Below are 125,539 nucleotides of genomic sequence, written 5' to 3'. Positions count from 1 at the left end.
AATAATTCATAAATATACACTTTGCGAAGATTAATTGCGGTTTATGACATTATTTTATATAGCCCAAAGTTAAAATCATAACAAAATAATTAGTAATTACTTGTTATGTTAAAAATTGTTAAAAGGGCTGTAGTCTACTGTGTTAATTGGTTTATAGGTTCTTTAAAAATAAATATAAAAAAATATATGTTTGCTTTTAAGGTGAAAAACATCATCCCCTTCAAAAAAAAATTGTTAAATCATTAACAAAAATTTACTGAGGAAGTGGTGCTGTTTTTTTTAGTTTCCCGAAAGTTTCCATTGTTGAACTTTCGCCTTTTTAACATTGTGAATATATATATATATATATATATATATATATATATATATATATATATATATATATATATATATATATATATATATAAACAATACATTGATTTAACTTTTTTTTATATATCCAACTTGTAATTTATTTAATATAGTTGCCTATTTCATATAATAAACTTGTTTAAAAATAAATGCAACTGCATTTAATCAATGGCATCAGTTAAAGTTAATTAAAAAAAAAGGAACGGCAGAAGAAATTTGGCGAGACAAAGAAGTTGATTTTTAGGTTCAACTACACGCTTTAAATGTGAAACCAACTTCAAAGTTTGGATTTATTCTTAATCAATTAGATAGTTTTAAAAGCTTTAATGACCTTCGTAACTATATTTCTTTTGATCTGTCAAATTTATTATAATATTGTTTGAAAAATAAAATTGATCTTGTAGACTAAAGTCACTTATAAAAACTTAATTTTCTTTGTTATTCTTCGACAAACTTTAAGTCCGCGTCATTTGATTACTTATTCACGAAAAAAAGAGTTAAATTAACTTTCGCTCCGAGTTTTTGAATGAGGAACATAATTTGACTATAAGACAAACTTAAAACTTAATTAAAGATAATATCTTAAATCCCCTAAATAATAAGTGAGGTTGCTCAATATTTATATGGTCATGATTTTTAAACACTAAGAGATTATTGCATGACATTAGAGACTTGTTAACGAACTTAAACTTAGTTTAAAATGCTAAATATATGTATAAATGTTATAAACTCGTTGCTGTCACGCTAATAGCATGTAAGGGAGGTAAATAATTTCGGGGTTTATTTTGTTAAAAGACTCCGATTATCGCAATACTTTTGAAAAACTTTACATGAACATGATTATATAAATGTTTGGAGTTTGCTTCATGTCGTTGCATAAAATTAAATTCTCAAACAAAAACAAAAAGCTTGCGACGGACCTGATTTTAAATATGTGATTGGAATCTGGTTGTTTAAATATTGTGATATTCTCTATGTTAACTTTTTTACTTTAAATTTTTGAAAATTTAAAGTAAAAAAAGTAACAAAAATTTACTGAAATAAAAAGAAATTGATGTTACTTCATCTGTATGATAAAATAACATGACACGTTTCTTCACAATCGACTATTTAATTTTAAATGTAAAAGTGTGCTTTTTTGAACTATCCAACTAAATTTGCTATATCAAATAAATTAAAATAATCGGTTGTTGTCGTTATGAAAACTTTTTTAAAGTTAATTACTTTTACTTTTTTAACATTAATTTTTTTTTTTTTCAATTAATCTTCATGCTGCTTACGTCAATTATTTATAAGTTTTTTTAAAAAGTCTATTGCTCTTGTTTTGGAAGTGGCTCTTTATTTTGAAATTTTATCTTAAGTTTTGTATTTTAACTAATTACAGATTCAGCGTTGCTGTTGTTAAAAACCAATCTAACCAAAATGAAAGTTCTTTCTGGAAATGACTAACTGAAATAATTGTTGTCAGGAATAGATTTTTTTCTTTCTGTGTTTTGTTAGCAAAAACACAAAAGACACCCCTCTCCCCCCCCCATCCCCCATGAGAGACCTCATCGGGACGACCCTGACAACAACTACGCTAAATAAGAGAAGCAAAAAGCAGCAGTATAGCTACAAATATGCCCGGCTCCTTTACTGTAAATTTTTATCACGACCACTAACCTATTTCCTCCCAACAAAAATATTAATACTAAAACAACTAAATCAAAAAAATGCCATTTCAAAGCTTTTTTGCAAAAAATCTTTTTTTCCAAAAAGTTATAAACCTCAACTTTAAAGAAAAACAAAATATTAGATAAAAAAAAGAGCACGGCCCCCTTTGCCTAGGAAACAGACATGGAAATAAACATTTAACATCCATGTTTATCGGGACCTCAAAAATGCTGTCAAGATGAAGTAAAATTAAAATAAAGTCTGTATGATAAAGTAAAATCAAAAAAAAAAAAAAGAGAGATTTAAAAAAATGGAGTTCTTCAGTTGGCTCTGAAAACAATTTTAACATGTACTTTTATTAAATTTACACAAATGCTAGAAGTTTCAGAGCTCTAGCAAGTCTGGAAGGTAGTGAAAAACCACTTGCAAGGTTCCAGGACAATTGATAGGCGACAAAAAAAATAGTGAAGTCAAACTGACGTTTGAAAAAAAAATTACAAGTTTATTCTGAAGCACTATTTTGATTGAATAAGATTTTATTTTCCTAATCATCCTTGTGTGGGTTGGACAACGCTTAGCTGCGTTATTAGGAGGTTATTAGGGTGCCCACACCCAATAGTAGAAGATTGACCAGCTTTCCTTACCATCCTTTTTCAAATAGATTGTGTATGATAAAACGCAGTAAAAGATTATATTTGATAAACACTCCGTTAATCATAGAAATTATATCAGATAGTTTAAATGATTTATAATTTTTTGAAAACGGTTTTAGCAGTCAATGTCCTTGCGGATACCAAAAATGTTATATCGCGTCATATTATCATAACAAAATACTTGATTGAAAAGGCAAATAAAAAGAAAAAAAACTGGAGAAAAAGTGCGCTCTTTCAAACTAAGTGACTTAGTCAAGGTTTACACATGCATGAATTACCAATAGCTTACATTATGGCCACTAATCTATTTCTGCTCAAAAAAAAAAAAAAATGGCATTAAAAACAAATTATTATTTAGCAGCCCTTATTAGCACTCATGCGGCTGGGAGCCTGTCTCTATACAACTGGTATACTCGCATGTTCACTATATTTGCCCCTAATTATTATAGAACTACCCTTTATAATATACAGTATCGAACAAAACATGGTGGACAAACTCAAATTTAGAACAAAAGTTGATCAAAAACTAAAAAAACTAGTAAAACAATTGAACATATTATTTTTTATGTAGTTTATTATGTTGTTAACAAAATTTAAAACTTTTGAATCATACTAAAAATCACTAAAAAAGTTTTATAACACATTTTCCTTAACAAACTACATTTTTCTTTGGACAAAACAAGGTGGACATTCAAAAAATCGACTGAAAATTCAAAAAATTTCAAAAATTAACTTATTATTTTTCGAAAAGCTTCAAAAATTAACTTAATATTTGGTAGGACCTCCTTTACTTTTAATTACTGCTTTCATTCTTTGAGGCATAGACTCAATTAATGAGTCAACAATTCTCATATCAATCTCTCGCCAGGCCTTCTCGATTTGTTCAAATAATTCCTCACTGGTCTTCACATTTGCACGCCCAATCTTATTGTCAATTATTTCTCAAAAATTTTCTATTGGATTCAAGTCAGGGCTTTGTGCAGGCCACTCCATTATGGTGATATTTTTGTCCTTGAACCATTGTTTTACAATTTTTGACGTATGTTTGGATCATTGTCCTGTTATCAGGGGCATCTCCTATTCAGCATGTGGTAACATTACATCTTCCATTATATCTTTGTAAACAAAACGGTCCATAATCCCATTAATTTTGTGAACCAGTTCCTAGTGCTGAGAAACATCCCCAAACCATAGCAGAAGTTCCATGCTTAACACTCTTATTGGTATATTTAGTATTGAATCTGGTGTTCTTTGGTCTCCAGACTCGCTTCTTGCCGTCGCTTCCAAAAAAGTTATATTTTGATTCATCACTAAAAAGTACGTTTTTCACTGGTCTACAGTCCAATTTTAGTGTGCGTTGGCAAACGCAAGTCTTAGCTTTCTATTTTTAAAAGAAGTTAGTGGTTTCTTGTCAGGCATTCGAGAAAATAACTTTGCTTTGTTAGCTCTTCGTCGCACAGTGCCATTAGAGATTTGTAGTTCAAGTTTTTTGGTTAATTTTGTGGATGACAAAAATGGATCTTTTTTAAGCCTTTTAACAATTATTCGATCTAGTCTTTGTGATGTTTTTCTTGGACATCCGCCCCAATGGTTTGTTTTATAGCAGTCACGAGATCCAAATGATTTGACAGTTTTGCTTACAGTCAATTTAGCTATATTATATTTTCTACAAATTTCAGTTTGACGTTTTCCGCTTTTAAAATCTTTTATAATATTTTTACGTAAAACACTTCCTAATTTGTCGTAAAGCCATTTTAAGTTGCAATATACGCCATATATCAAGAGTTAAATCTACTTTTAGTTAAATTGAAAAAATAATTGGTCAGAAGTTCCAAAATCTATTTTATTATTTTAGATTAACGTTATGATAAAGTGAAAACAAAAGAATACGGTAAATTGAATAAAGACAATAAAATCTTATAAAAAAAGCATAATTTTGATTTGTCCACCTTGTTTTGTCCAAGGAAAAATGAAGTTTGTTGAGAAAAATGTGTTATAAATTTTTTTTGTGATTCTTAGTATAATTCAAACGTTTTAAATTTTGTTTAGAACATAATAAACTATTTAAAAATTAATATGTACAAATGTTTTTCTAGTTTTTTTTAGTTTTTGATCAACTTTTGTTCTAAATTTGAGTTTGTCCACCATGTTTTGTCCGATACTGTAGATGAAAAAAAAATCTTTTTTCGATGCCTCATTACAAAACTGCCCACATACATCAGAGTATTAACTGAAGTATTACCCAGAAGTGTCCTCAAACAGGTAATGGATTTGAATACGCTACCTATCTCAAAATTTATGTTATATCAACATGAAATGACTGTTCTTTGAGAAAGTAAATAATATAACTTACATTTTACTTACTTACAAAGTAAAGTACAAAATTTAAAATAAAAAATTAGTTCTTTTTATAATTGTAAATAACAATTTTTTTCAAATTACTATTATGTAAGCTGTTTTTGCTAAATAGTTACATTTACAAGTAAAAGTAAAAATACAAATAACTTTTACTTGTAAAAGTAAATTACTTTTTTAAGTTACAATTACTCATTTGAAAAACTTAACTTAAGTAATTAAGCTTTACACGTGATACAATTTATGTAAGTAAATAACAACCCTGTGAATATATTAATAAAGAGGAAAGTTCAAAAATGAAGGAACCGTTTGAAATAAATATAAGAAGCATTATTGCCTCGCGAGAGAGTGGTGTGAGATTTAAAACCACGGAACGATTTTGTTCTTGCTCGAACGTGTTTAGTATCGCAAACAATTGTTATCATCGTCACAATCAAGATTCTATAAAGGAAGCATATCATACAGCAGCTGATGAAAGCATGTTAAAAGCTGCTGAAATCTATCATTCTCATTCTGATTGCCTATATTAAAAGTGTGTTACCGTTGATGGAACCTGGCCAACCCGAGGATATTCCTCCCTTAATGGAGTAGTAACAGCAATCATTGATAAAAAATGTATTGAAGTTGAAGTACTTTCAAAATTTTGCCATGGCTGTGTCTATTGGGAAAATAAAAAGTCAACTCCAGAATTTGCAGAATGGTTTGCAAATCATCAATGCACTAATAACCATGTTGGTTCTTCGGGTGCTATGAAATCTGCTGGAGCAGTCAAAATATTCCATCGCTCAATTGAAAAAAATAATTTTATTTACAATGAATACCTTGAAGATGGTGATTCTTCCTCCTTCAAAGATGTAATTGAAAGTGACCCTTACAAAGATTTAAACATTAAGATCACAAAATTGGAATGTATTGGTCATGTACAGAAGAGAATGGGTACTAGACTTCGTAAATTTGTTAAGACTTACAAGGGAACGAACACACCACTCCATGGGAGAAGAAAGTTAACTAAATCTGTGATTAATTCTATGCAGAACTTGTATGGCCTTGCCATAAGAAACAATCTTGAAAATTTATATGCTATAAAAAGAGCTGTTTGGGCCGTTTTGTTTCATTGTACAGATTTTGACGACAAGATATGTCGACACCGTATGTGCCCAAGAGACACTGAGACTTGGTGCAAATACCGTTTAGACAAAGTTCATAGTGTAGTTACTTATGTAGAGCAAGTAAATCTTTCTGTTGCATTTTAAAGCCAATTTTTACTGATTTATCTTCATATGATTTACTAAAAAAATGTCTTCATGGTAAGACCCAAAACGCCAACCTTTTAGGATTCCATTAGGACCTTTAATAAAGGTCCTAATGGAATCCTCTCTGTAATAAATAAATTTCAACTAACAGGAAAATGTTACCTCTATGAAACTTAATGAAAAGAAGAAAGTAACTGTAAAGCGGTCTCTTCAAAAGTCCACTGACCGTGTCAAAAAGAGAAGAAAACAACTAAGAACAATTAAAAAGGGTTACTTATACAAAGATGACGAAGAAAAAAACTTAAAATATATTCCTGGAGGGTTTTGATATGTTTTTTTTTTTTACTTTTTGTTATGGTTTTATTCTTTTGTTTTATTTATTTGTCGTTTCCTCAGAATAAAGTTTTGCCTAGAATACAAATCTTTAAAACATGATAGCTTTGAACTCGTTTAAGCTTTTGATCTATTTTTTTTTTGATTTTCCCCATAATTAAAAAAGATCCGGATGAGAGAAGGATGTTTAAAATAAAATAAGGAAAGTACTTTTCTATGAGACTAATGTTGGATAATTTGTCCACCAACTTTTCTATGTTTGTTTCAAATATTGTAACTTTTTATATACTGTGAATAATATAAAATGCTTCTCTCATCCAGATTAATACACCTCAATGAGTATATACACCAGTTTTCAGCTTGATATGATAAATATTTTGATTGCTAGTTTGTCACAAAAATTGCTATTTTTTCATTCACTTTTTAAATAACTGGGTAATCGATACATTTTTTTTTTTTATAAATTGATTTTTCATAAATGGTTTATTGAATCAAATTTTTGGTAAAAAAATTAAATCAAAAACTCTTTGCGATCAAAAGTTAGCCTTTTCTGTGGAGGACCACTTTAAATGTTCTACAATTATTATAGTTTAAACATTATAATAAAATATTTATAAGATTGAATAAGTTTGTAATAAGAAGAACGCGGAATCTCGTAGACCTTAAAGTTTCATCCTCAAGAACCGCTTTGTTTTTCAATTACATTGTTGCTTTTATTATGTTATGTTTTATTATGTTAAATATATATATATATATTTTCGTCAAAAGTAAAAATAGATAATGTAAAAGATCTATAACATTCATATATGTAAATAAGAAGTGAATTTAAAGGATTTTACTTTATAAAAATTAAAAATATAAGACTATGTTATCGGTAGACAAAATTATCTGTTTAAGTTTTCTTATAAATGTGTTGTAATTCCACTCTTGAGAAAAACCAAAATGTTTCAAAACAATTTTATTCCATAAGAAAGCTACTCGATAAGAGGTACAAGGTCTACCAAAATTTGTATGCAAAAAAGGTTGTTGGATAAAATTTTTATTTCGAAGATAGTATTTGTTTGCTTTTTTTTTGTGATTATATTATGTGAATTATAAAGGGAAGTGTAAGTTTTACATTTATACAAAAAGCAAAAAACATAATTAACATTAAGCTTATATATTTTAAGAATACCAATTTTAAGTAAAACAGGCCTGGCATGAGTAAAACGGTCTTTAAAGTTTATAAGACGTGCAATATGCTTCTGTTGACGATAAAGAGGTTCTAATATACTTTTATATACACTACCCCATGCAGTATTAGCATAGTCTGGCAATGAATAAATGAGTAATATAATTGAATTTAAGGTGGTAGAGCACAAAAAAGACACTTTTCATGAAAGATTTAAAAAATAGTTTTAAAAATATGCAGAAATGCTTCACTAAGAGAAATGAAATGTTTTTGCAAAAAAAAAAAAGTTTTGAAAAACTTTACCAAAAACCCATAATGGCGCAAAAACAGTGTAAATAAAGATCTAATTCTTATGTTTTCAAAACACGTTAACTTGAGTTAGACTTAAGAACCATTAATTAAACTTTGCAGATCTGTTAATGAACTTATTTTATTCCATTTAACAGATAGAATTTTAATTGGTCCTTTTATATGTAAAGATATGACCTATTTTTTAAGATAAGTTAAATTTAGTACGATTTACAAGCAGTTTAAAGAAGTTAAAACTAAAAATAATGAGTTTTAAAAATAATTAAATAAAATCTATCTGTCAAATGAATTCTAATATTGTTAGGAATATGTCCTGAAAATTTCAGAACAAAAGCTTTATTCAATCAGAAAAAATCATGTTTTGAAATCTTGATAAAATATGAAAAACTCAACTTGCAGAAAAAACAAAAATAAGTACAAAATAAAGAAAAAATCACATTTAAACAGTAAAATCATGCTAAAATCCTCCTGAAACATATGAGTCTTGAGGTTGGTTTGCTTTAAGATTCTTACTGAATCCTTTTTTTAAGGCTCTCAGTTTTTTTCTCTGTTTCTTTACCGTAATAGTAGTCTTACGTTTCATTTGTTTTACTCTTACATTGTCTGCTAAACTTGTTGTCAATTGTGTAACATTTCCTTGTATATCAAAATGCTGTAATACTTTAAATACACCATTTCTACCATCATTGAAATGTAAAATGGCAGAGTTTACACCCATTTCCACAACATCTTTACTAACAAATGTGATTTTAGGTACCTTGGACCATATGAGTGAGTTGAGCGCTTCATTTGAATTTTGTGTTTGACCATGCAAACATTTCAACAGTAAGTCATCTTTCTGTAAGTCCATAAAAATGGGTGTAATGAGATTTTTGATTGTTAGAGGAATAGATATATTTGGTTTGTAAGTTTTACTTAGAGTCCAATATTTGCACCAAGATGAATTATTTCGTGGACAAAACTGATGTCGTTCAGGATTTGGAATATCTGTAAAATGAAAAACTATTGCAAAAACAGCTTTCTTCATTGCATACAGATTATCAAGGTTATTTCTAATGGCACAACCAAAATAGTTCTGCATTGAGTTAATGCAATTTTCAGTAAGTTTCCCTTTTCCTGAGAGGGGTGTTTTAGTGTCTTTATGAGACTTAACAATGTTACGCAATCGAGTACCTAATCGTTTTTGGACATGAGCAATACACTCCAACTTTATTGGCGTTATATCATATTCACTATATGGGTTGGCTTTTACTACATCCATAAAAGAACTGGTATCACCATCTCCTAAGTATTCCTTATAAATAAGAGTGTTTTTTAAAACAGAACGCTTAAAAATATCAACTGCTCCAGCTGATTCCATTGCACCTGATGACCCATTATGGTTAATTTGGCAGTAATGGTTAATTTTCCAATGATTATAATCAGCTGTATTTTCTTTTCCTATCCACATTCTGCAACCATAGCAATATTTTGATTTTATTTCTATATCAACACATTTTTCTCCTGCTATAGCAGAAATTACCCCATGTAAAGATGAATGACCACGCTTTTGCCACGACCCATCAATTGATATCCGAACACATGGAATACCTTTGACAGTTTCAATATGAGGAGCTTCAATTGCTGCTGTTTGCATGCTATCTGCGGCAGCATTCTTATAAGCTTTTTATTGATACAACAAAATCCATTTTTTGACAAACATTTTAAGTTCATTAAAGATGCAAACGTGTTTATTGATGAAAAACCACAGCCAATTTCACGGAAAGCTATTACAGTACGTACATTAACCTCGTATGTATTTCGACCTTTAGTTTCCTCCTTTTTCTTTATCTCTGGGGAAGTATTAATTATTTTATTCCATGAACAATTATCACAGTTTATTGTTAGAACATGAGAGAATCCTTGTCTTTTTAAAATATCATCTTTTACAACAATGTTGCAAAAGCATTCTGGACATACAAGAGTTTGCAAAATGCTTTTGAGTAGGTAAAAATGCACAATAATAAAATAGTCTTCTGTTTGTGGAAAAGAATTAGTAGAAAATTCAGTTAATGTTTTTGAAGAAAGTTTTCTTTCACTTGAGCATATAGATTTGATACCAGAATCTTTAAAAAATTTAACATTCTTTGGAACTATGCCATTCCATGCTCTCTTTTTTCTTCTGCTAATATTTTGTTTATTTGTTTTTTTAGAGTTCATTATCTTTCTTATTTGTTATTTATGATAGATCTTATAACTTATTACTAATTAACAATAAATCTCTAATACAATACTAACAACAATAGGGTCTAATACAACAATAACAACATGAATCTTTAAATCGTGCTACAGCAAAAATCTCAAAATTCAAATTTCTTTAAAAGCAAAGTTGATAAATAAACAATAAAAAGCATGATAGACACAACAAAAAGACAAATTAGCTTGCAATTTTGCTCAACGTATATAATAAACGAGGGCATGTTTGTGGTTGCTATGGCGTTGCTAAGGTAAATAATTTTGCAAATGTAGATTTTTAACACATTTCCAAAAATAGTTTCAGTTTCATACTAACATCAAAAGAAAGAGGATAAAATTTTAAATAAGATGAATGAAAATTTTTTTTTTTCATATTTTGATCAAATATTTGTATTTTAATTGTGCTCTACCACCTTAAGCATTTTTACTTAAAAGATTTCTTGATTTGTATAGCATTTCTATACATCTAACAATATTATTATTTAGTCTGTTACAAGTTTATTTATTCTTATAAGCGCGTCTATTCATTTTTATATGCGTGGCTACTCATTTTTATATGTGTGACTATTCATTTTTATATTGTGACTATTCATTTTTATATGCGTACTTATAAATTCTTGTATGCGTATTTATTCATTCTTATATGCGCGTTTATAATCGAGTCAATTACCCATAAAATTTCTAATATAATATTATATAAACAATAAATAAGCTTTTATGTTTTTATATAGATATATTCAAAATATAAATTAGGTTGTTGCCACTGCTAATATATTTAAAAAATGGTTGCCGAGCCAGCGCTGGATTTATGTAACTACACTTATGGTTATAAAATGGAATTAAATTAAACTCTGTAGTACCCATAATATTTTTAAGTTTTCTGATTACCCCATCCGTATTTTGAGGCCTTTCTCCCGGTTTGTAAGTATGCTTTAAAAAAGAAAACTTTTTTTTATAAGATTAAGCTGTGGCGTGTATGCTGGCAGATACTTAAAAGCTATGCCATAAGAGGCTAGTGTTTGCCTAACAGAAAGATTTCAGTAGAATTTACAATTGTCAATAACAAGCACCGGCGTTTTCACATCTGCATTCCTAATCGCTGGTGCCAACATTGTTGTAATGAAAGTCCAAAATGAACCTGCATTCCAGCCTCCAGTTTGTATTTCATAAGCCAGCACTCCCATTGTTGAAACAGCACAAATTAAACTAATATTCTTGCCACGATTCGCAGATGACTGTAAAATTGCTGGCGCACATCTTAGCGAAAACCATATGAGCTCTTGGTCTGCACATTAAATCCAATTTCATCCGAATATATAAGTTTTTTATTTGAAATTCCATTAATTTCGCTTGCAAATGCATAGGGTGCATTGATAACTCATGTTGAGTTTCGTTCTTCTGGTCCATGCAGAACACGCTTTCTTGATAAATTCGAGCGTTTGAGTTTTCTTGAAATAGTAGGCTGAGACAGAAAGACTTTCTTTTATTGCTTCTTGCGTACAAAGATTGTTTTCTTGTACCCATAATTCAATAATATTTTTTATTTAAGCATTTATAGGTCTTTTACCTTGAATGCAGTCCTATCGTCGAATTCTCCTCTGTTTAACTTAACGACAAGATTTTGAACTGTGCGCTTAAATAAATTAAGAGAAATGGTTGTTGTAGATTTATTTCTTAATGTTTAAGCGATTCAATGTGCTCTTTTGTAACATTTTCCCTTATTTTTTGATCGGCACTGCTATTTTCTCTTCCATTCATAGAGTAAATATTTGTGTATTAATAATAATTATAAATATTTAAATTAAAATCTCGATAAATGAATAATTAGATAAATAATAATTTAATCAATCAATAAATTTAATAATAGAATTAAACAAAGACCTAATAAGTATGAAAAAGAGGGTAGTTTGTACCTTAAACCATCATCGAATGTAAAAAGTCTTCCGCTTAAGTACTTTTAACATCGTTTACAAGAAAACAAGAACAATTTGTTGTGAAAAACTGCACTTTTTTAAAACGCATATAAGAATGAATTTTTTTTTTTTTTTGTTATTCACCTCCTCAAGGCCGATAAAGCCACTACAGATGAGGAGGTTACTTAATAGTGGTTATAACCCTCTCTCAACTCTATAACTCCGAAACACAAACCTTGACAAACAAGGCCGCTGCGCGGAGAAACAAGTTGAACGCGGTACTACCAGGGACGTGGTGGGGATCGAACTCGGAACCTCCCGCTTATGAAGCGAGCGCTTTACCACTACACCACTACCGCAATTAATACGCAAATAAGAATGAATAAATACGTATATATGAATGAATAAATACGCATATAAAAATGAATAGACGCGCATATAAGGATGAATAACCCTGTAACATGATTTTTCCACGTGAGGTTTTCATCGATGTAAACACCCGAGAAATTGGTAACTTTAGCTCTCTTCATTTCAGTATTATCAATAAACAAAAAACTTATATTTGTAAGTTGACTTATTTTTGAAACTGGCTAAAAGAGAGTCCAGAGTTTTTCGATATTTTTTGATAGTTTGTTTGACTTAATCCAGTTCGAAATTTTAATGATATCTGATATCTGTCTCTGCAATAAGTAATTTTTCCTTATGCTGATAAGGAACATAAAAATGAGGTTAAGACAAACATATTACGCGAACTTTTTTCTTGTGATATCCCGGAGTTGAGAAACCGGGTTAAAAAGAAGCCTGAAACTCATATTGACATTACTTGAAATTATTATTATCTTTGGTCTTTTTCAATAAACAGTAACTAACTATTAACAAAACTTTCTCTATAAACAGTAGCGTGATTTTTACAGCGTTACGGATCTCCAACAGCAAAAAAAAAAAAAAAAAATAGATCATTTGCTCTTGCTGTGGGAGACCTCCAAGAAGGAATTATTGATAAGAAAAAGACATCAAAGTTTGATAAAAATGAGGAAGCTTCCAATACTTTAATTCCTTTTAATGTAAGTAGAAACACTTGTAGTTGTTAATGATCGGATAAAACCCCACATCAAATTAAATTAAGATTTCATTAAGAAAGTACACAATAAAGAAAGCTTTCAAGGTTCTCTTCAAATATATTATTATTATAATAATTATTTTTTAGTACTTTATAGTATAAACACTCAGGTCAATGATTTCCTGATTCCGTAAAGTTGTAATAATAACGCCGTAAAAACACTCATTAAATTTCTATTAATTGTTTTGTGAAACACTCAATAAGTAATTTTTAATTGAGTTAATAGTAATTATGCTTATATTAATTATTACTAGATTTCCAAGAACGCTACAAAGAAAGATCCTAAAATTACTTAGTTTATTGTTATTTGCAGAGCTGTCCCGAAGAGATCTTTTAAAAGGGGTGAAGAAGGGGTATCTATTTTTTTCCAATTAACTACTAAAAAAAAAAAAAGTTCCTTTGCTGACATTTGTCAATTATTTTTTTAGATGGTTATTCAACCCTACCGTTCCCTTCCTAAGGACGGCTATGATTATTTGCAATGATAATATTGATTTATATTTATATAACTATCGGAATAACTTATTATAATGTATTATTATTTGGTTTACTTTTTGTTGAAAATAAATGATAAACTTAATCTCAAAATTTATTTATTACAATAAAGTTAAATTATTGATTTGAAGTTAAAACTTAAACATTTTAAAATCATTTGCTAACATGATCATTTTGCAGCCTTTAAAGACAAATTTCTCTCAAAAAACAATAAGCTAATTTGTAACGAAATTAAAGATTTTACAGCACGCAAATTTAATTGTTTAATTTTATTTTAGTAACAAATGTTTTGTTTTAGTAACAAATGTTATCTGAATAATATGATATCAATTTCATCTTAAAATTTATTTATTACAAAAGTTTCACCTTCAGTTTGACTTATTTTTGTTTTGTACATATTTATAGATAAAATGATGCCAAATGCAGTATTCCGCATATTAAAATTCAATATATGAAATATTTTTAGGAAATTCTTTAATTCATATAATATCGGGATCCGGTGTTGGAACATTAACCACGAACATTAATAATAATCAGTATCAAATATGATCAGTTGTTATTTATGTTAAAACCTGAACTAGTCCAAATAAACTATTTTTTTTATGAAAACCGATTTTTAAACAAACATTAGATGTCTCGTAAAAAAATTAGTTTAAAATGGTAATCTTTTTAAATTTTATGTTCGTATAAAATTTAATTAGAAAACATACATTTTAATATTAATTGTTGCAAAAAAAGCAATATAAAACAACTATATTATTTGCAATAGTAGTGATAATAATAAATTAACAATAATTAAAACAATAATAACAATAATAAAACTAATAAAAACAATAATAATAAAAAGTAATGAAAGTAAATAATAGTAGGTTATCAATCGATGAAGTGAACTTTAAATTTAACTTTAAAATCTGGACTCCATGCATAATTTTAAAAATGGTTACCTTCCTACAGCCACAAGTAACTTGGCAGACAGAATATTTTAAATTTTAAGCAAGTTATAAAAATTCATTTTAAATAACCTTAGAAAATAAATCTTATATATAATGCTGTTGTGCTGTTAAAGGAAAAGTTAGCATAAAATTAAAATCGATAAAAGATTTTTAGTGAAAAATACTGAACTTTTCGTATTCAATAGTTCGTGTTTTATAAACACGCTTGCATTTACTGACAGTGATAGCTTTTACTGATTAAGTAATAGCATTTACTGATAGAGATAGATTTACTGATTAAGTGATAGCTTCAAATTATGCGGCATTTTAGAAGTCAAAATAAGTAAATTTTTAAATATATAAATAACTTTTACAAAATTTCATAGAGCTACAATTACATTGAGATTTTTCTACAAACTTCACTTGTAAAAAAAAAAAAAGAAGTGACAACTTCAGATATAATGCTTCAGAAGCATATAATATTGAAACAATGTATTATAAAAAAGATATATTCGAATCTATTCGTAACTAGTTAAATATGTATAGAAGTTTTTATATTTTTTATACTATAACTGCTTATTATGATAATTCATTTGAAGTCATTAGCTGCATCAAATCATTACCTCCAACAAGCTTATAATTAAAAAACCTGAACAAATGCCTGGGTGCTTCCGTCTCTCCATAAAGGATCTTCTGCAACTTTTGCGCGACACATAGGACACGTTCTTTCGCGATCAAACCACATTACAATGCAATCTTCACAAAATATATGCTAAAAAGGAATTCAAAGAAGTTTGAATTTTTTTCTTTTAAATATAAAGAAAAATTTAGACAAATAAAAATCTATAATTTATATAGGACGCTAAAACTCGATAATGTAAGGACTTACTTTACAGGAATTTAGCTCAATGGGATCATCCATTTCTTCTTGACATATAGGACAAGAATCACCGAATTCAATGAGTTGCTCTTTGGATGGAGTTTTGCCGTAACGCTGCAATTTAAAAAAAATATTTTTAACTAAAAAAATGCCTCGGTTTAAAAAAAATCATTTCTTGTACTACAGCTTTTTAAAAAATATTAAAAGCAATTACTGTGTCTTTCCAGAAACATCTGAGTGAATCAAGCACTTCTTTACCTTTAACAAACAACATACGTAGCTGCAAAAGCAAAAGAAAAAAAAAATAAATACAAAAAAATTATTTTTTAAAAACAAAAATATAAATGAAAAGTAGAGGAGAATGGGAAGAAGTGGGACATTAAAAAATATTTCTAGAATAATTTAATATCTTTTTTTATATAATGCATGCACTGAACAGAGTTTTAACAAATAAAAAATTATCTTGGGCACTGATTTCGTCCTCTAAGATTGGCTTCAGATTATAATAAAGTATACACTTCTTTGATTTTAGAGGAACTGTGCCATTGGAATAAAGTGGGACAAGTGAGTAATCAACAACATATTACCAAACATTATTATTAAAAGCCATTAAAACTGTGAACCACGTAATCTTTATCAAAATATTCTAGAGATTTCCACTATCACACAAAAGTAATATGAGAGAAGTGAGAAATTAATTAGTTTTATTTGTCTCACTTTACCCTTCAACAAAATTAATTTAGAAACTCAAAAATTTACTAATTTGTTATTTGTACTTAATGTGATTAGTAACAGTAATTTTAAAAAACTCATGCGTAAAACCATTTTACAGTTTATAAAACTTTACAAAACAAAAATTATTAAATAAAAAAATAAAATTATTAAATAAAAAACAATACCTTTAGTATTATATAAAGAATTGTTGATATAACAGCAAAGTATTCCCCTCCAGCATTGTAATCAGTAAAAAATGCATACCAATGAGGTGAAGGAAGAAGAGTTCTGTACAATTGAGATATATTCTCAATAATTAAAAAATATTTTCCCTAAAAAATTACAAAAAAAAAAGAAAAAAAAATTAAAAATAATGTAGGCGATATAATATATAGGAGATAAAAAATATATAGGAAAACAAAGTTTGTAAAAGAAAAAAAGATAAAATGAAAAAACACAGCACTTGTTGCTGCCATACACTTATCACATTTTTCTCGGGAAAGCAATAAGAGATTACCCATTATTACATTCAACAACTTTATGGTACACACATATTTCAGGGGGTGGAAAAAACTACTTTTTCCTTTCTTCCAAAATAAAAAAAAACCCCAAGTATATAAAGAAAATTGTTTGACTTTAAAAATTATATTAGACTTAACAAATGGCAATATACATTGTAAATGCTTATTAATACATTGACAAAATGAATTAATAAACAACATTCTAAAAATACAGTTTAATATTAAAATATTAATTATGATTTATTAAATACTAGCATATTTTAGTTATTTTTAACCTAAATACTTAAAAAATCAACTTTTCCCAACTCTGCTATTTTTAAAGGTTTTATTAAATTATTGTTACTGGGTTTTATTTTTAAAATCCAACAATTAAGATATCTGTTGAGAAATATCTTGAACATTTTTTTCAATAATTGAACAAATTTACAATAATTTTCTATTTTTTAAATAGAAAATTATTTTAAATAAATTTTATTTGTATAAAACAACATTTAAGATTATAAAATAAAATATTTTCAAATAAAATTGTGTTGGACAAATTTAACTTTTTTTTTCAAAAGATCAAAAATTTTGGGTAGCAACTCAAAAGGTCAAAGCGTGGTGCATCAGGAGGCCGTTGTGTGGTGTACCGCTTGCAGACCTGTTGTAGGGAGTGTCTTTAATACCCATGAATTTCAAAGGAATTTGATTATAAACACATCCAATAGTTTTTAACATGTACTGTACTTTAACATGTAATGTACGCCAACTTCAACGCACTTGCAGGAGTAACTTTAGAAAGAAAAAATACTAATAACCTAAAATATAAATGATTAGTAAAAAGTTTTTCTTATTGCTTGTTATTTATATTTTTTAAGTTTATCTTTTGATACCATCTTGAAGTCATTTTTGTAATTCAGGATTCTTTTAAAGTTTTAATAAAATCAAAGACATCAATGAACAAAGTTTTATTGCTGAATTTTTTAAATTCACCCCTAGATAAAGTGATATTCTAATATTTTTGTAAAGTTCAAAATTTCTTAATTTTGATTTGTTAGCAGAATCATATTAATATACAGAATAATATGATAGTTAATGCATGGAGAAGGTGAATTTTCATCTTTCGTTGTTTGTTTTTTAAAGTAAGGTCAGAAAAACATTTCAAAAAAACACAAAATAATTCCCAGAAGTTTAAATATTCTTAAAAGAAAAATTAATGAAAAATTTAGTTTTTATTATGTGATGAATTTAAATGAATAATTTTTTTATTTATGGTTTAAATAAAAAAAAAATTATAATATTATTTGAAAATGACTTTTACTATAAAAAATCATTTAGTTTAAGTTTTTATTGAGTAATATTTATCAGAAAAATAATTTATGAATGTTTTATTTCTTAAAGTTAATTTTTCATCATAATTTTATCTTTATAAATTTATTGTCATCATCTTCCTTTAAGTACACTCAGCGAAATTTTCATAGTTCCATATAGTTATTGCAGATTTTACGCAAAACATTTTTATAAAATTAACCACAAAAATTATATTTATTAGACCTATTGCAAACAAATGTGCTAATGACAATTTTATGTGTTTCTGAAACAATTAAGACTAAATTATCTAGAATAATTTTAAAATCCGGTATTTATACATGCAAAATTTCCATAGTTCCATCAGATTGTTTTGAACACTTAATAGGAGTTGATTGAAGTTTGAGTAAGATTTTGAATTGTTTACTTCTATATTAAATTTTTGTGTATTTTTGATTAAAATTTATTATTTAATTTTTACAATGCCATGCAAAAAGGTGTTAAATGAGAAAGAAAAAGCAAAAATTGTTGCTTATAAAGATAAAGGTTTGTCCAATCGACATATTGCAAAGAAAATCAAAAGGTCTCATCATGCAGTGAATAATTTTATAAACTAAGGTAAAAAATACAACAAAAATCACTGTAGGGGTGGAAATAAAAAAATAACAAAAAGGCAACTTTCTTCCATAATGCATTTGGCATTATCCGGAGTATGAACAGCAAGACAAATAATTACTGAACTGGAACTACCTATAACCACAAGACGTGCCCAACTAAATTTTTGTCAAAATCAGGACTGTTCCAGTGGAAAAAATGATCACAAAACTATTGATTAAAAACCATAAAAGTGCAAGATTTGAATTTGCCAAGGACTGCATGACATTGGATGCAAAATGGGAAAATGTTATTTTTTCCAAGGAAAAAAAGTTAAACTTAGATAGACCTGATGGTTTTAAGAATTATTGGCATCATTTGAAAAAAAAAAAGATAGCAATGCTTTGAATCGTAACTTGTGGGCTACATTTTGTTTCTGTGGCAAAGTTCCAATATGTTTTATTACAACAAAAATGAATGCAAGAAATTACGAAGATCTTTTAAAGGATGTTTTAATTGAGTTTAGAGAAGGTTTATCTACTGAGAATTGGATTTTCCAACAAGATAATGTGGCAATTCACATGGCACAAAGTGTAAAACAGTGGTCCCTGTTCATCCGACTTGAACCCTGTTGAAAATTTATGGAGAAAAATGGCACAAACTATATATGGAAATTCTCGACAGTATAATATGAAACAAGAACTTAAATCTTCTATTCAACAAGCATGAAGTGGTATTTCAAAGGTTTGTTTGGAAAATCTTATAAAAAGTATAAAAAACCAAATTTTCAAATTAATTAGTGTAAGAGGTGGTAGTACACATTATTAAAAACCAAAGTAATTAAAAAGTTATTATTAAAAACAAAAATTATGATGGATAACTTTTGATGGAACAGCTGAATTTCAAATTTCACATGTTTTTTTCGAAATATTTCTACCTTTTAGTTTTTTAAAAAATAAATTGATAAATATTTTCTATTAAAATATAATTTGCATATTTATTTATTCGTGTGGAAAAAAAATGCAAATACTTTAAGAAATCATTTATATGTACAAATTGTCAGTGGAACTATGGAAATTTTGATGAGTGTATTTTCCTCTTTCCTTTTTTTTCAATTTGTGGAAAAAAAAAAATTAGGTTTTTTTTAGAACCAGAGTGTTATATAGTATATAGTTACTATAGTTACAGAATATTATACAATACATAGTTAGGTGTTATAATATAGTTACAATATAATTTTAAACAGCGTCTCACTCTAGTACCTCGCATTTCTGAAAAAAAAAATACACATTTTTTTTGTGTGAAAACGTCATTAAATCTGTCAAACTGCATATAATTATTTAAATTTGTGTAATCATGAAAAAAATAACTAAAACAAATACAATAAAAACCAAAACAAAAAAAAACAAAACAACTATAGCATATACCAGGGATGCGGAGTCCTAAAAAGGACTCCGGATTTGAAAGTCACAAAAAGATTACTTTATCCTAGTTTTTGGTATCCAGGTGCTCTAAAAATTTAAATAAGTTTATGGACTACTAATAGGAAAAAAATTAAGACTTTTAGGTTAGAGGAACAATCATTTTTTGAGCCTGTAGTCCTTAGATATAATGGCGGCAAGGACTCCGAGACTCCAGGACTCCGGGCTTACAAACAATAAGTTTCAAGTCATTAAATCTCATGAATTTTTTTATTATAGCACATAATAAGTCAACAAACATGTTTAGAGCTTCTGGACACTACAGACTTGGAAAAGGTAGAAATATAAAGCCGAAGTCCTTTTGGGACTCCGCATCCCTGGCATATACAATAGAAAAGATGGCATTAAAGATGATGATGCTAAAAAACATTTTTATTTAAATAAAATTTTTTAAAATTACATACACGCATTCGAAAATGAACAATCCTTCGCGGAGTAACAATTAAAATACATTTTAAAGCCATGGTTGCAAATCTCACAACAAAATCTAATAAAAATTTAATAACAAAATTTATTCACATTGTTATTTAAAAATATTGTGTTGAATTTTTTTAATTGAATTTTACAAATATGGATTTGAAATATATTTGTGTATGTATGTATGTATGTATGTATGTATGTATGTATGTATGTATGTATGTATGTATGTATGTATGTATGTATGTATGTATGTATGTATGTATGTATGTATGTATGTATGTATGTATTTATGTATGTATGTATTTATATATTCCTTTAGTAAAGGCTTTACAATTACCATTTGTGGTAAAACGGCTCTAGACAACTCTTTGTGTTTAAAGATGACAAAATCAAGAAAATTTATGTATTAAATAATTAATACATAAGGTTTTTTTTATATATTAATTAAATAAATAACCATTTAATTTAACTGAAGAAACTAATTAAATTTTATCATTTTGTAAAAAACCAAAAAAATGCTAGTTTTTTGGTTTGACAGGAATGTTTTTTCTTTTTTTAATAAAAATGAAAACATTCAGAATGTTTTTTTTTTTATTACATCGACTGACAAATAGGTAGAACATAAAAGGAGTGTACATACATCAACTGACAAAGAGGTAGAATATGCAAGGAGTGTTGCTACATTGACTGACAAATTGGTAAAACATGATATATATATATATATATATATATATATATATATATATATATATATATATATACATATATATATATATATATATATATACATATATATATATATATATATATATATATATATATATATATACATATATATATATATATATATATATATATATATATATATATATATATATATATATATATATATATATATATATATATATATATATTGAACCATACCCTCAAATTCTATAACAAATTCCAATTTCAATTAACAATAGGCTAAACCAAAACTCTTCTAATGAAAATATTTTTAACTCCTCTAAATGTGTTTATGAAGATGATCTTAAAAAAAGGAGCTTTCAAAATTTCGAGCTAAAATTTGAAAAGAAAATTGCAAAAAAGCGTAATATAAATAGAAACATAATTTGGTTCAACCCCCTGTACAACAAAAATGTTTTAACAAATTAGGTAGTTTCAGCCCCTGTACAGCAAAAATACAATCCCCTGTACAGCAAAAATGTTTCAATAAATTAGTTAGTTTCAACAAATATGCGGTAGTGGTGTAGTGGTAGAGCGCTCATTTCATAAGCGAGAGGTTCCGAGTTCAATCCCCACCACGTCCCTGGTAGTACCGTGCTCAACTTGTTTCTCCGCGCAGCGGCCTTGTTCGTCAAATTTTGTGTTTCGGAGTTATAGAGTTGAGAGAGGGTTATAACCACAATCAAGTAGCCTCCTCGTCTGTAGTGGCCCTCTAGGCCTTGGGGAGGTGAATTAACAAAAAAAAAAAAAAAAAAAGAAAAAAGGTAAAATTTTTCTAAAACTAGTAGACAAACATTTTCCTCCCTCTAATAAATTACATAAGATTTTTTAACAGAAATACCATTAAAGTAAGTTATAGTTGTACACAAAATTTAGAAAGAATTATAAAAGACCACAACTACGCGTTAATTTATAAAAATGAACATATAAAAGAAAAAAACACTGATTATTATAATTGTAAACAAAAAATAGATTGCCCTCTTAATGGAAAATGCCTTTCGAAAAATGTAATTTACAAGTGCATTGTTTCCTCACAAAATAACCCTGATAAACAATATATTGGCTTAACCGAGGGGGAATGGAAAAAACGTTATGCCAACCACAAACAATCGTTTAAACACAAAAAATATTCAAAAGAGACTATGCTGTCAAAATATATTTGGGATTTAAAAGAAAAAATTTTAAAATTTTAATTTACAATGGTCTATTCTAAAATCTGCCGATAATAACATTTCTAAAAAATGTATGCTATGTTTGCAAGAAAAATTTGAAATAATTACTCATTTAAATCAGGAAAATTTATTAAATAAAAAATCTGAATTAATTTCTAAATGTAGGCACGAAAATAAATACCTCTTTAAAAAGTATAAAACCAAATGACCAAATTAAACTATCCCCATTCCGAAGAAATTTATTTAATAATTACTTTCTGTAACTTCCCGTTAATCTAAAAATTATAGTATAAAACAATTTTTTATAATAATTTATAACTTCCTGTAAAATACTTTTTTCTATAAATTGAATTTTTTTTGAGATTTAGTAACTCTTCCTGATGATCCAGCAATGGTGAAACTTCAAGTTGAAGAAAAAAGTTAGATAAGTGTTTTTTACTAATTCATATATATATATATATATATATATATATATATATATATATATATATATATATATATATATATATATATATATATATATATATATATATATATATATATATGGTGGTTATTTTGGGTCCAAGCTGGGTACCTGGACTATCTTTATATTCAGTGTACCTGGAATAACTGGAATAATCCCAGCCAGATACCTGGTCAAGGTTGGGAACTTGTCATTTCTCCTATTCTAGCAGTTTTTCTGAGTACCTGGAAAAAATGAGGCAGGTATCCTAAACTATTTTTGTGGTTTTCTCAGGTACTCAGGATACATACATATATTTTTTGTGTTATTTTTTTTTGATTTAGCTTAATATTTTGGTCATTTTTAAAAGTATAGAATGTTTTAGTTTAAGTTTTAAGTACATAATTATATTAGTATTATCAAAAAGTTCATATAATTCGTGTTTTAAATTTGCTAATAAAATTTTTTATAGATATTCTTAACATCACCTTATGTACATATATGCTTAATAAAATAAATATTTTTACATTTAGATCATTTGAATAATTAAAGCTATAATGCAAATTGACAAAGTTGGTATTAGATTGTTAATAGAGACTTGTCGTCGTATTCAGAAGTCTCCATCTGATGCTCACAAATTCATAACTACTGCCTGGAGTGAGGATGCAACTTCCATTCAAACAGTATACAAGTACTACCAAAAGTATTCTAAATCAAACATAAGTGATTATAGTCAGTTTTCAGATGAATCAAGGTCAGGTAGATCTATAAACAACATTGAGATCATTCAACAACTGCTTGATGAAGACAAATTTTTAACAATAGAGCAAATTTGTGATGTCGTAAACATTACTTTGGGTTCAGTTTATTCAATAATCACCATAAAAAAAAATGATGAAAAGATTAATTTGTTCCCAATGGATCCCATATAGACTCACCACAGCAAATCAACAAAATCGGGTTGAATTTGCGCATAAATTTCTGACCATCCTACGAGTTGAATTGAATGTTGAACAACGCCTAATTGATGTGGATGAGAAGTTGATTTACCACAGATTGATTGGGTGCAAACACAGTAATCGCGCTTGGATTTCAAAGGGTGAAGAAGCTCCGAAACGTATCAGGAGATCACAATTTGATGCAAAAAATGGCGATTTGCGCTATCTCATTTGATGGCAAGGCCTATGTTGAAGAACTTCCGAATGGACAATCGGTCAATTCAGAAGTGTACATGCTTTTCCTATCAAATATGCATTCTAATTTTGTCAACAAAGGCTTGAAAAGAGTAACATGGAACACAATGATCCTTCAGCACGTTAATGCCAGGTATCATGTGTCTGCTGCAGTCAGAGACTTTCTTGCTGAGAAAAAAGTCACCTGTGTCATTCAACCTCCATATAGCCCTGACTTTAACTTGTTGGACAGACATGCTTTCTCTTCATATGAATTTTATTGCAAGGATTTGGATTTCCAGACAAAGGAAGAGGTTCAAGGAACCATGGAGACAAACTTAAGGTCACATTCCCATGATCATATACAACGGCAACTGGAAAAACTAAAAACAGATTTAAATGAGATCATTTTGAAGCAAGGTGTCTACTTATGATCCACTCTTAATTTAATTTTTCTATGCTTATTCTTTGTTATAAAAAAAAAAATTGATAATATGAACTTTTTGATTGACCCTAGTACATAAATTATACATAAAGTATAAAATTGATGACGTGTCTACCATTTTCATTCGAAATAAATTAAATCTGTTTATCAGACTACTGGGACTTGTTTTTTCACTGATTTTGGCACAAGTATCAAAGATTAATAAGGATAACCATTTTAACAATGAAGTAATGCAAATTTGCAACCAACTGAAGCTAAACTTTGCCCAGTGTTTGCTAGACTTTGAAAAAATCATTGTGACAAATGCTGACATAGAAGATAAAGTAGCAGCAACTCTAAACAAGTCCTTCAAATTCTGTAATACCAAATAAAAAAGAACCATATTTGAAAACTTGATGGAAGAAGATATTCAAAAAAAAAAATCTAAATTAAACTTCACACTAATGGTATAAACTATTAGTTTTATACACTTTGTTATTTTAACCTGTAATTTGGGTGGTAAAATGAATAAATAAACAAAGTACATAAACGGGTCATAAAGTACGCCTTGCTAAATTTATCTTTTAAATAGAAGCATCATTTGCTCTCTTGCATGGAGATTTTCATTTAACAAAAAGCGCTTTTGAATTTAAATTTCTTAAAATCTCTGTGTGGAAGCTAATAATATCCTACTTCTATTTTAAAGTTAAATCTGTTTTGATTTATTTATTAGATAAAGTACATCACAGTAAATTTACCCATAAACTAAATCAAAACAACCAGTTAAGTTAATACAGTTAAGTTACTCAACTAATAAACTTAAAGACTTGCAAAAGTTAGCCATACAAATATTTCTTATGTTGTATATATATATAATATATATATATATACATATATATTATATAAAATGCAATACCATTTTTTTTATATTTTTCATTTATTCAAAGGGATATCAAGATTAAACATTTTCTATAAATACACAAGTTATTTTTTGGGAATACTTTAAAAAAATCTATTTGAACAAGAGAACTTTAGTTTTTTAAAATTCTTTTATTCAAATAACTTTGAAATTAAAAATGAAAAATGAAAAATTTAAAAGATCTTTAACGCTCGCAGACAGTAATTATAAATTTTAATTGCAGCAATATAGAAAACGGTTCAGAATAGCCGCTATATATATATATATATATATATATATATATATATATATATATATATATATATATATATATATATATATATATATATATATATATATATATATATATATATATATATATATATATAAATGGTCATTTCCATTTTAAACTTACGTTACATGCGCAACAACTTTATCTTTACTTTTATTTATTTAAACTGTAAATTAAACTTGTAGCTATTTTATATGAAAGCTGTTAGTCTGAAGAATAAAATAAGCTAATAAGTTTTGAATCAAGCCAAAAGAGGGCGAACTTATTACTAAAAATGCCACTTAACTTACATTACATGGAAAACATGGTAAAAAAATTGCTTCAACTTTTAGGTCAGATTTCTGCGAATTAGGAAAGCGGTTTGTATTAGAAATTTTTACAAGATGTTGAGAATTCTATGCTAATTTTAAAAGTATATACAAATTTATCAGAGGTTACCAGTTGAAGAAAATAAACTGGTTTTTTTGATACTATTTATTTAAATTATGTTACATCACTTACCTTACAGAGCAATTTTATCGTGGATTTTTTACATCTATTATTGAGAGTTAGACTTACGTAACAAAAGAATTGCAAAAGTACGAACTCATTCATTAAAAATAATTAACAAAGGAAATTTTAAAAGACTGGTGGCACTCTTCCTGAGTAATTTTTCATAACATTTATGGAAGTTATCAAGTCAAAAACATTTTTCCTGCAAGACCATGAGCAACTTTAAAAAACTATTTTAGTATTACAACTTTATTAATGTTTATTTGAGTCATTTACATAAGAAAATCTTTGGCTTGTCAAAGTTTTTACTTACACTTCTTACTTCTTATGCGTATTGCCTTATTTTTCTTACGTTGATTTGTTTTAATAAAACAAAAATAAAAAAGGTTTTAACTGATTTTTTTTTATATTAGGAGAATAACAAATTTTTTTTTTTTTTTTTTTTTTTTGATGTCTGAATAAAAATATTTATATAGATCTTATTTTTATTTATTTATGTTATATGTCAACCAAAATAAGAATACATAAATAAACAAAAAAACAATAATATAAATAATTTTAAATATAAAAAAAAAAAGTTTTTCCTAAACTCTCCTTATATAAAAATTTTCAGTTTAAAACCTTGTCAAACCAAAGCGATGAAATAAGAATTACTTAATGATGTAATTCATTTTGTTAATGAAAAAGCACTAGAACTTTGGTAAATGCATATTTAGTTTTAACTTACATTAAAAGCATATTTAGTTTAAAAGCATATTTAGTTTTAACTTGCGTTACACAAACTTAAATTAAAAATGTCCTTTAACTAAGCATCGTAATTCAAAACTTTAAATGTAAAAACATTTAATATTCTTTCGCATATATTATTAAAAAACTTAAGTTTTTAAACTAAATTTTGGAAAAAACAAAACTTTAACATGTTTTATTAACTTAAGTTAGATGAAAATTGCAAAAGTTCATTCGTTATTATCTTCAAATATATATATTTTATAAAGTATAAAATCTGACCAAAAAAATTTGAACATGTAAGCTCCATTTTCACACTATATTAATTCTGATTATGCAAATAAATTAATTGGTTAAAATAACATTTTACAATTATACTTTTTTTATCATATATATATGTACATATGGATGACAGGAATAGTGTCGAAAAATGAAATTTAGAATAGTATCGAATATACTAAAAAGTCCTAAAGTCTCAAATAAAAGAGAATAGTGTTGCAAATGAATTTAATGAACAGTGACGAAAAGAAAAAAAAGGAATAGTGTCGCAAATAGTAAAAACGAAAAAGTGTCCCAAACAGTTAATTTCAGCAATTGCTTACTCATTTTGCTTATCTTTATAGCATATAACTTTTACAAAAAAAAAACAGAAAAAAACAAAGAATAATAAAAAAAAAGATTGCTGCCCCATGCCAAAACCTCAATTGATGTAGCAGTACTTCCTTATGGGTCAAGCTATTTGATAGTCAATGTATGCACTGAAGCCCCTGGTAGCAGGCTATTTGAGTATGACATCAGACATGCTATCTAAATACACATTTATAGTTATCATTATTTTTTTATTTTTGTTACTATTTATTAAACTCCTTTAGGACATAGCTCCTTTTTTCTAATTTCGACACTATTCATTAAATTCATTTGCGACACTATTTCTTTTTTTTGTTTTGACACTATTCATTAAACTCCTTTGCGAAATTATTCCTTGTTCTGTTATTCGACAATCAATAATGCTGCAATTTGCAACACTATTCCTTTTTTACATTTTCGACAATAAAATTTGCAGCATTAAAAATTTGCAACAATCAAGATTTAGCAACACTATTCTGCCACACAGTATGTATATGTATATATAAATGTATGAATATACATACATATATATATATACATATATATATATATATACATATGTATATATATATATATATATATATATATATATATATACATATATATATATATATATATATATATATATATATATATATATATATATATATATATATATATATATATATATATATATATAATGTATATATATGCATCAAAGCCTTCTCAGGAGACACGTGCAGTCGCAGACCTTATATGACTACACATATAATATTTTATTTTGACAACTTGGCCAAAACTCCTTGCATGTTTTAAGCTAGCAAGTTAAGAAAATGCACTGAATAAACAAATGTAAACTCAAATTAAAATTAAAAATGAACAAACTATAAATTGGAAAGAGATATAAAAACATAAAAATGCAAAACTAAACTAAAAAAATAAAAAATCATAAGGAATAAAATAAATAGTGAAAAGATAAAATAAATAAACCACAAAAAATAAAAGCATAAAACTAATAGTTTTTATTTAATTTCAAAGTGTTTTACTACAAAGACTTTTCAAAAAATCAACGTTTCAAAGTTATTTAATCCAAGCTTAATCCAAACTATTTCGAAACTTAATTATTAAAAAATTTGAAACTTTGACCTTTTCTAATGTAATTTTTTTCTAAGAAAATATAACATAAAAAACTTTTATATTAAAAGGATTTGAACTCATAACCTATGCCGATATAACAGTCACGATTCTTAAGTGACACATTCTATCAACCTAAGCGCTACATCAATGTGGCAAAATAGGAAAAACTATTAGCTTTAAAGGGACCCCAAAGTGCAGATACAAGCTGTGTTCATTTTAAAGAGAATGATTAAAAAAAAAAAAAAAGTTTGGGCAGAATTTTTTAAGTAAAACAAAATAATAAATGTATACCAACAAAAACAAACTTTGTTGTTTTACTTGAAGCTTGTTATCTCCACGTTTACCAATTTCTCAAAATCTTTAAAATATATGCTGCAATCTACAGACTTCATAATTTATTCAAGCACATTTAATTCCAAAGAGTTTTAGTAAATGATGTCATCGTAGAATTTCTATAAGAAATCTGAAAATTCTTTTTTTTTATCAAATTATAAAATTTTTTAAAATTATTATAATAGATTACTAAAGAAATGTTTTAGTTACTTATTTCATATAAAAGTTTTTTTTTTCATTATAAATTACTGTTGAATTTTCTTATTTGTTTTATTTTCTAAATTTCGCAAAGTTGGCATTAAAAATATAATACTTTAGATATTTTAGGCTTGTCGATTGCCATAAATTATTTTTTGTGTTGTATTTATTATTATCAAATGATAATCTTTATCAAGATTCTGTTAAAAAAATTATTTGTATTATTTTTAAAATTATTTAACACTGCTACAAGACGCTGACAGGGGCTTTTGATTTTTTTAAATTTTAACTGCAAGCCGCTGGTGGCAGCTTTTGAATATGGTTCACAATTTATCTTGTTTTGTACATAAATTTACTCTAGACACATATAATTTGTTTGTTCTCAAGATTTAATTCTCTACATAATCAAGAACAAATAAGAGTCATATTGTGTTATTATAAAAAGTTATCACTTGACAAAGTTAAAAAATCTTGAGTAGCCCTTGATTAAAAAAAACTTCTTTAAATTTAAATGTAAAATAAAGCAGCATTAACACTGTAAAATTTAACTCGTAGAAGTGTGTTAGTATTTAGCTAAGTAATTAAAAACGTCTTTTTTTTGTCTTGAAAAACATTCTTTTAATACATTTAATAAGTTTTGCTTTGGACTTTTGGATGTTTTAATTACTATTTATAAAACAATGGTTTTAAGCACTTTACATTTCTTATTTTTCAATGATGTGTGTTAAAAACTCATTTAATTAAAAAGTTCATTTGTTTAGCTTTCTATTGATATATAGTTTGTTATGCTTTTAAAGAGATTTACTATTCGAATTTTAATTAGTTGCCATGTTATGCCTTTCCAAATTTTATTCAAAAAAATGTGCAGTCACTGCGTAAAGATTTTTGTCAAAATGGCTAGTAGCAAAAGAGTTAACCTTATGAAAGTTTAATTAACAGCATTTATTTGGTAAACCTTTCATTGGTTACAAGTATTCTTGAAATTGTTATTTAATCATGTGAGAATATATTTAATGAAAATTATTCTGTAAAACATGTATTGCTTATTTTATTTTATTTTTAAAATTAAACAATTATTGGTCAAGACTGCAAAAAAGTGTAGCATTGTCGAGTAAATTTTAAAACTGAAATCATTTAATGAAAAACTTTTTATTGTCAATTTCGGTAGTTTTTGATTTTTAATTTTAAGACAGATTAATATAAAATACTTGCCAAATATGACATAAATTGGGAAGTATTAAATACATTATGTTTTTTAATACGCATTGGGACACAATGCCAATTTTAATTGCCATCTGTCTTGAATTATTGCCATACAACATAAACTATTGCTTTTATTAATAAAAAGCTGTCTGCAAATTTGTTAAGTGTAAAATCTATAAATATTTTATAACTGAAGATTTAAGAATTCAGCAGAGATATTTGCTGAATTCTTAAATCTTGTCATAAATGATGTCATTTACCAAAATTCTTTATTAATTAAAAATTTAAGAATTTATAAAATGTCATTTCGATATAAGAACAAAAACATCTTAGTGATAAACGGCTTAGAAAAAAAGTTCACATTGTTTACATAAAAAAAAAAAAGATTCAGAATATATAAGGTGATCAACCACTTTTTTGAATATTTATTATATTTTAACATTAAAATCTTAAATTTACTTGGTTCTCGCGCACTCTATAAAAAAACATTCTTTTCTTTAGCTTCTTATTAAATTTATAGAAAAGTCAAAAGATTGATAATAAACGCTTATTTTAAAAAACAAATAAAACAAAAACAAATAATATTGATTCAAAAGAAAAAAAATTCTACAATGACGGTTTTTACTAAAACTCTTTGGAATTAAACGCACTTAAATTAATTATGAAGTCTGTAGATTGCGGCGTATATTTTGAAGACTTTGAGAGATTGGCTAATGCGGAGATGGCGAGTTTTGAGTAAAACAACAATGTTTGTTTTTGTTAGTATACATTTATTATTTTGTTTTACTTATAAAAATTCTGCCCAAACATTTATTTTTATCATTCTCTTTAAAATGAGCACAACTTGTCTCGGCACTTTGGGATCCTTTTAAACTATTAATTAAAATGCTTTTAAATTAAATTAATTAAGTTTGAACTATAGAGGTGCTTTTACATTAAAAAAAATACTAGTTTTATTCTTTTATTTTCTCAGGTTATTCCTTTATTTATTTTATCATTTGTTAAGTTTGTTTCTCTTTTCAGTTTATGGTTTGTTTATTTTTAATTTTCTCTCAAAATTAGTTTGGTTTTTTTAGCGCATTTAAACACGCAAGTTATCAATGTTTGCAAAAAAAAAACCATGGTCAAGTTATCAAAGAAAAATATTGTATGCGTGGTAATTTAAGGGGTGCAACCACACACATCTTCAGAGAAGGCTTGATTTATATATATATATATATATATATCTATATATATATATATATTTAAACATCTTCGCTTCCAACAAGGCTGCAAGCAGCTACTAATTAAAGTTGGAAGTTACTGAAAGAGAAAAGTTGAAGATTGTAGAGCATGATAACGATTGACGGACAACTTAAAGGATTGCAAATTATATGAATCAGGAAAACAAGATGAAGTAGAAAGGGAATTCCAAAGAGCCGATGTTCGAGGAAAAAAACTAGACGAATAAGCCTTTTTGGAACACTTAGGAACAGTCACAGAAAAAGGATGAGACTTTATTGAATAACGAGTAACACAAGAATGAATTTTAGTAGATGGCACAAGAGAGGCTAGCTCTTTAGAGCAGTGCCCATTATCGCATTTATAGAAAAGAGAAAGAGAAGCAACATTACGATGATGTGATAATGGTTGGAGGTTGGCTGCAAGAGCAGGTCTAACTATGTTTACAATGCGTTTTTGCACCTTGTCTAAAAGAGAAAGGACATCGTTAGAAGATCCGCCCCAGATATGGCATCAGTATTCCATACAAGGCTGGATTTGAGATTTATAGAGATAGAGAATAGAATCCAAAGTAAGAAAGTGACAAGCTCAATAAAGAGATGCAACCTTAGCAGATGCTAATTTTGCAACAGATTTGATATATGGTTTCCAAGAAAGATTGGAAGTAAGAGTTAATCCTAGAAGATGAAGAGTAGATGACTCATCGAGTACATCACCGTTCATAAATATAGGAAGATCTAAATTGTTGTGATAACGATTGGCTTAAAAAAATTGAGTTTTATCTGTATTAAAGTTCACCAGCCACTGTGAGCCCCATGCTGTAGCAGAAGTTAGATCCTTTTCAAGCTCAAATGCCCCCTCCAAGCAATCAGAGAGTGTTGGTTTTTTATCACGATAAGAATAAATGGTAGTATCATCAGCAAACAATGCCACCTTAGATGTAAGAATATCTGGAAGATCGTTGATGTAAATTAAAAAGAGTATAGGGCCAAGGATAGAACCTTGAGGAACCCCTGAAGTTATAGAATAAGAAGAAGAGTGCTGTCCATCGAGGACAACTTTTATGCTACGATTGAAAGGAAGGATTCAATAATCTTAAAGATGTTGCCAGATACACCATAACATGAAAGCTTAAGGAGAAGACCAACATGCCAAACATTATCAAAAACTTTTGAAATGTCAAGAGCAATGGCCTTAACCTCTCCCCCTTTATTTAATGCAAGATAAAACTTATCAGTTATTACTGTTAGCAAATCAGCTGTGAAACGAGAAGATCGAAATCCATATTGATGGTCAGAAAGTAACTTATTAGATTCAAGATGAGAGATTAAGTGCTTGTTAATTAAAGATTCAAAAACCTTGCTTATGACGGTAGTTAGACAAATCAGATTGCTCTCCAGAATTCTTGAAGATAGAGATAACGGATGCCGCTTTCCAGCAGGCTGGAAAACAAGACTCTGATAAGCACTTGTTAAATAGTTTTGAGAGTACAGACGACAGCTTCGGAGAACACTTCTGCAAGACAATAACAGGTATGTTGTCTGGGCCACAAGCTGTAGAAGAGTCTAGGCAGGAAATCACTTTAGATACAGAAGCTGGAGTGATACAAATGTCAAGCAATGGATCAACCTGTTTGTTGGCAATATCAGGTAGAACGCAACCAGTGAAATCAAGAGATAAAATTGATGAAAAGTTTTTAGCAAACAATTCAGCTTTGTCTTTAGGTGAGGTGACAAATTCTGAACCATACAAGAGAGGTCGAATTAAAGATTTGCCCTTATTATTGATACAATTACAGATTCTCCAGAAGTCACGAGAGCCTAATTTTTGAGATGAGATGCAAGATTTCATGACCTGAAAATAACGGGCTTTGGCGTTAGGCAAAACAATTTACAATGGTTTCTAGCAGTAATAAACAGACGCCTGTTTTCTGCAGAATTATTTTGCTGATAATTATGGAAGTAACGGTTTGGATTGGCAATTGCAGAAGCACAGTGCAAGGAAAACCATGGGGGGAGAGTGAGGCTTGACCTGGAATCGTCAAGAGGGAACTAAAGATTCCATGGTAGCCTGAATCCACGATGTTATGTAAGATGCTCATAGTTGTAAGAGGTACGATAATAGGGGGATTCAGGTGATGAAGAAGAATGAGATATTAGTTTTAGAGAGATCAAACTGTGATCAGAAGCATTTAAGGGTGAATGTGGAGAAACTGAGCATTGACTAGGATCAGAAACAAGACATAAGTCGTGTAGAGAAGGTAAATGATTCGGGTTGTTAGGAAAGCGAGTTGGAAAGTTGACTATTTGAGTTAGGGATTGTGAAAGGCAAAAGTTGTGGGCTTTAAAGCCTGCAGAGTCACTGACACTAGAGCCAAGCCATTCAGAGTGGTGAGCATTAAAGTCACCGACAACAACTATATTAGCTGATGGATAAAGAGAGAGGGCTTGGTCAATATGATCAGAAATAACATCAAAAAGAGTGCAGTTTTGAGATGAAGGAGAGCCATATAGAACAAATAGAAAGGCAATAGAGTGAAGTGGTGCTAAACAAAAGCACATGAAAGAATAGTCTGTGGATTCAAATCTAGTTTCATGACAAATGGGTGAATACTTACGAATGTAAATGCCCAGGCCAAGCATGTGACTATTGGAGTCTTTATGAATTAAAGGAAGATATCAACCATCAACACTAAGATTGCAAGATGAGACAGCTGAACTCAAATTAGTCTCACAAAGAGCAAGTAGGTCAGGTGAACTTTGCAAGAGATAAGACTCAACAGAAGAAAAATTACTTCGAAGACCACGAATATTAGTGAACGATAGGTTTAGAGAACTTGGTGATGATGATGGTTTTTTGGGTTTTATAGTTTTTGGTACTTTATTAATTTTAAAATTAGATTGAAGAACTTGACTCAAAGCATGGATAGTACTCAGAACACGGTTTAATAGCCGAAGCAATTGCCTCATTACTACTAATAAACCCTAAGCCGTAACAAAGGGCTCCAAATGTGGTCTCCGCAAAGCACACCAAAAGTACAAACAAGGACACCATCCATGCGCAACATGGCACTGTTAATACTTTGATATTTTTCAGCTGTTGATGGAATCAGCCTCTCTGAGAGCTACCACAGAGTTCGGGAAACCTGACTACCAGCCGGCCTCAGAACCATAAAACTGAGTTTTAGAGCTGTACCCTCATTAGGAGATAATAGAATGAGTTGCCTAGTCATAAAAACAGAGACACAAGCAAAACCCATGCATTGAGTCAAGAAGATCCAGCATTCAACATCCTAAACAGGAAACAATGTATTAAAAATACATCTGTGCCAGCCTAATAGATGAAGAAGGGGTGCAAAGCTGGTTAACAAATAGAACCTGTTTATCCCTTAAGTCTTTGCCTAGGAGGCCTTCTACAAGACAGTAGCCGGATGCAATTTAACATCTGCCCAAGATGAGTATTTTTATCGAGCCACCATCTCTAGCCTTTACTCGACCAAGAGCCCCAAGGCAGGGGGTGTTTTAAGTCGGAGCTGGCATCTCCTAGCTTTTGCCTAAAAAGGCGTATCCTACAAGGCAGCAGGATAAATCTCAATCATAAAGTAGATTGTGCTGGGTTACATGTTACCAGTAGCAAGATAAGCTGACCTGACAATATATATATATATATATATATATATATATATATATATATATATATATATATATATATATATATATATATATATGCATATATATATATATGCATATATATATATATGCATATATATATATATATATATATATATATATATATATATATATATATATATATATATATATATATATATATATATATATATATATATGCATATATATATATAGCATATATATATATATATATATATATATATATATATATATATATATATATATATATATATATATATATATATATATATATATGTATATATATATATATATGTATATATATATATATATATATATATATATATATATATATATATATATATATATATATATATATGTATATATATATATATATATATATATATATATATATATATATATATATATATATATATATATATATATATATATGTGACGCATCTGACCAAAACCAGTCGGATGTCGCGTTATGTTATATTGAGAAAACCATCAAAACATCTCAAAAATTCAATTTTTATCATTATTTATTTTTTTGCATAATTGTTTACATTGTAAACAATTATGCAAAAATAATTTAAAAACCAGGAAAAAATAATTTAAAAACCAGGAAAACTTTTTTTAATTATTTTATAGACTAGAGGTAAATTTTGCCTGGCCAAATTAAACCTTCAGTTGATGTAGCAGCACTTCCTGAAGTAGCTGGTTATAAGATAGTCAATTAAGCAGCACTCCCTTGTAGCAGCAGGCTATGAGATAGTTGATGTAGCAACACTCTGCGAATGTTTTGCAGTAAAAAAATAAAAATAAAAACTATCAGAATATTTTTATTTAAAAATAAAAATAAAAACATTTAGTATGTTTTTAAAAATATTCAGAATGTTTTTCAAAACATTCTAGTCTTTTAATTTGTCTTTTTTGTCTTTTTTTGAAAAACAATAAATTTAATTGAGATTCATAAATTTAATTAATGTGTTTTGACATAATCCTTACTTAATTTTGCCTTTTTAGATGTCATAGAGTAGTTAAGTGCTGTTTTTTTACCACAAAAGGTATATGTATATATGCATATTTATACAATGTAAAAGATTAGATAATAAGAACTTTATTACTGTTTATATTTATTTGAAATTTTTGCTGGATTATGGAGTTACCAGTACCATCAGCATATAATATAATATTAAAACTATGACTATTGAACTATGATCGCATGCATACTGCATAGACAGAGCCTATTTGATATTCAGCAGGTCTTATTTACAAGATAACTTCTCGATTCAAGATTTTACTGAGCACAGGTATGACAAAAAAAAAGCTAAAGGATTTTGCTTTCTAGGTTAAGAAAAATTATAATATATGCGGTAGTGGTGTAGTGGTAAGAGCGCTCGCTTTGTAAGTGAGAGGTTTGGAGTTCGACTCCCACCACGTCTCTGGAAGTATCGCGCTCAACTTAGTCTCTCAGCGCAGCGACCTTGCTCTGAAAGGTTCGTGTTTCGGAGTTAAAGAGTTGAGAGAGGGTTGCACCAGGAATAACAACTAAAAAATAAAAAACACAAAAAAAAATGAGTAGCCTCCTCGACTGTAGTGGCCCCCCTCGGGCCTTGGGGAGGTGAATAATTTATAAAAAAAAAAAAAAAAAAATTATAATAAACTAGGTTCAGATCAAAAAAAATAAAAAACTAATCAAATTATAATACCCTTCCTATAACCTTTTTATCAAGGATACCAATAAAATTACCTAGGGTATATTCAGGCCTTATAAAATTAATCAGGAAAACTAGATAGAATTGATTTAAAACCAAATGCTTACTAGGAAACTTAACATTCAGAAATGAATCAAAGTACAATAGCCTAGGAAATTTATTTATAAAATAAACTGCAAGTAAGAGAAAAAACAAGACCACCTAAAGTAAAGATTAAAAAAATTGAAAAAGAAGTCTATGAAGTCTTGGAAATAGAAAAATATAAAAGCTCTCTAATCAACAGTGGTAATACATCAAAACAAATACTTGGACTCCATTTTTTCATAAATACAAAAAAAAAGCCATTCTTATAGTAATAGCAAAGTTTAGATAAAAATTTTGTTGTTGTTGTTATGTTATTTAAATGTCATAATTTTAAACTAAATTATATTAGGATGATGCTGGTAAAAATTACCCAGCAAACATTTTACCTAAATTTTAATAGTGTTGAAGTGAATTTCATACAAGATATCAAATGTCAACTTTTAAATCATATTATTAAATTTAAAATATAATAAAAAACAAAGAATTACTTTTAATAATCGAGTCATAGTTAATACAAACAAATATAAATATAATAAAAAAAATTGTATAAAAAAATATATACATACAATATATACAAAAATAACAAGAATTAGTTTTACCTGTTATTCCAACTGCCCATAAAACTGTCCACAAGTCAAGCTTTGTAAAACTTGCTTTTTTAAGAAGCAAACTAAACAACAATATTTTTTTTAGTCTTAAAAAAAAACGATTTCAAATTTCAAATTGATTTTTCTATAGTAAAAACAAAACAAAAACTGACCAGTTCTCAAGATGCTGTGTGCTGAATACAAAATATATGAAGAAAATATTCATAACTAAGAAAAGGAATATACCAAGGCAAACATGATTCAAGCGCTTCTCCTAAAACAGTCATAAAATAAACTATTGGGCAATCATTTTAATATAAATAAACAATATAACAATACCATACTTTTAGTCCAACTTGATTTTTTATTGAGTTATTGACATGTAAGAAAGTTCCAAAAAGCCCAACTAAAACCAAAATACCTAAAATTGTAAAAATAAAAACTATGCAATTACATATTCTTTAAAAATAATTTTTAAACTATACTTTTTTTTCTGTTTGTAATGAAAATTGGAGACTAAATCTGCAGTGGTTTTTGAATCAAGTATAAACATGCACAGCAACTAAATTTAAAAATATTTTATGTTTAAATCATTATAAAAATGAAGATTGGATTATAGAGTATATATACATGTCAGGTCAGGTTATCCTGCTACTAGTAACATGTAGCCCAGTGCAACCTTCTTCATGTCCTGCTGCTTTGTAGGATACAATTTTTTAGGCAAAGGCTAGGAGAAGCCAACTCCGACTTAAAACACCCACTTTCTTGGGGCTCTTGGTTGAGTAAAGGCTAGAGATGGTATTTCAATAAAAATACTCATCTTGGGCAGATGTTAAATGCATTGCGTTCCTGTCTTGTAGAAGGCCTCTTAGACAAAGACTTGCTGGATCTTCTTGACTCAATGCATGGGTTTTACTTGTGTCTCTGTTTTTATGATTAGGCAACTCATTCTATTATCTCCTAATGAGGGTACAGCTCTAAAATTTAGTTTTGTGCCTCTGAGGCCGACTGGTAGTTAGGTTTCCCGAACTCTGTGGTCGCTCTCAAAGATGCTGATTCTATCAAAAGCTGTAAAATATTAAAGTACTAACAGTGCCATGTTATGCATAGATGGTGTCCCTGTTTGTACTTTTGATGTGCATTATCATGGCCACAATTGGAGCCCTTTGTAATAGCTTAGGGTTTATTAATAATAATGAAGCAATTAGTCCATGGGCTATTAAATAGTCTACTAAGTACTATCTATGCTTTGAGTCAAGTTCTTTAACAAATTTAAAAATGAAAAAAGTACCAAAAACCATAAAACACAAAAAACCATAGTCATCACCAAGGCCTCTAAACCCTAACACTAATATTCGAGGTCTTCGAAGCAACTTTTCTTCTATTGAGTCTTATCTCTTGCAAAGTTCACCAGACCTACTTGCTCTTTGTGAGACTAATTCGAGTTTGGCTGCCTCATCTTGTTTAGCACCACTTCACTCTATCGCTTTTCTTTTTGTTCTATATTGCTCTCCTTAATCTCAAGACTGCACTTTTTTTGATGATATTTCTGATCAAACTGACCAAGTCCTCTCTCTTAATCCATCAGCCAATACCATTGTTGTTTGTGACTAGAATGCTCATCACACTGAATGGCTTGGCTTTAGTGTCAGTGACTCTGCAGGCATTAAGGTCCACAACTTTTGCCTTTCTCAATCTCTAACTCAAATAGTCAACTTTCCAACTTGTTTTCTAGACAACCCAAATCATTTACCTTCTCTACTCGCCTTATGTCTCGTTTTTGATCTTAGTTAGTGCTCAGTTACTCCACATTCACCCTTAGGCACTTCTGATCACAGTTTGATCTCTCTAAAACTATTATCTCATTCTTCATCATCATCAGAATCCCCCTATTATCATGCCTCTTACAACTACCTTAAAGCTGACTGGGACTCTTTCCATGATTTTCTTGGTGATGGCCCTTGGGTAGAAATCCTTCATCTTCCTACTGATATATGTGCTTATTACATAACTTTACGGATTCAGGCTGGGATGTAATCTTTTATTCTTTTATTCTCTTTTCCTTGGTTTATCTTACATTGTGCCACTGCAATTTCTAATCAAAACCATTACATTCATATCTATCAGCTAAGGAATTCTCCAGAAAACAGATGTCTGTTTACTATTGCTAGAAACCATTGTAAAAAAGTTTTGTCTAATGCAAAAGCCTGCTATTCTCAGGTCATGAATTTTTATATTTTATCTCAAAAACTAGGCTCTTGTGACTTCTAGAGAACCTTTAACAGTATCATTAATAAGGGAAAATCTGTTATTCCAACTCTCTTGTATAGTTAAGATTTTGGATGGATTTCGATCTTCTCGTTCTACAGCAGGTTTGCTAACAGTAACAACAGATAGGTTTTATTGTACATTAGATAGAGGTGGAGAGGTTAAGGCTATTGCTCTTGACATTTCTAAAGCTTTTGATTTGGCATCTGAATTTGGCATCCTGGTCTTCTCCATACGCCTTCTTATTATGGTGTATAAGGTAACATCTTTAAGATTATTGAATCCATCCTTTCCGATTGTAGTATAAAAGTTGTCCTTAATGGACAGCACTTCTCTTCATATCCTGTAATTTCAGGGGTTCCTCAAGGTTCTATCCTTGACCCTATACTATTTTTAATTTATATTAATAATCTTTCCAATATTCTCACATCTGAGGTGGCATTGTTCGCTGATGATACTACCATTTATTATTGTCATGATTAGAAGCCAACACTCTCTGATTGCTTGGAGAGGGCATTTGAGCTTTAAAAGTATCTAACTTCTGCTACAGTATGGGGCTCACAGTGTCTAGTGAACTTTAATTCAGATAAAATCCAATTTTTTCAGCCAATCATTTTTGTAATAATTTTGATCTTCTTATATTTATGAAAGGTAATGTACTTAATGAGTCATCTACCCTTCATTTTCTAAGATTAACTCTTACTTTTGATCTTTCTTGAAAACTATATATCAAATCAATTGCAAAATCTGCTAAGACTGCATCTCTTTTTCGTGCTAACACTTTCTTACTTCAGTATCTATTCTTTATCTCTGTAAATCTCAAATCCACCCTTGTATGAAATACTGTTGCCATATCTGGGTGGATCTTCCAATAATGCCTTTTCTCTTTTAAACAAGGTGCAAAAACACAATGTAAACATAGTTGGACCTGCTCCTGCAGCCAACCTCCAACCATTATCACATCGTCGTAATGTTGCTTCTCTTTCTGCTCTAAAGAGCTAGCCTCTCTTGTGCCATCTACTAAAATTCATTCTTGTGTTACTCGTCATACAATTAAGTCTAATCCTTTCTCTGTGACTATTCCTAAGTGCTCCAAAAACTCTTATTCGTCTAGTTTTTTCCTCAAACATCAGTTCTTTGGAATTTGTTTCCTTCATCTTGCTTTCCTGATTCATATAATTTTCAATCTTTTAAGTCATCTGTCAATTGTTATCTTGCTCTATAAACTTTATCTTTTCTCTTCCAGTAACTTCCAACTCTAATAATGGTTCCTTGCAGCCTTGTTGGAAGTGAAGATGTTGACAAAAAAAAAAAAAAAAATCAAATTCAATTGCCTTTGTTGACATTGTGAGCCTGTCTTATCGAAACTTATAGAGTATGAACAAGTTCAATTGTTTTTGTTGACATTGAAAGTCTGTCTTAAGGAAACTTATAGATATAAATGATAAGCATTTTAATTAAAAAATAATAATAATAATGCACAAGCTAACATAATAGACTACTTATTAGAGCTCTTAAAAGATTTTCAATCAACATTAGCAGTGGATTCTTATGACTTAAACCATGTGTGATTGTAAACCTCAATGTAGTAATGACATTAAAAGGATATGGTGGATGGTTTATTTGGGCCAAATAACTCTGTCAAAATAAATAAAATAAATATGCAAACTGGTTTATGTATATAGTAATAAAAATGAGTAAACAAAATTTTCACATTGAAAAAAGTAATTTGTAACCACTGAAGTGAGCCAGATTAAACAATTGGTGGGCAATACTATTTTGATATATATATAATTTTTTTTTTTACTAAACCCATTTAAATGTCCAAATAATCAATTTACATTATGATAATTATTCACTTATGAACTCTAATTAAATTATTGCAAATATCAATAGTAGTTTAAAAATTTTTATAATTTTCAGAATGCAAATATAAGATTTTTGTATTAAAACTAATAGAAATAGCATAACAAACTTGAAGGGATCCCAAACAACCAAGACATTTTGTGTTTAAATTAAAGAGAATGATACAAAAAAATTTTTGGACTAAATTTTTTTTGATTAAAACAACAAAATAAATGCATGCCAAGAAAAAACAACTTTTATTTTTAGTCAAAGCTTGTCTTCTCCATTTTGTTATAGGTTAAATAGTCTTCATAATATACGCCGCAATTAACAGACTTGATAAATTATTCAAGTGCATTTTTTTCTTAAGAGTTTTAGTACATGACTACATCAATTATTTTTTGTTTGTTTACATAATCGATCTTTTAAACCACAAAAAAATCAATGACATTATGTACTTAAACTCTTAAGTTTAAGTACATAATGTCATTGAAGTTCCGAGTTCGATCCCCACCACGTCCCTGGTAGTACCGCGCTCAACTTGTTTCTCCGCGCAGCGGCCTTGTTTGTCAAGGTTCGTGTTTCGGAGTTATAGAGTTGAGAGAGGGTTATAACCACTATTAAGTAGCCTCCTCATCTGTAGTGGCCTTCTTGGCCTTGAGGAGGTGAATAACAAAAAAAAAAAAAAAAAAAAGTTTAAAATGCGCTTGAATAAATTGTCAAGTCTGTAGATTGCGGTGTATATTATGAAGACTATTTGGCCAACAAAAAAATAGAGAAGGCGAGCTTTAACTTAAAAAAAAAGCTTTTCTTGGCATGCATTTATTCTGTTGCTTCAATCAAAAAAATTTAGCCTAAACCTTTTTTTTATCATTCTCTTTAAAATGAACACAACATATCTTGGAGGTTTGGGATCCCTTTAAAGCATGAAACAAAATAACTAACTTTTTCATATTTGTACTGTTTTCATATTGAGGTATTTTTTTTTAAATCATGTTAAACATGGAAACAAAAATAACAATTGTTCAACGTCAATAATCCTTATTTGGTAAAGTTGACATTAAAAATAAAATATAAAATTAAAACAAAAAATATATTTCATATAATTACACAAGAAATACAAGCTAAAGCTTTTTTTATCAGCACACTGTCTTATTTCTAAAAGCATGTATGTCAATTTTGATATAACACTTTCAAAAATTAATGCTAGGCCTTTATCAGGTAAATACTTACTTCAAAAATGTTGATTTAATCCTCAGCTTTACATGAATAAAAATTTAAGCAAAATCGCTAAAGCTTTTATTCAAGTAAGGCCAAGCAACTACTCCAAAAACGCTGTGTAAAAGCTATTGCTTTTTTTATTCACCCAGCCTTTTGTACACAAGTGTTCTTTTGATTAGAAACTTTACCATCTTTTTTGGAAGACTCTACCGGAAAACTATACTAAACTCATTTTTTAGTTTCAATTTTGTTGCATGAAGTAATTTAAGAATAAATATGACTGCTTGTTAGGCTTTTTTGCTTTTTTTCTGTCAGAAGATTACAAACAGCTATAAGTAAAAATTTGATTTAATGTAATATATAACGTAACATTCTGAGATTTTATAGTGGGTTAGTAAAAAATCATGAGACAGCCAATTTTTAATACTTTTCTCAAAATAAGTACTGTCATTATTTTCTACTATACACTTTTTACTTTACATTTTCATAAATTTTTTGCACTCAGAACCTTTCAACTTTTTTACTAGTAGAGCTAATACAGATAAAAAGAATGATAAAGTATAAAAAATCAGTATGGTTTTTGCTTTTTATTTTGTCACTTTAACACAGAATTTAAAGGGCAAAATATAAAATTTGTGATAACTTATTATTTTAAAATGTCCAATGAAGTCAAAATAGAATTTGATATAGACAATTTAAATATTTTTAAAATATCTATAACAATAGGTTGTAGATATTATTTAACTAGTTTAAACGTATTTTTGCAAAATTTTAAAATGTTTTGATTTTGTATTATATTTACATTTTATTGATAAGATTATAGTAAATACTTGAAACTATTTAACACTATTAGTACAATATAAAAGTATTAGGTCTTTTAATCTTACCTCATTTTTTTAAGCCATCATTTTAAGCCATCAATTTGTAAATTTTAATCATTACTTTATTTTTTATTTATGTAAAGTTATACTATTGAATAAGTAAACTACACTAAAAATTTTTTTTTAAAAAAAAAACAACAATTTTTCAAAATTATTTTGTGTATTAAACTATTTTAACAAACAAAGAAATAAAATTACACTAACATTTAAGATTTTGATTCTTGCTTTTTTTACCCCACTTTGCCCATGTACAGTTTCTTATTTTTTACAACAATGAAAAAATTTTCATTAAAAATAAATGGAAGCAAAAAAAACCATTTTAATTAAATGCTATTAGAGCTGTTATATTATACAAAAAAGTCTATTATATATATATATATATATATATATATATATATATATATATATATATATATATATATATATATATATATATATATGTATATATACGTATATATATGTATATGTATATATATATATATATATATATATATATATATATATATATATATATATATATATATATATATATATATATATATAGATAAAAGTTAGATAAGTGTTTTTTACTAATTAATTATTGCTCTGTTCTTTAAGAACATTGAGCACTCTATTTGTAAAATACACTAACATAATTTACATATATATATATATATATATATATATATATATATATATATATATATATATATATATATATATATATATATATATATATATATATATATATATATATGTATGTATATATATATATATACAGTGCTGTGCAAAAGTCATTATAACAGTAATATTTTTAAGGTTTTGTTCTATTTTCTTGTAGCGTTACAAATAAAAACGACTGAAAACAATTGATTTGGATTATTTTTTTTATTGCAACTGTTCATACAATTTAAAATTACACAGTTTATTAATACTTTGTCTGCCCAACCCTTGATTTGATGACAGACTTGATCCTACGGGGCATAGAGCTAATCAAGTTCTGAACAGTAGCTGGTGAAATATCATTCCATATGTTCTGTAAATGGGCCCAAAGTGCATCCTTATTGCTAGGGTTTGCTCCTTGCAAGTGTTTAAACATTATTTCCCACAGGTGCTCTATGGGGTTGAGGTCTGGACTCTGGGCTGGCCAGTTCAGTACCCGTATATCATGATCCTCCAGATATGCAGTCACAAGCCTTGCTTCATGGCAAGGAGCATTGTCCTGTTGGAACAGGAACTCTTCTCCATTGCCAAAAAGCAAATTGGCTGATGGCAGCATAAAGTTCTCGAGGACCCTGACATACTGGTGTTGATTCATGGTATCCTCACACCTGCACAACTGGCTAACCCCTGCCTAGGACATGCAACCCTAAACCATTATGGAACCTTCCCCGTGCTTAACTGTTGGAACAATGCACTGTGGGATGAACTTTTCCCTGGCTTTCCTTCTTACATAAGCCCTTTTAGCCCCACAAAACATCTGGAATGAGCTTTCATCGCTCCACAACACCCTTTTCCACTCCTCAACACCCCAGTCCTTATGTCGTCGCGCAAAATCCAATCAAGCTTTCTTGTGGGCAACAGTCAAAAGAGGTGTCTTGGCCGCTACACAACCTTGTAGACCGGCCTTCAGGAGTCTCCTTCTGACTGTGCTTGTAGATATGTCCACTGCCGACTGTTTCCTGATGTCCAATGATGTCATTCGACGATTTTTCATACTCATACGAACTAACATCCGATCCTCTCTGACCGTGGTCTTCTTTGGCCGGCCGTCCCTGGGAAGATCGCGTACGGAGTTGGTTGCGGCATGCTTCCTCACAATTCCAAATACAGTCAGGTAGTGGATTTTCATTATTTGTGCCACCTTCCGATACGAATATCCCTCCTTAACCTTCGCCAACACCTCACATCTCTGTTCCATCGTCAACTTTCTATACAGAGTCATGTCTGAAAAATGTAAACAAAATTTTTAAATAAAATAAAATAATAAAAAGAAGTAATAAATATTAAAAGTGCAATAGTATAAATATAAAATACATAATAAATCATGTTATTACAATTGTTATTTCTACAGAATATGACAATTTTTAAATTTTATTGACCAAAAATTCCAATTTTGTTACATGATATTAAAAAACAATTTTATGGGCTAAAAAAACCAAAATCTCATGCTTTCCACATAAATCCATAAGTAAAATACTATAAAACTGCATAAAATGTCATTAAATTACAATTACTAAACTAAACAATAGTTTAGAAATAAACTTTAACATACCTGCTAAATCACCAAAAATTGAAAATTCACCGATCGCCACGAGAAAACCCGATAAAAATGGATAAATATTAATAAAATAACACAAAATGTGTTTAAAAACAAAGTCAGCTGCTGAAGCAACCATTTAAATAAATAGTTATGAAGCATTCGCCAGATGGCAGGACCCTATGGCGTTTTAAATGCACTGTAAGCTTGTTTTCGACGCTGTTATAATGACTTTTGCACAGCACAGTATATATATATATATATATATATATATATATATATATATATATATATATATATATATATATATATATATATCATTTTTTTGTTAATTCACCTCCCCAAGGCTAAGAAGGCCACTACAGACGAGGAGGCTACTTAATTGAGGTTATAACCCTCTCTCAACTTTATAACTCCAAAACACGAACCTTGACGAACAAGGCTGCTGGGCAGAGAAACAATTTGAGCGCGGTACTACCAGGGACGTGGTGAGGATCGAACTCGGAACCTCTCGCTTTTGAAGCAAGCACTCTACTACTACACCACTACCGCATCATAATAATGAAATACCACATATGAAAATGAGTTAAGTTAAAACATTTATAGAGTGTCAAATTAAGATTATGTAAGCTTATTTGAACTTGTGCTGAAAAAGATTTCTAACCGAAATTTTTTCCTTTTAACATTATTAAATACTACAGAAAGTAACAAATTTTTTGTGGGTATTACTTTTATACAAATTTTGTGTCTGATTGAATTTGTTACATCTTGAAATTTGTTACATCTTCAAATAAGATTTTATCAATGTTTTAGATTAATGAGGTGCCATATTTAGATTATTTAAAGTTATGTATTATTTACAACTTGTGATGAAACAATATTTTCCTCCTAAAATATCTGATAAATGTGCTACAACTCAAGGTTTTTTTAGTAAGTTTACTTTATGTCAGTTTAACCAGGTTGTTTCATAATATATTTCAAATATTTTTGTTTTCAAAAAATTTAGAACTCTGTTCTTCAGATTTAATTATAAGCTGTATCAAAGATATTGCACATAAAACATCAATACTATTTATATATTTTTAATTTTTATAAATAATTTTTTAGTATTTGAAAGCTATTCCACTGTCCTAATTTCATGTACGGTGATATGTGAAGTTAAAAAAACTTTGTTTTTTTAACTTTGCACATCACCATATATGTAATTAGGACAGTGGTGGATTCTTTTTGTGAATAGAAAATATCAATTGCTTACATTTAATTCATTTACAAATAGATAACATAATTGACAAATATAATAGATGCAGATAATTAGGCATTGATTATTTGTATAACTTGATCAACTGCTACAGCATAAAATTTACTAAAAAAAGCACACCAAACAGAACACGTTTTGATTACTACAACAAATGATGTATATTATCCTAAGGGCTGAAGGAGAAACTACAGCTGAGGATGATATATATATATTTTTTCTAATTGTTGGTACAACTCTTTCCCAAATCTTTGACTCCAAACTACTAGCCTTTACAAACAAGATTACTGCACTGAGAAATAAATTTAGTTTTTGAGCGTAATACTACTAGTACTAAACTACTATTATATAACTTTTATTAGATTAGGTAACAAAAAATTAAACTGCAGTATGCAAAATATAAAAATCCAAAAGTGTGGAAATGTTTTTAATAAATATTTTAAAACTTACCTAATCTATGATCCCACATAATTCGACTAAGAACCAATAAACAAAAAGGTAATGCTTTTTCCAACCAAGAAATAGTTCCTAAAAATTCCATATGATCCTGAGTTCTATTTGTTGCAGAGTCTGAGGGTTGATCAGGTAAATCACCACTAATATCAATTTCAACAGAACTTGAATTCCTGGTAAGCATCCCAGCTTCACTTCTTGTTCGTATATGATTTGAATTTACAGCTTGAGAAACCCCTCCTCTATTAGAGTTTGTAACTGTTGTACTGGCTTGAAACTGCTGAATAACTCGCATAGGGGAAAATATTGTTTCCATTGCTGATCTTGGAACAGTACTTATATTTTGATGTGACCAAGAAGCTGAACGAAAATGGGAACCCCTAAGAAGAGGAGTTGATCTAAAACTAATAATTGATGAGATATTATTTTCACGTGAATTCTCAGTATAAGTCAGATTATTTATAGCCATAATTTATTACAAAACTGCTCTCTGTTGAAATTGAAAAAAGCCATCAAAAGTGAAGTATATTTCGGTTTAATGTTCTTTATTAAGAAAACAAATGACTTTCTTCTATCATATTTTTAAACTAAATAAAAAAGGAGATATAATTAGCAGTTTTCTTTGCAAAAATAAAGTTTTTTTTTTTTTAATTTCGTTTATAACCAAATAAAGAGTTGATATAAATTAAGCATATTAAATTTTTTTATGTATGAGTTTAAAAAAGTGAAGTATATTTCGGTTTAATGTTCTTTATTAAGAAAACAAATGACTTTCTTCTATCATATTTTTAAACTAAATAAAAAAGGAGATATAATTAGCAGTTTTCTTTGCAAAAATAAAGTGTTTTTTTTTTTTAATTTCGTTTATAACCAAATAAAGAGTTGATATAAATTAAGCATATTAAATTTTTTTATGTATGAGTTTAAAAAACTAACGTAAAATGAACTAAAGTATGCTAGTACTGTATAATAAAGTCTTTATTTTAAAAATTTAAAAAACATAGAATAAGATTTAAAGATTAAAAAAATTACAAAATAAAGATTTAAAGATTACAAGATTTAAAAAATTTCATAACAAGTTTCTATAACATAAAAATCTCCTTAATTTAATAAAATGAAGTGTCAATACTCATCGCATTGATCAGTGATAAAAAACAATATTTTAAGCATTTAACACCAATTTCTTTATGAATTTAAAAAATTAAAACAAAAAAAGCATTACTCAGAAATTAAAATTTAGTAGCACTATTCGAAACGATATCTCGATATTACGAAACAGTAGTGTTTGGTATTAAACCGGAAGTAATTTTTGCTTGCAACTCGCTTATCCGTCCGTCTTCGAAAATGTAAACAATAGCCTCTCCAGAAGGCAGAAAACTTTCTTACGGAGATTAATGTTACTTAAGAGTAGGGAGGAGGAGGAGGAGGAGGAGGAGGAGGAGGAGGAGGGGGAGGATTGGTGAGGTAATCGCATTAGGAACAATTTTTTTAAAAGCTGCCGGAATTTGTAGGCGATAGCTAAGTTTTGTGCTGAAAAAAAAATTAAAAACATATGTTGAAGTACTTTTAAATAAGAATCAAAACTGAATAGAGATCAGGGCCGGATTAAGACATATTTAGGCCTGGGGCTGTTAATATAGTTGCGTCTAATGTGGTGGTCACCTTAAAAAATGTCAAACGGGAACAAGGCTATACCAGGGGATCAGGGTCACATTTATTTTGGATAGCACTTAACTTCAAATCTGTTGCTAGTTTTTACCTTCTTGAAAAGGTTAACTTTTTAAACAGTCAGCAGAGTCGATATCTTCTGTAAACTGTTTTTTTTTCACGGAAATTTCTTTTGCTTTTTATTCTGATTTTTAATTTAATTTATTTTAAAAACTTTATTTTTTGTTGATGGTTACAATAGTTTTAACAAGAATAAACTAATTAAAATCAACACATTTAACAATTATAGACAATACACACTCACATGAAAATCGTTAAAAACAATAAATAATAAATAAACCAAAAAAAATCAAATAAATAAATTGACTATATATATGTCCACATATATATAGTCAATTTCCGATTAATCTTTTAAAAAGTATTTAAAAACAAAAAACAAACTACAATTTACAAAATTATAATATAAATTACAAATAACATTAAAAATATTCGAATTCAAATTCAAATTCAAATTACAACCGTTTCGTTACAGAAAAATGAGTAAATATTGTATTATAATGTCAGGATAAATAAAAATAGTAATTAAAAACGACAGATTTTACAATAACAATTTTTTGCATACCAATTTTTAATATGTTTTTTGAACACCTCAGAACTTTTAGAGGACATGGTCTTGTTATCTAGGGTGTTCCATAACGAGATGGCTCTAAATCTAGTTCAACATGTATCCTTATATTTGGAGCAATTCGAAGGTAGAATCATTTTTTTGCTACAACGAAAATTAAAAGGAAGTTTTTTTGTATTGAATAAATCCTTCATAAATTGTGGATTTAGACAATTAATTGATTTAAAAACTTCTATAATAAGAAAGCGCAAATTTCTTAAGTGGATCCTTGGACTATTATCAAAACTTAACAATTCATCAAGAGATAAGTCAAACCTTTTATGGACAATACAAAGAGCTTTTTTATGAATTTTATTTATAAGGTTGTCATAGTATTTAGAACAAAACATCCATATTAGGGGACAATAAGAACAATTTGACATTATGAAGGCGTTAAACAACAATGTAGCTTTATTACGGGATAAAAAACTTCTTATGCGTGAAAGAGCAAAACATTTACCATTAGCTTTACTGCATAAGTATTTAATGTGTTCTCCAAAATTTAGATTCTTATCAATTGTAACACCAAGTAGTTTCACCCTATCATAGGCAAAAACAGTTATACTACCTATTTTTATCAGGGTTGGCAACCATCGAGTTAAACTTAAACCAGGCAATGGTATTAGTTGCTTCTTTTTGCAATCGAAAAATAACCTTTTCTAAGCTGTAATCACAGGCATACAGCGTATTATCATCTGCAAAGTTGCACAATTCAGTATCTTTAATAAAGAAGAATATATCATTTATAAAGATATTAAAGAGGATGGGACCAAGAATGGAACCTTGAGGCACTCCCGACAAAATATCAACCCAATTAGAAACAGACGCTCCATCCTTACCTTTTGTTTACGACCACCAATATACGATATAAGAAATTTAAGACTTTTTTTAGAGAAACCATACGCTTCTAATTTAGCAATAAGTAGGTCATGCGGAATAAAATCATACGCTTTAGATAGATCCATTAATAATGTTCCAACAATACCTCCATTGTTAATGCATTCATGCCACTTATTAAGTAAAAAAATAAGTGTATGCTGAGTACTATAACCTCTACGAAAACCACACAAAAGTTTGTCAAATTTTGGCTCTATAAATAACAAAATCTGTTCATAAACGATCATTTCAAAAACTTAGGAGAGAGCGGGTAGGATACTTATAGGGCGATAGTTAGCCTTATCTGTTGGTTTATTTTTTTTAAGACACGGTAAAACATCCGCCATTTTTAGAGATGACGGGAATGTTCCATCTAAGATGCTATTATTGATACAATCTGTAAGACTATCCCTAAAGTATATTAAGTAAGATTTTAACATAAAAGTTGGTATTTCACCACTTGTTTTTTTTTTTTATTCATAGACCCTATAATTTTTGTAATATCATCAGTTGTAATACAATGAAACTTGAAATTATGTGCATTCATTTTGAATTTATTTTTAATGTTTCTTATACTAGGATGGTCAACATACTTTTTTATAGCTGACTCAACTGGGTCTGAAGTGCAAGGAGAAAAAGACCATTTATTATGGTCAGCCATACTTGATGGCAATGCAACATTAATGAAATATTTATTTAAAATATTAGTCAACAAAGAACTGTCTGAGATAATGTTGCCATTTTCAGTCAAAGTGATACGCTCGTTAGAATTTGTAGATTTGTCCGAAATGAAATAATTAGTTAATTTCCAGAGAGATGTATTTAAAGTCGAATGTGTATTGATTTGCTCAAAGTACTTCTTATTTTTTCGGTTAAGCTTAACCACCAAATTCCTTTGTTTTTTGTACATTAGAGCTGAAAAATCTGATTTATCAACTAAAAATTTTTTATATAATGAAGAGCGGAGCATAATTGCTTTTCGTAAGTCTTTAGTTATAAAAGGTTTATTGTTACCTCTTAGGGTTTTTGATTTAAGAGGGGCATGAATATTAAGCAAATTGCTGAATATCTCATTAAAAGTACTAATATCATAACAAGATTTTAAGTTGAAACGGAGTATTTTTGCAAAAATCTCACTTTAGAAATTTTTGAACGATCTATAAATAAGTTTTTTAGGTGGTAACTTACAAAAAGTGGATCTTAGCATGGTGTATATTAAATGGTGATGATCACTTACACCCGTACCAAAGGTATTTGAATGTTGGAAGCTCAGCTTTCTGTTAGTAAGGATAAGGTCTATACAGGAAGGGTTATTGACCGATTTAAAACAAGTCGGTTGTTTAATTAAATTAATACATTGATAAAGTTGAAGGAATTCCATCATTTTTTTTCTGAAGGTTGTATATTAAAGTCTCCTATTAGAATAAAATCAAGATATGATTGCAAATAAAAGTCAAGCACTCCTTTAAGGTGATTGAAGAAATAGTCACAATTCTGATTTGGGTGTTTATAAGTGGCTATTATGAGCCATTTCCGCATTCTTAATTTAATTTCAAAAGTGATAATTTGAATGTCTCTGGGGAAATCCTTTTTAGCTAATCTTTTAGAAATGATATTTTCATTTATGTATACAAAAAGACCTTCACTATGTTGAGAGATATCAAGCCGATAAGGCGTGATATCTCTGATAGTGATGTTTCCACGTTGCAACCAATTTCAACGCACTTTTGAGGTTCATTTCTCTGTCTTGAGAAGTTTTTTGGTTTTATTTTTATGGAGTGACATTGCTTATAGAAATCGATCCTTTACTGCCTCAGCGACATCTGGAAAAATACTATATTCAGCTTGTTTTTGTAATTGAATAACAAAACTTACAGTACTTTCTTTTTCATTTTGTTTTGTGCTCGTAAAAATGTAACGTACTTACGTGATGCACAACCTTGAATTGAAAAACTTAGGGTTCGGAACTTATGCGCATAGAGGCGAATATATGCGCATAGCATTCAAAAGTTATGCGCATAATTACGCGCATAATACGCATACAATGCGCATGCAAGTTTAACAGATGAATGATATGTGAAATTAATTAAATATTGTCAAATATAGAAGAAATTGTTTTTTAAATTAAACGTATGTGACTTTAAATTAAAATTTGTAATTTTTCATTTGATTTTCTGAAATGAATTTTATTTGTAAATGGAAAAAAATATATCAAAATATTTCATAATTTTCAAACGAATTTCTATAACACAAAGCTTAACAATTTAATTTATTTTTGTATTAAATTTGCTCATTTATAATTTCTTCACACTCAAACTCTTGAGAACTGCTCCTTCCTCTTGTATCCATCAAAACGCCATTGGTATATATGAAAACTAATTTTTTACGCGTTCGTTTGTCAAGCGATTCCTCATTCGTGAATGAATAAATCGAAAAATCGACCAAGCCCTCTCTGCTGTTGCTGACGAACAAATCATTTCAACAATAGATTTGCGACTTCAAAGACTTCAGGATATTCCTGACGACCAACAATATTCCAATAATTCGTTGCGCTATTATTTAAAATTGTCTGTTTTCTTTATTCCTTCTGTGTTGTCATTTCTCCAACAAATTCAATCATTCCACTTTCACCTGTCTTAGCAGTTGTTGGATTTATTTTAGAGATTAATTCTAAAATTGAACTTATTACATTAGTCTTATCCTCACCTAAATAGAATCCTTTTACGACACACTTCGGTGTCAGCATAAAGACAATTTCCATATTTGAGGTTATAAGGAATTTAAAGTGCTTCATAATTATTTCCTGAATAATTTCCTCATTTGCAAATTTTTTGTACATTTCATCAAAATAATAGTACACCAAAGATAATGGGGCTTCATCATTTTCAAGGCTTCCAATGATGTTATATGATGGATATTCGATATTTTTCACGAGATTTGCCAAACCATTCCAGATAGCATTTGATTTAATTAGCGTCAAAATAGCGGCCGAGTTTGTATTTGGAGAAATTTCTTCCAAAGATGCATTTTCCTCATCCGCAAGTTAAATAAAACCATACTTTGCCATACAAAAGTCGTTTATTGAATTAAATTGACAGAGCTATTGAGTTGAAACAGGCATTGTGAGTGAGCGAGGAATACGAACTGCGATTCTCTTTTCGTCAAACTTTTCTTTAACAATGTGATGATTTTTCACAAACTTGATGATTATCTTAACTTCTTTGAACTTCAGCAGTACTCAAAATATCCTTAACCAGCTAAAAAATGAGGCGTTGATTTGATGTTGATTCAATGTTTCTCGTCAACATTGATTCCATATTGATTTTTTGTCCAAAATGTTAGCCACTTATCAACGTTGATTTGGTGTTTACAAAAAACGTTGATCGAATGTTGCTTATCAACGTTTAATCAACAATCATTTTTTCCTGGTGATTCAACACTGATTTTTATAATAGCCGACGGTATTTTGATATCGCTTTTTGATGCGTATATCAAAAAAATATATATCAACAGTTTACGAAATATATATATATATATATATATATATATATATATATATATATATATATATATATATATATATATATTAAACAACTTTAAAATGTATTCTACAAAATAGAGTGCTCAATGTTCTTAAAAGAACTGAGCAATTGTAAATTAGTAGAAAATCACTTAAGAAATTTTTTTTTCATTTAACACTGTATTTCATCGATAAAAAGACTCATCAGAAATGCTCTCATCAATAAAAAACTCAGTATTTCTAATGAGTCTTTTTATTTATAAAACACAGTGTTAAATGAAAAAAAACTTTGTTAAGTGATTTTCTAATGATTTATAATTTATATATATATATATATATATATATATATATATATATATATATATATATATATATATATATATATATATATATATATATATATATGTTATGTATGTATATATAATGTATATATATATATGTTATGTATGTATATATGTTATGTATGTATATATATAAAATATTTGTATATAAAATTTATACATATTGCTCAAATCTTAATTTGTTTTGTAAAAAACAGGCTGTAAATAAAGGATTTAGCAAAAAAGTTATTGATAGAGCAATTCAAAGCTAACTCAAAAGAATAATGAAAGAAAGTAGGCACTACATTAAGTAAGAAAGTTTTTTTATTGAATTTAACACAAAATTTACATTTTCAAACAATTTATTTAGCGTTTGCAGCATTGTTCATTTTCAAAACTTTTCGATTGAGTCGTGTTCCTGATTGACTTAAAAATTTCGAAATGCCTGAATAACATTCGCAAATTTTTGCATCATGATGCTGTCGTGTAATCGCATCTAAATCAAAAATTCAAATCAAATTTGAAAAAAATCAAACTGCAGAAATTATAGCAAATAGTTACATAAATGACTGACTAGGATAAACAAAATATATTTCCTGTGAAATAAAAAATCTAAAAAAATGCATAAAACCATTCTTACCCACTATCATATGATACAGGGTGTATGTTTTAAAATTTATCTTCAATGAACCACCCGAGACATTAAAACAGGCCCCAGCGTCCTCGCTCATCAACAACTTTCAAAAAGCAAAAGCCAATTTATATTACCTTCACAACGACTAAGAGAACTTATCTATTATTAAAAAAATAAAAATTACTTAAGGGTCAGAACACATATTATGTTTATTCTATATGAATGAAATTATCTTAATTTCAATAAAATTATCTTAATTTCAATAAAATTGACTCTTGAATCACTTTTCTCTTTTATCTATTTTTGCCACCTAACTCAACGCAAATCTTTTTTGAAAATCTTTTTAAAAAAATGTAGTAAAATAAACAATATTATTATTATTTATGTAAAATATTTTGTAAAAAATTAACCATGAAAAAATACCTAAATGGGAAAAATAAATAAAACTTTTATTTAATTTACCCTGGCAAGACAAATGTCTTTCTTTGCTATCCTCTTTATCCAAAACACAATTTTTAGAGCAATTTCTACCTAGGTATAGATAAATTATACATACAAAAATTAAATAAAATTTTTAAACATTATATAGTGATTTTTATTTAAACTTGTCAACAAACATGTATTTATAAAATATTTGTCAACAAAATTATATTCTATAACATATAGTTCTGATTTCTATTAATTTTTTTACTGCACACGCACACAGATTTTAACAAAAGCAACATTAGGACTTTTTTTTACCAATATATTTGAAGACAACATCATTTTCCCTTGAGATAGATTAGTTTCTTTCGAGAAGTCATTGTTATTTTCAGCAACTGAAAAGCTTGCTATTTCACTGTGTAAATGGGGAGTTAATATTGATTTAAAAACATCTATAATTCAGTAAAAAAATAAGCATTTTATTTTAACAAACCATTATTTTACTTTTACAAAAATAGTTAACCTGCTATATTTGGAATCACGTTAGATGTTCTTTAGCTATTTGAACTATCAAAATAGTATCTTCCGTATAGTTCTTCATCACCAATCACAATATCTTAATCACTTTCACAAAATGTCATTGCTGTCTTTCTCCTTTAATATAAACTTTACTTTATAAACAAAAAAAGTGCATGATTTGTGTAATTCTTTATTGCAAAATTTTTTATTTGTTAAAAACTAATTTTAGTAAAATTTACTTTTGCTTTGTCCCTTTTTTCTCTTCGATGTCAGTTTCAATATTTGAAGTATCTGCTGCTTTCTCTAAGTGTGACTGAGCTTCTTCATAAACACAAATCTATGTACATAAAATCATTTATCAATATCTAATGAAGATGTAATTGAAATTTTTGCGGCAAAAGCAGGCCCTATGAGAATGGAGTGCATAAAAATTAATGAATTTTAATGAAAAACCCATGAAAATTAATGAATTTTTTAGTTTTTAAAAAACACTAAAAGTTTAAAAAAAAAACTAAAAACATAGTTAAAAAAACTTTTTTTAATCGTTGGAAATCTTCTTTAAACATTCTAAAGACATTCAGAACATATAATTTAAACAAATGCCCATTGGAATATTGGATTTAAAATAAGTGATATTAAATGAGACTATAGTCATATTGTAAAGCAGGCCTAAAATAAATTTGCACCAGCACATGATTATCCTCTTCAGTGCCCTAGTCAAAACATACAGTTCAATATCTAATTCAATTATTTTACATTTTTTTATAGTAATATGCAAACCTGTAGTGTATAAAATCCTAGCAGGGTATATCTTCCAATCAGAGGTTGATGCCTGCAAGGTTGTGACAGCTTTACGAATCGGAGCGGAACTTTTAAATGGCAGCCAGAAGCATTTCCCATCATTTTTCATCCAACTTTTAGCAATCACTTCCACTTCTTTAATTTTTCCATTTAAAGTTCAACAATGGCAAATGAAATTTCAATATTCTGGTGCAATTTAATTCTAAACAATCTTATATAAGTTACAAAATAAAATTAAAAATACATTAGAGATTAAAAACAATGAACTTTGTAAAACGCTTTTTAGATTTATTAATGTAAAACACCAGTGTAAATATTTTATTATTTCTATAAACATACCAGGTATTTGTTTCACACAAAAAATTTATAAATTAAAATGCATTAAACTCGCTTTAAATTTGTTCAATGAACTACATATTTGACAAATTTACAACAAATTTTACAAAATGACACATGCACAGACATTCTTTAAAAATTGATGGTCTGCAAGTATAATCAAAGTTTGTGTTTTTAATTCAAGAAATCAGTGATCATAAGCAATATCACAATGTCTAAGCACAAAAAAAGCATAACCACCTTTTTAAACAGGTATCATCAAGCCTTTCTTCAAAAGTTCTTTTTTTTTCGGAAAAATTGTTTTTAGGTTGGCTAATGAATTTACATAACAAACGTCTAAATAAGATGTTTCAAAACAATCAGGAAAAAACTTTCGAACTGAATGAGGATTTAGAGCCTTGCATTTTACAAGATCTACCAAAACCTCTTCTACTAAAATAAACCCTTTGTCTTGAATAAAATAAACTCTGTCTCATAGATTTGATGTGATCTTTTTATTTACCACTTGGGCAGAAATTTCTTTACCATTCCTTTCTCTAAGAAAAATATCCAACTTTTTTCTCTCATCTAATTGATTCACTATTTGGGCAACAGTCTGATGTGATTTTTTGCACCATTTTTTTAATTCAACCCAAAAAGTTTTCAAAAGGAAAAGCTGATAGATGATCAAGACTCTCCCCAAAGTTAACACAATCATCAGCTAAATGAATCATGCTATGAACATCGTATGTTACCAAGATCTCCCCATACAAAATTTGTACTTCTTTGACAAACCATATAGGCAGCTGTTTAGCAAATGCCACTAACAATTCATTTTTGGCCATTTTATTAGAAAGCAGTATGTGCATAGCAATTGAAAGAGAAATAAATAAGTCATAGTTTTATTTATTTTTCCTTTTTAAAACAACAGGTCAAGCATAAAGCAGAATAATCGAAACTCTGTTGCTTTCCACTTCTCAAGTTCATTTAAAGAGCGTGGTCTATGTTGAAAATTGGATGGTGTATAACTTCGTAAATTTATGACTTCATTTGAAATACTGTCTTTAACAGATTGACTTATTCTAATACATCGGGGACCTTTACACCAGTTTATTAGAAGTTTTTTAACTACCCCAAGACATATAAGGTGCATATAGTCTAATGAGAATTCAGTTACCATTGGGAAATTTAACTGAACAAGTGGAGAAAGACTCTCAAGCTGGTGACCTTCTTTATAAAAATTATTTTTAAAAGCCATGTCAGTACAAAGTAAAGTAGTTGTTTCCAATAATCTTACACCATGTTTTTGTGTGCCAACTGCCATACATCTTTCACAGCTATGATAGCCACTATGCCCTATAATGCATTTAACAAATGCTCTTGCAGACGCATCACAAACAAAAGCTTTAATAGTCACCAGCAGCTGCTTATACCCATTAGTTTGCAATTTTTTCATTTCAAGAATAAAATCTTCAAAGCACTCATCCAAATTGTTTGGTTTTCCCTGACCATGCCAAATTGCAACAGCATAGGATCCTTTTCTGTTAATATTAACTAGTATAGGCCAAATGGAAGTTTTTTTACTATTGCACATAGGTGCACCATCAATACTTACAATTAGATCAAGCTTTTCCTTATTTTCAACTGTTGATATGTAATAATCAATTGCACTTTTAACTCCAAGATATATATAATCGCCTCCACTGATATATAAAACATTAACTTTTTGAAGAGATTTTTGTAATGTCTGCCAGCATTTTGGTATAGATGGAGTAAATTTATTTAAGTGAAATAAAAGTGCATTTAAAGCATCATCTTTTATACAGTATTTTAATAACCACTCATATAAAAAATCTTTTGTTGAAGTTAGAGTATCAATACTACTGTATAAACTATTTTTAAATGCAATGTCGTCAACATCACAATAATTAGATTCAACTTTACTTAAACAAAATTTATTTTCTGGCGAAGTGATTGAAAACATCAATATATCACTGTGCACATCTTCAGAAACTTCAAAAATCTTTTGAATGTCTAAATCTAGATGAACGCAATTTCCTCTACCAACAATGTTGCACTCTTCAAGAAGATATTTTATTCTTTTTTCAGTATTTCGTTTTTCTTTCATAAATTCTCTCATATATAGGCTTCTGTCATATTTAGGCATTATTATCTTTATTTTATTACATCACAAAAGAAAAAAAAATAAAGGCATTATTATTCTTATACAGAAAAAATCAATTTAAATTGCATTTTGTACTATATGATTTAAGTTTGCAGTCAGAATTTATCAGGCAAATACTTGCAGCCATTAATAATTTGCTATGATAATAGTAATGTTATTATAATAAGCATTAATAAGCCAAATTGCTGCCAAGTTGTGACTTTTTCATGTTAAATTGTTAAAATATTTATATTAAGATGTTCTATTATCCTCAAATAGTTAAAAAACTACCCTAATTTCATTAGGATAATCTTTATTCAAGAACTGAAAATATAATTACTTAATAAAATATATCATATATTTTAAAAACATATATTATATGTTTTTCAATAAGTTTATACTCATTTTATACCGTATAATACAATTAAAATTTGAACAAACGTTTTATAACCACCAAAAATAACAAAAAAATCCCAGCAGAAAATGCTCAGCATATTACTGTTAGTAAACGGCTCAATAAATTTGTTTTTTGTCAACAGTAAATCAACGAACGCTCAGTGTTTGTAAATAAACGTTGATTTGCTGTTGATAACATTGCTGTTGCTACAACATCCATTTATGGTTGATCGCCGTTGATCGCTAATATCAACGCAAAATCAACGTTGATCAACATCAAATCAACGCTTCATTTTTTAGAGGGAACGTGAAGATTCATACCGTGTGCTGCACAGCCATACGTCGAGATGAGTGGAAATTTTTCTTCAATTAATTTACAAGCAGCTTTCATTTCTGGAGCATTGTCAGTGATAATGATTCTGAACTTTTGTGGGAAGAGAGTTTCTATTACTTCAATGATGGCATCAGCAATAGCTGCAACTTTTTGAATTATGCCCGATGTGTTGATTGAAGTATAGAAAAACGGTTTTGTATTTGGTGCCTTGATACAAAAACTTACTATATGATCGCCACAAATATTTAATTAAAGAGATTTAATAGTGGAGTTATAAGTTTTTAACTTTTAATTCCACAATTAAAACTGATGATTTTTTTGTTTCAAAAGCACATTAATTAAAAATTTCATGAAAAACTAGAATGAAAATTTGTTTTTTTGTCTGTCTGTCCAGTCTAAAAATTTAAAGGTTTTTAATGATATAAACTTGAAAAAAAGGTCTTTTCTTTTTTAAGGGCTTGGGGTTTCAGTCCCATACGCCTCCGCTTTAATACAGCCTTGATAGGGACAAACATGAATAATAGTAATCCAATAGAGATAATAATGTTATTATTATTTAACATTTAACAAGTTTGAAAAATTGAGTTCAAATAACAACTCAGAAATTCTTGATAGACTTCCTGCATTGTTTGGCAGAGAAAGTTTAGTAAAGAGATCAACGATTGGCATCTAATTTTTCTATATTTTAATGCTTTTTATCTTGATGCTTTTGAGTATTATTAAACCATTTCAGAAGATAAAACTGATACAAACAACTGAGATTTTTTTTATTTAAAATTTGAGACAGCTCATTATTTGTTTTGATATAAAATAAGGGACTTATTGTTCAATATGGTATTCTCAAAAGTAGTTTACAATATAAAATTACTATTAGTAATTGAAAATTGAAAACTCGTGCAGCGTTACTGTTACATATTTAGTAGATTATTTTTTTTATTACTAGATTGGGAAGAGATCAAGTTGCGGCATCGGTTCGTTACCTCTACCCACTTAAAATCCTTGATCTTAAATGAATTTCTTGAATATATTTGTAAGACAAAACCTAGCCGAAAAAATTCCAAACCATAAAACATTAATAAAGGCAACATATGACCCTCTAAACTCGTATCTAAATTATTTTGATTTGTCTTTTGAAGAGTTTGAAAGTGCTTTTAAATTGTTAAAGTCAAATAAAGCAGTTGGTCCTGATGATCTCAATAGAATATTATTATAAGGTGTTTTGATGTTTTAAAGGATATACTTTTCAAAATTTTTAAATGCTCTATTAATCAGGGAGTTTTTCCTGATGATTTAAAAATGGCAAAAATTATTCCTATATTTAAAGAAAGAGAAAAAACATAAAACACAATTGTCCAATTTTCATCCTTACTGTTTTATCTAAAATTTTTAAAAGAATTTTGTATAACAGAATATGCAATCACCTTTTAGCAAATAAATTATTTTATAACATGCAATATGGATACAAAAAAAATAATTCAACAGAGCGTGCTATTATTCAGCTTTCAAGAAGTATATCAGTCTCATTTAACAATTTTAGGTTCACATTGGGAATATTAATTGATTTAGCGAAAACATTTAATACAATTGATTATAAAATTCTTGCCAAAAAGTTAAAATATGGTATAACAGGCAATGTTTTAAATAGTGTTGTGACCAAAACTAAAAGTTGTAACTAACTTAACTAAAGAAACCGTAACTAAAATTACCCAACTAACTTTTTAGTCTAACTAAAATTAGTCGACTAACTTTTTAGTCTAACTAAAATTAGTCGACTAACTTTTTAGTCTAATTAAATTTAGTCGACTAACTTTTTAGTCTAACTAAAATTAGTCGACTAACTTTTTAGTCTAACTAAATTTAGTCGACTAACTTTTTAGCGTAACTAAATTTAGTCGACTAACTTTTTAGCGTAACTAAAATTAGTTGATTAAAACAAGCTTCAGTACTAAAAACTGAATAACCTATGAAGCCATGAAATTTTCACACAAGATGGCACATTATTGTGGCGGTTGAATGTCCCAAATATGGTTCATAGGGGCACGTCAAATCAAATTCGTAACGTATCAAATCAACTTTGATTATTAGAATTTTGTCTTTTGAACGTTTATTTAGCATTCTGCACTTTAATTTAACGTCTAATTTAATTTAACGCTCCAATCACCGCAATTTATTTGAGAAACGTTTTCATTTGACTTAACAACATTCTTGAGTTATGAGTTCGCACGATGCCTAAAAGTGTCATATCTGAAACATCAAAAAATCCTGCCCACGCCGCTGGTAAAGCAATATATGAAAAATAAAATTTTCGCAAGAATCACAAGCGAAAAAAAACTTGCTAATCGATTCATTTCGAAAGAAGATTTTTGAAATCTACCGAAAGGACTCAGTTAAAAAATAATATCAGTTTTTTACTTCATAAAAATTTGCATGCGCGATAATTGACACTTATGAGTAATGAGCATTTAATTACTTAGTTCATTGAACGGATTTTTTTAAATGGAACATTTCAATCTTGTTTTTATGACAAATTTCAAGTTTTCTTCCGTAAGTGACCGTTCTTCAAGTGGATTTATCGAAAATTTTCCTTTCGAAATAAATTTTTTATTCATTATTTGAAAAAACAAACTAGTAAAAGTTTAATATGTTGCTATACTGAAGATAAAGTTTCATTACAAACAGTTTGATATATACAGATATTTTATTTTCACATTTCTTGCAGTTAGGCGAATAAACTTCCTTTATAGATTTCGAAACGTAGTTATTAAAAGCGCTCATTTCTCAAGTGCTACTTCCGAAAGTGAAACTTTTGGAAGTTTTGCAAGAGCATTATTTGAAATAGCAACTTGCGAAAGTCTAATTTTCAGAAGTATTATTTGCGAAAGTTACTTTGACAAATTTTAATGCTTCTATATATTCGCTTCGAATAAAAATAAATACTAATTGTATATACCCTTTTGAAAGATTTTTTTACAGAAATCTTTGAAACCTTTCGGTTAACAACCCTATTTCAAAGGCTTAAAATAGCAACATAGGAAAAATTGCCTATAAATTTTCATATTCATATTAGTGATATATAGTATTGGAGCCAGCGAGAAGGGAAGGTGGTGTTGGGGGTATGACACTCATTATCTATTACCATGGAACTATAAGAGATGGACGTGCAACCTATTGTTTTACATCAAAGAGGCCGCAGAAATCAGCGAGCCATGCGAGTTTCCGACAAACTCTAAATTTTCACCCGTCAATAAAAAAATCTATTAAAATGGCTGCCCTTAGTTTTTAAACAGAAACTCTGATCACGTGGTATTAGTTTAAATTTTATAGCATTTGTTTAATAAGATTGTTCAGGATAAGTAACTACTTCACGTGTTGACAAATTACTTAACAAATCACACCAAGGAAAAGGAAATCAGTTGTCGGCACGAACAGATTTTCATCATTTTTCCAAGATAAACATTTGTAAATTTGGGAACTTTTTTCGTGTAAACAAAGTTCCATCAATAATAAAATAGATCTGTAAAGATAATTTTAAAATGACTAAAAAAAGTAAAGCGAAAAGTTAAAATGCTTAAATAAAATTTTTAGTCAAGGTCTGGTTTCATGCAACTCCTTGGTCCTTCATTCACCAGCCTTAGTTTTGTGTATTTTTTGAGTATTATTTCCGATATGTCGCCATTTTTTGCCTCGACTACTCTATAAGCTCCATAATATATATTCCACTGAGCATTGTTTTTTAGTGGGTGTATTTTCTAATGGGCTTTTTTATAACTTGTTTGATAATGCAAAACCTTTTAAAAAGTTATTCAAGTTTATAATCATCTTGCAAAATGTAGCCAGATATTTCATGTTTTCGTATTTCATTTTTCATATACTATTTCATTTGTCATAAAAGGCGCATAATAACCCATTTGTTTTTGTCAAATAAAAATTAGTTTATATATAGCTGGTAAACCATGCTATGTTAATATTAAATACTTAGTTATTCTTGCGGTTTGCCATAAATTGGCTTTGCTAAATTCTTTAAAACTGTGACAAATTATTTTTTTCTTTATTGTATTTATATTCATTTTATGTATGAGTTATTTATCCTTAACTGTATATATTTCTGTTGTTAAACATAAAAACAAAAAATTCTATAATATTCATAAACAATAAGTCTACAGCAATATAATAGATGGTGTAGTTCCCTGGACATAAAACCAATATTCTCTAAGTAGCTGCAAAACTAGTTGATATTTTGTATTATTTGTTATATCTCTAGTTATACATGTACTAAAGTAGTTAAGTAAATGATTTCAATTTCTATATTATTATCAGTGTTATTTCTTAAAATATAAGGAATATCTAGCTATATAAAATTAAATTTAAAATCTGATTCTATTGTAGCCATTTTTGACGATTTTTTTATTATTCAAATAAACATATGTAACTTAAATCATTGTATAGAGCTTGACTTGACTTAAAAAATGAGGGGTCATTCGGCCTTTGAAGTTAAGCGGATCTAAAGTTATTAAATTTTTTGTAGTGCAATAATTGATGATTTTTTGACGAAAGGTATTGGGCTTGAGTATGGAAAATCTGCATTGTTATGGCACCGAAAATTTGCATTATGTCACGCAAAATCAAAACAAAAAACGTCATAAAATATGCAAAGGAAGATAGTTATATATATATACATAATTTCTATATACAAATCCTTAGAACCTATTCTTCAAGAAAACATAAATAAATACTTGTTATAAAAAGAGGAAAGAGTAAACTTGCAATTTCCACCTGGACACTTTTAAAAAACACTTTCTTTTTTCTATAAAAATAAACCTTGAAGTTTTGAAACGCTAAGAACTAAAAATTTATGTATAAAAGTTAAAAAGTGTGCACATTCCATTTGATTCGTCATCCCTTTTTTAATGTATACGTAAGTTTTATAAAAATTGGATTTGTTTTGGTACTAAGGAATCCTAACCTCTAAAAGCTTTGTTTTAAAAAACGTTCCTGCTTCGAGCCTTTTTCTTAAAAGTGGTCTTAAGATATGGATAAAATTTAAATGAAGCCATATAAATCATAGTACTTTCTATATATGACTGAAAAGAGGTTGAGTAACACTAATTGATGCAAAAAACCTTAAGGTGTTAGCTTAAGCATACAAAAAGATATAAGAGAGTAAAGTTCATGAAAGTTACGTGTTTTTTTTTCAAACGCCAAAAGTTTTTCGTTGAGCCGTGGAATCGCTATTTATTGCTGTTATCTTGAATAACTAAAAAGAAGTTGATGTAATTGGTTATACGAGACCAAAAGTTTTTGACGAATCCGACAGACTTTATAATTTAATTTCTATTGTTTAAAACAAAAAATTTGTAACAATGCGCAATGAGCATGGTTAGCAAAAAAAAAAAAAAAAAAGGTTGCACGTCCATCTCTTATAGGCCATGCTATTACCGATATTTAGTTTGATCATTCGGCAAATTAAGATGTTATTATAATTATTAGCAAATCTCAGCAATCGATATATATATTCTTATACTCAGCAAGCATAATTTTTAATCGGCAATTATTCATACGGCAGTTTTCAACTTACCACCTTCCCCTCCCCCCCCCTGTATACTAGCGAATATACTTAGTCTCTAAATATTTAATTTCATATAAGCGATAAGAAGTACCAATTTATTAACGCTAACTTCCATCATTTTTCTCAATAAGTTTGACATTTAATGCAAAAGCTTATATATGCAACGTTATCATTACATTCATAATTAAAACTTTATCATTTTCTCTTTTTTTCAACGTACGGACAAATAAGCACGGAATTGCGCTTAAATTGGTTGGCGTATTTAGGTTATGTTTGTTACAATTTAAGTACATTTAAGCTTCGGCAATTTATTTATTCTAAAATGCATACCAAATGTTAAACGTATTAATAGAGTTTTTAAAATGCAAAACATTTAATAGCATTTACCGAGAGGCTCATCGTCCGCATTTAAAAATGCAACCTCCGCAATTAAATCGTGTAAAACTGTAAAATAAGATAAACATTCTGTTAAATGGCAGCGGTCGCTTTATCAAACCAGAAAATTTCTTATCACTTTTTAATTACTTAAAAAATGCAGAATATCTATCATTTGAAAGTACATTTTCACTTTTCGTTAAAAAAAAAATTAAGTTACGATATATTTTTCCCAAAATAATGTTTTTTTTTTGGTATCAAAAATTTAATTTTTAGTCGTATATAAACTCATTTAATTATATTAAATATGGCTGTATACTAGGCAGCTGCAATTTTTGGCTTTAAATTGCTTCAAGCTGGAGTAGATAGTTTGTTAGAAAATAAGAGTTTTAGCGTGAAAAGTAAGATCTAAAGTTAACTAGAAGCAATCTTATTTAAAAAGTAAGTTTAAATTATCAACTTAAATGAACCGCATTGAAGACGCCATTTTTTGTAGAATTATAAAGAAAAGGTAAGGTTAATGAAATCATTCATTATCAAATATAAACTTGGGTGGGTCATAATTAATACATAAAAATGTAAAATACATTTACAAATGTAAAAAAACTTAAATTTAATTAACATAGAATCGGGAAGACTTGCTACGTTCATATTTTGCACTTAGTTTTATAGTCTAATTAAGCAATTGGTTTTTCTAAAAAAAAAAATTGAAAATCGGATAATGATACTTTGCAAAAAATTGCGATAATTGTAGCCTGGAAACATAAAAGCCCTCAAGTTTCTGGGGTCCCCCCCTGTCCCAAACATGAGAGCAACAACTTTATAAAATCATTTTTTAAACATGTTGCAACCTTGTTTGATTGTTTTTAAAACAAAACAGTTCAAGTTCTAAATTTAAGTTTATTTTATTTAAGAACAATAAAATGAATTCAAAAATAATTATTACAACAAGATATTTCCGTATTACATTGATTAAATTGCACCAATTTTAAACCAAATTAAAAAATTCCAAAATTTCGTACAAAAACATCAACATTTGAAAACATTCAGCCGTCATCCTGTTTCGCTTAGCATACAAATTGTTTAATGCATCAGAAAAAAGGCGCTCACTTGGTGCACTGGTAGCAGGTGTACATAAAATCATCGTTGAAATGCAATACAATGTTGGAAAAACATATTGATTTTGATGCCAAAACTCTAAAACATTTTGTTCGTGCACTGACAATCTTATATATTCACTGATTTCTTTTTTTAAATCTAAGGTTACATTTTTGTCACTATCACTTCTGGAATCATCTTCTTCATCCTCAAATGACAACTTAAATTTTTTTTGATTCCTGTGTCACCTTTTTAATTGGAATTATTTCACCAACTCTTTTTGAGAGATAAAAATCTGACAAAAATTCTTTCACAATTTTTAAATATTTCTTTTTTTCGTACTTTTCAAAGAATTGAAAACTTTTATAATTTGGATCCAAAAAAGTGGCACACAATAAAAAGGAATTATTCTCTAATTCATATGAATCTTTGTAAGTTTGTAAAGATTCTAACAAATGTGATTTCAATATTACAATTAAAGGAGGAGTTTCACTTTTATTCTTACTCAGCTGCTTCTCAAGGTACTTTATACTTGGAATAATTAAAGAACACGTTGCATACCTATCGCCAGATAGTAAAACACTTACTTGATTAAAGCTTAATAAAGCATTTACCGTTTTTTTTATGTTAACCATTTCATCTTCATCGAGTAAATGTTTTCTCATATCTTTGTATTGTTGTTTCGAATTAAAGATATCTTTTACGTCGGAGTGAAGCTTAAGAATTCGCTCTGCCATGAGAAACGTAGAGTGCCAACGAGTTTTCACATCTTGAATCAAATGAAGTATGTGATTTTTTTCGACACCTTGTCGTGTTTGACTTTCCTCTAATAAATCATTAAGTTGAGAAGAATGATTGAAAGATGTAACAATTTTCCTGCACTTAGTTAATGTTCTTGCAATGAAAAAGAATTTAGACGAACTATCTTTTTCACCTTCTTCAACTAAATCTATGACATTTTTAACAACTAATTGCAAAACATGTCCCATGCATCTTATTGGTTGAATGTTTAAACAAACTTTTAAAGAATTTAGACAGTTGCGTACGTTACTGGCGTTGTCTGATACTAACTCATTATTTTATCATCTACTTTAAACTTTTCTACGATTTTTAGCAAAGCCTCTTTTAAATTATCTGCATCATGGCGGCCATTAAGGTATGCAAAGCCCAAACAAAAACTGATGAAATTTGTTTTGTCAGAAATGAAATGTGCAGTTGCAGATATATAACTATAGTTTTGACAGGACGTCCATCCGTCAGTAGTAATAGATAAAACTTTAATTGATAATAATTTTGATTTCAAAAGTTCAACTTTTTCTCGATATAAATCAGTTAAAAGAGATCTTAACTTTTTTCGGCAAGGCACTTTATACTTTGGATTTAAACACAAAACAAATTCTTTAAATGCACTACTTTCTACCAACATAAATGGAAGACAACAGGCAATAATGAAAATTAAAAGAGCTCTATAAATCTTACCGCTAACTTCTTTTGACAAGCCACTCATAGTTCGTTTTTTTTTCGGCGTTATTATTTTGTGATCATGTTCAAGATGGTAATCTAATATACTCTCTGATGTTTTACAAGAGTACTTTTTAGGTCTGCTACTATTACATTGATTGCATATCCATTTTGATGTTTCCTCCTCGATTGAGTAATATTTGTATGTAGTTTTAGCTGCTTCTTCAATGGACTGAGCATCAACTTCAATTTCTGTTTGACCGGATGAAAAACTTGAACTTGTTTCGCTATCGTTATGATCTGCAGGGTTTTGTTCATCTATAGTCTTTCTTTTATCCAATCTTTTCTTCGTCAGATTCATCAAATCAGATATTGGAGCAGCATATTCAATTGGAGAAAACGTATTATTTTTCGACATAGTTTAAAAATGCAATTTCTTAAAGTAAATTTAAATATATATTTGAAAATAACGGTTTATCTAATATATAGCCGGAAACCATTACTTTGAGGTGTCAGTTAAGACATTCCTTAAATTTTGTTGTGTTAAGAAATTATATGAACATAATATGAATTAAGACAAATAAACCAGCTTAAAGACATTTATTAAAATTTATTGTTTTTAAGAAATTTAAAATACGTAATATAACTTGTGACAATTAGGTAATAAAAATGTTTTGTTTGTACCTAGTATTGCCCCACATTTTATTTCATTGAATTAAATAAAAATTGGTTTGTTAGTAGAACAACTCCGCCAAAAACAGCTGATATTTTATACCGAATACATAATTAGTTATTAGCATTTAAATAATAATTAAAAAAAAATAAAAATTGAGAGTTGAACAAGATATATATTCAATTACACAATATAGAAATAATAAAAAGCATTAATTGCGCAACAAATTGTTACGCAATTAATGTTTTTTATTATTTCTATATTGTGTAATTGTTACTAACAACTACAATCATATTTTCGTCACTGTAAAAACTGCGTTTTATGAGTGTAGAACAAATTAAATTAGGTATTATTACCTCAAAAAATGATTGCTGGTATTACATAAAAGAAATCCGAAAAAGCTTCTGCATACAACACATTTCAAAAATATGGCACAATTTTTTTTTCTAATAGTTCATTTTAATTAGAAATTGAAAAAATCCAGATTTAAACCGCTTTTCATTGAAAGTTAAAACAAGTACTTAGTAATAAGGGGGGAGTAATTGGATACATTTTTGTTACTATTACAAAACTCCAAGTGTATATCTCGCAAACTTAAGAAAAAAAAATTTTCTCCAAAAACTTGAAAAACTCTGAAAATCAACTTTGAAAAAGATGCCATGGAGATCTAAATTGTAACTTACAGCAATTTGTTATTGAAAAAATGGCGCTCAAACCACTTCACAACTAACACATAACAAGATTTAAAAAAATTTGGGTAAAAGTAACAATATATTTTTCGCAAATTAAAAACTTAGTCGACTAAATTTAGTCAAACTAAAAAGTTAGTCGACTAATTTTAGTTACGCTAAAAAGTTAGTCGACTAATTTTAGTTACGCTAAAAAGTTAGTCGACTGAATTTAGTTAGACTAAAAAGTTAGTCGACTAAATTTAGTTAGACTAAAAAGTTAGTCGACTAAATTTAGTTACGCTAAAAAGTTAGTCGACTAAATTTAGTTAGACTAATAAGTTAGTCGACTAAATTCAGTTAGACTAAAAAGTTAGTCGACTAATTTTAGTTAGACTAAAAAGTTAGTCGACTAAATTTAGTTAGACTAAAACTAAACTTAACTCCCACCCCTAGTTTTAGAATGATTAAAAAATTATTTAACTATTCGTAAACAATTTGTTTACGCCGATGAAACATTTTCATCAAATTTGTTAAAATTTACATGTGGAGTTCCTCAAGGATCCATATTAAAACCTCTTCTTTTCCTCATTTATATCAATGATCTATACAAAGCCTAGGATTTAATAACAATTAAGTTAGCTAATGACACTAATTTATTTATATCACTGAAAAGCATTCCTACTCTATTTCATTACATAAACATCAAGCTATTAAAAATATCTGACTGGTTTAAGACTAACAAATTACCTCTTAACATAAATAAAATTAAATGGATTTTTTTCAATCCTCGAGGATAAGATCTTATCAAAAAACATAAACTACCAATTATTATGCCTCAACTTGTTATTGATAATGTAAAAATTAAACAAGTAACAGTAACCAACTTTCTAAGTGTTTGTATAGATGAAAATCTTACATGGAAAAATCACATTAATAAATAATCAAGTAAAATTTTAAAAAGTATAGTAATATTATACAAAGCAAGAAATGTATTAAATAAACGTACTTTGGTACAATTATATCACCCATTTATTTATTGTCACATATACTATGCAAACATTGATTGAGGTAGTAAAATAAAAATTAACTTAAACTTCTTTATTGTCAGCAGAAGCATGTAGCACGTCATATATATTTTAAAGACCGTAATGCTCATGCCAAGCCTGTATTATTTAAAATTATAGCTTCTAATATATATGAGCCTAATATTTTTAATACTCTTTGTTTTATGTTTAAATGTTATACCAATTCATCCCCGATTTCTTTCCATAATTTGTTTCCATCAAAAGATAAAAATAAATACATTTTAAGCAATGATAATTTTATTAAGCTGCCCATTTTTCAAACAAATTGTTTTAAATTTTGTATTGATTATACATTTTATGGGATTTTGATTATATTTGAAATTTTGTATTGATTAAACATTTTATGGGATTTTGATTTTATGGGATATTGATTATACATTTTATAGAACGATTCTTATGTGATAAAATAGCTTAAAATTTTACTGAGGATTTTATTCATCAAAGTAACTACTTTTCTTTTAAGCGAAAGCTTAAATAACTTATTTTTACAATTGAAGATTTATATATGTTTATATAGATGTATATATATATATATATATATATATATATATATATATATATATATATATATATATATATATATATATATATATATATATATATATATATATATATATATATATATATATAGATATATATATATATATATATATATATATATATATATATATATATATACATGTATTTATATAATATATAAGATATATATATGTAATATACATGTATATATATATATATATATATATGTATATATATATATATGTATATATATATATATGTATATATATATATATATGTATATATATATATATACATATATATATATATATATATATATATATATATATATATATATATATATATATATATATATATATATATATATATATATATATATATATATATATATATATATATATATATATATATATATATATATATATATATATATATATATATATATATATATGTAATACATATGTAATACAGCCGCACACATAAATAAAAGTTGCCCTTTTTAGTCGAGACTTTTAAACCAGCTTGCTTTTTACTACGCTGAGATTTGGTACCTGCACAATGTTAATAAAAATTGTTTTAATTATTTTGGTCTAGTGAACTTGCGGTCTAGTGAACATTTGACTAGCAAAGTACTCTCTCTCTGTAGCTTTAAAGTTCTTTTACACTTTGACAACTGAAATTCGTTGCTCCTAATAAGTTCGGATTTTTGTGTCTCAACATAAACCTTTTCTTTGTCTCAAAATGAACCTTTTCGTTGTTTCAAAATAAACCTTTTTTGATTGTGGTCAATTTCGCAATATAAATTTACCTCAATCGTTTTTCGTTTGACAACACTGTGTCAATTTTACCGAGCTTTTCCAATCATGTTCCAATCCTTAACCATGTTTGTTACAAAAAATTTTTTTACCGTAGTGCAAGCGTAGTTTTTGTAAAAATATACCAACTTTAACTTACTACTTAACGTCAGTTTTCTTATTATTTTGAAGCATTGACTATAACATAGAATTACGGCTGCTAAGTGAATATAGATATATATCTATATTCACTTAGCAGCCGTAATTCTATTAAGCAAATAAAAGAAAAGATTATAATAAAAATGTACGTAGTAGTGGGTGATATAAGAGGTAAAGCGTTTATCAACTGTACTAAAAGTAAAGTTGTCAAATGCCTTAGCTAAACTAAACTTTAATACAGTTGACAAATGCTTTAGCTAGTGAATCAACCATTACTTCATGTATTTTTATTATAATCATTCCCTTTTATCGAATACAATTACAACTATAAAGGTATAATTACAAAAGTTTGTAGAAATTCTATAGAACTTTTTTTCCTGGGTAAACAATGTAACTTCATCTATTGATGGTGATTGCAGCATTTAGTTGTTTGCTGATAACTGCAAGTTATATCAAGCAAGCAATGATGGAAACAATATGGACCTTATCAATACTTAAAAATATTTTCAGAGTGGTCAAAAGTTTGGAAATTTAATAAAGGAACCAAAAATGTTTTTATCTTCGCTATGGAAATAGTTCTTTAGCATTAAGTTCATATTCAATGAATATTGATACACATATTGAATCTATAAATTTGATTCAAAATATTAGTACAATTGCTTCTTTGGATATGAAATTTTCTAATCACTGTTCTTTCATTGCAAGCAAGGCGCGTTCTCGTTTCTACATACTTTTAAAATCCTTTGTTAGTAACAATTCCTAGCTTCTGATCAAAGCTAATAAAGTTATGTTCAATCTATTTATAGAATCTTGTATCTCTGTGTGGAAACCCAATTTTTAAAAAGATATAGACTGGTTAGAAAAGGTTCAGAAACCTTTTAATAGAAGTGACTGTAAAAGAAATTGTATTCCTTATAAAGATTACTCTTGAAGACTCAATATCTTCAATCTTGAATCTCTTGAGTCCCGTAAAATAAAATTAGATCTTGAAATGATCTATAAAATTATTGATAACCTTGTCGATCTACCGTTTTCTGAGTTTTTTTACATTTGCTCCTTCTTACTATCCAACAAGGTGTCATGCCCAAAAATTTAATTCACCTATCAAATGTAAACATTATACACGAATACTTTTCTACTGTGAAAAAATTATCAAGATTTAGAATTCTCTAACTGATTATATTGTTTACTCGTTCACTTTGTCCTTGTTCAAATAAAATATAACAAAGTACAATGTTTATCACCATTGAACACCATTCTAACTAGTTTTTTTTTTTCGGTGTTACTTAAGAGTAATTTTGATATTACTTTATCACTTTTTTGTATTTCTTATTTTTCAATGTAATAAAATTAAATAATAATAAAAATAATAATAATACTATTAGTATATAGACATTATCTATAACTAATATACATTTTCCAGGTCACTGATTCCCTGATAGTGTAACGCTGATGTAACGTCTACATATTAATCGAAAGTTATTTTGCTTTAAAGCGCGTTAATGGTAAAAGGTTACTACATCTGTCCAACAACATCTGTAGAGTAGTACAAGATGATCTGTACACTTTTATCCAAGTTCATCTGTATTTTTTTTTTACTCCAACAACGTATTCAATATCATCTGGAAATTCAATGACCCCTAACAACATCTTTAGGAAGTATAACTACATCTGATAATATTTCTCCAATTCTAATAACATCTGGAAGAATTTCCTCCAGATGTAATTACATCTGAAAAAATCTTATGTGTAACTTATCTTATGTGTAACTACATCTGGATAAAGTTTATATTTATTATTTTTTCCTGACGTAACTAAATCTGAAAAAAACCATACGTGTAACTACATCTGGTTAAAAAAATGCATTATAATCTAATAATTTCATAAAATCCTGTATTTATATTTAATGTAATTGAAATGATGTAATTACATCTGTAGAACTCACAGATGTAGTAGTACAGATGTAGTTATTCTTAACATAATTGAAAAGATGTAACTACATCTGTAAAATTTCCATATGTAGTTGCACAGATGTTGTTATAGTTAGATAATTAAAAAGATGTAACTATATCTGTAGCAATCATATACTTTTTACACAGATGTTATTAGACATCTATGAAATTTTAGATGTTGTTGACAGATATTGTTACACCTCAGTGTATTTACAGATGTTGTTGGACAAACGTAGTTGAAAATTATAATATTTACAGATGTTTTTGGAGAGATGTTATAGACTGCAAAAACTGATGTTGTTACCCTGACCCGCGTTAGCTGCTTAAAAAATATCACCCATCAAAACAAATTCATTTTATTTAAACTTTATTAACTCATTGAGTTACAATATTGTGTGTTGCAGTAGTTAATCAAATCCTTTGAAGTTCTTTTTCGTTTTTTTTTAATATTTTTTATTAATAAACTAATTTTTGCTATTACATTGATAATAATAAATATTAATATAATAAATGATACTGCGTTAATAAATAGTTAAGTAGTTCAGTTAATAAATAACTTTATTGCGCTACATTTTTTAAGTGCATTTAAGTGTACATTTATTAACTAAATTATTTAGGAATAAGCTCAGTAAGTATATATATATCGATTTATTCGATAAGCCATAGGCGTGACATATTGAACCTATACCGACTAAGGTGTTTAACTATAAAAGCAGCACACACATCAACTAATTTAATAACACAGGTCAACAAAAAAATTTTTTTTTTCTGGTTCCGAGCAAGTTGTTTTTTGTATAGAATTTCTCATTTTGATTTCAAATATGGAACTTTTTTTTTACCATCACGTCAAGTTGTAAAGATATTTAGGTTCAAATCTTGAGTATTTAGGGTAAAGTCCCTAATATTGTCAAAAAAAAAAGTTATTCAAAATTATGTCAACCTGGGTCTCAAAAGAAGCGTATTTTCATAGAGACTTTTAAAATGTTATTCATTTGTAATAAAATTAAGTATTTTTTTATTATTGCTAAATAACATTCTGTTGAAATTTTTTTAAGAGTATTTAGCATTTTTTTGCATAATTTTTTTGTCAATAATTTTAAGAAAAAATATTTATGTTTTCTAAAATCTCTATGAAAATACGCTTCTTTTGAGACCCAAGTTGACATACTTTTGAATAACTTTTTTTTCGACAATATTAGGGACTTTACCCCAAATACTAAAGATTTGAACCTATATATCTTTACAACTTGACGTGATGGTAAAAAATGAGTTCCATATTTGAAATCAAAATGAGAAATGCTATACAAAAAACAAATTGTGTGCTCGGAACCAGAAAATTTTTTTTTTGTTGACCTGTGTAATTATAATGTATATTCATCACCTTATGGTTTGGTTAGGGGAGTAAGGGCTTGGTTATGGTTAGGGTAGTAGGGATATTCTTTTAATGAGTTTTGAGCTACTTTAACAAGTTCAGTTTTAACTTAAACAGGTTAGTCGACTTTTTTTATCGACAAAATATGTCGACTTTTTTGTAGTAAAAGTCGACATATTTTTGTAGTAATATTTAATTACTTTATGTTTCTAACAGCGTTGGCTATGGCTTAAATTATATAAAATTGTTTAACTAACATAATAAAAAAATTAATTTTTCGCGCTTTAGTTATTATAGACGGCATCATCCGGTAAAACATTTCAACAATAATTTAGACATAATTAAACAAAGAACCCAAAGTTTAATTTGACAAAGGAAGTAAATAATTATTTTCTTCGTTTAAAATCAATTTTTAACATTTGTTATCAGCGACTTATATTTTTAATTTCAACTCTTTTTCACTTATAAACACTCATAAGGATTGCATAACACATATCAAATTTATTTGCCGTCACCGACTTCTCTTCACTTCTCAAAATAAGTATCATTAACAAGTGTAAAAGGTTGCTAAGAACGGGCGACATGGGCGCCTTTGCAAACTAATACAGCAATCAGTAGATCCGAATCCAGAAGGGTTACAGTTGCAAACAAGAACATTAAATAACCTATTAAACAACTAAGAGTTATCAACGCATTCGTCATTTAGCAACAACAAAAAAAGAAGCGAGAAAAAAATGTTATTATTTATGGCATTAAATCTACTTAGTTATCAAATACAGATAAGCAATTCGACAATAAGGAAACGCTTTAGAACATCTTTGCTACTAATGCATTTGAAACAAAATAAAGTTTGTCAAACGTATTAAATTTATATCCTCTAAACCAGGACTACTTTCTGTCAAACTCTTATGTTTCCGAAAAATAACCATTCCTTATTGCAGCAAAAGAATTGAAAAAATCAGATAAATGTAAAAATGCTTTTATAAGTCCATATTTGACTGTAAGATATTTAAACTATCAGTTAAGAATGAAGCGTAATTAATTAAATATTAATATCCGTTTGAAAACAACGCCCTTTAAATATGGTATACGAAGTAGCTTAGTTGTCTAATTCAAAAATATACAAAGCAATAAATAAGCATTGCTACCTTCACTTTACTCATTTACTAAAGAAACCAAAATACAAAAATATAAATCTTCAAACATATCAAAAAAAAAGCTACAGCGTTAATTATTATATGCTACTGCAACATCCCTTGATAATAAAATGGTTGATTTAGTTTTAATATCTGAAATGTTTGATTATCATGCTATTCCAGTCTCCGAAACATGGTTTCGAAATGATTCAGTTCTAAATAATGATGGGTTTAACCTATATCATCGACCACTTCAACGATCGCCAAGTCGAACATTGAAGTGGCGATGTAGCTACCTACAATAACGACGTATTTAATAAAAATTGTTCGTTAAGATTTCTTTGGTCAGTTAAGAATTCATTTAATTTAGTAAACATATGCATATTTTATTATCTAGTAATGTTTACATATTATGCGCAACTATTTTCGAATTAAAAAATTACCAAAACATTTTTATCATATTTGGAACACCCCAATATTTAAATTACTTCTTGTTCACACTAAATAATAAACGCAATTAGAAATATGATGATCAGGGATATCAAAAACATGTTTCTGTGAGTATAAATCATCCACAAATAATAGTTTTTATTTTATATTAAAAATACTTTAAAAATGCTGCTTTTGCCATAGTTAGTAAATAATTTGTGTTCATATAGTATAGTCTAGTAATAATCTAGTAAATTTTAATATAGTGAACTTTAATATAATAAAGTATTTTATTCTAAAAACAAAATAAAATTTTAATTTTATGTTCAACTAAACGGCATTTTTTTTAAACTTTTTTTTTAAACGAAACAACTAAGATTTATAAATATATTTCTATTCTGTAAAACCGATGTTTTAACCCTATCATTATATTTGTATGCTACCAAGTTAGTTATATACTAGTCTCAGTAATTGGTTCTGGAATACTTTTTATTAACGTTTTTTATCGCCTTGTTTCTACTTTGAGGGAATTTCGGTTTTCAGTAGCAAAACAAATATAGGGGATAGAGTAAATAGATAGTGACCAATATAAGAAGAATTGTGTTTACCTACAAAAAAAAATGAAATTAAAATGTTAAGTAACTCCATTTTTACTTTAAATATCTATTGTCTCATGAGAATTATAACGTTTTATCTAACTTTTTGTTATTGTAAAACCATAACTTGCGGTATTTCGTGGTTATAATGTTTTACTGCTTTTGTTCTTTATATTTATAAGCTATACGTCGATAATGTTAATTATGTTTCTTGGTTAAACTTATAATATTTTAATATTATTTATATTTAATTTGTTTGTTTTTGTTATTAATTAATAATTAAAACGTTAATTACAAAATTCTTATAAAAGTAAAAAAAGGCAGATAAAACCTTTTAACTCTCATGCGACGCTATGTGAAAACTATTATCTAATAAAGAACGCACCCAAAAAAGGATTTCCATTAAACTTACTTTTTGTAAGCTTAAATAATGCACACTGGAAAAATCCAAAAACGGAAGAAACAAAAACATTTAAATCAAACAAAGTGTTGGAATCTTATGATAATTTCCGATAAAAAAATATTTAAAAACACCATACTAATTAATATTAATTATCCGGGGTATATGGTGTTTGAGATACACAACCTCTCGGTGCACTTTAAAAAAGGGTCTGACAAGCACTGTATGGAATGGTTTAGGTAAGAACAAGCATTAAAGGAAACTACCGGAAAAATTAAGGTATTTTAGCAAACAACCTGAACCTTAATAACTACACATAATACCTCTTCTCCCCCTCCCCCTCCTTGCCCCCTCCCTCCTCTCACACACACAAAAACACACAAAAACAAACAAACAAACAAAAAAAATATATATATTTTGAAAAACGCTGGAAATTTTCTTGCAAAAGAAAAAGTTCTGAACGTTTTTTCCAAAACATTCAGGCGTTTTACTGGGAACATCAGGCATATCAGAAAAAAATTTTCGGAGGCAAAAACCATTAAACCTTTTACCAAGGTCGCATGTAATTACATACTTTTATTTTATGTTAAAATTTGTGAATTATGTTAAAAATGTGGGTTCAAAATTTGTTAGAATCGCAGCAGGCAGATTATTCAAATGCAAAAGAATTATCTATTGATGCTGTATTAAAGCTTAAAAATTTGCTGCCATTTTATATATGCATATTTTTTTCAAGTATTCGTGAAAATGATGTGTAAAAAATTTTTGATTTATTTGAAGTTGTCAATCCTCATAAAGTCAAATTAGTTTTGTGCCGCTAAAATGTTTGCTAAAAGAATAACAATACATTTTTATTCCTTTAGCAAACAGCTTTGAAAAGTAAATATAAACTTATTTTTTTGTTAAAAAATGATGATGCATTAGCGGATATAGCATGCCTAAAGGACATAACAGCTTTGACTTTCAGTTTAAGTGAAACTTTAAACAACCCCTTTGACAAGCCAGCAGTGTTACTAATATTATCATACGAACTCACCCTTGGAAAAATATTTTATATTAGTTGAAGTAAAAGTTAAAGAAAATGTTTCTACAGACATTATACAATTTGATTTAAAGTTAGATAACATTACAATTAAAACATTATGGTTGTTCTTCAAATATGTTAGGTTGTCAGGGGCAAACATATGTTTATGCCGAACAAAAGTACAAAAGTAATGACATCACTTGTCACCAACTTGTAATGCAAGTTACACTTTGGTAGGTACCTTTCTAATTACAACAGCTTTTCTAATTTTTAACAAATGTGATTTTTATACTATATTATAACTATAATTTATGTATTTGGGCAGGTAAAGTCTATTAGCTGTGATGAAAGCTCATCCTTAGAATGAAAAACTATAATATAAAACTTCCACGTATATGTTGGTAAGTGCTGCCTTACAGGTAAAAAGGAAAAAAAGGACTTAAATTGAATTATTGGTAATAATTCTTATACCTGTGATAGCAATCTTCAAACGTCATGTTAAAAATTTTTGTTTCTGTTCTGCAAAAGATCAATGTCTGGAAGACTATCCAGTTGTAAAAATTGCTTTAAGTTTTCCATTATATCATTTTAGTTAAAAAAATGATACATTGGAACCCCTTTTAAGCCACACAACTTCAGAACTATTGGCGTAACGTTTAAAAAAAAGTTTGCAAATGTTTTATTCATAAAAACTTCGTTATGCAAATAGTTTTAGTGATATGTTTTGTTTTAGGTATTGTTCCATAAAAACCAAACCCATCCTTGCAAAAACTATATCACTGTTTTTCCGAAACTGCATTTTATTGGACAACTTGGATATGCAAGACTAATATTTTGATGCATTAAATTATCCTCGAATATAATTATACTTTTCACTCTAAAAACATCCAGTTTAAGTAAAATTGTCTACTTGAATGATAAAATCTAGTTTAAAAAAAATACTTGCTCTAAGGAAAACTTTACTCCTTAAAAAATTACTCCTTATGACACAGTAATGAGAGACTAAAACCTATGCGGAAAAATGTTGGTGTTATGCAAGCTCTCGAAAAGTTGTTGTTCGTGTGCTCATCGAAATCATAATGCTCGTTTGCAAGCTCATCAAAATGTTCGTTATCGTGTGCAAGCGCAAGTTATTGCAATAGCCGATTTTTTGGAGCGATTTTTAGGTGATGTTCAGTGTTTTGACCATTAAAAATTTCTTAGATTTGGTTATAAAATTTACCTAAACACAATATTGTAATTATTTTCTTAATAAGCCTTGTAAACAATTTGCTAAAAATTTTAAAATTTAGATTAAAATATTGGTTACAGCATTGAATTAATTTATATAAAAATTTTTTTATAAATCTTTTTATAGCCACTTTTTAAAAAAAGAAGAACTTAGTATTATTGGTTAGTTGAAATTGATGATTTTGAAGAATTTGATGAGCATGAAAAAAAGTTGTATCTTATGAAAATAATGTTGCCCAACAATTCAATGATTTTAAATTATTGGGCAACATTTTAAGATTTTATCAAAACATTTCTACCCAGGGTCGTTCCATAGAAGGATGAGAGGAGGAGGGGGGGGGGGAGACAATCACCCACTTATTTTGAAAAGCAATTGTAATTTATATATAAACAGCAAAATAATAAAATAGTTTAAAAAAAAGTCATAAAGGTGCTCCATGAAAACTTAACTGTCTTGTCTCAGGACTTAGCGGAGGAGCAGTTAACAAGGTAGTTCTTGCTTCCTTTCTTACCAACCTCAATTATTAGGCTAAAGCCAGCATCGAATCTTGAATCTTTTTGTTTTAAGCGAAGCAGGCTATGGACATTTATGCAATATTCGTAAAGAAAAAGAACTTTTTGGTTAAACGCCATTCGGCGGTGCTCTGTGAAAAGACTGTAGGAATTTCTTGAAAGACCTTAATAACTAAAAAAAAAAATGTTAATCTATGTTAAAATATCAAACTATACAACATTTTCAATGAAATTTTTAAACCTTGAATAAATCTACTCTCAAGTATTAAATAAATAAAATAAAAAAGTTCACCCATCAACCCCAACACAAATTTTAAAGAATACTTGTTCCTAGGCTCCTAAAAGTCGTTTGTAATTATTGCATAAATATTTTAAAGTAATGTATAAACATTTAAAAATATATTTATGTGTAAAATATTATACATACAAAAATATTTTATCAAATACTAAAAAATTTGAAAAACCTAATGTTTGATTATTCAACTGTAAGTTGAATAATAAAACATTAGGACACGCTGAAAGTCTAATCCATGAGCGAAGGCGGTCGATGATGCGTGTTTTCCTGATCGAACAGCAATGTAGGTAGGTCCAGAATAAGTAACAACATCTGTTTTTCCGAGAACATCTTTTTTGATCGTAATTCCAGCGTATTCAGATGGTATATGCTTGTGTTTAGCAGCCACGACCCAGTCGTTGTCCGGGAGAGTCACCTGGTACTCCAAATGCATTAACACCGGCGCCTGTTTTTTTGCTGCTGTGATTCTAATTGGCACTCTAGCCTTGTCGTCTTGGCTAATGAAACACACTTCATCTGGCCCTAAAATAGAACAAACTTCTTCCACATATTTTATAGTTGAACTGCAAAAGAGTCCGTCAACATGTTTTAAATGAGATTCATTCTGAGGACTGATCAATCTAACAGGGACTGTTTTGACGTGCCTTTTGCCTTCTAATGTTCTGTTCTAATTTTGTTCATCTCGGATGTCAATTCGTCGAGAGTTTTAATGCTCTAAATAATAAAGAAATATATTTGGATATAATTAACTTTTTTACGGAAAACGGGATTTATTTCGTAAGTTTTATTCAAATCAAATCTTGAAATTAGTTGTTAACATTTCAAGGATATTTACAATAGTGCAAGTACTAATTAAGAGTAAAATTCTAACAAATACAATATTAACAAACATAACTAAGCTATCATTACCCGAAGAACCTCTGACCGATGTCTTTCATCAGCGGACGAACCATGGAGAGCAATCCCCATAATCGCCTTTAAAAGAAGAGGTTGATCTACTTCTAATGACGGTCGACCAGGTTTCTTTCTGATTTTTAGTTTTTCTTTGAATTCTGGATGCTCCAAGCAGATTTCCTCCATTCTAGCTTTTTTCAGTTCTCTAGTTTTCTTCAGCTAAGCTTGATCAGACTATTTTTTGGCCAGTTCTTTACATAGATGAGCTAGTTTCTTCCTTTTCTTTTTCAAACCATCTTCTTCAGCTTCAGCAATGAACCCATTTCTTTTTCTAGTCTTCAGTCCAGCAACTTTACAATTTAAAGCTGCAATTTCAGAATTGAGTCGATTTTGAGCCACTGTTCTTGCATTTTTTTGATTTTTCGTGGTCAACAAACTCAAAGTTAATGCACTTTGTTGATCATCAATAACAGATCGCTTATTGGTGGGCTCAAAAAAATGTACAGAATTTTTGTCAAATTCAAGCGGAGTAACGTGGGGGCAGGCTGTTTTGGAGTATTGGTCCAAAATAATGATTGCTTGCTCTTGAACCTTATTGCCTTTTCATTAAATAAATTGGTTAAATACATTACTCTTGATTCAAGATCCTTATGCACCAGTTTCTCTTCTTTTTATGAATTCCATATGCTATGGATTTCTTTCTGGATATTAGCCTTTTTTTTATCGGGATGAGCATTTCCATACGCAATCATCAATAAGTTAAGTAATGCGGTTTTATCCGTTTTATTTTAATATTGATTTATTAGTATTGTTCACATCACAATCAGAATAATGATTTTGCTCATCGTTAGCGCAAGCTTTTTAAAAGAGTTTCTTCAACCCGCTAGTGAGAAATTAGCGTTTCAAATTTTCAATAGACTTTATGTGTTTAGAGCAATTAGAGTTTCGTATTTGAAATAACGACAATTTAATTTCAAAAAATGACAAATTTATGAGTTTACTTTTATGAGTATTCCTTGAACCACATTTTATAATCCGCTAGGGAGCGAATAATGATTGTGAATTTTATATACAAAGAGTTAATATTTCTAACATATTTTTATTCGCAGTCAAATGGTTATATATTAATAAAACGATAGTAATTATTATTTTACGTTAGTAATTGTTATTTATTAAATATCTCTGGAAAACTTATCATATTAATTTATAATATTATATTATACATAATTTAATAAAATATATTATCAAACTCCCCGCATTTAATATTAATTTCCCCACAAACAAAACATCATTTCTATACCATTTAGTAGATGTAAATACTGTTAACATCTGCTTATTAAAACTAAAAAAATGATTTAAATTAACATCATTTTGGCCTCAACACCCCACTCCCCATTGTCAATTATTGTCAAACTTTCCAGCACTCTCTTCCCCCCTTTATTTACTGACATCATTTATGGATGACCCCTATTCTCATCAAGACTTTTATTCATTGACAAATTATAAGTTTCATTATATAAGATCTCAGCGTTCTATTTCATCAGCTTGTTGCTTTTTATCAACTTGTTGCTAAAAAGCAATATATTTTTGTATCAACTTGTTGCTCTTACATTTTGGGCAGGAGCGGACCAAAGAAAAATGCTGGATCCGCTCCTTTATTCAGAGACCAGTAAATTTTGATCAGTAGTTTAATTATTTTTGCTCAGTAAAGCGGATACAACAATCAGTAAATTAAACAAAAACCGATCTCTAGATTTATTAAAATAACCAGTATATTTAATAAAATGAACAGTAAATAATTTCTATCTGATAGCCAAAAAAATATAGCACCGTTGATAATAACCTTAAATAGGTAAAACATGCAGGGAGTGTATAAATCTATTTATTTAATCATAAAATTGAAATAATTACAGATTTGTTTATAATTTTACAAAATTAGGTTCGGTGTCACTCATATAGTAAAAGACTTGTTATTGGAGGGAAACCTTAATAAAATAAACAAATAAAGCAAAAAACAAACAAACAACAAAAGTAATAATATAGATAGTGACCAAAAAATAATTATAATAAAAAGAAGAACAACAACCATTAAAAAACTCAGAGTAATAACGCAAAAAAAGGAAAAAGTGAATAAGATCACATGAAATAATGAATGAATGAGATTTCACAACGGTTAGCGATCAGAAGAATAATAGAAAATGATCAGAAGAATGATAGAAAATGGAACAAATGTAAAACGCAACAATAGTAAAAACAATTAGCAACAACATCACAAAAAAAAAAACAAACGACAATATAAACAATACACATATGAAAAGATAAATATATACGATGTACAAAATCATACAATAGGGTTAATAAAACTTAGAAATACACGACAATGTAAAAAATACACAAAAATACACGACATTATAAACAATACACAAAAATACACGACACCATAAACACCATAAATTCAAACAAGATAAATTAATAGAACTTAAAAGTTGTCCTTTTTGTTTTCTTTTAATAAGTTTTTGTGTTTTCGAATATATCACGAACATCTTTTCTTTTAAGAGTTACTCGGAGATAGCGATTACGGAACAGAATTTTGTGCTGAAATTCAGTGACTCGTTTTTTTGACTTTTTTTTTAGGTAGCCTTAGACAAACGTACTTATGAGGAGTTTCTTTTTAATAACATATATAATTCACAATCTTTACTAGTGTATTTTTTTTTTAACTTTTTAAAATAAAACTTAGAGTAAACCTATTCAACTTGATTAGGTTAGGGTTATATTAAAAAAAGTCTTGCATAGTATTCAAGACTTTTTTTTAAGTAAGACCATCTTTTTCGAATTTACTCAACTACTTTTCTTTTTCAATTAAAAAATTGTTTTATTTGTTGGGTTTTATTGCCAAAAAGTGTATTTTTTTTTTTTTCAATTATACTTTTTTTTTAACTTTAGCTTCATTGTCATCTGATAGAGTTGATAAGTTTAAAAAATATTTCTTTTTTAGCTCTGTATAGAATTAATGCTAAAATCCAAGTTATTTTGGTTACTTTTTTTTACCTTTAGCTTTATCTACATTAAGTAAAGTTGGTACGTTAATCTTTTATCATTTATCTATTGTATAATACTTAGTCTTTAGATTATGGTTTAAATCATTACACAAACATTTCTAATGTTTCCTTGTTGTTTAGATGCGGGCTTACTTTTTCATCAAATTTTGAGATTCCGGAAGTATATGAATAACATAATTTTTGGTGTTATTAATTTGAAAATAGACAAGTTGATGCTTTAAAGGTATTTTAATACAAAAGATATCATTTTTATTGTTTTTTAACATTTACTCGATGTATACTACTTTATCTTTTGTTATTGTTTAAATCATTATAATGATTTAAACAATAACAAAAGATAATCTTTTCTAATGTTTACTTGTTTAACTATGTTTTTATTGTATACTTAGTCAATAAACTTGTTGCACATTTTGCAGAACTTATTTGATGGTTGTTACTTATTCACTAACTGTAGTCAAATTCAAGGTGTTTTGTTTTAATATACAATTTTGTTGTTAATTTTAGTCCAATCAACGCAGCCTTCTTCTGGTATGTTTGTATATTTCAATTATCAGTTATGTTTATATAAGTAGAAATTTAAAGATGTATGCTTTGGTTTAATTCGTATATTTTTTATCTCAAATCATTTCTTCAACGACTGTGGTAAGTAAATTAAAAAGCTATCGGTTTTTAAACTTGTAAAAGATTTATTGCCCATATCAATTTCTTTTGGTAACATCCTTTTTAGTTTTAGTTCCATTTACATCTGATACAATTGGTAAGTTTAAAAATTGCTACTTTTTAATCTATATATATAGCAAAATCTAAGTCTTTTTAATTAGATAATTAATTCTTGTTTTTTTTGTGTTAGTTACACCTTTTTTTCCATAAGCTTCATCCGCACCTGCTGCGGATGTCGACGTTATTTCTTTTATGACTATACTATAGATTTAATATAAATTTAAATTTTTTGTTGTTGTTGATTACAGTTTTTTTTTACTTTTAGTTTCATCAATATCTGCCACAGTTGGTAGGTTTAAAAATATTACTTTTTTAGCTCTGCATAGATCAAATGCCAATTTCTAATACTTTTTTTTGTTGGTTGCTATATATACCACGGTAATTTTTAAAGCTATTACTTTTTATTCTACGAATTAATTAAATGTCTAAATAAAGCATTTTTTTGGTTGATTGACATCCTTTTTTACATTTAGTTACATCTACAACTGTCACAACTAGTAAATTTAAAAACTAATTCTTTTTCAGCAGCGTTTTAACTTGCCAAAAATGTTCATTTATTTTGTTAATTACATTTTTTCTACTTTTAGTTTCATCTACATCTGTTACGGTTGATTTGCTAAAAAACTATTTCTTTATTAGCTGTGCACAGTCTATCTTATAAAAATTATACTATTGATTTAATCCCGATTTCATTTTATTTTTGTTGATTACATCATTTTGTAACTTTAGTTCCTGCAGCACAATCTTCTCCTGGTAAATGTATAAATTGAAATCTTTCTTTGTTTTTGATTTAATGCTTGTTTATATCTTAATGCTTTTTAACTTTAATGCTTGTTTATATTTTATACAAATATTATATTTAAAGTAAACAAATTCTCAACAGCTTTTAATTTTTTAATCATTTTAAATTGTTACTTAACATATTGATGTAATGGTTTATATAAAATGCTTCATAATGCTTTCAATTGATTTTTTTCCAATTAGAACTAACAAATGAGGCCTATCTAAAACACCGTTGCCAGCATCCTGGGCCCAAAAGCGATAAATCCTATTTGCGTTGGGTCCAGTTTGGAGGTGAAGACGGCCATTCATTTAGATGGTTTGATCGTCCTCCAAACAGTGGTGCTGGCAAATGAGGCAGTTAATGGAGAAGAGGAATGAGGCAAAGGAGGAATGGTGGCGGGTTTAAAAATCGTTTCATTAATATTTATTAAAGACATAGTATTCCGAGCGAGCCACATTTTTTTAGCAATATTTTCCTAATTTAAATATTAAATAATGACAAATGCTTGAAACATAAGTTCTGCAAGTTTTGTGGCTTGCAAATAAATACCGCAGGTTTTGCGGCTTCCTAATGGGTACCGCAAATTTTGTAGCTTGCAAATAGGTACAGTATTTTTGTGGCTTGCAAATAGGTACAGCAAGTTTTGTGGCGTGCAATAAGGTATCGCAAGGTTTGTGGCTTGTAACGGGTACCGCAAGATTTTTGGCTTGAAAACAAATACCGCAAGTTTTAAGACATGGAAATAGGTACAGTAAGTTTTTTGGCTTGCAAATTTTTTTAATAGACGGCTCTGGCTTACCTTCACGTGATGTCTATTGTTAAAAATGATTTATTTTATTTCATAAATAGAATTCAAAACATAAATCGTTTACAAAAAGCCAAGACAAAAGCTAACTACTTTTTTTATTTCAAAAGACTTGTTGTTTGTGTGGGTGTTTTTTAGGTTGGAGTAGGTAATCCTTTCCTTTATATGACAAAATAGTTACTCTGATACATCTTGTAATGTAGTAAAATAGTTTTTTAAACTATTTCTCTGTGTTTAAAAGAGCAGTTTTAAGCATTTTTTGTTAAATTCTCATACAAATTTTTTTTAAGTTCGGGGCGAACTTAGAAAAAAATTGAAAAAGATTGAAAAATTTAAATTTTTCATTCTTTTAAAGATTGATAGGGTGCGTTAAACCTTACTCACAACCCAACACCTAACTTTGAAATAGACCTGTAATTTTTGCTAGTAAAGTAGAGTAAAATAATATCAACTTGTTGTATATAAATAATTAAAAAAAAAACAACTCTCTTTTATGAAAAAAAAAAACTTTTGTGAGGTGTAGGTGGTAGATTTGCACCCCCTCCTGATCCCTTAATACGCCCTTTAGCTAGAAACTAGTTAGAAATTAAAGTCCATTAATCATAACTTTTTATAGAATTGATTTTTATAGTTTTTTTACCTTTAAAATACATTCTAGTATTTGATCAATTAAAAAAATTAGTCCATGTACCTACTTTTAACATTGCTCTTAGTTGTTTTGTTTATTAAAAGATTTTCTTCAATTTATATTCTTTAATATTTTTACTGTTTTCACTGCATTAGTTTTTTTTTAATCTTTTATTCTGAACAATTTTTACTTGTTTTCCTTTTGTTCCGTTTATCTATTTTTTATCTTTTTGCCGTTGCGAATTATTTTTCAGAGCTCTAAAACTGTTTATATCTTTGATACTTGACCAGATTATATCATATTTTTACTATAGGTAACATAATTACTCTTTAATAAAGTCTTTATTGATTTACTTTTTAATACTTTAAGAAATGTAGATCATTCAGGTTTGCCTCAAAAGATAAAAGTTACCAATACTAAAAAGAGCAGTTATTGATTCTTAAAGCGTTTCGTTGTGATCAACTTGTATTGAATTTTTATTACTTTTTCTGAAGTAATTAGTTTTATTTGATGCTTTTTCATTTTTATAATAAATCAAAAAAACTTTATTTAGGTTACTTCTTGAATCAAATTAACAAATTTCATCATAATTAAGAAAATCAGAACTATTGTTAGAGTTCGTATTAACAGAATATGTTTGTGATCTTTTAATTAACTTTTTAATGATCCATTTAACTTTGGAAGACATTTCGTATTGCCACTGTTTATTCTATACAGCTTTCCTATATTTGGTAATAAAAAGGTCTTGAATCATATAAGAAATTTACTGTTCCACACAGTTTTTCTTATTTGCCTCGTGAACTTTAAGCGAAAATGTTTTCATTAAAACCTGCGGTGACCGAATTTCTATCTTTACTTAACGCAATACTGCCCAAGGTTAAAAAGATACTCTCCACAAACAATGATACTCCCAATGGTGTACGGAAAAATAAATAGCCGCGACGCTATCGTTGGAGTTTTACGTTTATGCCTCCCGTAAAAATGTTCAGCAATTTACGATTCTTTGCGCCATTTGACAATCATCGTGGAGGATTATTTCTCCTCAATATATATTATTTACTTAAAACAGGATCATTTTCATTTTGATGGAGTAGATTTACATCTCCATTTGTTTGCTACATCATGTAAAAATGAATTGTAAAATAGAATCATACATTAAAAAGCAATGAGCCAATATAAAATTGAAACATATTTATAAAAGATGTTCATCGTATCTGTCCATAAATGTAGTATTACTCAATGCTGCATCATAAAAAGAATTGTAAAAAAAGAGCTGTGAATTGTAAAAAAATAACTTTTTAATACGCTATCAAATTTAGAAACTAAGTAAAAAATTTTTTTATGCATGAAGTAGTAGAAGAATGGATTTAAAAAATATTATAATTCCTGTACCAAGATTGCTCAGAGATTGCTTTCAATTAATAAAAAAAGATTTTTTACTAAAGGTTATTTCAGACTTTTTTTTAAAGTATTTTTGTCTATTTTTTTACTTGGCTATGCAACAAAGTTGCGCTTTTTACATTGCCCGTCTAAAATATGTTAATCAAAAGATTTAACAATTAATAAATTTTTGGATTTATTAATGTGAGCCATATTCCATTATTAGATATAGTGCCTGCTGTTATAATTAATTTAAGAATTTTATGATAATCATTGTCTAAAAGCCAAAACGAAGTATCGCTAACTTTTATAATATTTACTAAATCTATTTAAGATTTGTTACAAATTTAGAGTTCAAATTCTTTGAGCGCTTTTATTAGTAGGGTAGACCGGGGCTAGTCGGCCGCAACTGCGTTTATCTTCAGAGCCTTTCATCAGAAAGTGACAAAAATTACACAAAACCTTACTAATTGATCATTTCATCATTCACTATAGTATTGTCAGGGTTCGCGCATGCGCATGGGAGATATAAAATTTATGTGTTTTTTGGACAAAAATGTAACTTTTGGAACATCGCTTCTATTTTATTCTACAAAGAAAATAGTGAGTCGTATGAAAAAAAAATTATTGCAAAAGTTCCAGTCACAATTGGTTTACTATATACAGTTGGACTTTTTTTCAAAGTTGCCGTTTTTCAGGATCTATAGACTGTTTATTGAAAAAAAGCTTTCGGGTAAGTTGACAAAATTTTCATGGGGTAGATTGGCTCATAGCATTTACTATGGAAAAAAAAAAAAATTTTATAAAAGTAATTTTTTTTTTTTAGATTTTAACAATATTGAAAAATTTACTCTTACAAAAAATTAAAACAAAAATTTTTTTTTGGTTTTTTTCACAAATAAAAAGTGGGATACTGTTTATACGTACTAATATTTGGTACCATCTAAAAGTAATATTAAATTTTGGCTTAAATTTGTTGCCAAAATTATTTGTAAAAAAATTTCTATTAATTTCGTACTTAATAGTACATTATTAATCATTTTTATTGTTTGCACCAACTTATCCCGGGTTGGGGTAAGTTGGCGCAGTTTTTTTTTTTTTTGAGGTCCCGGGAAGGCCCCAAGAATTTTGTTTTTGTAAATGAATGCAAATTTTATAAGTTACCTAAATTCATACTCTTTGAGACTACACTTTAATATTTTCAAAAAAATGCCCTGTTAGGGCTACAGAGCTCATAGAGTAAAAACCGAGCCAACTAGCCCCCGTCTCCCCTACTTTAAATAGCTTTTTAATTTCATAAAATATAGCATTTATAGTTATTATAATTTATTTTATTTTATACACATTGAATTGTTTAAAAAATAATAGGGATACTCACAAATGCCGAATATCAACACACTCACATATAGAACTTTACATATATGAAACTTTTTTTTTTCAAGAGTTTATTTTAGCTTACTTTACTTACTCTACGGACATGTTGCTTACCCTAAAAAATTAAACTGAAATCCGTGTTATCTGATAACTTGATCACAAAAAATGGTTTGGTTAACATTTGCTCAGAATTTTCAAATAAGGACCAGTATTTAATTGTCAAGCAGAGTTATAGAATAATTAAACCATATGATATAGTTAAATACACATTTTAATTGCTATGAACAAACTCTATTTGAAATGGCAATTGATTACTTAAAAGAGTTACTGAGAGTGTATCTAGGGAATGTAAGCTGTTAAAGATATCAAAAAAAATTCTGTAATCCAGAACAAAAATGGTTAAAGCGGCAAAAAAAAAGAATACATATAAAAATCTGCACTGCAACAAAGATATGTTGCAAAAAAAATGGCAAAAAATGTTAAAAAACAAATATTGATGTTTTATAAGCACGAGACGTTTAGCAGAACATTTTCTTTAGTTCTTTTTCCTCGGACATTTAGTCTGAAGATGAAGACTTAGTATCTTTGTGCATGGGAATATAAAGTTAATATTCCTATGCACAAAGTAAATGCTTTCAAGTAGCCCAGTTACGGTGCAGTGTAAATGTATGATTGAAAAAAATGGTTTTCTTATTTAATCAAAAGAATGAATGTTTTATCATTGTGATAAATATCCAGAAACTAATTGATTTAAATTAAACACAATTATAAAATTCTAAAAGAAGTCCTCTATATCTAAAACTTCCTTAACAAAAAAAAAAGGTCAATTAGAAAAAAAGTGGGGGAGGGGCCGGCCCGCCTATTGTTTCGTCGGCCCTGAAAATTAAAATAAAAATAATTAAAAACACTTCCTCCGAACTTAAATCAGAAAACAATGGAAGCATACAGAGAATAAGTGTCAACACTATTGTAACAACAATGATTTATTACACAATCGAATTTCAGATATGTGTTTATTTGAATGGTGAAGACATGGAAGCTTTTCATCAACTATATATATATATATATATATATATATGGAAGCTTTTCATCAACTATATATATATATATATATATATATATATATATATATATATATATATATATATTATATATATATATATATATATATATATATATATATATATATATATATATATATATATATATTAAGGTGATCCAAAAATGACCAAAAAATTTTTTTTTTCACTTTTTGTTATTCCTAAGGTCTAAATGTGTTCATTTATGGAAGAAAACATTGTACCAAAAAAATCAGCCAAATCGGTTAATATTTAGAGGTCGCGCTGGGGCGATCTTTATACCCCTCTAAAATTGGAATTTTCAAAAGTTCAGTAAAATATTGACCTTCGTTTTCTGTGCACGTTTCGTTTATTTACCGTTCGATTTTAATAAAACAAAAACGAAAATAAAGCTCTTATTACGCATAATAATTTTTGTTAAACAACATTTCCATTTTAAATGCATATTAAAGCGGCAAAATAAATTGCAAACTAAGCCAAATTTCATTATATTTTATTATATTGGTTTATTATATGGTTTAGTTCAGTTTGAGACTTTATCGAGAGTGTTGTGGTTCCTGAAATAAAATTACAATAGTTTATCTATTTTGCTTGACTAATAATATTAATTACAGTATTTTAAGAAAGTGATATAATTGCGAGTTTCAACGAAACTAATTTTGTTTGGAAATATAGGTGACAACAAAATATATTTTCATTCATACACTGTATTAAAGAAAATTTAAAATGGCTGCAGTCGCAAAGTCAACACGCAGTTCTGCAGCAAAATGGTTAATTGGTCAACCTCTATCAATGCTTTCCCATCTTAAGCTTCCAACGATTTTATAAGTATTAAAATGTTTTTTCTTCCACCATGAGGTGAAAGGATTGAGTATACATGAAAGTTTGGTAACAGTTATCAAATCAACTTGTGAAATTTGGGAAAAAGCTAAAATTCCTACAATTCGAAAGGATAATGTAGTTACAAGGCTTGAAAAATTTCATAAAAAATATACGGATCTATTAAAAGACAGAAATAAGAAATCAGCTGTTGCTAGAAGCAAAGTAACAGACTTTGAAAAGAGAATTATGAAACTTTTTGATATTGCGCCAACTAATGTTTTTGATTTAATAAAAATTGCTGAAGATCGCGATTTCCTCATAGATCAACGAGATGATAGAAACATGGTCTTGGGTTCCATTGATAAAGATGATGCAGAGAAAGAAGAAAATAAAGTTTGCAGAGAGATAAGTTTGGATAAACGATTACCCCTGAAGTTGTCACTTAGATAGAGGAAAAGTAAGCAATTGTGTGGCAATGAGAACTATAGCAGCTACAATGCAAAGTTTAGGAGCTCCCATTGAAGAGTTCTCTATATCTGTTACTACTTTTCATAGGGCAAGAACTGATTATCGTGAAACTCATTACAATGAAACGAAAGAAAATTTCAAACTGGATGTACCTCTTGTAGTTCATTGGGATAGAAAAATGATGGCAGACATCGATGGAAGTGGAAATGTTGAGCGTTTGTCAGTTTTAGTAACAGGGCGTGGTGTTGAAAAACTTCTGGGAGTGCCAAAACTTCCTGATTCAAAAGGAGAAGCCATTGCTACTGCAGTTGCAGCCTCCCTCCATGAATGGGACGCTTCGAATCTTAACTATAATCTCTGTGGCATGTCGTTTGATACCACAGCCAGCAATACAGGATCTGAGAAAGGTGCTTGTAATTTACTTGAAGAAAAATTTGGAAAAGAATTGTTGAATTTAGCTTGTCGTCATCACATTACTGAAATTGTTGCAGGATCTGTGTTTAAAATTTATTTTCCAACAACGTCCGGACCAGAAGTTGCTATTTTCAAACGATTTAAACAAGCCTGGAAGAATATCAAGAAAGATGATTTTAGCCCAACAGTGCAAGATGAAGAAGCTGAAAGATATCTTTCAAACGTCTCGATTGAAAAAAAAATCGTCTATAATTAATTTCTTAAAAAAATGTTTGCAAGACTCACAACCACGAGATGATTATAAAGAACTTCTTGAATTATGTCTAATACATTTAGGAGAGCAACCTCCTAGTGGAATAAGATTTAAAGCACCTGGAGCCTTCCATCATGCTCGGTGGATGGCAAAACTTATTTATTCAATTAATATATGGTTATTTAGAGATCAGTTTAAAATGGTGCAACATGAATTAAACGCAGTAAGAGATATTAGCATGTTTGCTGCGTTAATATATGTTCGACAGTGGTTTACTGCAACATTCAGTGCCTCGGCCCCATTTAATGATTTAGATATTCTAAAAAATATTGAGGAATATCGTGAAATGAATGAAAATATAGCGACCGCTGCAACCAAGGCAATGAAGCGGTATCTATGGTATTTAAGTGAAGAACTTATATCTTTGGCCTTTTTTTAGTGATGATGTAGAGATTGAAGTTAAAAGAAAAATGATAACTGCCCTTCAGCGTCAATTCGTAGACAATAACAGGCCATCAAAGAAATTAGCAGATATTACAAATGTAATGAGTAAATCCCTTGAGGACTTTGTAACGTGTAAATCACTTTCATTTTTTAATTCTTAAATATTGACATTTCCTTTCCTGAAGAAGATCCTGTAAACTGGAAAAAAAATGAGTCGTATGCCGACTCTAAAGAAGTAGTGAAGTCTCTTAAAGTTGTTGATGATTGCGCCGAAAGAGGGGTGAAGTTAGTACAAGACTTTAATGCTGTCTTAACAAAAGATGAAGAGCAGCAAAAGTATGTGCTAAATTTAGTTGCAGAAAACAAGGCTGTCTTACTAGATGCAATAAAATCAACATTGAGTGCTAAACAAACCAGGCGACAATGAGCAGCTGTTGTTGTTTAATGTTGTTTAATGTTGTTTACTAAAAATTATTATGTGTTATAAGAGCTTTATTTTTCTTTTTATTTTATTAAAATCGAACGGTAAATAACCGAAATGTGTACAGAAAACGGAGGTCAATATTTTACTGAACTTTTGAAAATTCCAATTTTAGAGGGTTATAAAGATCGACTCAGCGCGACCTCTAAAGTGTTTTTGGATCACCCTAATATATATATATATATATATATATATATATATATATATATATATATATATATATATATATATATATATATATATATATATATATATATATATATGTATATATATATATATACATTATATATATATAAATATATATATACATATATGTATATATATATAATCATATACCTATATATATATATATATATATATATATATATATATATATATATATAAATATATATATATATATAAATATGTATATATATATATATATATATATGTATATATATATATATATATATATATATATATATATATATATATATATATATATATATATATATATATATATAGATATATATATATATATATTTATATACATATATACACATATATATATATATACGAAAATATATAAATAAATATTGTATACTGCTGGAAATACTTTCTCGTCTATTTAAGAATGATCAATATCTTTTTTTTTTTTAAATTGATGAAAATTATATAAGTATAATTAAAATGAAAAAATACAACTTTATTATGGAACTTAAAGTTTCATGGCATCAAACTTTAAGTTCCATTATAAAGTTGTATTTTTTCATTTTAATTATTTTGATATACATACATATATATATATATAAATATATATATATATATATATAAATATATATATATATATATATATATATATATATATATATATATATATATATATATATATATATATATATTCTTATATGTTCAGTGCAGTCTGAATCCAAATAGCAAAAACAGATAAAAACCTAACTTTTCCACTTATTTTAGTTTAAAGAATTGATTAAAAACCTTGTGTCTGATCTTGGAAAGTCAATTTTGTTATATTGTAATGCCTTGTACCAACAAAATACCAGAGTTTTAATTGCATAAATATCGAAACCATTAGTTGCAAAAAATACATGAAAGAACATATGGACTTGACGATGATATCTGTAAATGATAATAAATGTACTAAACTTAATTCTATAATAGCTCATACATTAAAAAATTTTTTATAATTTTTTGTTATATCAACAAAATATTAAATATAATATTAAAACAAGGTTATAAAACATTTGCAAATGCATATTATGCTAAAAAACGTTTTTTAAAAAGGGTATTTTTTAATTAATTTTTATTTACTTTCACATTTATTTTATACTTCTATTTATAATTAGTATTACCAAGTTAATTAGCACACTCTAAAATAAATACTAATAGTATAATACTGGCAATTTTTATTCATAAAAACTTATATATCATAAAATAATAAGCTCAAAGATTAAGAGGTTGAAGTTATCACAAACCATTTACCTTGGTTTCCACTATCATTTTCAATTGAACTTAATCTAATTTTTTATAAAATAATACAATCGAGTCAAAAAGTAATATTTGAAACAAAACAAAGCAAAAACAAAAATTGGCATATCTACCTAGACAACTTATGGTATGATTCAAATATTGTACTAATTATTTATTTTTACGATAGGTTGCATAAAAACTATTTTTTGTCGAACCATTAGATTAAGTTTAATCAAACTTGAAGGAAAAAATAGACTGTAAAAGGTAACTTTTCTGAGAAAATACCTTCAGGTGGATTATATTTTGTATTATATTCTTAATTACCTTGCTAAACATTTAAGAATAATCGTAAGATACTATATATTAACGTCTCAACGCTTAAAATAAAGAATACTTTCGTTCCAGTCAGTTTTTAAGCTTCATTCTATGTTTTGTCTGTCATTAGAGGTAAAAATTGAAAAAACATACTGAGTTATTAATTATATAATTAATTCATAAAACAATAACTTGTTTTGTAATTTTATTAAATGAATTTAAAAAATGAAAATTGCAACAAATATATTTATATATATATATATATATATATATATATATATATATATATATTATATATATATATATGTATATATATATATATATATACATATATATATATATATATATATATATATATATATATATATATATATATATATATATATATATATATATATATGTATATATATATATATATATATATATATATTTATATATGTATATATATATATATATATATATATATATATATATATATATATATATATATATATATATATATATATATTCACTACAATTGCAATATATTATACAATAAGGTATATAATATATATATATATATATATATATATATATATATATATATATATATATATATATATATATATATATATATATGTATATATATATATATATATACATATATATATATATATATATATATATATATATATATATATATATATATATATATATATATATATATATATATATATATATATATATATATATGTATATATATATATATATATATATATATATTTATATATGTATATATATATATATATATATATATATATATATATATATATTCACTACAATTGCAATATATTATACAATAAGGTTTTCTGAAAACCAATACAATCCGGAAAATGCTTTTTTACGATCATTTCAGCTAAAAATTTTGTTATTGTCAGTTGACTCTTTGCTGTACACTTTTTTATTGTTTTTATAAAAATAGAAAATTGGTTGGTAGTTGCTTCAGAATTTTCCTCAAAATATTTATTGACTATTTCAGAAAAATTATGCGGTTTCACATTTTCAAATGGTCGATAATAAATCTTCAAGGTAGCCATTTCGTATATTTCTTCGTATTTTTAGTTTCACTCATTTACATTACATAAATAAAAAGTATTATTTTTTAAACTTTAAAAAACTTTGTATGGGTCTCTCTTTGGCTCCAGCTTTTAATTTGACTGTAGCTTTAAATATTTTCTAGAAAGATTTTTACTATTTCTTGTTACCACAAGCACGCCATGTTTGTACAAGCATTTTTTGGATCAACGTTTAGCACCATTAGCAATTTTTTGGGGTTCCTGAGCGATTGTTTAGCGTATTTTTTTTGCATTTTTATTACATCTCCTAACATACATTCACTACTTTTCAAACTGCCTTCAATAGTATGTTTGCAATATTCCTTTTTATAAAATTTATTTGCAAATCAACAGGAAGCCTTGGTTATCGTCCGTAAATTAGATAAAATGGGTTTTATTTTTTAAAATCTTGAACAGAGACACAATATGAAAAGAAAGTACTGTCAATGTATAGCTCTCATGCCCTTTTGCTTTCATCAGCATATTTTAAAAGTTGAAGCTCAAAAGTTTGACTAAAGATTTTATCTTAACAATTGCTCAGTGGGTGGTAAGCAATCGTAACATTCCATTTTGTCCTCATCATTTTATTTAGTTCGTGCTTTACCTGAACAAAACAAAAAGTATAATAAAAGGCTTTTTTCGAAGAAGAAAAGCAAAATTGTTAAAAGGTTTGAACTAACATAATAAACAAATATAACTACAATAAACAAAAAAAATGGTTTAAAGTAGCAATCAAAAAGAAATGATAAATATGTTCAATGAAATATGTATATAACATTAACTTTTTTATTTTAAAAAAGTGATACTAAAAAAAAAATTTATAAAAGAAACATATTTTTTTGAACAAGCGTTGGATTGAAATCTTCCTAATAATGGTATCAAAATAAAAATAATCAGTTATATTTTGTAAAGTATGTTAACGTATGGAATAGCATAAAGTTGAAGGAGTTAGCATGCTGGAATTAATTTCGTTTTAACAGTATTTTCTCGCTGGTTTATGTTTTTAAGGTGTTGAGTTTTTCATATTTTGTTTTGCAATATAAAATCTTGTTATACAAAAGTATAATAACATGATATAACCTTTTTCTGTTAAGAAAAATCTCAAATAAAAGTAATAAATTTTTATTCATTTGTATTTACATCAACCTTTATTGTCAAATACTGGTAACAAAAAAATGTCTGACTTCGTCTTAATTCACTCTGGTGCCTCTACTATCCCAAATTACAATATTGTAACTTTCATGGAATAATGAAAATTATTAAAGAATAGTGTTTTATACAAAAAATAGAATACTATGACAGTTTAAAATGAACTTAAAAGAAGTAAATAAAATCAATCCAAAAAAGTAAAACGAAAAACATTATCTTATTTAAGAAATCTCGCCACTGGTCACTTATTTGATTTTCACAACAAATATGTCTTGCAGGTCTTGTAAAATAGGTTTACAAGAATTCTGCTACATTTGAAGCTATTTCGAAGCAGCGTCAGGCCATTTGGAAAAAAAACATGTTGCTGTTGTTATATATTTATTTCCAGCTTCTGTTAGAGACACAGGTCTACCTTAATTAATTTCAATTATACTTAATGCTTCATTTTTAATACTTATAGTTCAGCTGAATTATTTTTGAGTACACTCTAAAGTATTTTTAAAGATTACATTAAGCGTATCGAACTAACTTAACTTTAAGTGATCATTTTAATTAATTTAGTATTTAATAACTTTATATTATTTGCATATAAAATTGTTTACATTTATTGTCATGTTTATTTATTACTTTCAGCGATAAAAAGTTTTTTTATATTATTAAAATATATAATATAATACAGTATTAAATATAAAGTTTTATAAGCAACAATATATCTTACAATAATTTCATAAAAATTAAGTTATTTACCCAACGTATCTGTTTGGTCTTTGAAACACCCTATTATTTACTAAACTTTTTAATATTATTTACCATCCGCTTTCAGGAATACCTATCTGAGAGTTTTGCCAACATTTTATCTCAAACAAAGTGACTACATCTAAGAATTGCAAAATGATAACCTTTGAGAAGCATAATGTTTTGATTTGTTAAAACTATTGGTAGATCATTACTTAATTTAAATCAATACTTATAACTTAAAATTATTTTTTTCTTTTAATTGCCAGATTTATTTTAACTGCGTAGTCACTTTATGAAAAAGATTGTATGTGATTGGCTTTCCATTTGCTTTAATAAGCCGATATATTGCTAATCAGAGTTATTTTGTGAGAAAACAATGCATTTGTAAATAATATTTTTTGATAAGCATTAGCTACTCATAAAAAAATCATTAAAATTACAATTTTCAATATTTTTTTTCTTTAAGAATTTCATTTTTATTAATCAATCCAACAATGTGGCTTTTAATAGCTCTTTCTATGTTTTTTGCTACAGCTTACTTTAATAGTGTTTCTGTTAAAAGCTTTGTGCTATTTATAAAAGAGAGGGAAATGCTTATCTATTAATTTTACAAATTCTTTTCCAATATTTGTTGAAACATTTTTGCTGTACAGAGTGTCAAACCAAATCTATTTCTATTTTAATTTTGGTTTTTTGCAATTTTTGTTTTAAATTTTAGCTTGCAATTTTTAAATCCGCTTTTTTGTAAGAGCGTTTTTATATCTACCTTTAAAAGAGTTAAAAATATTTTCATTAGAAGAGTTTTAATTTAGTTTATTGTTAATTAAAATAGGGATTTGTTTTAAGATTTGATGGGGTCGATTTAAATTTATAATAATATATAATATTTTATCATTAGGTTTTTTATAACCCTTTCTATAATAATCCTAATAAACAACTCTTTAGATTATCCAAAGATAAATGGGAAAAACATTATAACAACAACAAAGAATCTTTAGGCATAAAAAAAATTTAAAAAAGACTATACCATCAAAACATATTTAGCAATTAAAAGAAAAAAAAATTATTTTTAAATTAAATTGGCCTATTCTAAAAACTGCATCTGCCTATAATAATATTTCCAAAAAATGTATTTTTTGTTTGCAAGAAAAATGTGAAACTATTACCCAGCGCGCTTTAGAATATTGCCAACAGCATTTTAAAGTTCTTTTTTGCTGTAGGAATCAGGTAAACAGCCTTAAACCTAAAAAAAAATTGTAAAGATAAGTTTGTAAAAGTAAAGGGAAGAGGAATAAAGAGAACATTTATAATACAATTTATGACGTAATATAAATATATATATATATATATATATATATATATATATATATATATATATATATATATATATATATATATATATATATATATATGTATATAAACATATATATTTAATAACACACAAACGAATATCACTCGCACACACACACACGTATATAAAATAATGGTGTTAAAAAAGCTCTTTTTATAGAAAAATTATACTTAATTTGAAAGCATGCCCTTCTCAACTGCTCTGCATGATGAGCCACTAACATTTAATAACTTTAATTTCTAAATTCAAAAGATAACATTACTATATATGATATGGGGCAATTTAGTGTAAATTATATTGGTCATAGGATCATTCATTAGTGTTTCGATCAATTCGATAATATTGCGTATGTGTAAATTGTGCAACATGTATATAACTACAGATCAAAATTTGTTACGTAATTTATGATATAATTAATTTACCTTATAAAGAAAACTCAACATTCGAAAATAAAAAAATATACCACTTTTTTCGCAACATTTGTATCGAAAAGTGAATGATCACATTCAAGAAACTCAGTGATAGAATCACACTAGCAAAGATCAAAACTATTTTCAACTTTAAGCGTTTTTTATATTTCATCATTTTTTAATTAAGTAAGTAATTAAATGAGACTATATATTAGATAATATATATATATATATATATATATATATATATATATATATATATATATATATATTATATATATATATATATATATATATATATATATATATATATATAACTAACTTTTATTAACTTCATCCTTCGAAAGGGAAATATTAAATGCTCTTTTTTTCTTACTGAACTGACTAGGTTGATATTTTGAGTATTGTGGAGTATTAAAAAAAATAAATTTATAAAGAAAAAGAAACCTATACAGTTAAAATTACTTTCAAGATAATTATTACAAGGTCAAATATAACTTACATTAATCTTCGTAAAACTTAAAGATTTATCATTGGCTTCATATATTTTTTTTAACTTTTTTTTTGAAAAGCAAAGTTTTGAATCAAAAACTTTGAAATTTTGATGGAGCTGAATAAATTAAAGAAGTTGATACTTATAAAAATTCATTAAGCATATTACATAAAATAAACTATTTATACTATACTATATTTATATATACTATAAATACTATACTTGACAACTACCTTGAAATATTGTATAACCATTAACATATATATATATATATATATATATATATATATATATATATATATATAGAAAGTCCGATTGGTCCTGAGTTTTCCATTACGTGAATCTCATTGTTCCAATGAAAATAACATTGATATAAGCAAAGTTCTATGAGTTGCTTTATTTCAGGTATACTTAGTTTTGTTAAGTTTTTATATGATAAATAAACGCTTAACTTTCTTGATATAACCATTACAAATAACACACTCGGAAAATATGAGTACAAAGTATATCGAAAAGAGGCAATCACTAACATTCAAAATAAACCGCATTCAAATCACGATCCAAATATTTTAACAGCTATATTTAAAGGTTTGCTCCACAGAGCTTACTCCATCTGTAGTAAACATCATTTGCAAAACGAAATAAATTTTTTAATTGACAGGTTTATTGAAAATGGGTACGATGAAAAGCTATTGAGGAATATTACACATCAATTCCATCAAAAAAGACAAAATAAAAACAAAATTCCATCAGAATGCAACAATCTTCCTGTAGTGTCTTTACCTTGGGTACCAGGCCTTTCACCAAAACTTCGAAAAATATTCCGGAAAGCAGGGTACAGAGCAGTATTTAAATCAAACCCAAATTTAAGATCTTTATTAACATCAAAAGACAAAACAAAACTACCAAGTAACAGCCAACCTGGAACGTATATAATAAAATGCAACTGCTCCAAAGTTTACATAGGTGAAGCAAAAATGCAGGTAAGTACGCGGATGCATCAACATCAGAAGAGCATTAATGAAAACAAGCCTAATCAATCTGCATTAGCATTTCATAAAACCTTTTGCAAAGAAAATATTATTTGGGAAAAAACAAGAACATTAAAGGTAGAAAATAAAAAGTTTGAAAGAAAAATTAGAGAGGCGTTAGAAATACAAAACAACATGTGCTCTGCGCGAAACGGCGGAATTAACCTTGACAAAGGCCAATATGTCAAAACTATGTTTTGGACGCCCATTTTAAAATTTAAAAACCAAAAGAAGCCATTCAACCGCTGACTTCAATGGTAAAAATTTTATATAAACTATAACGATTAAAAATTATTGTAATATTTTCAAGCTGATGATGCTGGTATCTATAACCCAGCGAAAATTTCTTATATAATAATATTATTGGTATTGAGAGAAACTGTATTTCTTGATGTTTTAAAATAATATATAATATACTCTCATACAAGATGTCATCTTTCAAAAAAAAAAAAAAAAAAAAAAATATATATATATATATATATATATATCTATAAATGGATATATAGATATCTATATATAGATATATATCTATATATATATATACATCTTATCTATAGATATATAGATATCTATATATAGATATATATCTCTATATATATACAACTTATCTATATATATACATATATTTATCAATATATCTATATATTTAATATATAAAACTTTTTATATATATATAGGTAAACAAAACCAAACAAAATTTAGAACTATATTTAAAAAAATTTAAATAAATTTTTTCTGAAATAATACAACTTTCAACTTGAACCAGCATTTTTAACAAAATAGATTGAGAATTTATTTATTAAAGTTTGTTGTTCTTTATAATCCTACCATTTTGTTTCCCCTATGAACTGCGCAACATGAATTTGGCTTATAGATATTGCCTGGCGAGGAAATGGGCATGCCTGCCTGGAAAATACTTTTGTCGGAGGGCTTACCAGTCCTACGTGTCGGGTGGTCTTCATATGTAGTCTATCTTTTTCCCATGGTCTTATAGATTATCTGTGCCATATTTGGTCAGGATCGAATGAACGATATAGGAATTTATAATGGACATACTAACAAACATACAATACAATATAAACAAACTTATATATATATATATATATATATATATATATATATATATATATATATATATATATATATATACATATATAAACATATATATATATTTGTATATATATATAAATATACATATATATACATATGTATACATATCTCTATATATATATATAAATATATATATATATATATATATATATATATATATATATATATATATATATGTATATATACATGTACATATGTATATATATATATATATATATATAGTATATATATATATATATATATATATATATATATATATATATATATATATATATAAATATATATATAAGTATATATGCATAAATATATATATATGTTTTTATATAAATATGTGTTTATATATAAATATATATATATATATATATGTGTTTATATATATATTTATATATTTTAAGAGCAATTTTTCGGTTGGTAGTTGCCTTTGGATTTGCAGAGTCTCCATAGATTTACTATTCATACTCTAATATAAAAATAAAGTAAGATATTTTGTTGCATTGCAAAGTTTAATTTAACATCACGTGAAGTTTTGGCGTTGTCAGCTCTTAGTGAATCTTGCACTTAATTTATCAATTTACCTTTCAGACTAGTTACAGCTCCGAAACTTTCAGCGCTCGTAAAGACCTAGTGAGCTTCTATGTTCAAATTGTTTCCAGGGACGTTTTTGTTTTTAATTCAAAATCTTGCGATTAATTTTTCACTAACCTCCTAAAAAGCTAGAGCCTTAAAACTTTCAGCAGTTATGTATTTCCAATAACGTTGGGGTGTTGCATATTAAAACATTTCCAGGGCTATCCCTACAAGGGGGAACAAGTGCACTTCCCAGTTTTCCATCTTTACTTTTTTTATAAAGAATAATATTGCTTAGAAAAATTTTTGGAAAAAATGCCTTTAAACATCTTTTTAATTTACTTGTTTTTATTAAGGTAAGAGATGCGAAAGCATCTATTACCTCAGTAAAAATATCTGATATATCAGCGCAAAAATAAAAAAAACTGAAACTGACTAAACATAAAATCATTCTACTTAAAAATAAGTAAGAGCTATTTTTAAGCATTTTAATATATAATTTAGTTGTAGCAGTGATTAAACAGTCTTATTTTGATTTCAACAAAGGCATTGTTTCCCAATTACGCAATTGCAATTGTATGTTAACTTTGTTCAAGTTATCTACATTATTTAATTCTTATTCATTAAATGATATTATAAAAAGTATATTTTATGAAGTTCTTGGTTTATTTATAAAAGTTTACAATTGAAACTTGTCAATATTATATAATAAATTGTAGTTAATTTTGCGTATTTGATTCTTATAACGTTATTAAACATAATTTTTATGCCGCGTTATGTAAGTGTTTTTGTACTAACAATAAAATTTATTATAAATATTTCGGTATATAAACATATTTTTTTAACAGTTATACTTGTTGAGCCCACAAACATTCTCTATAGACTTCAAAACGTCGTTTAGGGAAAGCGCTCGTTTTGCTAGAGCGACTTACTTATGCGCTTCTTTTGTTTCTCTGTTTATAGCAAAATAGTTTTATTTCGTAAATCAACTTGCAAAAGGTTACATTTTGTAAATAGCATTTGCGAAATGAACATCAACGGTTTTTTAATCCGTAACTAGTTTATTTAATTATCTTTTAAAATTTAATAGCATAAAAATTTTGAGTAAATACAAATCAACTAAATTTTAATTAAATAAAATTAACAAGAACTCTAATCTTTATAAATGTTTCTACTTTCAACACAACTTGTTAGCTTACAGATTGCGACATCAAAGTAAATTAATTTTATTTTTACTAATTACCTATACATGTGTAACTGTGTTGGTTATCTTTCAAACATACATCTCGGCAATACAAGTTGCTGCAAGGAGTATTTGATTCACATATGGGACCAATCTGAAAAGAACAATTTTTGCTTATTAAAATTTATTTGTTTTAAGTGTATTTTATATAATAATGCTGAACTTCACAGACGACTTAGTACTGAACTTAATAAAAGTCTTAGTTTTGTCCACTGGCGCTTTTTTGTGATGAAACTCTCAACTGCCTTTAAAGTTGAGTTAATGATGAAAAATTTTTTTTCTTTATTTTATTATAAAACATTTAATTAGAGATATGTAAATTAATGTAAATTAAATTTAAAATATTATTTAGAACTAATCAATAAAACTTCATTTTAATTGCATTAGTTGCAAACCTTAAGGGTAAGCGTTAGTAGTAGAAATGGGTCTTTTACTGTTTTTTTTTTACTTAGGCGAGTAAGGCAATTTTTATAAAATAAGTAAATTACAAAAGTAATTTTAAACGTTCAAAATTAGTTTGCATTTCCGTATAAGTAACTTTTTTTTTTGAAAAGACTTTTAGTTTATTGTGTAATTTTTTTTTATCTTCAAAAGTAAGTTATTTGAAAAAACATCAAATAAAATAACTGTTTACTTTTACATGCAAAAGTTAATTACTTTTTAAAACCACTTTACATAATATAATAATTCTTTAAATGCAACTTACATTTACATATAAAAATAACTAAAAATAAATTATATTACCATATTTGTAAAAAAATAAACTTGCATATGAAAATGAATTACATAAAAGTAATGTTACCAAATGTAAACAAATTTTACAATTAAAATGATATCTTTTACATAGACAGTTTTGATTTTAAAAATAATAAAAAACTTATATTAAAAATGAATTAAATAAAATAAAATTTAAATTACATAAGCTTACTTTTCAAATAATTTGTAAAGTAACTTAAAAGTAATCTATGTAAAATAAGTAAATTTACTAATACTCTTATATAACTTTGAGAGAATCTTGTACAACAGTTATGTAAAAAAGTAAAGCCTGAGTAAATAACATTTAGTTTGCAGCCGCTTTTAATGTGCTTGTTTTTAGGTATTTCTTCCCTGTAAAGTTTAAAAACGTCAATAATAGGCTTTTGCTAATGATCAAACCTTCCCTAGTTCCGGTCCATGATTTTTGGTTACCATATTGTTAATCAAACCGTCTCAAAAAAATCAGTCCCTGGCCAACCATTTAAAAGGCCTAGAATTCAGCAAAGACAAATATATTGCACTAAATTTATGTCAACGTGATTTAAAATTCATACGATATTATTATGTAACGTTTACATCCTCACCATATGAGGTGGTTACAATCTTTTTCTAAACATTCAAATTGATATAAGAAAGAATATGCTTAAGTTTGATACTTAAGTATGGTCTTGTTTATACCGCAATATCATATCATAATATATTAAAGAAAAAGTACATTTAAATAGCGTTGTATCGAGTATATATGCTAAGATAGGCGCACTATTGAATATACAAACTACCTAAGTTCGGTAGATTTAATGTGCCCAGATTCAATTCCATTGTAGTATTATTTACTAATTGTTACTTATTAGTTTTTTTATTTATGACAGTTAGTTTGCTGTTGGTAATTATTTGAAACAAAATCATTACTTTTTCATTACAATATTATTACTACATCTCAAAAGTTACGCAAGTAGACATCATTATGTTATTGGTTATCTATAAAACCTTTAAATAAGTTTATCATGGTTTTTAACAACACAATAAAGGGTGTTCAGAAAACCTCATTTCTATGTAACTATAAAATAATACTATTACTTAAAGAGGCCGTTGATTAAGAAAATCTAATTGTTTTAGTATTAAAAAGAAATGTCGCATTTTAAAATTATAAAACTTCTTTAGATTGCTTTTATTGTGTTATAGTATCAAGCAATATCACTTGGATTTAAATCAGTTTAGTATTAACACTTACATTCCGAAATACGCCATTTAGCGTTTTTAAACATACCTCTACATTTTAATATAAAACTCAAAAGCTAGCATTTCTGACTTTAAATTTCAAATCAATGGTCTACAGCAGTTCATAAAAATAACAACTTCACATGGTTTTATTATAAACTTTGCTTATGTTTTTACTTTGAAAACCAGTTACTTTTTGACTTCCTGAGGTTGCCAAATGACACAATCCCAAGGTAAAAATAATGTTGATGAGCTCAAAAACAGTAAGAAAAATGATTCTTATGATAAATAACTGATTTCTTATGATTGTATATATATTTTTGCTCTAATTTTCCAATCTTTAAAAAGTAACTTAGGCTTATGATTTTAAATTTCAATTTTATTTTTATTTAGGTGCCCCAACAAGTCCTTACGGTCTTATGACAGAGCACCGCGGTTGAGCATTTAATTGAAAGTTCACGCCTCCTTCCTAACCGATGTCACAATATTTGGCCAGTGGTGGGTTTGAACCAAGGATCCTTTGTTTCTGAGGCAAGTGCGCTACCACTACGCCACGGCTGCTTAAGTCTGAAATGTTATTTACATATTTTATTAACATTGTTTTATATACATTATTTATATATAATTATATGTAAAGTACTAAAGAACATGTAATAGAGCAATAATTAATTAAGGTAAAACACAAGAACTATATAGAAATGGATTTTCATGTTCTTAGTGTCAATATGTTTTCCAAGCAACAAAGTACTTTGTTGGTTTTCTTAAAAATTACTCATAGTTTTGCCAAAACTAAGACTACAAATTTTACAAAATATAAAAGGGAACAAAATTGCTATTTGTCTATGTTTTATTTTCTTTATTTAAAAATGCCTATGGGATGTTAAAAAAAATAACTTTATTACCTGCATATATGTTTCTGCATGTTTTTTTCTCAAAAAGTGTGTCTTTATTGAAAAAAGTGCAATGTAAAATTTTATAAAGAAAAAAAGTTGTAGAAATTTTATGATAGGTATGGCGTTAATCTATATAAGTTCGGTAAATATATTTATTTTCTTTTCAGAAAAACTTTTCTTTAAGGTTCAGTCATTACAATAACATAACACAATTTTATTTTCAATAGACCTACAAGTTTAGTTAAAAATACTCTTCGATGAGTGGTCAAACCTAAAGTCTAAGGGTTAAATTGTATATTTATTAGTGTATTTATTAAATTTTACCAGAAATAATAATGTATAAGTAGTTGAAATACCAAAGGGCGTTTAAATTTTTATTTAAGAAGAAATCTTTTACTAAAAAAAAAGACTCTAAAACATGAGAAATATTGAGCAAGTCGACTTTGAAGCGACTTTGAAAACCTTTATATTTTAAACGTATAACAATAACGGTGCTAAAAAAGTATTATCCATAAAAATATAGGCCGTGTGAATATAAAAAAGTAAACTCCAAAAACGATGAGTTAAAGCAAATGGTTTTTTTTATTTACCCGCCATTTTCATGGATAATATTTTTTATAACAACTTTATTGTTATATGTTTAAAAATAAAGTTATACATAATTTCTGTTATTTATTCAATATTTCTCCTATTTTAGTTGGTCATTTTAGAAAAAGATTTCTCTTTAAACAAAGACCCAATTTAAACACCCTTTAATTATTATATAAGAAGTTAAAATACCTTTGGTATTTTAACTTCTTATATATTAATTGTTCAGTTATATATCCAAAAGTAAGAAAACTATAATCGTGAACTAAAATAAAATTATTAAACTGAAATTTCAGAAAGACACAAAGAAGCGCAGAAAAAATATGATTACCATTATAAATACATATCTTTAAAGAAATTCATTTATTTATTATATTTTTATCATTAAATTATAATTTAGTATTGTTGATGTGGAACAGCAAGTTGGCAGACTCAAAACAGAACTAGTGATATATTGTATTTTTTAATGTTGTAAAACAAGTTTAAATAATTCGAACGTAATTGTTTATTTACTTGTTAAATGTTTTAAACAAGTTTTAGGCTTAATTTAGTAAAAAGAATGCATCTAATATGTATCTAAAAACTGGTCTTTGAGACATCATAAATAAATAAAGTACCTCTTAGATAAACAATTAAAGACATATACTATGTATGGAATATGATGCTTCTAAAAGGCATCTCGATTACATCTAAAGATATATATTAGATATATAAATAGTCGATTGTGCATCTATTTTAAACGCACCTTAAACATCTATTTAAGAGACGTAATTTAGTCATTTAATATACATTTTTAGATGTATATTTCACATCTTCAATGGATCTTCAAGATATTTTTTTGTCGAACAAAATACATCTAAAGTCATCTAAGTCATTACATAAGACGTCTATTTAGCGCTCATTTTCGATGTAAGTTTAGACGTCTTTTAGTTCTGTTTTTAGACGCTAATTAGATGCATTTTAGATATCTTTTTGCATTATGAGGCAGCCTGTATTTTTTGTTAAATTAAAAAAAACTGATATTATTAAATAGTATTTTACATTTTTGATAAACATCTTAGTTAATTTTATGATTAATTTGTATATATTTCTTTAATATTTTTAAAATCAATTGCAGCTACAATTGAATCGGCTCATGCTAAAAGGGGATTAGTCAACAACGCATAGTTTTGAGAAAACTAAATAAAACTTTGCATTCTCTTCAGATGTAACTTTATGTATATAAATTCTTTACTACCTCAGTTATTATGAAACATACTTGATTAATGTCATTTACAATGCTTTCATATGAAAAAAAATCATTAAAGTTGCTTGACTTATCACCTTTTAGCATAACTTGAATAAATAGACAGATAAATGTGTTTTAAAAAAATGTTATTTACTAAAAACACTAAAAAATCAATATTTACATATACTCTTATTTATAAATAACTAATTTCATAAATATATACTATCTTCAAACAAATCTCTTTAGTCTGAGATTAGCAATACAAGCAACAACCACTTAGTCATCGTTTCAACTTCAACTACTTCGGTTGTTGGTCACATTTAAATTTCAGCATAAAAGTCTTCAAGCTCCACTGGAATATAGGGTTGTAGTTTTTTTATGTCCGCCACTTTTTCAATCTTTGTTGATACTTTTCTTGCAGGGTAAGCTTCTTTACTTGGAAAACATAAGTTTGGGATACATAACCCCTTGCTCTAAAAGAAAAGCTGTGATTTATTATAGAATCAATAAAAGGTCGGCCAATAACCTTAGAAGGAAATTTTATATCATAAGTGCAGTGCATAAACTTGCTTATTGAAAAGTACTGCTTTTTGTCCTTTTTGGCTTGCTTACCTTTGGTTTCATCGGAAACACAACTTTTTTTATAAAACTGCGGCTACCACGTCTTGAAGTTTAAAATTTCTGAAGATTGAACTTTTTGTACCATAAATATATCATTTTTAGAGGATGTTTTAATAAGGTCACATACTTAGTCTACTGTGTACAGTCTATCGTGTCGGTTTAGTTATCTCTTTATTATGCTAAAATCCCTATTACATGGTAGGAAGTAGTGCCCTCTTATTGGGTAGAATTGCTCAACCTTTTCAAATTTCTTTATATCAGTCATGGCTAAGAGTAGCCTAGATAATGAATGGATTTTATTTTGGCCTTAACAATTATCTGAGAACAAGTAGAGTTCATTAAACTGCTGCTCTACTTTCATTAAATAGTTAAATAGAAGGGAACACACTACATCTGGACCCTTGCCTCCTGTGTCTTGGTAGTAATCAAAAATCTTTGCTTTGATACTTTTATTGTTACGAATACAAAAAACATTAACTAAAAGTTGTCTCAGATAGAAGGTTTCTTGTACTGGTATTTTTGGATCTGTATGTTCTGCATAAAGTCAAAACACAATGATAAAATTTGACTATTGTCCTTCTCACTGACGTCTTTTCGTATTTGATCATAAAACTTTTTTGATTTGCATTTATGTACATCAAGTTCAGATTGAGCACACCTTTTTGCTGCCTCATTGAGGCGAGGACTCCTTAACTTTATATTGAGTACCTCGCAAGTGCAGCATATTTCAACTTGCGGCCTTCCAAAGGAAAGATTCTAGTTTTCTTTAAAGTAGTTGAAATACTTTGTTCCTTCAACTTTTATTGAAAATTATTTTTCTTTAAACAGCCTATACATAGTTTTAACATTTAAAGTGGCATCTAGATAGTATATAGGCTTTCCAAGATAATGGCTTTCTTTAGTTGAAAAGCTTTCAATGTGCTGTCTGATAAAAAGTTTGATTTCTCTTAGACAATACTTGTTTTATATGACGTCCTCTATTATCCACTGGGCTTTTCGAAATCGTTTTCAAAGCTCTCAATCTTTCACCTCGTTTTTTAGTGAATGCATGTAAACTTAATAAAGCTTTAAAACAAACTGGCATTCGATCAGAACCCACCATAACGTGATACGGTAGCACTTCTTTTTTAGAACTCTTTTCCTTCCTGGGTCGTCTCTGCTTTACTTTTTGGGAATCAATCAAGGATTGTAGGAACAAATCTTGCTCATCTTTAGTGTTAAAGGTATGGAAATGTTTAATATATCCATTTAATCCTCTTCATTAATAGTCTCAAGACAGTTGTTTCTCTTGCAGCTAAAAGAACAAATAAATATTTTATACTGTGTATTATGTTATACATTATGTGTATTATGTTATACAAGTTCTACCTATAAAAATAAGTTGTAAAACTGTAAAACTATTCAGTAAAATTGAATACAAAATTACATACCTGCAGGGGATGCCAGACACTTTTGAGGTACAGTATTTCCTTGGTAGTTAACATATTTTTCACCTTTTATTCTGGCAATCTTTATTTGTTTTTCTTCCAAAGACTTTGATCTGATTTCCTTTTCTTTGCTGAATTTTTCTCAAAAACCTCATCACTTTCATCTGAATTTATTTCCATATTTCCTCACTTAATAATGATATAACATAAGACTAAGAAAACAAAACATAGAGTTAATTCATAAAGTTAATTCATATTTAGGGTAAGCAATGTATAGTATAATATAGTATATACACACAAGAATAAGAACACAAGACATAATGTTAAAAATAAATTTAATTCCAAATTAGATTAAGCTATACAGTACAATAACATAAGACTAAAAACAAAAGACAAAAAGTTAAATATAAAGTAAATTCCTCTTTAGTTTGAGCTATACAATACAGTAAAATAAATAAAAAAAATAACGGCTATCTGTTGCAGTCAATTGCGTAGTTACGTCTAGAGACGGCATAAGATGATTTTTTATGCTAAAAGGGGGTAAATCAGTAACTTTACTCCTTCTAGCATGAACAGCTCTACAACTGATTCCAGTTACTTGGGTAACCAAGCGTTAGGCATGTCTGATTTTATCATAAATAGTTAAAACCTACTATTAAAACATGAAAACCATTTTTAACTCAATATTCAATATTTGTGACTTATCCCCTTTTAGCATGACCCGATTCAATTACCATTCCCCTTTCTATTATATTCAAAATATGTCAATGACCACGAACACTATACTAAAAATTTAGAAATTAGCAATGATATGTCCAATTTTTAAGAAAGGCACCCTCTTTCAACCACTCTCTTAACCAACTACAGACCTATTTCGATGACCTGTATTGTTTGCAAAATTATGGAATCAATCAGCGTTAAAACCATAAAAAACTGTTTGCAAGAAAATAACTTTTATTAATCGTAGATCCACATGCTCACAAATGCTTCAACGTTGAACAAATGGACCACAGCCGTAAATAACAAAAAAATAGTTGACATCATCCATATTGATTTAAAAAAAGTATTTGAGTCGGTAATTCATCCTAAACTTATGTTCCAATTGCAACACTATGGTATTAAGTACGAACTGTTTAATTAGAATAAAAATGTTTTTACTAATCGCTCTCAATGTGTGTGCGTTGGTACCTCATATTCTAAAAACATTTCAGTTAAGACCTCGATTGTTCTTAATATTTATTTACGACGTTGTTTATTGTACTAATGAAAATTATGGCATTAAACTGTTTTCGGATGATATTATGTTGTATCAATCAAGAAATGGTTACAACATTCATCTTGTTAACATTTATAAAAAATCTTGGCATGGTTTAATGATTGACAACTAATAATGTTATACAACTAATGTTTTCATTTATGCTACGAAAAGTATAATATAACTACTCATTACGGTAGGTTGATTTTAGTTTTTTTTTTTGAACTTTGAGTTGCGTAATGTTGCAGTTACTGTGTCTGGGTTATAAATAAGGTTTTGCTAAATCTCAAGAATCCTAGTTTAAAATGGCTTGCGGATTTACATTTCAAGCCTTAATTTCGAACAAGTATTGTTTGATAACTAATTTCAAACATTGAAATATTTTATTTTAAGTCTAGTAATCTCGTTTTAAAATATCTTGTTTCGAATTTGTGAAGTAACCAATTAACAACTTTTTACGAAACGCAATTGGTTTAAAAAGGCAATAAATTTTCACTAAATCATACGCATTTAATTTTAAATTTTGCAAATCTTTTTTGTATTTAAAAGTTCTTTTTTGTATTTAAAAGTTCTCGTTTGTATTTAAAAGTTCTTGTTTGTATATAAAAGTTAGTTTTAAAATTTAATATAAAGAATTTAAAAAAGGGTTAAAAAAAACCCTGCAATTTAAAGAAATTATTTAATATCAAAAGTAAATACTTATGATTATTATATTTAGAGTAATATTTTTACCTGTTTAATATTACGTAGGTTTTGTTTTGCAACTTCTGAAGCAGAGTAAAAAAAACTTCGTGAAGGAACTCATGGTTTTACTTAATTCAGTTGAAGGAACTAAAAGTTTTACTAAAATCCTTAGGGGACTATATCCCCAGGTTTTTTCAAAAGGGATTTTTTTTTACAAAGCAGGTATATAACAGTAGGTTTTTATAATTTAGGGTTTTTTGTGTCTTAGCCCTCACTAAAAAGTAACGCTGTGGCCCATGACTCTAAGTGTTATACTTTAATACAACTTAAATATAATATTAGTATACGAAATTGTCGAAAGATAAGCCTACAATTATATGGATAAAAAGTGAAAAAAAATATTCTGGTGGCCCATTTGAATGATCAATGACATATAACAAGCACTTTTAGACAGGTTATTTTTTACTATTAGTATCTTATTTATATAAATCCATATGCATTTATCGTATTCGTGACTCAGCAAGTTAGCAAAAACATTAATTTAATTTGGGGTATCATAAATCCAAGTTTAGCTCTTATAACTGACAAATCTATTAATAGGAAAGTTGAGGACCTTCTTGTACTTGTTAAGTACTTGTTAAGTATATTAATCACAAGCACGAAAAAAAGAGCGCTAAAAGAAATCTTTCTTCAAACTTGGGCAAACCTTTTGATATATCTGCGTGTTCCTATTTATTAGATGTGTTTCCCTGTAGTGGCAGAAAATTTTCATGTAATAAAGAAAATTAAATTGAAGAACATATTGTATGCCTCGGCTCTCATAGTAATAAAGTACCTCTTGAAGACAGAGCTTATCTTCGTAATCAGAAGAAAAAATCGGTCCAAAAGGTGCCGATTAATTTTCTTTCTTTGATAGATTATCTGCCAAATGGATTCAAAGACTTGATAAAGAACAACAAAAAATCTCACAGCTAGTTGATTAAGATGAATCCCACATTCCACACGTAAACTTAATTGAAGAAACAAGTGTTTTATCCATTACGGAGGTAAATATTTTATAAATATTAGTAGTTTAAAACAGAAGACATTTCATTTCATTAACTTTTTTTAGCATGAAGATAAATAGAAACCAATAAATAATTCTATTGGAAAATACAACTTGGTTAAACTTCTAAGATTTGCAATGGGAACTAGTCAGAAACAAGTGTTCATAAAACGTAGGTGCAGTCCTTGTGAATGCTTAACTACATGACATTAAACATCTCCTAAAATATGACGTTGATAAACATCTCCTAAAAAATGACGTTTGGTTGACAAAAACAATTTAGATAGGGCCAATTCAAAAGTTAAAATCGTTATTGAAGATGTGGAACAAAAACACAGTTAATTTGTCTTTGGGGCTGATAGCAAGCTCAATTAAATAACTAAAATAAGTAAAATAATAAACTCACCTCAAGGAGAAGTGCTAAAAAAATGCATTGAACCTAAAAATCACCTTACATTGACTTATGAAGTTGGAAAATTTAGCAAAAATTATCATTGGACAATTTATATTTCTGGTGCTACAGGCTTAGGTTTTGCTACCAAAATGTTCAGTGTTTTACTAGAACATAACAGCTTGGAAAGTATACAAGCTGTTCGTCTAGATAATACTGCTACCAATACTTGACCAATAAGTGGCTTAGTGGTAAAACTAGAAGAGCTTTTAAAAAGAAAAATACGTCTAATTGGATGCGCCTTACGTCAAAATAAACTTCCGTTACGAGATCTTTTTAAAAAACTTGATGGTGACACAACTGGGCTAGGAAGCTTCAGTGGTCTACTTGGCAAAAGATGCGCTGAAAATTTTTGTTTGAACTTATTGAAGTTTTGTTTGAACTTATTGAAAACCCAATTGTAGATGGATATATTCCAGAAGAAATACTAACAAGTTCTTAACAGAAGTTTTTAAATTTTTAATCATTTTAACTCGCTACTTAAGATATTTATAGGTTTTTAGGTAGATATTTAAAGGTTTATATAATATAGGTAGATATTTAAAGATTTTTTAGGGTTTATATTTATAGGTAGATATTTAAAGGTTTATATAAAATGCTTCATAATGCTTTCAATTGATTTCCTTCCATTTAAAACTAACATATAAGGCCTATCTAAAGTACCGTTACCAGCATTATGGGGCCAAAAACAATAAATTCTGTTTGCGTTAGGTCCAGTTGGGAGGTTTTAGACGGCTGATCGTCCTCCAAACAGGGGTGCTGACAACAGAGGCAGCCATTGGAGGAGAGGAAGGAGACAAATGAGAAATGGTGGTGAGTTCGGAAATTTTTACATTATCAATTATTAAAGACATAGGATTCCGAACCAGCCACATTTTTCCTAGCAACATTATCTTTATTTAAATATTAAATAATGTACAAATGCTTGAAACATAAGTTCTGCAAGTTTTGTGGCTTGCAAATAAATACTGCAGGTTTCGTGGCTTCCAAATAGGTACGGCAACTTTTGTGGCTTGCAAATGGGTACAGCAAGTTTTGTGGCTTTATACTAGGTACGGCTTGATTTGTGGCATGAAATTAGGTATCGCAAGTTTTCTGGCTTGTAATAGGTACAATAAGTTTTGTTGCTTTTTTTGATAGAGGGCTCTCGCATAAACTTAAGTGATGTGTATCGTTAAAAATGATTTATTTTAAATAATAAATAGAATTCAAAACAAAACTCGTTTATTAGAAGCCAAGATATTGAAGATTAAAAACTTGATTCTGCTCAATGTTATGCCGAACTTTTCATCTATTTGTTGTTTTATCATGCGATGCATAGTTTTCAAAATATTTTAATTCTTCATCTTGCCCCTTTTCTCAATAAACCCCGCTTTATCCTACGCTGTTCTGAAGTAGGGTATTTATAAACCATGAAGCGTAAAAATCTTTTTTTATTTGAATGTCTACATTAAAATCACCAGTTAAGTAAATGTACTTTTGTATCATTTAATTAAAACCATTTTTTACTTAAGATTCTTTAATATTTTTATTTTTTTTCACTGGATTAGTTTTTTTAATCTTTTATTCTTAATCATTTTTACTTGTTTTCCTTTTTCCTCGTCTATCTATTTTTGAGCTTTTTGCTGTTGCAAATTAATTTTCAGAGCTCTAAAACTGTTCATATCTTTGATACTTGACCAGATTATATCATATCTGCACTATAGATAAAATAATTCCACTTTAATAAACTCTTTATTGATTTACTTTTTAACACTTAAAGAAATGTAAATCATTCAGGTTTGCCTCAAAAGGTATTTATTATCAATTATAAAAAAGAGCAGTAATTGATTTATAAAACGTTTTCTTGTGATTAACTTTTTTGTAATCAACCTTGAATTTTTATTACTTTTTCTGCAGTAATCAGTTTTGTTTGATAATTTTTTTTTAAGCTTTATTTAGGTTACTTCTTGAATCAAATAAACAAATATCATCATAATCAAGAGTATCAGAATTATTATTAGAGCTCGTTTTAACTGTACGTGTCTGTGTACTTTTAATTAACTTTTTTAACGATCCATTTAACTTTGGAAGACATTTCGTGTTGCAACTGTTTATTCTATACAATCTACATATTTCGTCTATTTGGTAAATAAAAATGTCTTGAATCATATAAGAAATTTACTTAATTTGAATGCATAAAAGAGTCTGCACTACAACAAAGAAATGTTGTAAAAATTAGCAGCAAATGTTAAAAAACAAACTCTGAAGTTATATTAGCACAAGACGTTTAGCAGAACATTTTTTTTTCTTCTTTTTCATCTGAAATTTAGTCTGGAGAAAAAGTCTTAATATATTTGTGCATAGGAATATAAAGCTAACTTTCCTATGCACAAAGTAAATGCTTTTAAGTTGCCCAGTTACGGCGCAGTATATTTGTATGATTGAAAAAATGGTTTGTGATCTTTTATCAAAAAAACGAATGTTTTATCATTGTAATAAGTATCCATAAACTAATTAAAAAAACTGTCTCTTTAAGAATAGTATAAAGACTATAAATCTGATAAAATTATAACTTTTAAGCAATATATACAAATATATTGAGAAACACTAGAATCCTTAGAATTACAAGCAGTGGACAGATGAATTAGTTTCAAAAGCATCAGTTTATCTAAACATGTTGTATTGCCAAAAAACAAAGCAATTACAGAAAAAGGAGCAAAAGTTTAAGAAAAAATTATTAAAGTTGCGTAATTTTTTTAAAAAATATTTCTTTGTTTAAATGCTGTTTAAATATTTTATTGAAAAAAGAGCCGTGCAAAATTGCAACAATTTGTCGTTTATTATAAACTGAATAATGCACTTCAACATGAATTTTATTGAGTATCAATAACACCAGTGTTTGCATGCATTACATTACAAATACAGTCATGTATTTTTTGATAAACTAATTGCTGAACTTTAAGTTTGTTAGATGTTTTAACTAATGCGTTACTTCAGTGATGGATCAGTGAAGGGTCAAATAATATACAATTTAATTTATAATGTTTATCTTTATGACGCCGGTTTGACAATATATTTACAAAATTTTGTTTTGTAAATATATTGTCATACCTCTACTGTAAATATATTGTCATATACTCTACAAAATATTTTGTAAATATTTTGTTGAGTGACCCAAAGAAAAACAGAATTAAAAAAGTCCAAAACATATAAGTCAAATAGAAAGATGACAAAACTGAAAACTTACGCAACTCCAATAAATTTAGCATTGCTTGCATATAAATGTAATGTCCCTGCTACGTTGTATGCTCAAACTTGAGCGTACAACGTAGCAGGGAATCTATAATTGATAAAAACTTTTAAAGCTCCATAAATTTTAATAAAAAAGCAATAATTAAATAAATGGCCGACGAAACGAGTTTCGAAGTGTGGGTTTCCAAATTCTAATAGAGGTCCTCTGTATCTAAAAGTTCCTTAACAAAAAAAATTAAAAGGTCCTTTAGAAAAAAAGTGGGTCATACGACAGGCGCCCTAATGTCGTCGGCCCTGAAAAATTAAAAAAAAAATTATAGCACTACCACCTACAAACATAAATCAGAAAACAACGAAAGGATACATAGAATAAGTGTCAACACAATTATAACAACAAATGATTTAATTCACGATCGAATTTCAGACATGCGTTTATTAAAAAAATAAAGACTTAGAAGCTTTATATCAACTTTATTTTCACTTTGTTAATATAAAAACCAACTATTGGTGCTACAAGTATTCCACCCAGTTGAATATAACCAAATAGATTAGTGTAAATACTTACTAAATTATAATATATATATATATATATATATATATATATATATATAATTATATATATTTATTATAATATATATTATATATTTATATATATTATATATATATATATATATATAATATATATATATATATAATATATATATATATATATATATATATATATAATAGATATAATATATTATATATAATATAATATATATTAAATAATATAATATATATATAATATCTATATATATATCTATATATTTATATCTATATATACTATATATATATATATATATATATATAATTTATATATATAATATATATATATATATATATACTATTTATATATATATATATGTATATATATTTATATATATATATATGTTTATATATATATATATATATATATATATATATATATATATATATATATATATATATATATATATATATATATATTATAATTTAGTAAGTATTTACACTAATCTATTTGGTTACATTCAACTTCAACAAATTCATACTTGTAGCACTAATAGTTGGTTTTTATATATATATGTATGTATATAATATACACATATATATATATATATTTATATATATATATATATATATATATATATATATATATATATATATTATATATATATATGTATATATATATATTTATATATGTATGTATATATGTATATATATATATATATATATATATATATAAACGCACACACACATACATATACAAATATATATATATATATATATAATTATATATATATATATATATATATTTTTATGTATATATATATATATATATATATATATATATATAATATATATATATTTAATTTATAAATATATATATAAAAACACACAAACACATATATTTATAAATATATATATATAAATATATATATATATATATATATATATATATATATATATATATATATATATATATATTATATATGTATATATATATAATAAACATACTATATATATATAATAAACATATATATATATATATATATATATGTATGTATGTTTATATATATATAAACATACATATATATATATATATATATATATATATTTATTTATATATATATAGTATATATATATATATATATATATAAATATACATAAACATATATAAATATATATATATATATACACATATATATATGTATAAAAAATATATGTATATGTATATATATATATATATATATATATATATATATAAATATATATATATATATATATATATATATATATATATATATATATATATATATATATATACATAAATATATTTATATATACCCATATATATATTTATATAAATATATATGTTTATATATATATATATATATATATATATATATATACATAAACATATATAATATATATATATATATACACACATATATATGTATATATATATATATATGTATATATATATACATAAACATATATAAATATATATATATATATATATATAATATATATAGTATATATATATATCTATATATATAAATATATATACCCTGTGAAAAATAATTAAATTAACCACGTAAAACTCATCAATCCTACACGGAACCCACCGCGTTTTACATGGGTTCCGCGTGGGTTCCGTGTGGGATTGATGGGATTTACATGGGTCGGATTTTCCCATGTGGTATCCGTATGGAAATTTGTCACCTTAAATCCATGTGGGTAGTCCCACATGGGTTACATGTGGGAACCATATGGTATTTACACAAATGGGAAATCCCAAGTGGGTTTCCTGTGGGATTTGCATGGGAATTATTTTAAAAGCTAGAAACAAAAAAAAAACTAAAAAGAAATTTTAAATCGACATTGCATTGCGTAACGTTTATATTGTGTGAAACTAATTTATATTAATATAGAGAATGGCAAGCAAGTACGTAAGAACCACGAATAGTGTTTATCTTTCTTTATAGAAATAAGATTAAGATTTGTGCAAATAGACGTATTATTAGGATAATATAATAGTTATTTGAATATAGATCTTGAGTAAGTTATTTGCAAACAGTTAACTAATGCAAGTTGAAATGTTGTCAAAAACTAATCTTTCATGCATAGGACACTGCAGTGTCCCACAAAGAAATGCAGGTTTGAAAGTCAAAGAATTCCCAATTTTATTTATTAAAATAAGACAAAAGTAGGACGGAGATGGGTTTCTGTAACTTTTTTTATGGTCAAAAACTTTTAACTTTAGATATAATAAGGTCCTAAACACTTATGGGACTTACGAACTACATTGAGGAACAAAAACAGGATATTTACAGAAACTTTTCAATTTTTAATCTGGAGTACCACAGTGTTATTGGGAATAAAGCCTCTGGGTCCAGTTTTTAAAGTAATATGATCTAAAGTAACGTTTAAATAAAACAATATGCTTTAAAATGCATATAGTTATACATATAACTCTTGATAATTAACTATATGTATAACTAGTTATACATATAATTTGTTAAAAAAACATAATTTTTAAGGTTATGCTTGAACAAATTAATACCAATTAAATCGAATTCAAGATTTAGTAAAAGTTCAAGCTAAAATTCTTATTTATTCATTGTTTTTGTTAATTTTATATTTATTTGTTCAAATTTATCAGTTAGTACTATTTTTTACTACAGTAAGAATGTTTATCATTGTTGAACGTGATTATATTATTAACTCAATTTTATTTGCAACATATTTTGACAACACCCTTTATATTTTAAACGATGACAGCTTTACCTTTCTATTGATGTTAAATTTATTACGTTTTAATAACTCAGATTCAATCTTAACTGAATTACTGTAAGCTTTGTAGGGATTAATAAAGTAATAATTATATACATATATACATATATATATATATATATATATATATATATATATATATATATATAATATATATATATATAATATATATATTTATAAATATATATATATATATATATATATATATATATATATATATATATGTATATATATATATATATATATATATATATATATATATATATATATATATATATATATATATATATATATATATATATATATATATATATATATATATATATATAAATAAATAACATTAAAAAAATAAAATCAATAGAAAATTTCACTTTAAAACCAATACCATTAACATTTTTATGATAATAGCATTAGGAAACTAGTATTTTTATGTTATTATTATTATACTATAAATAAACAGTTTTGTAATTCATTTTAAAAAATAGAGACTGACAACTGATAATTAATGGAAATAAATACAAATTTTAAAAATCATGTAAACTTCATTTATTATTTCTATATACTATATTTATGTTAGTCTACAATGTGAAAATCAATATAGAGCATTGTTATTAGTTCTTTTGCGATTCGCACTTCCACTTCTGTCTCTCAAATTTTTAAATTTGGTGATCAAAGCTTGCTAAATAGTTAGGTTCTCAGCATAACAATGCTTTTTTCTTACACTTTCTAAAGAGAAATATGGCAAATTTGATTACTTATTTGACCTAAATCACAGGATCGTCTATGCATAATGATGTCAGATCATGACCCGGTTTATTGAACACCTTCACCCTTTATCAAACTCAGTCAATGTTTTGCTTACTTCCATTGATAATGATATCAGTTATTGTTATCATATTATGATGGTATATCTGAATTGTTAATATAATATAAAAAGTGCATAACCATCAGTTTTTTTCTGGTTCAATTATACATTTATTCTCAACAGTACTCAATTAAAGTCAAAAAAAAGCATAAATTGTTCTTTCAGATAAGCAAGCTAATTTCTGAATTTAAATTGTTTTTCCTATTATCCTCTACAATTTTAAGCAATAAAAGCAAGAAGTTTTTAGACCGCATTGTTGGTGTAAATACCTCTAAAACCTGCTCATAGCCAGCATAAATTGTTTTACTTTTTTTTAAAATAAAATACTTTATTTTTTTTTAGTTCAATTTTTTAATTGACATAACTTTGGTCTCAACATCCCCTCCCCATTGTCAATAATTGTTAAACTCACACTGCCCCTCTATCTACTGGCATCATTTATGGATGATCCCATATCCTTAATGCTATATATATATGTATATATATATATATATATATATATATATATATATATATATATATATATATGTATATATATATATATATATATGTATATATATATATATGTATATATTATATATATATATATATATATATATATATATATATATATATATATATATATATATATATATATATATATATATATATATATATATATATATATATATATATATATATATATATATATATATAGTAGTTAGAATTAGTACTAGTTAACAAATTTAAAAAAAAATAAATCTAAATAGTAAAAAAACAAGAAACAAATGAGAATTTGAACTTGAACTAAATCTTGAATTTTAATTAATTGGTACTTATTTGTTCAAGAAAAACCCTAAAAAATAAGTTTATATAATAAATTTTATCTATAACTAGTTATACATATAATTAACTATCAGGAATTATATGTATAACTGCATGCATTTCAAAGCATTTTATTTAATTTATATATTACTTTAGATCATATTACTTTGAATACTGGACCCAGAGACTTTATTCCCAATTACACTGTGGTCCTCCAGATTAAAAATTGGAAAGTTTCTGTAAATATCCTGTTCTTGTTCCTCAATGTACTTCGTAAGTCCCTTGAGTTACCTTATTATATATAAAGTTAAAAGTTTTGGAGCCTAAAATAGTTACAGAAACCTCCCTATCTCCCCCCTATTTTAATATTTTTTTTTAACAAAGAAAATTTTACTATCAAACCAGGATTTCTTTGTAAGTCACTGCAGTGTCCCATGCATGCATGCTTGGTTTTTGATAACATTTGAACTTGCATCAGTCAATTGTTTGCAGATTATATACTTAAGAACTATATTCAAATATCATATGAACATGTTAGAGAATTTTCATATGATATTTGAACATCACAAATCTAATAATATTGTTGTGATATGTTATATAAATAATACCATAATAGATTATGATAAGAAAATAAGATAGGATATAAAGGTAATGATCAAAGACTAAATTTACTTATAGAAATTTATA

General features: G+C 27.3%; 3 protein-coding genes across 6 annotated transcripts; all 3 read right to left on the bottom strand.

Moving 5' to 3' along the window:
• Nucleotides 1–15,098: 15,098 nt before the first annotated feature.
• Nucleotides 15,099–48,506, bottom strand: LOC100211916 (E3 ubiquitin-protein ligase RNFT2). Its single transcript, XM_065807901.1, has 9 exons — nucleotides 47,911–48,506; nucleotides 38,096–38,172; nucleotides 37,925–38,025; nucleotides 37,764–37,834; nucleotides 20,655–20,737; nucleotides 16,553–16,699; nucleotides 15,868–15,933; nucleotides 15,663–15,767; nucleotides 15,099–15,545 (listed from the first exon to the last, which is right to left on the bottom strand). Exons 1-9 carry the CDS (start codon nucleotides 48,380–48,382, stop codon nucleotides 15,414–15,416), a joined length of 1,254 nt encoding a protein of 417 aa, XP_065663973.1. The 5' UTR covers nucleotides 48,383–48,506; the 3' UTR covers nucleotides 15,099–15,413.
• A 2,398-nt stretch (nucleotides 48,507–50,904) lies between these two features.
• Nucleotides 50,905–51,782, bottom strand: LOC136086312 (uncharacterized). Its single transcript, XM_065808605.1, has 4 exons — nucleotides 51,715–51,782; nucleotides 51,402–51,532; nucleotides 51,085–51,335; nucleotides 50,905–50,964 (listed from the first exon to the last, which is right to left on the bottom strand). The coding sequence occupies exons 1-4, from the start codon at nucleotides 51,780–51,782 to the stop codon at nucleotides 50,905–50,907; spliced, it is 510 nt and encodes a 169-aa protein (XP_065664677.1).
• A 3,485-nt stretch (nucleotides 51,783–55,267) lies between these two features.
• LOC136085932 (uncharacterized) lies at nucleotides 55,268–60,140 on the bottom strand. 4 transcript variants are annotated; one of them, XM_065807898.1, is made up of 7 exons: nucleotides 57,318–60,140; nucleotides 56,777–56,874; nucleotides 56,542–56,672; nucleotides 56,337–56,470; nucleotides 56,058–56,126; nucleotides 55,602–55,754; nucleotides 55,268–55,457 (listed from the first exon to the last, which is right to left on the bottom strand). In XM_065807898.1, exon 1 carries the CDS (start codon nucleotides 59,818–59,820, stop codon nucleotides 58,573–58,575), a length of 1,248 nt encoding a protein of 415 aa, XP_065663970.1. In that variant the 5' UTR covers nucleotides 59,821–60,140; the 3' UTR covers nucleotides 55,268–55,457; nucleotides 55,602–55,754; nucleotides 56,058–56,126; nucleotides 56,337–56,470; nucleotides 56,542–56,672; nucleotides 56,777–56,874; nucleotides 57,318–58,572. The 4 variants fall into 4 exon arrangements, with proteins under 4 accessions (XP_065663970.1, XP_065663971.1, XP_065663968.1 ...); XM_065807899.1 differs by having other exon boundaries at nucleotides 56,058–56,122; XM_065807896.1 differs by having other exon boundaries at nucleotides 56,337–56,433.
• Nucleotides 60,141–125,539: the final 65,399 nt, after the last annotated feature.

This window comes from Hydra vulgaris, chromosome 10 (genome assembly GCF_038396675.1).
Source record: "Hydra vulgaris chromosome 10, alternate assembly HydraT2T_AEP".
Classification (NCBI taxonomy): domain Eukaryota; kingdom Metazoa; phylum Cnidaria; class Hydrozoa; order Anthoathecata; family Hydridae; genus Hydra; species Hydra vulgaris.
This window is presented reverse-complemented; position numbering and strand designations above follow the sequence as displayed.

Coding starts and splice junctions, on each gene's coding strand:
- LOC136085932 (XM_065807898.1), bottom strand. CDS start 59,820: ATGCCTAAATATGACAGAAGCCTATATATGAGAGAATTTATGAAAGAA.
- LOC100211916 (XM_065807901.1), bottom strand. CDS start 48,382: ATGGCTATAAATAATCTGACTTATACTGAGAATTCACGTGAAAATAAT. Junction 16,700..20,654: donor TTGTTCATTTTCGAATGCGT/GTATGTAATTTT, acceptor GTAATTTTTTAG/GGAAAATATTTTTTAATTAT. Junction 15,768..15,867: donor GATGTTTCTGGAAAGACACA/GTAATTGCTTTT, acceptor TTTAAATTGCAG/CGTTACGGCAAAACTCCATC.
- LOC136086312 (XM_065808605.1), bottom strand. CDS start 51,782: ATGGCTGACCATAATAAATGGTCTTTTTCTCCTTGCACTTCAGACCCA. Junction 51,533..51,714: donor GTTGAGTCAGCTATAAAAAA/GTATGTTGACCA, acceptor AATATACTTTAG/GGATAGTCTTACAGATTGTA. Junction 50,965..51,084: donor TTGGTGGTCGTAAACAAAAG/GTAAGGATGGAG, acceptor TCTTTATTAAAG/ATACTGAATTGTGCAACTTT.